Raw genomic sequence first — 144,179 nt, 5'->3', positions numbered from 1 at the left:
TGAGAGCATGTGAAAGGGCATGTAGCAGCTCCTGTAACAGTAATCTGGGATATTGGAACATTTCTTGATTGTGAAGTGGGTGAAGAAGCTTAAAAGAAAATACACTGAGAAGAGAGACTTGAAATGGCCTGGGACCTAAAGATCTCAGCTGACAACAGATGGCATGAGAGAGACTGAAAGTTACCAACGGAAAAATGAGGAGGAAGTGTTTTCATAACAATATTTAATTAAATGTTCAAATAGAATCCAGTAAGCTCTCAGAGTCACTATCATGGTTTCTCTTGCATTTCTACAATCTATTAAGTAAATTTTTGAATACCAGCACTTCAAAAACTAGTATCCAGCTAGTAAAGAGAGCCTCAGAATCCTTTCTTTTCTGGTCCCATTTAACTCCTTAAAAGAGAAAAAAATCCCTTAACCTCTAAAATCTACAACAATGAAACATCAGTCATAAATGTAATGCAAAAAATAAAGTAATTTTGGAGTGAATCCTAAGGCAGGTTAGTGTGACCTTGATTTTGGACAAAATCCATACAGCAAGGAGCACAGGATCCAAGCTGTATGATCTTCATGGACCACACTGGGATGAAGACCAGATAATCCTCTAGATGAGCAGTAATTACAGCCACACAGAACTCAAGGTGTTTCATACGTCCAAAATCAGAGAGATCCTACACATATTTACCATGTTCCTTTCCTATAATAAAATAATTGAATGGGAAGAAGGCACAAAGCCCTCTCCATTTGAAACAGTGAATCTATGGTGGAGACAACCAGTGGACGGACTCAAAGAGAAAAAAGGAATAGGAATGTAGGAATGTAGAAGGCAGAACAACCTATAACCAGAGGATAAGACCTGGAAGGAGGAATCTAGTATTCATGTTGACTTTAATGACAGAAAGAAAAGGCACTCCTGGATTCCCAGAAGAGTGGGACAATGATAATTGCACAATGTGTATATTTAAAAGGATGTTGTGAAATCCAAGGCAAAGATCAAAGAGGTTGTTTAATAAATCAAAATTGGACTGTTCCATACAGCTGCACAATAGCAAATATAAAACTTCTAAATATAAGCAAGAAAAATTAACAACTCAATAATATTAATGACCTGGTAACCTTAAAAATTAAGACTTGAAGCTAAATAAAACATGATATAAAAATCCTGCATGAATTTACTAAAGGTAAATCATGCCAGATCCCTTCTTCAATAAGATAACCAATTTTTAAGACTGAAAAGATATGGCCAAAGTTGTCTTCAACAAATTTTTCCTGTGTTCACCCTATGAGAAATCATCAGTTAAAATAAAGACTGGGACTACAAGAATTGAAGGCAGGTAAAACCTGACTGAAAATAAAATAGTGAGTTGTTCTGAAAAGAACAGTTGTCATTGTAGTGGAGTTTCTCAAAAAAAAGTCACCATTGATGACCACAATATGATGACATTTTCTAGCAGTAGAACAATTTTAAAAATTACATAGTTGGATGACTGTAAACTTGCATGGGAAGAAATTATGTACTAGGAAACGAATAGAATTTATGTAGGAAAAGGTGCAAAGACCCACAGTCAGGGCATAACAAGTATTTCTGCCATAACCTGGGAGCTCGTTGGTAGGGAAATGCTAATACGATAGGAAAAGAACATGGGAGTCTTGAGCCCTTGGCTAGTTTTAGACACAATTTGCCTACTGCTGCAATGCCTTCATGGAAAGCACAAATATGATCCTAGGTTATATCTGATAGAGTCAGCATTCCTGTGGGAATATGGAAAATTACTGCTATATTACTAGGTGTCACTGAGAACTTCTCTAGGTGGACATCTTTCTTTCCAAAAAATGTGAACTCAAACTGGAAGGATGCTGAGATGATTTGGAGGCTAGAGAAACAAGTACTACAGCAAACACTATAAGGACTTGGCCTGCTTATCTTAGCAAAATGAAAGTGAGGGGTGAAAAAGATGAGTCTCTACATTAGAAGGATAAACACCAGACAAAAGAATAATTCATGTGGACAAAATGCAACAAGTACACTGGAATAAATGGATAAATGTGGTTATGAACACATTTAATTAGGAAATTAGGACAGGTTTTTGTCTATGGAGGAGACAGTTAAATTCAGAATACAAAATATATCCTTCAAGTCAAATTCTGGTTAAAGACATGAGGGTACAGTGACTTGTCTTTGGATTGCTGCAGCCTACTTCATGTAAATTGGGGAACTTACTGCACCCATATTATCTAAGGATCACTATGTCCACAAATAGGAACTTTATCTCCACAGACAAATGATTAAGTCCTTAACATATAAAAAGGAAGTATTTACATTAGAAAGAGAATAAGACTTACACAAATGGGGTATCAGGAAATTCATGTTTTAAAAATTCTGACACTTCAGACTCCTCTAATTCTTAGACTCAGTTAGAACTCACTGCCAAGTGCTCTGCTTTCTTAGTATTTCCTCCTAAAAAATACTATTGTGCCATGTCAGGAAAATTTCTTGCAAACTTTGTGGGATTAAGATTCAATTCCTATTCAATTAACAGAGCACTTTGTGAATCTGCCACCCAAAAAAATACTTTTAGCATCCTTTGGGTATTAACCAAACCATTTTTTTTGAAGTGTAATGGATAAAGTGTCTGTGGCATACTTCAAAAACCATTGTGTTCACGTCCTGCTGGGGTTGTGTTTTCATTTAAAATTCTTTATTTATTTCCTTCTCTGACTGTCACAGAGTTGTCAACATATCCCCTTAATTATTTATTAAACATTTTTAGCTTTCCTCTGTTTTTATCTTTGTTTTTTTAATCAAACCAAACAAATTGTGTCAACACAAGAAAAAAAATATTAAACATGAGAACAGATGAAAATATTCTCTCAGTGATTGGATGCCTGTATATTGAACACAGAACACAGTAGTTCCGCTGCACTGATTAATATGACACACACTAAAACAAACACAGGGCAAATAAACACACAAAAACAGGGCAAATAAAGTGAGAGAGAAAAATATGCAAAGTGAAGAAGAGAGAAAAAGAATACAGAAAAGAAATATATGGATTTAACTCCAGCTGTTTGTCTAAGACTCCAGCTACAGAATCCATTTAACAGATTCAGGGGGACTAAGGTTCCTTAGCAAGTGCTTTTCATTCAGTGTTCTTTTTCACATCTCACGATCACCAAAAATCTAGTAAACTGCCTGCTCTACACTGTATAGAGACACCGTTTATTAAGGTCAACGAAGTGTCTTAGAATCACACTGATATCAGACCTGAACTTTGGAAGACACAACTTGAACAAAAACCTATCTGATATTTCTTCCCCTACACCTTTAATAGCAGTCAGTTGGTTCAACTTCTATTTCTTAAGGCCCCTGAAGTGGCCAAGGCATTAAAAGGTTATTTCTGTTAAAATTGAATGAGATATATACAATGGTCAAAGAATGCTCCTTTTATCTCCTATGTTGCTCATTTTTATTCTAAGTGAGCAAAGTGCTTCCTCCCAATTCTTCTTACATTTTATAACTTTATGTGTGTCTCTGTCCACTGGTGCATGTGCACACGTGTGTATAAATAATCCGTATATATATATAATTTTATAATACATAACATACTTTCTATGTAAGTGCATTTTTATAATTTTATGATACTTGTCTGTGTGAACTTTGGTGTGTCAGTGGAAACTAACACTGCGTGGTTGGTAGTCTGTATAAATAGTACCATTTTCAGGAAGAAGGGGATTTGGGTATTTCCGTGACATAAATATTTTGGGACTTCATTCTGATGTGATATATCTAAACATATTCCCTTTAAAAACATGCTAGACTTCTTGGCAGCTCAAGATAGGTGGAATCCAGGCCTCAGTTACTAACAGATATATTTGGAGGTGTATATGTACATGTGAGGCAGCCAGTCTTTTCTGAACCTTTCTCTTCAATTTTTAGCTTGAAACTTTCTCCACATGGTATGAAGCTTAAACTGATATCAGGACACTAATCTGGCCTTTATCTGACGTGCATTGAATACTGCATATTAACTAAAATTCTAAGTCCAGAACCATAAATAATGGAACAAGACCACAATGGCATTGCATTTGTGATAGAAAGTAGACATTGTCTGGCCTGGTTTATTACAAATATGATACCACTACAGCTTTAGAAGCCAAATAGTGTCAGGGTAGGGGTAAGAAGGTGGTTCTCAATTTTAAGAGCATCCCCATTTTCTGAAATTACTATAGAGGTAGGAATCTCCCTAAGGCTTACTTAATCTTGGTAGAAATAACAATTTCCATCTTTCTTTTCTCAGAGTCTAAGAGGAAATACCTTCATTCAACCAGTTTTCTGTGCTTGGTGCAATAATGGCATTGATTTTGCATGCTGGTTTTGCTGTGGTGGAGTTAGTTTTCTTCACAGTAGCTCTCATGGAGCTGCATTTCAGATTTGTGCTGGAAACAGGGCTTCTATTGCAGAGATACTTCAGTTATTGCTGAGCAGTGCACAGACCCCTCCTTCCTTCTCTTCCCCCAAATTTATATACGCTAAGAATGACACCATACGGTCTGGGATGTCCACTGGGTCATTGGGGTCAGTTGTCCTGTTGTGTGTCCTCCCAACTCCTTGTGCACCCAAGCCCACTCAAAGGTGGGGCGGAGTGATGAGCAGAAAAGGCCTTGACACTGTATAAGTGCTGCTCAGTAACAGCAAAAACATCTCTGTATTATCAACACTCTTCCTACCTCAAATCCAAAATGGAACTTCACACCAGCTACTGTGGAGAAAAATAACTCTACCCCAGTCCAAACCAGCACATTCAGCTACTTTCCTTTCCTAGTATCAATATCCTAGATATTTCAGTGTCATTTGCTAAACTTGAAAACTGTATTTCATCTGTCCTAGAGCAAAGAATTTTCTGCAACATTTGCACACATATGATGTACACAGTTCTCAAAGCATTCTCATAATTTGAAAGCAAATCTTCATGGGTTTTATAACCAGACATCATCTGCAAAAATCTTTTTAATTTGTTGCATGCATCATATAACTTACAGAACACAACAGAATACGGAAGAGTAGCAAAGATTTTCCCTCTTTAATGAAAAAGATTCTGAAATCTAATTATCTTTTATTTGCCCTAATGAGGGGTTAATATACAACAATTTAATCTGGTTCTTAAAAGGGGCACTGAATCCTTTTCCTTCAAAGGTTAAGAAAAAAATCCCATCCAACCCTATTTTTTTAGTGCCCAGCAGCAATGCTAAAAAGCATTCCTTCAAATTCCTACAAAGCACAATTACAATTGTATTTATGAGTTGTCCATCTCTTGCCAAAATAGAACAAATCTGACCTGATTTATGTGTCTAATTAGAGTAGTAAGAGGTTTGGGGTTTTTTTCAGCTTACAAGCCAAGGGCTCTGGCAAGAACCTTTGTGTCACAATTCATCAAATAAATTGAGCAGTAATTTGTGCCATTCACAGGTACCTTCCAAACTTCTGTAATGAAGGTTCTTCACCTTCCTTAATTGTTACAACTCTGTTGTAAATTCTGGTTTTGCTTATCAAAATGTCTTTGAGGAGGACTGGGAGGTACAATGGCTAATTCTAGTTGGCAGGTTGACTCTTTGTATTAGCACCCACTCAACATTGGCATTTTCACCAGTATCACTCTTCCTTAATTTAATCTAAACATTTTTCTTTTTAAAAAATGCCAGACTGGCAAAACGAGATTCACAAATTCTATGCCTATTTGCAAAGTAATGCCAGATTTTTGGAATCCATGAGGACCTCCACAAATGCGATGAAGACTTCACAAAGTTTGTGTTTTGTAGTTGCAAAGAGACTGAATTAAAGGCCTTCAGGGAGGGAGGAGTGGAGTTAGAAAATAAAAGTTGAAAGCTACTGCCAAACTGAACTCTCTGAATTAGGCATGGTTTCAGGCCAAATCCTCAAACAATCTTATTTGAGGATAAGAGAGAGCTTAGCTGCTTTAGATTGACTCTGCTCCAATCCAATCAATCCTAAGGTCAAGTAGACCGGATGAAGAAGTCTTGCAGGAACTTGCTCCATTCCGCACAGTTCGTGGTATCTCCATGGTCTGCTGCCTTTAGGATGGTTGCTCACTGGACCAATTTCTGCATTTAATAGGCTGCATACCAGCTCCTGTGGCTTACCAGAAAAGCACACATGTTCCTTAAAAACATTATTTTTTTGTGCAGATTGTCCCAAGGAAGCTGTTTCATATAAATTCTTTTTACATTCAAAGAGATTATAAATCCCCAAATTCTCAGCTTCGCCCAAACTTCCCCTATAATACTATGTCAGTATGAAAGCTTAAAGCACAATAAATGCTAGTTTATGAAGATAAAGTTCACACAATTAATTACAAACTTTTAAACTAGATTGCAAATAGTAATTACACTTAATAATGCACACCTAAATTTTAATAGCAAAATGTTTTCTTCTTAGGTGTTCAGAAAATAACAGTCACCCAAAAACTCTTGTTGGGGAAGCTAAGGGTGCAGAATTCATTAAATTACTCCATCTGCTGGCTGATTTCCTCCAATCCTGGATGATTTCTCTTAGCTGTGTATTCTTGTCCCTTTTTAATGCAAATGAAACATTCAAAGCTTGATCAGTGTCCTTTCAAAGCAAATGAAATATTCAGGGTTGCCTTTGATATTCAAAGCACTTCCTGGAATCATGACTCCCTCTTTTCTCTCTCCATTTCCAGTTTAAGAAGACCTTTATATTGCAATTTTAACATATTCTTTCTTCTACAGAAAGCGCAAGACAAATGTTTTAACACTTTAGTGACTTTACTAGCCTTTCTATGTTGCACATCATAAAAAGTATAAATTATTCAACAATTTGACTAATCTTATGATTTTTAGTGTGCTTCTGTTGTTCCATGGAACATTCATGACATGTTAGAAGTACAGATGTCCTACTCTGTAACAGAGTACTCAGAAGTTATGCCTGTTTCCTATCCTTCCTACCTTGTAACCTTCCTACTGAATAGTCTTCCCTGGACCCTAAACTGAACTATTCATAGCAATACTACTTCTTCATAAGTCAGTGTGCTCCTGTATCTTGTATTCAGTCATGCTCATCCAGTATTCATTCAGGGCAGCCCCATGCACTCCATTTTCAGAACTTGTCCAGCGGTATTAATTTTCTCTGTTTTCGTTTCTTGCCTCTTGAACCGCAAGTTCTTCTACTCAGAGTTTGGATTAAAATGCAGGAGATGCCAGGCTTTTCTTCAAATTGATGTTCATTATTTTCTTATCTGTAGCACAGCTGCACGGGATGTGCCTCTTAGTTAATAAGGTGGAAAATGGCTGGGAGTTTTAACTTTCAAGGCCTTTTAAAGTCCAAATCAACCAATTATGAAATACCAAGTAATATGTTTTTACTTATAATCCAATAACTATCTATTCATGACCTGCAGTGCAGGTTTTTTGAACCCATACCAGAACACTCAGATTTGTGAAGAAGAAGGAGAAGAGGAGCTAATCCACACCCAAAACCCTCCTTATTGTCACACATATATATAATTATATCCCAGAAACCTAAATTCTCTAAACCCAGGGTTCCAACACAGGTACACAATTTTCTGTACAGACTCTTCTCCATCATGCTTTCCATATCCTTTTCTGAATATCACCACTGCCACCCATCTGCAAACACATTGTGATTTTTTTTTTTTGCACTGGGCGCATGCATTATAGAACATCAATATGTCTGTATTTAAACTGATTGCAACTCCGGTTTATTCACGGTCTTGAGCTAGTGCATGAGTAAATAAAAGTGTATCTCTAAAGTACCAATTGTGAAAACTGGAAAGTATAATTTTCTATATTAAATTATCACAATCTACATATATCCTAATTTATGTGAAGGTTTTGAGGGAGATGTAGCTCTAAGATCAAGGCTTTTGTGGTCCCAAATATGCTTCCCTGGAATTTCAATTCTTGCAGGTCAGGGAATATTCTGAAATAGCAAAATGCAATGAGCAAAAATATTTGCAGTCTCGAATCAGGATTGGGCAAAGTAACAACCAGAATTGCCATTACAGCAGTTCAAATTGATCAAGGCAACAACTGCTAAGTGCATACACATAAGCAAGCTGCTGGAAGTTATCTGCTTCACTAATAAAATAACAGCACATTAAATTAAATGAACTTGGGCTTGAAACTGTCTGAGTGAATGCCTAGGTTTCTTTGACATTAAATGAATTACACAAACTACTTTAGTGTTTACCCATAATAACCCCCAGACTTACCAGCCACCAACCATGGAATGAGATATCCTGTCTTGCTTGGTCTCGGTTCAGCTAAGCCAGGGATCAGGCCTCTCCTGATCTTCCTGTGCTGCTTCTCCATGCAAGTGTTGAAAATGTTCCCCTTACAGGCTGTGCTACCCATGCCTGTACTAGACATGGCCCTAGATAAGGGTCACCACATTTTTCTGTGGGTTTCATCAGAGGGCCCACGTTCAAAAGACCACAAAGACAAATGATTCAGCACACAGATAAGGGCTTCACAAATATTTTTATCAGTTTACGTCCTGACAAGGTTGAGACCAACACTCAGAAATGGAAGACTGGGTCAATGTTTCTCTACAAAGAGACTTGTGTAACCCAAGCTGTCAATTGCATTACCTCAGGGAGGAAAGAAATGCAGAGTACAAATAAGAAACTGAGTCACTATCCCTGCCTACCAACCCCTCCAGAGCAAATTAAAGCTGCCCTCCCATTTTGGAAGCCACAGAGAACAGTGAGACAGAAACATATATATTGCCTTGAAATGAATCCCCTTAGCACACAGTTGGAGCAGCACAACATAATGTAATTGATGTCTGTTACCACAAACTTGAGTTAGCACAGCTCAAGGACTCAAGTAGATAAAAGTTCCAGACAGGAACTTTTGGGCAAAAAAAGCAGTTTTATTCAGATAAAGCCACTCCTACATTTTTGTGCACCAAAGAAGGAATGGAAGAAACTCATTGTTGGAAAAGAAATATGGGGAAATGAAAGTAAAAGACACAAGGCAGATGCAATGATGGCATTTACATAAGAACTTGGTACATTGACTTCCATATCTCAACAAGGATAGCACCTATTCAATGGTGGTATTTCTTTTATTTACGATAATAAGACTATTACACTTCAGGCACATAACAACTTGCTGAATTCTGACTGTACGACTCAACATTCTGTGTAGTTCACCAAGCCAAATTGTGCAGAAATAATCTGTCTGTAAGAAAAGAATCTACCAGACTAAAGAGAACATATCAAGTCCACATGACAATACCTTTAGCATCTCTTTGCAACTCCTCTTATGGGACGTAGTGCATGAAATGACATTTAAAACAGGTTTAGATACAAAAAGTATGTTAAATATAAAAATAATACCATGTGAATTCTTTGACGAAATCCGTATTATAATAATATCTAACAAAAAGTCCTTGACAGACTAGTTAAAGGAGAAGATACTGAACTGAATTGAACTGAAAGGTCTTTCCAGTGTTTTTATTTTCATTTTGTGTCAGGAAATTTGCATAATTAATTAAAAGCACCATCAATGAGACAAATTAAAATAATGCCTCTTTTTTTTTGCCAAGGAGATGAGTGTTTTCTCAGTTAAGTTTAGGTGGAACAAAAAGCTTTCTTTAATACATATGCTTGCCATGCTTGGGAAATGTAAAGAGCACATCATCTAAATGCTTCATACTTGCATGTGCACAGATATGCCTGTATTTATGTAGTACTCAAGTTTTTTATCCATACATAACTATCTCTGACTCAAACCAACCAATGCTTTGACTGAAAGGATGCATTTCAACCTTTTCACGTCATCATTATATTTTCTTTTCTTGGAAGATCAAGTAGATTACATGTGAGTGAGACATTTTCTATTCTGGAAAGGTCAGTATCTCTGACATTGTGAGGGGATCATTTTATGGGTATTGGACACTGATACATCTGTCCATCTCCAGTCCATCTGTCCATGACTACAGGCAAGGATTCAAGCAGTTCAGCCTAAATATAAGTCTCAATGTATCAGTGTGAACTCACCATCTAACGTAGTCAAGCCAAGACAGATTAAGTAATAATAGTAATTGAAAGGAAAATCATTGAAGGTCTTCAGACAGAACATAGGAAGATTGACTAAGGAACTTACAAACCTAATACTTAGCCCAGTTTCACACCTTGACCTGACATGAAGCAGAGGCATCTCACATACACCTAGAAGCAAAGCAAAAGGTGAAAAGGAGAATCAGCATCAGCTAGAAGTGGTGTGAAAGAATGTAAGCTCAGGTTGTTCTAGTTTATACAAAGTGGAGTAGCCCAGTTGGCAGCTCTTTGTCTGAGCTTGCTTGCCTGCTTTGGCAGCATAAGAATAAAGAGGGGGAAAACACCATGGCCTCAGGATGTCATAAAGGGTTCTCTTTGTACCAATTGCATTTACTCTCCTGGCAAAAAATGCACTTGTACTTCACGAGGAAAAAATACTTCCACAGTTAAATAACATGTGAGTGCGTCAAATAAGATTCCCCAAGCATCACTGTTCAGTTGTCCTGTGTATACTTCTGGTGTCATTTATGCATACTCTGTGGTCTCCAAACACTGTCTTATCACCAGCACAACAATCACGCCAACTCCAAAATAATGTAACTAAACTTCTGAAAGTGAATTACCATGTTCTGCAAAAAGCTCATCTTCAGGTACCGAGGTGCATTGCAGAAATAAAAGCTCCTCAGATCTGCTGCATGATAAAGCAATACAGTTCTAGTATAGTTTTCCAATTTCCTTTTAGGTAGAACCATTAAGTTACACCTTTCCCTAGTGCAGTCCTTTAATTTAAAATTGATTTTCTCATCAAAAAAACGTGGCCTAATTGCATAAGGGGCTCCATAGCTCAATGAACAATTAGTAGTATTCAGCGTGTTTCAGTCTCAAAGCAGCAGATGTCAACAGCCTTGCAGATTTCAGATACACAAATCAATGACAACATCTGAAAACTAGAAAGAGCTTGGTTTATGTTAATCCAACAACTAACAACAGCTTAGTATATATTTTGAGCAAAATGCATTGGAAAAGAACACATCACTTCCCACTTAGAAGCTGTATGTTCTTTTCATTCTGGTCTTTATGTCCCAAGGTGTAAGAAGCAAAATGTTTTCAATAGGAAGAAAGGTGAAGCCTGCTTTAGGCTCTCAGTGGAAGTCATATACCAAGGGTATAAGAAGGAACATGAGAAATTGGACAAAAGGGCTTAGTAATTGTTTAAACCAGAATTAAATTTTTTCTTTAAAAAAAATTAGATGCTCCTGTTGGCAAGGAGGGATCCAGCTAAGATAAGCTCTGCAAAAAAAGTACCTTGCTATCATTAAATATTCATAATTGATAGCTCTAAATTGTTGTTTCTTGATCCCTACGATGTGCTGCTTTCCTGGTTACAACATTACTGGCTGCTAATTTTATTTTTGTCCTGTGATAATGTATAAAAGTTGCTGTGAAACTAATGCGACCATACTGTGAGTTTAATGTGCACCTCTTGCTGTTATTAGATGGGGCTGCAGGGCAGGCCTGCTTGAGTTTGCTGCATGGGAATTCCATTATGTAACAAACACAGCTAAAGCCGATAACAGCTTTAGATAAATATCTAATTGAAGATATTTTTCTGTCTGCAGGGGAAAGTAAAAAGCATTCACTACATACCTTGAGAGGGAAATAAACAGCATGAACTAAGGAGGATAACCTGAAAGGAGATGTGTTTTGTACACAACAGGACAAGCTAAGTCATCAGTTCTTTGTATAACAAAAGTTGTAGACAAAGATTATAATACTACAATGATAATAACAGGAGTCACTATTCAAAGATTTATCCAAAGCAAACATTACCCAGAGATTCTCTATGCCCCACTTTGAAGCTTTAACAGACACTGATAAGGGTTGCCACTCCCCTGACTGGGCTCCAGCTATTTCATAAAAGCTACATTTACTTTGCAAATCCCCTGTCCTTTCAAGTTCCCAATCCTAGGCACAATTTACAGCATAGTCAAGCTCCTTGTCAGGGCTAGATCCAGGCATGCATCTAGTCAACCCTCAGCACTGCAGCTTTCACAGAGGGAAATCCAGGCACAATGGCCAAATGGATGTTATCATCCATGCTGATGCATAACAGCAGCCAGTGCTGATTCATGGCATTACTGATGCTGATATTGTGTATGTGGAAGTAGGGAAAATTTGTCCTCAGCAAAACTTTTATGTAGTGTATCTGAAACAGTATCCAAACTCTAAGTATAAAGTGCAGTAGAACTGCAATGCTAATGGGACCTTCTATATACCATAACATGTAGGACTTAAAGAACCGTGCTTTAGATTTATAATTTTCCCTTTTGGACCTAAAAAGGGGTGTACCTAATGAGTGAGGTTAAGGACAATACATAGTTGAGTACATACTTCCCAAAGAAATTCACTAAAATTCAAGTACCACTGTCTTTTTGACATTTCAGCTTATATATATAAATTGTATTTGAAGCAACTCTAAAAATATCACAGATTTCTTTCCTTTTCTGAAACTGCCAACATGAATTTTCCTGGCTTTTTTCTCTACAAGAAAGTCCTTCCCTCTCCATTCAAATATGAAAAATGTATCTGTTTTCATCCACATAAATCTCTTTCCAAATGACTGGAAATTTTTATCCACCATATAAGAGATGAATTTCAAATCACCAGTGACCTCATCCAAAAGCTTTAAATTTTGGAATTACTTCAAGTTTATATGGAATAGTAGCAATGCAACCAAATACTTCTTTATCTTTGTTTAACTGAAGGACTGTTTTAATATCACTGACAAAAATCCCCAGAAACTACACACACTATTTTTTGGCAGCTGGGAAATGTTGCAGTGGGGAGGGAAAGAAGGTGGTTCTTTGTTGTTTACAAATAATTATTTTTCTTTTATAATTATAAAGGAAAAGAAATACTGTTTATCACCTGCAGTCTGTCTTCCAGAAGGCAGCAGGTTTCTGCACCACTAATTGCAACACACGAGAGGGATGATGTTTTAAGTATATACTTCTTAAACTCAGGTCAAATTTCAGAATATGACATTTTGTATCTCATCCAAAGCACAGCATTTTGTCTTTCTTTTTTTGTATTTCCCAACACAGAGCTCTATTTTCCAATGTTTAGCAAAGCCTTCTATATATGCTTTAAGTAGATTGCATTTTCAGAAGGAGGCAAAGGAGTCAAAAGCCAAAGTAGGTCCCACCTGTCTTGATCAGGTGCTATGGGAAGATTATACCCCATCAGCAAGCAAACAGAAAGGGACTTGCCCTCCCCTAGGTACGAATTCCATTTGCTGCAAGGGTGCTGTCAGGAACATGGGGGCATTTCCTTAATTCCATGAAGGAATCTGAGCTCATTTCAACACTGATTTTCCTCCAGATGGGGAGAACCAACCTCTTTGTCACTTTCCAGCCTCAGTTAGACATGCACACAGCACATCCTTCCTCCATCTTAAGAGCTCTATACATGCAGCAGTGATAACAGTAGTACAGAGGAGAGAGTGAAATTAATGCCATTGAGGGGGGCATAGATTTCCTTAGAGCCAAATCTGACAAGAGAACCCTGCTATTACAGAAGACTCACAATAAAAGTCCCATCTCAGGGAGCCAAATCAACAGTGCTGCAATTTTTTCTGTGCCACACAATACAGAGGGAGCACCACGTTGATACACACAGAGCTAATGGAAGAGGCTACAGCCATCTCAGATGTAAGTCCACATTCAGGCATTTCCAGCACCCATTCCAGAGGGGAAGCAGCTCTATTGACTACAAAACAGCTGTGAGTTTCTCAGTAGCCACCCCAATACTCCCAGGTAGCTACATAAGACTTTTATATGACACCTTTACTCTGATTGATTAACACACACGCACACAAAGAAAAAAAGGGAAAAAAAAAAAAAGGAGCTATAAGTATATAGCTCAAAAGGTGCCTCACAGCAGGAACTTAAAAAAAACAGCAATTTCCATGTGTTGATCTCTGCAAGTATTTAACTATATGTTTATGATGTCTCTATGTCCTTGATTTTATTTCGTCTGTTCAGGGTTCATCAACAGTTTGCAAAGAATTTAATTAGGACAAGTTAAATAAGTATTTGCAATTGCCATCAAAACTGCACAAACATTCCAAACTGAGCTAATCTACGAAATCTACAGCTGTGAGTCCTTGGAAGAACAAGGAACCCAAACGACACAAGCTCTGTGGCATCTTCATTTAATAAATTCAGAAAATTTATTATTCAGAAATATATGTGATTCAAGTAAATACATTTAATGTATCTCATGTCAGTGGTTTCCCCTGGTTGTCTTGAACTGTATTGAGAAGAAAAACAATTCTTAAATACATATACTGAAAGCTGGGAAGGCAGGAAAAGCATCTTCCAATTCCTGGTGTGAAAATAAAGGATTGCTCTCAGTAAAGTAAGGATTGATTTTCCCATCCTCAATGTCAAGCTAATTTGTTTCTAATTTTAATGGGATTAACCTACACAAATTATCCATTGGCTTTTTAAGAATACAGCATCTTAAAACACTGCAGCATTTGTAGGTTTTACTTCCAGCTTATTTCAGACTTAAAAAATAGTAGGACCTGATGAACATCATGTGATGCCAAGTAAATCTGGGCTGCATGGCATGAAAATTCCCTTGCAAAGAAATTTATCACACAGTGATGCAGCTTCCCAGAGGACAGGCTGTCAGGTTTTTAAGCTGGCTGGATCACACATTCAGTAGGATACTGGCTAACAGCGTTGTTTCACCTCTTTTCACAAGGAGAACCACTTGCAGCTCTGTAAAAAAAGGGTGCTCACAATGCATTCTAATTTCCAACCAAATAAAAATCAGGCTATATCTTGAATATTTGTTTTTTAACTCACATTTCCCACTATTTTATTTGCTTACTTATGCTGAAGACATCATAATTTGTTTAAAACTATTTTTTTTTCCAAAGACAAGTTTTTGATGTCTTATAAATCAAGTGATCCATGGATTAAAAATTGTGAAAAGCAGCCATATAAATAAATGAAGCTGTCTTTCATTATATACATTGCCCCTACTTTCCATAATACACTTGACTAATGTTCAGGAGAAAATGCATTGAAAAATACTCAGAGCTAACAAAAGACATTTACAGTAATTCGACCTTGCCAGTGGGCTAAATTGGCAGAAACAAAATCTGAGTGTTTCCTCAATGACTTTAATATATGTGTGTGTGTTCTTCAAATTTTATGTTTCTGTGCAAGTGAGGAACAATTTAAGAATATAAAAGGAAACTAAGCCCTAGGGTAATACTACTTGAGGAAGAAGTTATCCATTTAATTATGATTTTCTATAGAGCACAACTAGATTATTTAGCTACAGTCATAACTAATAAGTATAATGAAGAAAATAATTTTTTAAGACAAAATCAGTTTCTGGAGCAAAAGAGTGAGTGCAATGTCATATGTGTTACTTAACTGGCTAAACATTCGGCAGGCACAGCAGAGGAAAGGCCATAGATGATGTGCCCCAAAGACACTGGTGAACCAAGCACCCTTAGGGCCTGCAGCCAGCAGCACAGCATGCAGAGATTTACCATGGGCCAAAGAGGTCAAGTGTTGGCTCCTCCTTTGCTCTCAAACAGAGCCAGAATCAGAGGAGCAAAAGAAAGGCAGTTTAGCCATGTAGATTATGCACTGGGAATGATGGATGGGCAGTGCCTTGGGTGTTTCCGTTTCAATCCTAGCCATTCGAGCCCTCTGTCATCTATTCTCTGAGCATTAGACAACGCCAAGGCAAAGCCATTCTTTTCCTGTCTTGCACACAGTCCACACAAGTCAATAGCAGACTTTTATCAAGCAGTAAGTTACTTCAATAAGTCAAACTTCTTTTGGAGTTTCAGGGTGCATTAACATGCAGCCTAACTGGAAACTTTTTTAACAATAATATTCTTAAAGCTTAGGCGAGTTAGATTTTTCCTTTAAACTGTTTTCTATTCAAATGTAGGATTGTGTCTTTTGCGTGTCTTCACTGCCACCTTGTGGTCAAACTTTTTTCTTATTGCTTTTCTTTTTTAAATTATATTTATATTTTTACTTTTTAAAAGCAATACACAAATAGCAACATAACAAATAAACCCTCGAAACAAAAAAAAGGTATATCCAGTATATCCAAAAGTATATCCAGATCAGAATGTGAAAGACTATACAAATACAACTTTTCAATACCAACATTTTCAAAGTCTAAACCAAGAAAAAAGAAAGAAAAAAGAAGAAAACAACATAAAGAACAAAAAAAAGGTCAGACAAGAAAAAAACCCAGATTTATTTTATTCTGAAGTCAGTTAGAGAAAGATTCATTGCTGTTGATTCACAGCTCTCCCGAGGTACTCTGATTGAACACAAATTTATAAAGTGTCTCTGGATATGCTGACTTAAGGGCTAGTATCTACTTGTTTTCTCTCCATAGATCAATAGCTCCCACTATATACTTGTTTTCTTCTGATATTTTGCTACTCTTCCATCATTATTAGAATTCACATTTGTTAATGTACAGCAGAATCCTATTTCACAATGAAGACTGCTTGGCATCATAGAAAGGCATACATAACATTTAATAAATTATTATTACAAATATATTAATGTAAATTTTAAACAGCAAAAGCACTTAAAATGCAACTGGAGAAGACTTTACTGTATAAAGACACATAGTAAAGATTTTATTCATGACCAAAGTATTTAACATTCCAAAGAAAATGCACAATATTATTATATTTGTTGATTCCTCAAGTAATCTGTAATGGCCTTCAGCATTGTGGAGCCTCAAAAATCATGGAACTGGCAGTCACCTCTCTCCACTTACTTCCTGTAGTCTCAGCAGAGCAACGCAAGAAAAGGCCAAGAGGATGAATGGCTATCACCATCCACCCTATTATTTTCATGCAGTGAATGGTTCTTACAACACCAGCTCTGACTGGTAATACTTAAAATAATTTTAAGGCTGTTCTATCACGTGCGGCATAGTGGCAGAGCATCAGACATTCCTAATCCCTAACAGCCTTTTCTCACAGACATCACCCAAGACATCCACTATTCCCAGGAGACAGAACCCAAAATCCGCTTCCAAGTGAAACTATTTTACATTCTAATAAATCATAAAAAATAGTTCATGCAAGAGAGATGAACATTATTTTAACTTGCACCTCCACAAAAGAGAGTCAAGTATCTATCATATGCTGAGACCAACTGGCTTTAGGACCTAGAGTTCACCTGCTTATTTTTTAAGGGCGTAACTCTTCCTTCATTAGCCAAACATGACATGTTCAGGAAGCAGCATAGCTACTGTCTGGCTGCCACAAAGGGCATGAATTAATTGAAATCAGTAAGAACCCAGAACATGCTGAGCATGGATACACCTTCTCTATTCAACTGGGTAAGAATAATGAACATGTGGGAGAGAAGTGTGTAAACCTGCAGGAAGAGAATATATAAGTAACAGAAGCATTTGTACTTTGGTGCTACAGACTAAGTGAAGTCTCAGTCTTACAATTTAGCACATCCCAAGACTGCAAGTATGGCAATTCCCACTTTCCTTCTCTGCTGTAGTACTTGCCCTTAGTGACCTCAAAATATTTTCATAGATATCAGAATGAACATCCTTATGTTAAAGAGGGGAAACAGAGACACAAAGAAGTGATCTTTTCCAAAGACATTCAATAAGCTGTCAAAAGTGGCCAGGAATGAACCCATCAGAGTCCTACTCCAGGACGCTTTCCTCCAGTCTGCCTTGCATCTCCCACCAACTGCATGAGCGGCCCTCTAAAAATGCTCCCTCAGGACACTACCCACAGGCAGCCATCTGGCTCAGGAGACAGACATTTGGCTGAGAAAACAGATACTCCGAAGTAGCTAGGAAGCATTGTTGTGTTGGAGTTTATACTTCTGTACATCTCGCCCAGATAAAATATGAGCATCATGGAAGATATCATTCTGGATTCTCCCTCCAGCATTAATTATCTCTTTTATGCTCTGGGATTTGTCAAAAGTTTGATGAGCAGCATATGCTGGCTCACATGCTGGCTCACATGCTGGCACCTTCCTTTTCAGCACCCTTGATGACTTGGTGAACTTCTGTTCATAGTGGATTTATGAAGTAAACACCTATTGTAGAAACAATCAATGAATGCACAGTAAGTTTAGGCCTCCTTTATGAAGTATTTAATTACAGATATTTCATTGCCTAATTCTTTCTTACTTCAGGAAGGCTGTTTCATGTCATCCTGTTAGTTTAGGAAATAGATGTTTTCACTGCATTTTTATTCTTGTTGGACATGACTTAACCCATTTCAGTAATTAAAACAGATTTACTTCTGCTATAAAAACCATAATTGATACAAGATTTTAATCCCCATTTGTTGCTGGGAGTGGTAGTTGTATTCATGCTCAGACTTCACACCTTGTTACAATTTGACAGCAGCTTAACAAGTTATCGAACACCAACTGAGTTATGGTAACTTTGTATGTTCCTGTTCTTAGGGCACAGCAACGCGAGATATTGCAACAAAACATAAACTAGAAAATACCCAGGGAGCCAAAAGAATACCCAGCCCTGTATCTCAGGTGCCTCTGTTGAGTGTCAGCAAGGCACTGTGCATGTTCACCATGGAATCACAGCTACTTTCTAGTGTTCAGCTTCAGAGGAAAGCAAGCATTGAGTCTGACACTGACCTGCATTTTGGAGCTTCTGGTGTAACAACTTCTTACAAAGGACCAGATACAAAGTCTGTTGAAGTCAGTAGCAAAATATCTGCCCTTGTCCTCAACGACCTTTCGGTCAGGCTTTCACCCCTACAAAACTATGTACTAGTTTAAATCACTAGCGGAAAGGTTGGCTGCTGCATGCTGGAAGTTCTTAGGGCGGTATTAGGGTATGAGCATGTTCTGGCATTGTAGCTAATTTAGTAATAGTAGTACTGGGGGTGAACAAAAAAGGACTTTTCAGAGAACCCAAACAAGATATGACCCAACACTGAGTATTTGTTTATTTCTCCTCACCCAGAGATTTTCTTTATCGTATTAGAGGACTTAATGCAATTTTTCCTCAAAATAAATTCACCCACATCCAAGTTTCCCGTTTCTCCCAGATAAAACATTTGAATTAGGACAATGGAAATTACTTCTTCAGTTCATTTTTGGTCTTAAACAATAATGAGAAAAAACAAACAAACAAACCAACTAAAACAAACAAAAAACCCCACACTGATATCGAAGTTTTACTCATCAGGCCACAGAACATGGCCAAGAATGGAGGGGGATGAGTAGAAGCTGTTTTCCAGAAATAGAGTAATGTCTTACATTTTCCAAAGTATGCTGTTCTGAAGAGGGAATGTTGTCACAGAGAAACAGCTGGCCACGTGTAAAAGTCAACAGCTGGAATGAGAAGAGAGTGTACAGGAAGCTGTTGTTTCTTCCCTTGAGTCAAAATATAACTTTATGTGTTTCAGAGAGATAGCTAGATGAATTTATGAATGAAAGTAGAGGTGGTCAGCATGGCAGTAAAGGGAGAAGCTATTTAATGAGAGAGTTTTGTCATTTCCCATGCCCTCAAAACTCAAAAGCCTTTCTAGCAGCAAAAGGGCTTGCTAGCATATGGATGAACTTTGCTCCTGTGTATTACCCTATAAAGTGCTGCTATTCAAGGGTAAAAGTAAAACTAAGAGTATTTTTATACAATATTTAAAGGACCACAACATCTTTCAGTATGGAATATTCCATATCTAACACATGAATTAAATTGTCCCATAATTTACTGAGGAATTTCCACAGAGGACATTCTATAAGGTTAAGCCCTGTTTTTTTGTGATGCTAAAGAAGGAACAATTCCACCAACAATAACACAACACTCGCGTCAAGCAGATGTGATGCTGAATCAACTCCACAACAGTAGAATTAGGCATCACAACCAATCATTTTCATTTTCAAATTATTTTCAAATTTAATTTTAAATACAAGCCAACTTCTTTCTCTGTTTCAATGCAGTTCCATTCATTCCAACCCACATGCACTACTCTATGCCAAACAGCTTCAGTGTTTCATTTAGTACTTCCGACTCTACAATATAACTACATTTTAGATCAGAAAGAAAATCTTATATGGGAAAAGAGTATTTCTTTTTCTCTTACATAATTTCTAGCCCTTTTCTTGATTACAATTGTTTGTATATACATCTAGCACTGACACAGTATTTAACTCATTTATGAAAATTCTTGCAACATCTGAATGTTCTGTGTGAACTTGCATTTGAAATTCATGTATTACCAAAAGAACTTATTTCATCACCATTTTACTTTGCTCTACTGATCTGTTAAATGTGTTACACCTCTCTTCCTTCCCAAAGCATTATAAAAAAATCTGACCTGTCATTTTTTCTAGGGTTATAAATAACTATGCATGCTTTACACAAACTAACAGTGCAAAAAAAAAAAAAAATACTAAGACAGAATTTGGTTTTTTTCCTCAGCACCAAAGCAGTAATAATAGGGCAGAACTCAGTATGAATTGAACCAAAATTGGAAAAAAATCTATGATTTATTTTTATAAATTTACCAGCACCATTATTGAAATGTAATAAATTATTTCAACTATTTTTGTATCAGTGGCTTTTACATAAATAGAAACACATTATTTGAGTTACATTTAAACCAGATAATCAGGATAAGTAATAAAAATCAGGATTTTCAATTTCTGTCAACATAATACAGCACTTGTTAGCCCAAAATTAAGTAACACTCTAGGCTATAAAACACAAAGGATACTAAATACATCTATTCAGATTACTTTATTTTAACTTTCCCCTCTACGTTGTGTTTTGGGACTGTATATTAGGATGATTTTTGTTTTGCTGAAAGCTCTAAATTTACAAGTGGCAGTTGATAGAATTGGGAACTATTTAGTCATGAGTCAGTCAAAAGGAGTATCTTCTTACAGACAAAGATAAAAGGTTTATAGTTTACCACACCAGTTTATTAAAGAACATTCATTAAATACCACTACAGCAGTCATTAGGCAAGTTCCTCAAAGACACTAAGGCATCCTTAAGCATATCAGCCTACTTCAGATTCTTAGGCTTGCAAAGCACCTCAACACCTAAAAGTCAGATAGATGCCTTGCAGAATTCACAAAGCTCCAGACAGTTGTTTTAGGCAATAAGAAAAAAGTGCCTGTAATCATAGGGGATCTCTTAAGTGAGAGTAAAGGATAAATAGCAACACTCGACACCTTGTAGATCACCTGAATATTTAGGAGCATAGTTCCTGTCTTTGAAGTCTCTATTTTTTCATGAACTGTTGACTAAGTAAGACAGGACAATGTTATCAGCTGACATAGATTAGGAAGGGAAAAAAAAATCATGTTGTAGACTATACCAGATCTATACTGACAATCAAGGAACTACAATAATAAATCATTTTAAGAAAACCTTGTTTCCTTAGCTTTGCTGCTCTTTATGAATGCTCACACTGGGTTTCTCTACACTGTTTCATCTTCTAATATTGTTTTTGAAACTAGATAGTAGACAAGATACATGCAATTTTTCTACTAAGTAATTTAAAGACCTTCTGGTTTGACTCTCATCTCTTTGTGAAGCAATTGCCAAGATTAAATTTGTCAGCCTGCAACGATTAAATCCATGCCAGTGTCTGTCTTTGCTTTCACTACATTCTCCTTGCCTCCATTTTCATTAAGATCTCAAGAAGAATTGGAAGAGATGGAATTTTCAGGGGACCCTTAATGGTCCTAAGTCACTTTAGGTCAACAACTCTACTAAAACAAGTGTGCCAGAGTAAGTAGTGAAATAGCAGAAAAGCAGACTTCTACTCTAGACTTCAAGTAAGGGCAACAACCAAACAAAAAAATTACCTGAAAGGAGATTTCTGACTACACTTCCTCTGATATGGATTTAAAGTTCTCATCAAGCTCTTGTGTCATCACTCAACCTCTCTATTCAAGTCAGTGCACTCTCAAGTCCAGTTCCTGAAACTATCCATAGTCATTAAGGTGGAGTTTGACCTCAGTCTTTTCACAATCAATGCAATCTCAACCACAGCTCATCAGGAGTATTTCTTTTAGGTTTAAATGGAATTTCCTGTATTTCAATTTGTACCCATTGCCTCTTGTTCGGTCATCGAGAAATGTCTGTCTCTTCTTTACTCCCTGGTATTTACACATAGATAAAATATCCCCATGCCTTCACTCCTCCAAGCTATGCAGCCCATCTTTGCTTACGTCAGATGCTCCAATCCTTTCATTGTCTTTGCCAGCCCTCGCTGGACTCATTCAAGTGTGGAGAGTCCAGAACCGTACACAGCATTCCAGATGTGGGCTGACAGATGAGGAGAAGGATAACTTCCTCCCTCAACCCACTGGCAATTCTCTGCTTGCTGCTGCCTAGGAGGTTGATGGCCTTCTTTGTTCCAAGGGTGCTCATGTCCATTTGCTGTCTCCCCAGGACCTCCAAGGCCTTTTCTCCCAAGTTCTTTCCAGCTGGTCAGCCACCAGTCTGTTCTGGTGTATGGGTTTATTTCTTCCCAGGTGTGGGACTTAGCTGAACTTCACACTGGCCCGTTTCTACAGCAACTCTGAATGATAGTACAACCATCTGGTACATGTACCACTCCACCCAGTTTTTGTGTCTCCTGCAAAGCTCATTTCTGACGGGCTGGCTGTTAGATGGAAGCTTACAGTTTTTCTCTGGAACCTGCAGCATGCTTGAGCTTGCTGTTCTTGCTCTGCTTGAGTTCCCTGTCTGTTCCAGCCCTGCCTCATTTCCTGCTCCAGTTATTTTTTGAGTCCCTGCTCTGCTTCTAGAGTAGACCAGTGCCCCAGGCAGTGGGAATAAGTCCAAATATCTCATTTTAGATATAATCTCTTGCATTATTTCTGACAATTAACTTCAGCTATCTAGTGTTGTTTGTAGTGTGAAGTTAGTCACATAGAATAGTGCTTCTGGATGGCAGGAACATTTTAATTTTGTCCATGGATAGTATTCTCAAACAGTAGAATCTTAAACCAGAATTCCAGTATTAAGTTTTGAACAAACAGTCTTTTCCTTTGTAAATAAGAAAACTGTTCAGATTTTAAAATACCATTGCTCTAAGAACTTACAATTGATATAGAATATCAATATTAGCACTTAAATTGTTGAAAATTAATTCTAAATCTAGCAAAATATCCAATTTAACAAGTTCTAATTAGCACAATTATTTCCATATTGAAGACATATGTATAACTGTGTTGCCAATCTTTGCGTGTGAGCAACAATTCCCTTACCAGTCAACCATAATAAATGTATTAATGCAGTAGTTCCACATAAAAAGTATTTTCCCAAAATTGGATGCAGACAACTTTGCTTTATTTAAATTAATTATGGTATTACTTGATTAAAGTATTTAAGTAATTTCAAATGCATCAGCAGGTTCTGATCCACAATTGTTTAGATCATATCAAATTTCTAACAACTGTCTGACAAACTTAGGGTCTTTTTAAGTACATCAGTATCCTTAACATAGTGTTTTAAGAATTTCTCCCACCTGCTCAACTCACAAAGACATCCTAGAAACCAAGAAATTACTTATAAATTCTGACAAAGCCAATTCCTTGTCTTCTTTCAAATCCCTCTTTAAAATTGGGAAGCTGTTGCTATTACAATGGCATCCAGCAGTTGAGACTGCTATCATCAAACTGGACAGTTATCACCACAGCCTGGCATCCAAACCATCACCCTCTCATTACATTCCTAAAACCATGTTCAGTTCAGCTTCCTCCCCATGTGCTTGCATCACCTCTCTCCCACTGTTTTGAATGTGAAACCTACATCATGGCCTGCAGAGAAGGTGTCAGTGCCCATGGTTTGTGTTTGCACTGCATCTAACATCAGGGACTGTGGTTTGTAGGCACTAAGGGGGTAGGAAAAAAAACTGTAGGTTTTTGTAGCAGGCATAGTGCCAAAAAATTCCATAGAAGCTGTAAGGATTTTAAAACATGGTATTGGAACAAGATTTTCTGATAAATTTCTGAGGTAGAAGACCTAGGAAAGAACATGGTTGTGGGAGAGATGCTACGACATTTTGACAATTCTGTGTCACCACATGCCTTTGTAACTCCTCATGGGAAGTATAATGACATTAGAATGCCATTCCTAAACCACTGTGCTGTTTTGACTGGGGTAGAGCTCATTTTCTTCACAATGGCTGGCATGGAGCTGTGTTTTAGATTTGCACTGCAATCAATGTTGATAATAGAAAGATGTTTTTGTTATTGCTGAGTGGGGCTTGCACAGAGACAAGGCTTTTTCTGCTCTTCACACCACCCCATCTGTGAATGGTCTGAGGATGCACAGGAAGTTAGGAGGGGACACAGCCGGGACAGCTGAGCCCAACTGACCCAAGCAATATCCCAGACCCTACAGCATCATGCTCAGCATATAAAGCTGGGAAAAAAAAAGGAAGAGGGAATGTTTGGGGCAATGGCGTTTGTCACCCAAATCACCAAGTCATGCTCATTTGATGGAGTTCTACTTTCCTGGAGATGGCTGAGCACCTGCCTGCCCACGGGAAGTGGCTTTGCTTTGCTTGTGACATAGCTTTTTTCTTACTTATTAAAATGTTATCTCAGCCCATGAGTTTTCTTACATTTATCTTCCCAATTCACTTCCCCATTCCTTTGAGGAGGGAGTGAGGGAACTGCTGCCTGGAGCTTGATTGCTGGCTGGCGTTAAACAACAACAATCATCCAACAAAATCCATCAAAGATCCATAGCTATGAGCACTAAGCCACACTTTTTCACAAGATATGTTCCAAAGCAATTTAATTTCAAAAGATTCTTGTAGAAATACTGTAAAACATTATTTTTTTATTAATTAGAGGTAATGAATACCTATATATACCACAGCAGAAAATGTACCACTGCTGTTTGCTATTACATAATCAGATTTAGGTTTCCTGTAAAAAACCCTGCATGACCAATATTCTATCTTTGTTCAGTAAGCCTTTCCCTGTGAGTCTATTTCTACCCTTTTATTCTTTACATTTTACAGCCTTGAAGTGCTTCAGGGTTGTTGTGGCTTTGTTGTTGTTGTTAATTTGTATATAAACTACTATTATTTTTATTATCATTATTATAAGTATTTTAAGGCAGCTAGCTCTATACTCCAGTGACATGTGTGTGGCAAAATCCTGAAATCAACAAAACACCACAGAGAAGTACCACAGCTGCCTCAAGGCATAACAGTACAATTTTCAATGTTATGTAAGCAAAAATGACAAACACACTGGGAAGGGCAAGCATTACATTAAGAGTATGTGATTGTACCCAAAGAATATCGCTATGTCTGATTCAATCAAATTTTTTCTTAAATATAAAACAAATTCTGTGTCACTTCCAAGAAACAACATGCATTATCAGAGAGGAATGCTGTGAAAGGTGTTAGTTCAACAAATTAAGAATGGAAGTGCTTTCTGTATTTGTCTATAAATTATATACTTGAAATCCAGAATGCAATTTTTTACAGGAAATGGGAAAATAAAATACTGCTATTCTCCTCTGAGTTGTTTTTCAACTCATTTCATTGAACTTTAACTGTGGCAGTCATGTGGTCTTTACTTGTACTTTCAACAATGTCTAAAAGTATCACTGTTAAAAAAATTATTTGAGTGTCATGTGGCTTTGTTGAGTTCTCATAATTCAAGAGAAGTAGTACATAATTTTCTTACGCATATTGGATGAGATTGAACAGCCCTCTCAAACAATCTTGAGCCTCTCTGTTTTTTCACTGTAGTTATTTTCCTCAGCTTCCCGTTACTTGGCACCGATGACTTAAATCCTCCAGAGGAATTCAACTGTTTCAAGTAGCTTGAGTGCCACTTCTTTGAATCAGAATTTGTGTGATAAATCCAGGCCAAGTAAGAAATTTGTTTGACTTTAACAATGTTCCTCACTAAGAACAGCTGGTCCTGTACTACATACTCATTCAGCAGGGAATAGAGCAGTTGTCTGCTTATCTGATCTCCTTCTGACATATTGCCTTGGATAAAGGAGCTTATTAAATGACAGTAAACCAAATATGTTGTCTGATGTCTCTGTTCTCAAATGGCCTTAGTCCACAAGGGACAAGCCTTCTCTACCAGCTGCATCTGCAACTCCTACTCACAACATGAACACAGGACACTTGTCACTTCCATTCCCAACTCCTATTTAGGAGTCAACACTGCAGTTTCTTAAGCTGTAATTTTTAAAATCAGGTTAGGTTTGATAGCACTTCAAAAGGAATTTTCAAATTCTTTCATAATTTCCCAAATTCGTACATGATTCTTTGTAGCACCTACATTTTTAAGTTCCTTTCCGCAGACTGCTGAGTTTGGGGATTCTGAGCAAGAGTCTTCTTGGTGTCATCTCACATATTTTCATGGGCAAAAACATTAATGCAGTAAAACTTGGTGTTTGTTGTCCCACTCAAAGGAAGACCCCTGTCAATACCAGAACAAGTCCTAAGCTGCATTAGGAAAAGCACTGCCAGCTGGTCAAGGCAGGTCCTTCTTCCCCTTCCCTCAGCCCCTCTGAGACTCAACTGCATTGCTGTGTCCAGTTCTGGACTCCTCAGCACAAGAAAGACACAGATGTACTGAAATTGCTTCTGTGCAGGTCATCATGAAGAGGATTAAAGGACTGAAGCATTTCTCCTACAATGAGAGGCTGAGAGAGCTGGAACTATTCAGCCTGGAGATCAGGAGGCTCATGGAAGCTCTTAATATTACATATGAATACCTGAGGGAAAAAGACAGTAAAGAATATGGAGCCACACCCTTCTCAGTGGAGTTCAAAGGAAAGACAAGAAGCAATGGACACAATGAGGATTTTCACTATCTTCTCAGCAAATAATTTTTCCCTAGTACCCAATGCCAACCTTCAAACTGCCAGTTGTGATCCCTGACTGTTTTTACACTCCCTAGCACTACCAACAAGAGTTGGGCTTCCTCACCTTCATACCTTCCCTTCAAGTATGGAGGGTTGCTACTATGTCATCCCTTAGTCTGCTCTTCACCAGACTAAACAAGCCCAGTTCCCCCACATCTCTCCCCAGGGAGCATGAGCAGTGAGCCCTTCACCACCTTGGTAAGCCTCTAGTGAACCCTTCAAGTGCCATCCTGGAAACTCAGTCACCTTTCAAGCATTTCAACCCAGCCGAACCAAGCCCATTTGCACTTGGTTAAATTACAGGGAATGGTTTCCACCCTTCCACACCACTTCCCCCTCTGTAGCATCATTTCTGAGTCACACAAGGGCATGCTGTAGTCATCTTGCTGACACTAATGGTTACACTTAGCTTACTCAACAAGTTCAGAGCAAGACTGTTAGCATGATTATATGTAGGTCTGTGTGTTACTGGAACACTGCACCACTTTTCCAGCCATTTGGCAAGTTTTTCTCAGAACTCCTAGTCTAAAGAACAGTTGCAGAAGCAGACAAATTGTCCTGACCACAGACTTCTCCATGTAAAAACTCTGATGAAACTGTTATCAAGATAAAAGAACTCTCTGGAAACCTTGTCAATGATGCAATATATTTTTCCTCCAGAAAATGTAATCAAGCATTCCCTCATGTTCTTTGTCAACATCACACACAGACTTTGATCAGAATATAGAGGGAATAAAACAGATGGGTTAAGACAGTGTCACTAGAGTATTTTTGTTCTCTGGAAAAAACCCTGACACACTTCAGCAACCACAAAAGTATTATTCTTCCTCCCCGAACTCCTACAAGAGTTAAAGCATACTGACACTCTTCTAAACCTCTGGAACTAGCCAAACCTGCACAACTTTACATTCTTATCAGTTACATCATGCCCATTCTGCATGTGCCAAGAGAAATTCTCTCATTTTCCTGTGGCGTTTCCTACCTTCAGCCTCAGACTTCTTGCAAAGCACATCTCATAAATACCAGTTCAAAGCTGTGAGTATGCAGTGGTGTCATCTGGGTGTAATGGTCTGCAGGACTGCCATGCAGTTTGCTTTCCAGTAACCATTCTAATACAAGTGGTACTCTGAGTGACATGGAAGTCATGCCTTAGGGTAGCTATGAAAGGAAAGATTTCACTAGCATTTGAATCTATGTCCACTTTGTCAGCACCCACATAAAACGAGCTTTCCATTTTTATTCACAGACAGGCACCTAATACTACTCAGGATGCACACTAGAGAGCGGATTGCTTGTCCAGGGATACCTAGAAGCATCTGTGCATAACAGCTCACCAGGTACTTATTTAATAGCCAGGTTCACACTTTGGCTGGCTTTTCATCTCATCTTCTGAGAATGCGTATGCAGGAGCTTGTTTGTTTTATGAAAAGGCTAAGGATACCTTAAGGATATTCTATCCTTAAGATAGTATATTCTATTCTTAGCATACCCAGATGCTGCAATCTCTCAGCATCTTGAGCTATCTTTTTAAAATGTAGTTCTCATAACACGAGCTTACACCAGGGCTTCTGAGCGCTTTGCCATGGATTTCACTAGGAACAAGGTTTTAGCCCTTTGGACTGCAAAATCTCCTCAGCCGGGGTGTAGGAACCGCCCGGCACACCTTGCCGCAGGCAGCCTCCTCCCCTGCGCTCCCACCGCCAGGCGTCACCCTGCTGATGGGAACAGGGGGAGAATCCCAAACCGACCGTGCAAAAAAAAACGAGTAGGGAAGGAAATCAAACGGCACTTGCACAAAGTGAGAGCATACCCCAAGTTAGCATCCCTTGCAAAAAAAAGTAACTAATGGAAAACACGAGGGAAATACCCTTTATGCAAAGCACAGAAAAACATGCTAATGAAGATAACTAAAAAAAAATTTTAAGTTAAGGTTTTAACACAGAAGATACAATTATTTTGTCTTCTATTCCTTCTAAGGCAACCTCCTCTTTTCTTTCAGCTGCAGTCTATGTCCATTTAACATCTACTGAAAAGGAGAAAAAAAACCTGCTCCCTTCCCAAGACACAAAGACATGGAACTTGGCATCATTTCTTTGAAGACATCCTCAGGAGGATATAATGTGCTCTGTATGAAAACATTCCTGAGACGAACTGGCCATGTGTTCTTGAACGTCAGTAAGCCACTAGATGTCAAAATATCCACTAAAACAGAGATTTCACAAGATAATGATAGTTCACATTACTGTGTGACTAAAATTTCAGGAGACAGCTGCCTTCTCAAAATCGCCAGCACAGGTTTAAAAAAAAAAAAAAAAAAAAAAAAAAAAAAACAAAACCGTACAGAATCATGGTATTTTAGGAAAAAACAAAAGTAAGTGAGGACTGCTCATATGAGAAGCAGGGATTAATAGAGCATTTTTTCAGGCTAGGGGAGGAACGGGCAGGGAAGAGAGAACGGACTGAAGGGAGAGGACAAGGGTTCCCGGGATCCGAAGGGCCGCGGGCCAGTGGCGGGCCAGGAGCAGCCCCGGAGTGTCCCGTGACCCCACAGCGCACCCCGTCACAAGCGGCGGGGCTGCGGGCAGAAGTCCGGCTGGCGGAGGCGAGGGGGGCTGGGGAGGAAGCGCACCTCGGCGCCTCCTCCTCCTCCTCCTCCTCCTCTCTGCGGCCGGGCAGGGAGGGAGCAGGTGAATGCGCCCTTTGTCCGGCCAAGGGCCCAGAAGACCCACGGCCGGGCGCTCTTTGGGCCCGTCGGTGTCGGAGGGGAGCCCTCGAGGCCGCGCCGTCCCGCCGCCCTCCGCTGCTCGGGACGGGGCACAGCACTGCGGCTCACACCCACCGGGCGGAGGGGAGCGGGATGGGCGCAGAAGGCGGGGCCGGGAGGGGAGGTGGAGGCTGCGGCCGGTCCCCCCTTCCCCCCGCCACCTCTCATCTCCTCAGAGGCCGGCAAGCGCTCCGCTGCTGTCCCGAGGCCGCCTTCCCCTTCGAGCCTTGCCGCCGGGCGCTGCCCCCGCGGAGGGAGCCGGGCCGCGGCCGCCGCTGCCGCCGCCCCCTGGGGCGGGAAGGAGAAGCCGGGCTGCCGGGCCGAGGTGAGTGAGCCCGGGGGCGGACAGGGGCCGGCCGTGCCCGGAGCCGCCGGGGAGGTGTCCGCGTGTGCCCGCGCGGCCGGGCTGCGGCGGTTCCGACTCGGGCCCCGCCCGCCACGCGGCCGGGCCGGGCCGGGCCGGGCCGGGAGCCCCCGGCGGGCTCGGGCGCCCTGAGGGGGAGTGCCCCGCGCTCGTTCTGGCTGAGAAGGAGCGCTGAGCGACGCTCTCCGGCTCCCACTCTCCGGGCTTTCATTCGGTTTTCCACCGAGCTCAGCAGAATTTTTGAAGAGCAGGGAAAGTTACGAAGTCGTGTGCCGAGTGTTTACAGCGTCCTGCACGATGCAGCGGGCGCTTGGAAAGCGAGACACTTAATGCCCAGCACTTTCATGCTGTCATTTTCCGATAGTGCCGAGAGAGAGAGGTGCAGGCACTATCCCGTGCCTCTTCTATCACCTCCTCCTTATTGTCACAGCCTGTTTATTTTACCCATTTTTCTTTTCCTTTTTCGTGGAGCCAGCCCTGAAACCCGTTACTCAGGAAAACCTCTCAATGACTTGGGATGATGTTTTCCCGCGGTGAACATGTCTGCACGTGTGTGGATCCCTGATGGTTCAGTTTTACAATGAGCGTGCATTCTCGGTACAGAATTCGGTACTGTAGTCACAGCGCTGGAAACTTGGCTTTCTGCAGCGGGACGCCCTCCACCCTCGTTGACAGCTGCCTCCCAGAGCAGAAGGGGTGTGCACTGAGGATGGACATTAATGTAACTGTTTTCTTTCATAACAGTTGTGAGTTAGATGACTAACTCTGTCTCTTGCAAGAGTCCTAATTTTTCTTCAGATGTATTCCAAAAAGACAGTCTAAATTACTTCTTCCTGGCAATTTATAAGGCACTGAGTAGTGAATTGTAAGTGCTCTTTTTTTAGGGTTTTCAAAAGCTATTACTGTGCTTTGTTAGGGGGAAATAATTTCGTATTAATAGGTATCAGAAGCCAAGTGGAATACAATGCTATGACACCTTAGTTTCCTTGCATGCAGTCGCATGGCTGAAACGCATAGTTCTATGGAAGAACACCTGCATTCATTCGCACACACTTTCTTTCTTTCTTTCTGTCTTGTTTTCTGCTGCATAAACCTTTAGCTTTGTATTTAACATTGTATTAAACATTGTATCCCAAAACAACCAATAAATCAGCTCTTAGGATCAGCAGCTGGCATTCTAGTTCATGGGTTGCTTTTTTCATATCATGATATCATTTATTACAGCCTCATCAATATAAACCTTTAACTAGAAACTAATACTGGACACTTTGTTTCTAAATTTTCTGAATGAAGAGTGATAGCAGCATGACGACTGGGTGAGTCAGGATTTTCCATACAGAGCTTCCCAATCTAAATTATGCTTTTGGGCCTCTAAGAAAGTGTGGTAGCCAGAAGGTTGGCCTCAATAACAGTGAATGTCCTTCATATTACAAGTTCCTTAAAAATAGATGTGGAGTGCATTGTATTTGTTACTGGTTTTTTTCCAGGTAAGTTCCCCATACTAAGTTCTATCTGTAAACTATTCTTTGAATTGTAACAGCTAGAGATTATGTATAGTGAAACATGTAGAAGTAGAAATTCTAAAATCTGAGGTTTATGAAGATATGTGATACCCCAAAACTTTTGCTAAAATCACTGGGACTAGCCCTAAGAATAGGGGGAAAAAACAGAAATGTGCCCTCATCAGGCCATGCTTTCTTGTGTGCAGGATATACAAAGGATAACCTTTTCCTACACCATTAGCTGGTGTAGGAATGGGTTAACAGCCTGACCTTCAGACAGAACTCTTGTTGGCCCTACTCTGCAACACTTGTCTGAAAGGTTATGCTCAAAGGGAGAGCTCACTGCCAGGAGGGAAAAATCCAAAGAGAAATACTAAGTAAAAGAACACTTCAAAAAAAACCAAAAACGTCAGCTTAGGTGCCTGGTGGCTTGGCAGAGAGCAAACCCTCATAGAAGACAGTAAAAGACTGTAAGACTCATCCACTGAAGGAACCAGACACAGTAAATGAAGGAAAATTGTCAGTCTGATTTCTCTATATAATTTCCCAAAAGGTTTATGGATATAAAAGAATCAGTAGATAGAAAAAGAGTTTAATATCTAGTAATTCAGTAGGAAACTACATGGAAGAGCCACCTAGTAAATTTTCATAAAGGCTGCCACAGAAGGTCACCCTGTGGTATGGCACTCTGAACTTCCAGTAGTGTGGTGCCAGTGCCTCTCCAGTAGTGTGCAACAGTGTGACATATACCTGGGAAGTCCCTGTAGCAAGGTCCTTGCAGTCTCTGTAGTTATTTTACACTCTTCAAAATACTGTCTTTCCTGATACCCCAGGATTTTCCGAAACATCTCTTGCAGTTTATCAATTCTCTCGCTTTTTTTTTTTCTGGCATCTGATTTTTTTGTAGTCCCTAATAGCTTAGAACCATTTCTGCTGGTACTTGTGGTGATGAGTACTGCCAAAATACCTTGGAACAGCATGAGTAAAGCCCCAGTTTCTTGACAATCTTGAAGGGAAAATATACCTCTAAAGCCCCAGAGTGACGGTCAGGTAGACCAATCCTAAACCCTAAAATACATTAGTAACAACACACAGGCTTCTTGCATCAGCAAGTCTCATGAATTTAATAAAATCCATCTTTGTAACATTTAACATTATTTCTGTAAGCTGTTTCAAACTAATTTGTTGTCATTTAAAAACTTTCCTCTTGAATTAATGCATTTATTCCACTAGGGACAGGGATATTAGACTTAAATATTTGTCATCAGTGATTTTGTTCCACTGATTTATGCTCTCTCTTATTCTCTGCTTTACCCAGAAAATAAGCTGAGCTTTTCCATTCCTAGAGGACAGACTTCCCCTAGTTGACTGTACCTTCTCCAGCAAATGTATGGTGGACAAGGAAGGAAACAATTCAAGGGAAAATAGGCCTCAAAGTCCCAGTATGGCATTTCAAAACCTGTTTTACATCTTGTGTTTGTTTTGCAGGGAGTTTCCACAATGGAGAAGAGGGAAGGTGGCAATCATGCCATTGATCAGAATGCAGGTCAGAACATCGTACTGAGAAGAGACACAGGAAACCTTAACTACTTGGTAATGTTTCTGTAAAAAAGCAGCTCATAGGTCACATAGAATATTGCAATCTTTGATTCAGTGTTGTTCAGAGACAGTGTTACCATCACACTGGCATATCATGAATATTTCTGAAGTGTTGTCACAATATTGACATGAAGAGATTGAAGAGATAAAAAGATAAAGAAAATCTCATTCAATTTAATCACAGTCCATGATAAAAAATACACAAAGTTTGGAGCAGCTAAAAACTACATGAGGATAGCTGCTAATTTTATCTTACCAGATGAGCAAAACTCCATTGAAATAATTTGGGATTTTACACAGGAATATAAAATTTATCTTTGGAGGAATCTTCATGATAGCACACTGCGCTCAGGAAGTTTTCCACATAACATAAAAAAAGGTCCAAAAAAAAAATGTCCTTTAATCCTTCCTTGTGCATATTATTTGGGCTACATCATTAAGTCTATAGCTGAAATTTGACATTTGAAATGTATAACTTATATAATAAGCTGAAATGATGCTTCACATAATGTAATCCTTCCTTGCTTGCAGTGAAGTTATCTTCCTGGAATTAAAATCTATTTTAAAATCACTGCAGATAATGAAGAATGGGAAATCTATGCTACAAGTGCCTTGCTCAAATGCTGACTATGCTGTTTGAAATGTTACGTTTCCAGGGTACCTTGTCTTTAATAGGGCATATGTTTTGTATATGGTTTCACCGCAGTACATGTAAAAGTTATGATGGCAAATACTGCCGTTACTGAAGTTTTTAATCTTGTCTTGAACTCACTCTGTATTTCCTTTCTGTCTCTTCCAGAATGTGGATATGCAGGTTGCCAACCCATCAGAAGCAGCTTCACTTTTTGATTTACATCAAGCACACCATTTTGGTGAGTTTGAACACTCTTCAGAACAGCACTGCAAGCAGGATCTGTTCCCTGAGTGGCACTTGCCAATGAAGATAGCATCTGTGATCTCACTGTTAGCATTTATTTACACTTCTATGAGAGATGTCATATATCCTTTTATAACCAGAAAGGAAAATGTTTTCTATAAAATTCCAATCCTTGTCATAAACAAAGTTTTACCAGTGACTTCAATTACCCTTTTAGCGCTAGTGTATTTACCAGGAATATTAGCTGCTGGTTTCCAGCTCTACTTTGGCACCAAGTATAAAAGGTTTCCCCAGTGGCTGGATAGATGGATGTTATCAAGGAAACAATTTGGACTTCTCAGTTTCTTCTTCGCTACATTGCACGCCTGCTATAGCCTGTGCTATCCAATGAGAAGATCATACAGATACAAGCTGCTGAACTGGGCGTTCCAGCAGGTATGATGGGCACAAAACACCAACCCTTCTGTATTCAGAAAATCTTGTTTTGGTCATTCAAGCAAATCTGGATGGGGGAAAGCCATTTTCATTGCCTTTGTTTGATTTTGAAGTAGATTCCCAGAGAGCACTCTTAAGAGATGAAGCAGGACCTAGTTGCCAAAGCATGTAATAGTCAAGAGTCATCACAGTACCAGTGTGTAGTAAATAAGTTATTTTCTTCATTTGGGATTTTTTCTCTCTGTAAAATGCACAAAATCGTATCTCACATGAACATTTAAGTCTTTGTCACACTATTAGTTTAGTTTAGATTAATCTTCTCTGGACTAGTGAAATCTATCAACAAAAACGAGTACTGAACACAACATTTTTAGACATCTTTGCGAAGTGAGTCAGCTAGCAGCAAAGGAAGGCTGAGCTAAATCACAGTAATCTGTATTTGCACAAACTAAATTTGTGAATACTGGTGGCTCATAATTGGATTGATACCCGCTACTGTGTTTAAAGATAGAATTTCAATGATTGTTTCTGACTCATGGGCAATAGCTGACTTGCAAAGCTCTCCAACGTCCTCTGTGACTAGAGAATTCCTAATGCTCACCTATCACCTTGAGTACTCTAAGTACTGCAGTATTAGGAATATTCCAGTATAAGGCATAGACTGCAAATGTATGTTTTTATTGCCCCCAAAGTCTAATCTAGAGTTCTGTTAAAAGCACAATATGATGATGTCTGTAGATTCTTAAGATTTCTGTAAACAGTCAAACCACGTGTTGACAACTCTGAAATCAGCCTTACTGGTAATCTGACTTCATTGGATTACTAGAAATTTCCTTGAGATTCCAATCTTCAAGATGCAGAAATGATCATATTTGGGGCATATCATGCCATGGTGATCACGAGCAGGATCAAAGTGCTGTTGCAAGTAGTTGTAAACAGGAGAAGCTTTGACATCAGTTTATTGATATCACAAATGTACCAAGTCATGTTTTTTAAAAAAAACAGAGTGAAACAACTACCCTGGCAGGATACTTTTATTAAGAGGGCCTGCTGAATTACTTCCCTGAAGTAGCGCTGTTGATATATTTCCTGTTGTTATAATCTCCCTGATATGGTATTTAGCCATAGGTGGATTTTTTTTTTATTGTCAAAACCAAGATTTATTCTTGCTGTGAAGGCAGCCTCAGAATTAGGCTCTCCTGGGCCAAGACACTGAAGTGTAAATTCTTCTCTCTAAAAGCTCTGCAGATACTAGTAAAGACTTTGTCATGAAAGTAAATAGCAGTTACAGTCAAAGTCATTCAAATAAACCAAAATACGGTATTTCTTTGCTTATTTCATTAATATTATAGTGAAAATAGTGAATTTGTATTTCACACAAACAGCCAAGTGTGCCGGTCTGTAATTTTTAATGTGGTGTTCTTTTGGCAGGTCAAACAAAAAAAAGAAAATGCCTGGATTGAACATGATGTTTGGAGAATGGAGATTTATGTGTCTCTAGGAATTCTGGGACTTGCTTTGCTGGCCCTGTTGGCAATAACATCAATTCCATCTGTCAGTCACTCTTTGACTTGGAGAGAGTTCCACTACATTCAGGTGTGCATGAATGTCATTACTGCACGTCATCAGTCCCATTTGTAGAACTGTGTGTTATCAGCTAAGACCATTAGGAGTTAGAAATATTAAACACAGAGGAGTTAGTGAAACCAATCTAAAAGTTTATTCCGTATTCTTTGTTAATTGGTTTGCGAGAAACGTTCTTTTTATTTACTCTTTTGTCAGGAGAACAGGCTGTTGCATTCAGTGTATAAAGTGGGAAGAAAAGACAACCCCATACTACTTTTTTTTCTCCTCCTGCCTTTGTGACCAGCAGCAGTTGTCCCTTCAAGACCTCCTCTTAGCTCTGGTGCTGAAGACATTTCAGTAATCTTCTAGGCATCTTATCTTTCCTAAATGCCCCGTGTCCTGCTGAATTGGGAGTAGGTGGCATTGAACCAGTCAATGCTGTTCCCAAAAGACACAGTGTATTCTGAAAGAGACATCTTAGAACAGATGCATATCAAATCCAGCCAGTCTCAAGTTTACTACAGCTGTGCTTCTTTCCTTCACCCAAGCATTTGGTTTGCTCTCAATTCTCTTACATCATATGCAATAATAATCAGGGGTGGTTCTGCTGACATCAGTATGGTGAGACTAGACTTAAGCAAGTGTTGGATCAGGCCCTCAAACAGCAAAACCTGAAAATTCAATAACCTACTAAGTACATGGCACTTCAAATTTTGATTTGTATTTTAAAAGCAGATCTGAAGTATATAATCACCAGTTAGTGATTTGATACTCTGCACGTTCTATGAAGTCTATCGTTTGTAAGATAAGTTTTCAGGTGTACAGAGAATATGGACAAGTCAGGAGGGAGTCTCCAAATGCATGCCTGCTTTCAGTATTGAAAGACTATGGTGAAGAAACCCAGAAGAGTAATACTTCTGTGTTGGACTTAGTTTATAAAAAAAAAACCTTATTACTCAAAAATCGGGTTCTGTATATTCAGCAGTTGGAAAGGCAGTGTTCGACTTCACTGATGAGTATGAGATTGTTAAGTGACAAGAAACTCAAAATTACGAGTAAATTTTCTTTACTCCTGAATTTTGTAAAAAAGCTAAGCCAAGTTTATCACTGTAAGTGAAATGAAAATCGAGTTTCCTGTAGTTGTACAGTGCTTTTGCCATAGCACTAGACTTACTAGAGTTTGGGATTTTAATTTAGCTTAGAATTTTTCTTTGCAAGTAATCAGTTAATCCCTTAAAATATCTGCTGCTGAACTCAAAATAATTTGTCACAGAACTAAAATAATTTAGTATACAGATGGCATCTGTAAATTGAGATATTCAGGATTGAGCACGTTTCAGGAATAACCTGTAATTTCTTCTGTATTTCAGCTAAGTATAGCAATACTTGAAAAATGTTCCTCATCCATTTTCTTTTACAGTGGCATAAAGGGGTACAGTTGGAGTCTTGACTTACAGTTCTTACATTTCAGTTTAAAGCCAGCGGTCTCTTTTCTTTGACTTGAGCAAGGCCTGTCCAGATTTCCATATTTGCTTAACAGAGTACTTTTTTTGCCAAGCTGGGAAAAATAAATAGCTTACTATTTTCTTTCTCTTTTCAGAGCAAGATGGGATATTTAGCCCTGCTGCTATGCACTGTTCATGCACTGGTGTTTGCTTGGAATAAGTGGGTTGATGCTAAACAATTCATCTGGTATACGCCACCTTCATTTATGGTTGCGGTTTTTCTTCCTATTGTGGTTCTGCTTTGTAAATGCTTACTGCTCCTCCCATGTTTTAGGAAGAGGATAAGAAAGATCAGAAGTGGTTGGGAAGCTAACACAGAAGCCAATCAAACCAGCATAACTTCCAGACTGTAGATCAAATATGGACATTTCCTGTCTACGCATGTAAATATGCTCAAGGCCATGAAATTTTCACTCATGAGCTCTGTTTTCACATTTGCTATAGATGTTTATTTTTCACTTTTCTTTTTGACTTCAGGAGTATGAGATATTTGATGCAATTTTGTAGTTTTCGAAGACAGAAACAAAAACATTTATTTTACACTTTAGTCTATTCAGTGTTTCGGTATTTGATGATTTCTTTCTTCTGACTAACTGCTTTTAAAATCCAAGTGTTTCATTGTCTCAATCCCAATTCTTTTGTAGGCAAAAGCAATCATAAATCATTTCTCCAGATGACCACAGAAAATAAAAAAATGATTACACCACAGAGCTCAAGAATGCTTTCTGCTTTGCATAGCCATGTGTGTACCTTCATTAAATCTCAGAATTATAATAGGACAAAAACTAGAGTATTTATCATCCTGTTCCCTCTGAGCACCTGCAGCCTATGTTTCACTCCGCAGAATAGGGACCTTGGCATATGAGCCCGACAGAAACTGTATTCCCGCCAGGTCTTGAATGTACACAACTGGGCAAGCAGAATTACAGGGATCTTTACAAGGTAAATATTTCCCAAGGCTTGGGCACAGTCTAAAAAAAGAGTTCTTAGACTCAGATCTCTATCTTATCCAGGACTAGGTGTGTCTCTGTTTGTTGGAATGACAAAACATTTCCCATTTTTTATTCCACAAACACCTTCTTTTGTTTCTGATGCTGGAAATTTTCCATGCTTTTGACCTAAGCCTGCAGCCCTTGACATGTGCTAAACTTTATTTGCCCAAATTATTCCAGTGGGATAACTCCATCAGGTAAATGTGTTTTATTGTTTACTCTAGAGCCAGCACAATTGTGTGACTGGAAGAAAAACAATAAAAATAGACATTTGAATCTTGCCACCAATTTGGTGAAATGCTCATGTAAAATGGTTTCCAAATGCATTTGCTTTTACAGAAATTTTCATTATAACTTTAATAAGATCATTAAATCCTACTTTCCTTATGTTGCATAGGTCTGGCTGGATGTTTTAAATGAGTAATTCATTTGTTAGTATCTGTTTTGAAATATGTTATTTGGTAGTTAATATTTTCACCCCACATCAGGAACATCTCTGCCAGTCTGCCTGCAGGAGTTGACTAGGACATGGACTGTTGATGCCACCTATTGCTGGAATCATCTGAATGAGAATTGTAATTGGTAATGGCTCTGGTATTACAACAAACAGGAAAACAACATAGGCCTAAAAAAAATATGTAATACATGGTGCTAATGAATCTGTTGTCCCTTTCTGGAGTTTTACACTGCGCATAAATAACAGACAAAGTAAATAGCTACAGGGATATTACATTTTATATTTTCCTGGTTGTTACTGTTAAACTATTGCAACTTAAAAGTTGGCCTCTTTATTTGCCCATAATGTAGCACTGTGAACGTAACTGGGAGCATGGTGGCCTGTATAATATAGATTGAAATCTGTACCATTATGTTTCAAACCAGTAATGCATGGCAGAGGCCAAAACCCTACAATACAGAAGCTGGACAGCAATGTTAGTCTAAGCACTTTCTAACAGAGCAGGAAAAGTATGGCTCTCAATGCATTTGCATTTACATTTCTATGAATGAAATAAATCTTTTGTAAGTCATAAGCTCTATGCACTTATTACAGAAGATAGTGCAAGATAGCATAACTTTATTCATTTCTACCTGTTAATATGGGTTGAATTCCTAACATAAATTACAGGGGCAAACCAATTCCAAGATCATCACATACTATCCAAACTGACCTTTTATGCTCATCATTCAGCTGGGGACATTAAGCACACTTCAGACTTTTCTCTCTGACATTGCCCAGAGGCAAATCCAGAAGTGTCTTCTACAGATGAAATTTGCATACAGTCTACAAAAGCTATTCCAAAAATCACACATAACATCCAAACATTCAAGCACATTTTTCCTCACTGATTGTTTCAAGTACGAGCCAGGTTTTCTGTCACATCTAGCCATTTTTCTGGAAGCTACCATTGAATGCTTATAGCCAGAATTTGAGACTTCATATTGACTCTCTTCCCTGCTTTTAAGTCTTTAGTAAACTACATCTTAGTAACTCACTTCCCAGTCTGTAGGCTGCCCAGGGAAATAGTTGACTCACTGCCCCTGGAGGTATTTAAAAGACATGTAGATGTCTTTCATGCTTAGGGACATGATTTAGTGGTAGGCTTGGCAGTGTTAGATTTATGGTTGGACTCAATGTAAATGATTCTATGCACTATAAGGCATTCAGATACAACAGTGACAGAGGAGGGTCATGCAAGGTCTGTATGGGGCTAAGAAGAAAATGCCATTGACAGTATTTAATTTCTCCCTTTGTAGCAGATCTGATTTAGTTCAACACTAATGAAACTAAGTTCATATGTACCTTTTAATTTATGTTTATGTACCTATTTCAAAATTCAGTGTATTAATAGGCCTATATATATTATTATAATACATTAATTGAATGTGTGTGCACATTTTAGGCACTTACTCGTATAACACTAATTAGTTTTATAAAACTGTTCATCATTAAATGCTTCAATGTATGCTGTGTCTGTCATTGTGTCATATACATCCAGGATAAAACAGTAAAAAGGCACAATAGACTCTAGAAGAGCTGCTGATAGGAGCAGTCAAGAGGAACCATTCTCTCCATGCTGGTGAAGAGCCTGGAGCCTCCAAAGGAAAGAAAGCAAAGATGTGAATGCAAAATTACACTTTCATAGTGTAATGAAGTTACATTTTTCCTGACAAAACCTTTAACTGACTGCCTGTATATTCTAGCATTTAGAGGAGGTTTGTGAGAAGGAAGAGAAGGCTTTGGAGGGAGACCCAAAATCTCTGGAAATACTGATAAAGACCAAGAAAAGTTCAAGAATAGCAAGGGCATTGAGGAGAGGCATGTATAGGCATACTTTTGGGTAAGAATCCATCATTCTAGTAGCAGTGGCTTTAAAATGCCTCTACAAGGCCTGCAAAGTACATTTTTCTGTTGTTATATGTCTCCAATGTATTTGAGAGACACAGAATTGAAACTCTGAAGATACAAGTTGTTAAAGGGGCCTGAGGAGTTTTATGCCAAATTCATTTGGAGAGGTCATATCCAGAATACTCTTCCCAAAAAGTCATAGCAACAATCATTGCTCAGGAAGCTAGAGCCAGGGCTGTGTTGGCTATTGTGCAATGCAAATTCCTGTTGAGAGCACCATTTACTGTAAGCAGTCCCTCCCTTTGGCCACTCTTCTCTGTTCTCTGAGTTCTGCAAGTCTTTAAAGATGTGAACTTCATCAGAGTAGGGTGTTGGATCCAGTTGAAAGGTGATGGAGAGAGAAAAATGATTCAGCCAGATCCATTCATGGGTCTGATTAACCTGACAGCCATGCACAGATGTCAGTAGGAAGGACGGGAATAGGAATGGTATAAACAGGCAGCTTAGCTTATCTTAAACCAGCCCTAAATGCAAAGTTCCAAGTGCTCCTAAAAGTTAAAACTTAGATTATTTCATCCTATTTCAGTAGCAAGATTATTCCTTTGCTTCATTTGTCATATTCTTAGTTTTCCATGAATCAGCAGGCAAAAATGTGTTCTAGAAACTGTCATCAAAACCCGTATAAAACTGACTGGCCTCTACGTGACTGTGGGCTCTGTGGTTTCATTTGTAGAGATGATGATCTCACATCTCCTCTTTCCATAGTTTCTAGTACTGTCCCTTGACAACACAAAATGGTTTGTGTTGTCAAAAAAAACATTTTTGAAATTCAAACTAATTTCTTTTAAACTGATTCTCTTTAAGTGGCATGAAAGGAATAAAAACAAAATGACCAATTTTTGAAAACACACTGAATCTACCCCAGAAGAATGTAATCTGCTGTAGTTGCTGTAAGCGTCTGGCAATGGCTGATCATTGCCACTGTTTTTTTCAGTGGTGCCAGGATTTCTTGATCCCATGAGCCTATTCTGTTGCTGATGGCAAAATTACTTTTCTTATTCTTTTATTAAAACAAGTCTCATTGAATTCAGTTGCATCAGGGTTCAATTTTTGTATTATTTTTTAAACTTTTCTGTAGATTGAGTTTAATATTTGAATGGGTGTAGTGAGGCTAATTTATTAAGTAGCCCTAATAATTTTTCAGAGATTTTCAACTGAAAATACATAAAACCAATCCATGAACCAAACTCTATAAACATAAAAAAGACTACAGCTACTTTCAATAACGATGATACAACAGAAGATAGAGTTGTTTTGTATTTTGGGGGGTTTTTAAATGTGTATTTAATCTTCATAGCATGAAAGTATATTGCTGAGATAAACATGCTATGTCTTTGACTTGGTTAAAGATGCGTAGTCTCTGTGGGACCTGTAGAATACTACCACTGCTACTGATAGAAGTATTTAGTCCTTAAATTTCATCTTTTAGGGCTAACTATTAAAAAAGAAGCAAGGCAGAGGTAGGGCGTTTTGAACTGAATGGTCAAATTTGTAGTTTTCAGTCATGTGCAGTCTTTATATACATGCTTACACTTCATTGTTGAATGTACTCTACTGAAAAAGAATTTTCCATATGAATATCTCCATTACTTGGAATGCTGAGAAGTATCTTATTGCTGGACTTAAATTAATGGCCATATAACCCACCTCTAATTATTTCTCTGCTTTATTTTTTCAGTCCTGTGACTCATATATAACTGAATGGCTCTTCTCTCTTGCATGTACCTGTGCATGTACCAGAATAACTTCTGAACAGTGCATCTCATTCATTGAAAAATATTCTAAGTATCTAACAGGAAATCCTTAAAAAGAAAACAAACAAGAAGCTGGAACTGGAAAAAAACAAGCCACTTTCAGAGTTCCTCAAGTATCTCTGCAACTTTAGTTTAGAAATCTAACAATGGGTAGATGTCGCCCGTAATTAAAATAACGATGGCTTTCCCCCTTCTAATTTGCAATAGATTTTGTACATTCACAAGGATATGAACATCTTTAATTATTTATTCCCTGATAATTAATGATGGACCAAAGGGTATTCTGGGGCTATGAAGCTATGCAGAGAGGCATCAACATGGAATCAGAAGGAACAGGACAAATGGAGATCTGTGAAAAAAAGGGAAGGAGACACTGCAAGCACTTAGATTTTCTTAAGAGAGGAAGGAGTATAGGAGTTCAATGGATGTTAAAGGGTAAAAATAAGTAGGTGGAGGATGCTGAATGAGATGAATGAACATCATCAAGTTAGTAGGGAACAGAAATCCATAGTAAGGGAGATGGGAAAAATGGAGGACAACCGAATGACTGGTGGGAGAGTCTGAAAACACTGAAGTGAATCCTTGAAACAGAGGGGATGGGAGGGTTGGTTATCCACATGGAGCTGGGGAATGGAAAGAATAAATACAAAGAGCCCAGGTATACACAGAGTTTGACCTGCAGAACCTATTAAGTTGCAAACATTTTTCCAACCCTGAAATACTGTTTGAGGCATTTCTGGGGAAATCCGTTCAAAATCCAGTGATATAGAAGAGCACCAGCAAGGTTGTAAGTGGTTCAGTGACACACTGTTTCTGAAGTTTGGGGAATGAGTCATAGATATTGTTCCACTTTTCATAACAATCTATATATAAAGTGAATTATTTTCAAATAGCAGACGTTGCTGTTTTATTTCCTGGTAAAGTGTACATCACGTGCTGAACGAAGGAAAACTTCTATGTAAGACACAATGAAACTAAACCACTCTTAAATGTTACGCAAAATAAGGAACCAACTGAAACCAGCTTTAGATGATACATTACACTATATTCAGAAAATCCCTAAGAACTTTGGTTTAATTCTTGTACTGATACCACTATTCTACTTCAAGTATTAAATCATACCATTTAGTTCTTGTGGAGACAGAATTCCCAGTGAAACCAATGGGACTTCTACTTAGCTATTTAGAGCAACGTTTATCACTGTCTTCACTGTCTTTAATGCAATTACCAATAACTTGTTCACCTCCTCCAGTGTTTGGATGGACTATTGTGCCATGTACCTTCCATCAAGGCAGCCTTATCAAGAGAACAGCAATTAAATGCATTACCATTCTTTATTATCAGCCTGGCCTGAAGCACTCCATCTGGGGGTTTTGTTCCTGGTGTTGAATACCCTTTTGTGGGTAAAACATCTTCTCTTTTGCATACTTTTGCTATTAATAACAACTGCCATTGTTATTGTGCGTTTCTTATTCCACTCTTATTTCATTCTCTTTTAGTAAATTGCTATTTCAATCCATAGTCTATACTTTATTGTCCCTCCCTTACCAGAAGGAGCAGGGGAAACAGGGGTGGTGTATTTGGAATGCAGTTCCCTACTGGTGTCAAAACCAGCACAACCTCCCTGGAAACTCTTCCACGTAATTGAGTTCTTACATCTTTCTGACACCAAAGTGCTAAAAAAATAAGGGAAAATTGGTGGTGGGGAATGCCAATGGTGAGGAAGAGAAAATGAAGTACATAGGGTAAGTAGGAATGAGATACACTTAGCTATTAGAATGAGGTGAGGGTGAGTGAATGAAGCAGGGGGAAACTGTGAGCCTACAGAAAGTTTGGGAGATGGAAGGGGGGGTATTATTTAATCATAATTTAATGCCCCCTTCCCTCTGTTTTCACATTCTATTCCAGCCTTAGCCTCCTTTAGGCCTCCCTTTCCCCACCTTTGATCCCTTCCTAAACATCCCACAGTAAGCCTTGCACATTCTTACAAACCCCCTAAAATATCCAGCAGCAATTTTCAGACGATTCTTTTTCCCTTGCATACCATACCAAGTCCCACATCTCTTTAGAAAAACACCTCTTCGATTCACATTACATTCAGGGGAAACAGTCTTTTTCCTTGATGACCCTGGTGGGTTTCACCCCAGTGACAATGATCTGGTCATTCCCCTTCCATGGTCTTGGCAGTAGGCAATTTGGCTTCATTTTCATTCATCAGCTTGCTGGGGCTCCTTCGCCTGTTACTGCTCCTCTGACCCCCGCTGGGTCTTTGGTTTTGCCACAATTAGCCTTTGATAATTTAACCCAGCAATACAGAGAAGCACTTCTCACATGAGCAGAGTGTGGAGCAGCTGCATTACAGGAAGAGACTAAAAAGGTGGGAGCTCTTCAAATGAGAGGGGAGAAGGTGGAACGGGATTCAATCAAGATTTACAAAATATTGAAGACAGTGACCAAGATAAGCACAGAACTATTTTTCACCAAATTTACCTTACCAGGAATAGAGAGGATTCAATAGAAATAGTTAGGAGATCAGCTTGCAACTGATTAAGAACATGCATCTTTCTGCAGTGAACGAATTCTGGACCTTGCTGCCACAGAGGGCTGTGGACACAAACAGAATCAGCAGGTTCAAAAGGAGGTTAGACAAATCCAGAAACAACAGTCCCTAAAGCAACACCAAAAGGGCTTTGTAGGTATGTACCCTATGACATCACTAGGGTAAATACGGATTTGGGAGGAGAGTACAAAATACAGTGGCCAAGATTGCACACTCCTTAAACAGCATTTTGTTTTGCTGCTCTTGAACATGTTTTAGTGGTTTAGACAGGCTATTGGTCTGACCAAGTATGGTTTCTTATGTTCCCTTACATCAAGGGTAAATCACTCAGACTAATACATTCCTCTAAGTTTCATGGCTGGAAAACAAGTATGTTAGGAATGACAAATTCTTAAAGAAAAAGCTATTGCCTTGATAGTGAAAAATTGCTTAACTCTTAGGATCTGTAGCAACTCTTTGGTCTCAGTTCATATCTGTAGAATTAACTACATAATTCTTTACAGGACTGGGAACTCAATTAATATTCCACTGCTCTATAAACATACAGATTTTCCTTTTACAGTGCTAAGTTGATATTGAATTATGGTTTCATTTTTGTTTGTCAGGGAATATTTTACACAGCCAGCATGATCCCATTCAGTGAAACAAAATGTTCAGAATCAATTAACTGAAGACCTAATCTATGACAAGGTACATGTAATAATGAGATTACAAATATTTTACATGTTAAATATTTTTGCATTTTCACCACCATGATGATACACACTACACGGTGTAGTACCTGCACCAGTACAGGCTGGGAGCTGACTTGTTGGAAAGCATCTCTGAGGAGAAGGACCTGAGAGTCCTGCTGGACAACAAGCTGTCCATGAGCCAGCAGTGCCCTTGTGGCCTTGCAGGCCAGGGGTATCCTGGGGTGCATTAGGAAGAGCATCACCAGCAGATTGAGGGAGGTGATCCTGCCCCTCTAGTCAGCCCTGGTGAGGCCACATCTGGAGTGCTGTGTCCAGTTCTGGGCTCATAAGTACAACAGAAGAGTGGAGCTCCTGGGGTGAGTCCAGCAGAGGGCTAGGAAGATGACTGGGGGACAGGAGCATCTTTCTTACAAGGAAAGGCTGAGGGAGCTGAGCCTGTTCAGCCTTGAAAAGAGACAGCTGAGAGGGGACCTCATCCATGTCTGTCAGTATCTGAAGGGAGGGTGCCCAGAGGATGGACCAGGCTCTTCTCAGTGGTTCCAAGCAATAGGACAAGAAGCAATGGTCAGAAACTGATGCACAGGAAATTGCACCTAAATATGAGGAAGAACTTCTTTACTGTACAGGTGACCGTGCACTGGAACAGATTGTCCACAGAGGGTGTGGAGTGTCTCTCACTGGAGATACTCAAGAACCATCTGGACAATCCTGTGCCATGTGCTCTAGGATAAACCTGCATGAGTAGGGAGGTTGGACCAGATGCCCCACTGTGATCCCTTCCAACCTGAAACATCCATGATCTTGATTTTCACTTCTCCTGCTCTAAAGAAAAGCCTGTGATCTGCAACTTTGTGAAAGAAATTTGAAATCAAGGAGCTAAAAAAGTAAAACACAGTAGTCTTAGACTGTCAAATGGTGGCCAAGCCACAATCCAGCCTACACTTCCCTCAGCTACTTTAGTATTCAGGCAAGTATTTTTGTCTTTTGAATAAGCTTTTCAGTTTTGCAATATCTATACTTCACTAGGAAGGAGGTATGTTTGTTCTTGGTTAAGAAGTCAACTGATTGAAAACTTTGGTCTGGATGCAATTGTTTGCATTATAAACATAATCTGGTTTTCCCCTGACTTTGGGTCCAACAATTATTGCAGGGATAAGATCACACTTTTAGAACCTACTGCCTCACTTTGTAGATACCTTTTAAGATGAGCAGCCACAAATCAAGAAAAAAAATTCTGACCTTCTGTCACTTACACCACAAAGAAAATGTTGTTTCAAGAAGTGGAAAGGCCACACATGACTTTGTTCTCCACATGAAACCAAGAACAAAGGTCCTGAAACCCCTCAAATGGTCATCACAACAGCTATGGAAAATCACAGTCAGAAAAATCTAGGAAAGGTTTCCTTCCTTCCACTTCTCTCTGGTGAATAAAATTAATCTGATAGATCATAAAATCAGAAACAATCCTCACTGTTTTTCTACTTGGATTGCCTTAGAAATAGAAGTGCAAGCCTGGAATTTTTTTTTTTTTTTTTTGGCGGAGGGAGAAGAGGGGTAGAATAATCCTCTACTTTGGGTGAATCACCCTTAATTTGTAATTTCTCTTGGGAAGAAAGAGATACCTTGTCTTGTTTCACATGACTTGCCAGTATTTCTCAACTATACCTTATTAAACATGCTCTATAAAGGCATTTCTTCTCTTTCCTTCATTCTTTCTCTTTTTTCCTTTCCTTTACTACTTTTTTCTTTTCTCTCCACTCTTTTCCTCTCTTTCTCAAATGAATAGCTAAATGGTTTTCATTTTTTCAGTTTGTGCTTCTATCCTTGCTTTTGACTACTGAAATTCAGACCCTACAAGGTCTGAGAGAAGTAGTGATACCTGAACAGTTAGTGAAAAGGGGACATCACAAATTGATGAAATCCAATTAGTGAAGGAAGAGAAGAGACTTTAGCTGAGGTGTTTACCATTCATTTCTGTACTTTGTTTAATTAGTTCTAAGGTGGTGGTATTTTTAATAGTATATTTATTTCAACAAATAAAACCACCTTTTTTCAAGTAAACAATGACATATCTCTCAGATCCATTTCATCCTTACAAAGAACGAGTAAGAGGTATAAGTTTTATTTTTAGAGTCATTGCAGGCTGCCATAAGAAAAAATTAGTTGGTCTAAATGTTCCTGGCTGGGAAACATTGTATTTTTCTGCTAGGTTATAAAATTAGCTGTGTTGAGCATAGTATGCTTATTATTGTATTTGGGTTTGTTGCCCTGATAGGAAGCAAAATTTTATGTGTTTGTTTTCACTCTCTTGCCACAAGGAAATCCCCAGGGCTTTGCTTTCCCATTGCCAAGAGGAAGAACCAGAATATCTGTTCCATTTGCCATTTGGAAAATCCTTTGTTATGTTATATCCCTTAAAGGAAGGAATAATAATGCTGCCCTGGACTTTGCTAAAAAAGAAAAACACCTGCAAAGAGAAAATAATCTGCTATTTTAACAGATTGTTTAAGGTAGTCATTTAACAGGGTATCTGACAACTATGCTGACCATAGATCTTTGTAAATAATTTGAGAAAACTGTAACTATCCAATTTCATCCTCTCACTAAAGAGACATGGTCCAATTTTGCTGAGAGCTTAAATATATAAAAGGTATTTATATACCCTTGCTCTCATGCTAATCTCCATGCAAAACAGGGCCCGCTATGCTTTTCCGGTTTGAACACATCAGTTACACAGCAATGGAAGGGAGGCTGTGGTTGTTTTAGTCCCAATTTCAAACAAGAATTTTCAAACTACAAAACCTCAAAAATGTAGAAGGAAATAATGAGAACAAGTTAAATCCATCAAACTGCCTCGATTTTAATTTTTAAATGTACTAGATACCAAGTTAGTGTATCTGTTCAACAGCCTGGTAAATGACCATGTCTCAAAAGTTCCCTCCTTTACCCCTGTGCCAAAGGCTAAAGTCAGGTAGGTTTGCACATAGCAAGAGGAGAAACAACTGGAGAAGAAATGAACAATGTAGGTGAGAAATTACACTGAATGATACCCAGGGGGTTGTGGATTAGGAATGAAGGACCAGGGTCAGAGCTGGCACACCCGACATAGTGCAGGCTGGAGGACAGAACCTGTGACACTTTCCCATGAAAACGCAGCTAGACAGCACTCACAGGCCAAACAGCTGCTCAAGAAACGGGTAACAAATCATAGATCGTTAATCATGTACCTGTGTAAGAACAAAGCTCCCTCCTAAAAAAATCAACACAGATAAAACACATCATGTCCTAAAGGTCGGAGTCTTCTGTTCAAGACTTTATGCTGCAATAATAATGTAAAAAAATTCCCGCAGGAAAGTAATGACAAACCTTCCAATTTATAGCCTTCTTATTAAGGCTTTAATTCAAATAAATTAAGAATTATAAGACTGTGACTGCTCGGATTTTGTGTGATACATTATCATTTTGAGGCACATGACTCAAATGCCCATTTTCATGTAAATACTTTTCTGGTAACAGGAGTCACATAAAGTAGCACATAAAGAGAATCAGCCAAAAATAAAGCAGGAAAGCCATTCTGCTTTTTTCTTTTGACACATTAGTTAGTTGGACTAAAATTTTTGAGTTCATACAATTGTAGCTGGACTGGCTACCAAAAAACAAGCCTGGGCTAATGACTTTTGAATCAATAGCAAAGGAGAATATTAGAACAAGAAAATGAAGAGCTGAAATGCTAGTTCTCATCATGGAAAGCACCAAATCAGTTCTGAGTAGTCTGTCAATGGATTCACCATTTTGTTTTATTCTGTGGAGTATCAACTCAGTCCTCAGTGTCTGAGAGCAAAAAATGCAGTTTGGAAAATCAAGCAATACAATTTCCATGCACCTGTTTACCACATTAAAAAAACAGTTTAAAAACACATGTTTCCAACATCAAGAATATTACTTATTTAATAATCAGGGAGGGGAATGAATGGCTTCTGAACTACAACAGAAAAGTGTCCCAGTCATATTTTCAAATTCTACAGCATAGTTACCATGATTATATATGGAAATAAATGTTTGAATTAATTGCATGGTTCATTTTGCTGAAGTCCTCGGTTAATGCACTATAGAAACAAGTCAGCATGCACAGACAAAGGATGAAAACTTACCTTCAGTATTTCAGTGTCATTATATGGCTTCTTTTCAACTACCTGTACATTCATCAGTTTTTGCTGCAACACGAGAGACACATTTTCATGTGGGTTGGTCAGTTTGAAATGCATTAAAAACAAAGGATTGAGGGTTATACCTTGTAATAGATATAGCATAGCTTATTGAAAGGTAGAATTTATTAGGAAAGTCAGAAGATATTAAAATCAGAAACTACGCTTTTTCAGGGAAAAGCTCCATTTATCTTCAGCTAGAAATTTCCATATCAAACAACATGAAATTCAAATCTTGGGGCTCAGCTTTGCTTTTATGTGGCTGAACCATGTGTTTCTCATTTCATCTAACACTGAAATTAGAGCACAACTTCCATCTGTGCAGAGTATACTGGGAACACAGCAAACATGGGGAGTGACCTCCCCACTACCCACACCTGGGAAGCTGTTCTGGGCTGCAGGGACACCCAACACTCCCTCAGAATTAATCTTTCATGAGAAGAGTGGTGAAATGCAGGAATAGGTTGCCCAGAGAGGTGGTGGATGCCTCATCATTGAAAACATTCAGTCAGGCTGGACAGAGCTCTGAACAACCAGATCTAGTGGAAGATGCTCATGCTCATTGCAACAAATCATGTTGGACTCTGTGACCTTTAAGGGTCCCTTCCAACCCTGCCATTCTGTGACATACAATGGTACAATTCCTCACTCACAGCCCTACAGCTGGCACTGTTTGCAGCAGCACCCTTCTGCCAGGAGAGGATAAGGAAAGGCGGCTGGTGGCAGGTTCCTGCTGAAGAGTGGCCTGGGCCAGGGCAGCTGAGGCAGGGCAGGGCCTGGGAGGTGTATTTTGCCCTCCAGGCCATGAGCTCCTCTGGGGACCAGCCAGCTGCTCACAGCTGCTCCTGTGTCAGCAGCACCCCAGATCCAGCTCTGCCTGTGCTGGGAATGTTGTGAAGACCACCGTGGCCAAGGCTGAGGGCACTGCAGGGCCATCCACACCCCTCTCTTTCCCCACACTAACCCCCCGTGCTGTCACAGAAAACACAGAATTGTTAAGGTTAGAAGGGATCTCTGGAAATTATCTAACCAACCCCTGCCCAGGCCGGGTAACCTGGAGCAGGTTACACAGGAAAGCATCCAGGTGGGTTTTGTATGTCTCCAGAGGGAGACTCCACAACCTCCCTGGGTGGCCAGTTCCAGCACTCTGCCACCCTCAATGTAAAGTAGTTTTCCCTCATGTTGAGGTGGAACTTCTTGTGTTTTGGTTTAAGCCAATTGCTCCTTGTCCTATTGCTGGGCACCACTGAAAAGAGCCTGGCACCACCCTCTTGACATCCACCTTTGATATATTTATATGCATTGATGAGATCCCTCTCAGTCTTGTCTTCTTCAGACTAAACGGGCCTAGCTCCACAGTCTCTCCTCATAAGAGAGATGCTCCAGATCCCTCATCATCTTTGTTGCCTCCCCGGACCCTCTCCAGTAGTTCTTCTTACACTGATGAGCCCAGAACAGACTCAGCAATCTAGATGTGGCCTCACCAGGGCCGAACAGAGGAGGAAGATCACCTACTGGCCACACTCTTCCCAACGCACCCCAAGATACCACTGGCCTTCCTGACCGCAAGGACACACTGGCTCATGGTCAACTCGTCACCCACCAAGGCTCCCACGGCCTCCGGCCGCGGTGGCGGCGGCGGCGGAGCGGCCGCAGGGGGCGGGTCGCAGCGGCGGGAGAGGCGCCGCCTCCCGCCCGCCCGGCACTGCGGGGCCCGAGTGCGAGGAGGAGCAGCGGCGGCGCGGTGCTCCTGGCGGGCGGCCGGAGGTGAGCGGGGCCGAGGCGGGACGGGCCTCATCCCCGCCGGGCGCTCCTTGGCGCGGCCGCCGCTGCCCGCGGGGCTCTCCCTGCTGCCCATCGCGGTGGCGGCGGCTCCTCCGCGGCTGCCCCCGTCTCCGGGCAGGCTCTGGCGGTGCCGGCGCCCCGCTGAGCGGCGCGGCCCGGCCTCGGGCAGCCGCCGGGGCGCTCCGGTACCTGGCGGGGCCGACGAGCCCCGCCCCGCGGCGGGCGGGCCTGGCAGCGCTGCCCCGGCTCTGCCCGGCGGGCGGTGGGGCCGCGGCTGCTGTCACGGGCGGTGTTGTCGTTGCAGCTGGAGATGCCGGCCCGGACTAGGGCCCCGCCGAGCTGCTCCGGGCTGGATCTCCGCACCGCGCTGCTGCCCGCCAGCCCGCCCAGGGGGCACCGGCCCGCGCCCGGCCTCCCGCCAGCCCCGCGCCTCAGCCCGCGCCCCGTAAGTGCCCGCCCGAGCGGGGGGTCATAAATCCAGTGGCCCGGCTTGCGTTGGTTCGGTTTTCTCCTCCAGTAGGTTTTTTCCAGGAGCAGTTTTTCACGTGTGTCACCATCTGGTTGACATAGCTCTGTGATGTTCTCTTAGGTAATTTAAGAGCATATGTCAAATCTGTGTCACTTTTGTTACTTTGTAACTCTGAAATCAGGTAGTTTGTAAAAGAAGGTTGGTTTTGTTGAAATCTGTTCCTGAACAACCCACCTCAGCTGCTTCTTATCTTCCCATTTATTTACTGATTGATTGCACAATAACTTGATGAAAAATCTGTCCAGGGGCTGAAGTTAAGCTAACAAGTCTTTGTTTTCCTTAGTCGTCCTCCTCCCTTCTTTTAGCCATATGTGCTAGTCTGCCTGTGTTGTCATCTCCGTGGTTCTGAAAATGTCATTTTTTTCAGCATTTTAAGCATCGAGGGCTGATTTGATAAGTGGCTGCTGACTTGAAAATCTTTATCTTATCTTTATCCTTTACTCTTAACGTACCTTTTTCCACTTTGACCTCGCTGTCTGTCTCCCCGTAAAAGGAATTCTTTGAATACCTATTCACAGTTAATTTTTCTGCTGAGGGCTGAAATAAAGAAGACATTTAACAATTTGTCCTACTTTGTATGACTTATAACTTGTTCCTTTTCCTCTGAAGTTATAAACCTTGCCTTCTGTCTTCTGTCTTTTTCTTGTATTTATGGAACTTTTACTTGTTGCCATTTATCTTCTTCACTAGTTACAAACTCACTTCTTAGTATCCTTGTTCTGATCTTATCCATGCATGATAGCACTGTATCTTTTTATACTGCTCCTTAGCCATGCACACAAACTTTTTTTTTTTAAATTCTTGTGTGATTTTTCAGGTCAGGAAAGCTCTCTGTTGCAAGTTACAAACAGTCTTACACGCTCTGCCTCTGAATTGTTATTGTACATTTAATGTAGTCCCTTTCAGTAACTGCTAGCTCTCTGCTCTTGTACATCTCTTAGATTACTTGTCTAAAAGTCATGTCAGCCTATTCCCTCAGGGTTTTTTATGAAGTCTGTCAGTTTGATTCTGTTACTCACACTGTATTTTCCTTAGAACAGGCAGTGAGAAACTTTGGCCAGCAGGCCAAATTCAGCTCACCAGAGCAACTCATCATGTTACAAGTCCTGTGTGCCCACTCTCCCAAGGATCCTTTGGACTAAAACTGAAAGTGGGCTGCAGCATGGTTAAATGGTACTGGAAGCCCATTTCCTTATGGTGGTTCCCTTTCAATCTCAAAGTTTTGCAGCACCTTCTGGTTACATGGCATGAACTGAAATGGGCCCCTGTAATCACATGGTGAAAGCCTACGTGTTCTGTCATATCCAGATATATCTCTTATCTGATGAAAATACAGCTATTCTCATTATGTTCCTGGGTGTGAACCCCTCCTGATACAGGAAATACTGGTAGTTTGGTCATGTTTTAAATATGTTCCAGGTCACATAGTAAGGAAAAAGTCAATGCTTTTTTCAGTGTATGCATAAAAATCTTCGTGCTCTGCTTCTGCCAGAAGGATTCACTGTTTGAATCTTTTCTTCGAGTACTGACTTTGTGGTTGCTTTCACATACTGCTTTCTGTCTTTAACTTCTGAGTCCAGTTTCAGTGAGTTCGTAACTTCTAGTCAAAGCTGAAATGAAAAGTGCCCATTCTTCTAGTAGCTTCCTCTAATTTCTGTAACACAAAGCTACTTTTATTTGTGGGGGGGTTTTCACCACACATGCTGTATTTATAGCCAGTGGGTGGGTAATGTCCCCCACTGGTGATTATTTACCATCATATCAGCTCTTGGATGGTGGCTCAGGAAAAGGTTCTGTGTGGTCTGTTGTTGACTGCTCCCAAGACAGCAACCTTGTGGTTTCTTTTTGCTCCTTCTTAGCCTGCCTTTCCTCATTGCTTTCTTAATTTTCAGAATTTATTCCTGTTCTACAATTTTATGGGGTTTGCCTGGCAAGACTTTGGTAGCAGGATGGGGAGGGGTGCTGTAGGGGTGGTTTCTGTGAGAAGCTGCAAGACCCTGTGTCTAGTGAGGCCAGTGCCAGCTGGGTCTGGGGTGGACCCATGGCTGGCCAGGGCCAACCCCATCAGCAATGGTGGTAGCACCTCTTGGGTAACATAGGTAAGAAGGAATAAAAAAGTAATTGCAGCTGCAGAAGAGAGGACGAGAATATGTGAGAGAAATAACTTGTGTAGACACCAAGGCCAGTGAAGAAGAAGGAGGAGGAAGTACCCAAAGCACTGGGTTAGACATTCCCCTGCGGCCTTTGGTGTGGGCCATGGTGAGGCAGCTGTTGCCCTGCAGCCCATGAGGTTCATGGTAGAGCAGAGATCCACCTGCAGTCTATGGCGGATCCCCACACTAGTGTAGGTGGATGGGAAGCCCACACTGGAGCAGGCTCCTGGCATGGACCTGTGGAAAGAGGAGTCCACACTGGAGCAGGTTTCCTGGTAGGACTTGTGACCCCATGGGGACCCACACTGCAGCAGCCTATCCTGAAGGGGTGCACTCTGTGGAAGGGACCCACACTGGAGCAGTTTGTGAAGAACTGTAGCCTGTGGGAAGGACTCACACTGGAGAAGTGTGTATAGGACTCTCCTGTGGGAGGAGCCTCATGCTGGAGCAGGGGAAAGGCTTCTCTCCCTGAGGAGAAAGCAGCAGCAGAAACAGCATGTGATGAACTGACCATAACCTCCACTGCTTGTCTCCCTGCACTGCAGAGGTGGAGGAGGTAGAGAATCGGGAATAAAGTTAAGGGGGTGAAGGGAAAGTTGTTTTTAGGATTTTACTCCTCATTATCCTCCTCTGATTTTGATGGTAATAAAGTCAGTTAATTTCCCCAAGTAGAGTCTGGTTTGCCTGTGGTGGTAACTGGTGAGTGATCTCTCCCTGTCCTTATCTCATCTCATGAGCCTTTAGTGGTATTTTCTCTCCTCAGCCCATGAGGAGGGGAGTGATAGAGCAGCACCTTTTTGGACACCTGGCCTCCAGCCAGGGTCAACCCCCCACAACAGTGCAGATCTAATTATGTCATAACTGTGGTTTCATGTGAAGACTTGCCTCCTGAGGGTTGTTCTGTTGTTTTTTAATGTCTTTGTTACAGCTTTATTGCAGTTCTGTGACCAAGGATATAGCAGTATTTCTTTTATTTTTCTGCGAGCCTTAGCTTCTGCTCTTCTTCAAAACATCCCTTACTACACTCAATTTGAGCCCTAAAACTATCTTTCCTTTTATTATTGCATGAAATCTGTCACTTCCTGCCATTAGCTTTTTATGGAAGGCTGTCCCATGCATTTGTCTCCAGGATTTATCTTACTTCCCTGGATAGAAAATTCTGTTAAGCATATTTGTGACTCATGGTCTTGAATCCTTTACCCTTGCATCCACAGTTAATCCTTATACATCCATGGCCAGGCCTACAAGTCTGACCTAGAAATGTCATTAGTGATCTCATGACAAGGTCTTGTAATTTCCCTTGTTGTTTTTGCCATTGGAGCCACATGGGCAGCCCGTTTTCCAGGCTGGCAGGTGAGGATGTTTGTCATGGTGGTAGCCATGACGATTTGTAGCTTTGAGACTTTTGCATCTCTTCCTTCATGGCCAGGAGAGGATATCACAATAATAACCTGCATAAACTTTTAATGGAATTCAGCTTCCATGTACTCACTGTCCTCATGTTGATCACAGGCCAGTGCTCTCTACATTCTATTATTTTCCAATTTTCTTAACATATTTCTTCTCATTATTCTATTGACCATAGGTTTCAGGAGTACAAAGTTATCTTGTGGTCCAGTATTCCAGGGCAGTGGAAGGTAGGAAATAGGAGAAGATGAAAAAACTGTTATTTAATTAAGTAACTGTATAATTGAGGTACTTGAAGTATTTTATGTTTCTTGTTTCTCCTTCTGTTAGTGACACATTGCAAGACAAAGTTGATTAGCACATACTTGTTTAAGGAGAAAATATAATATGAAACTTAGAACCAAAGATTTTGCTTTCAGAGATGTTAATGGATTTTGAGGTCTCATAAAATTGTATGATGCTGATTTTTCCTTCTGTTGTTTTCTCTTTTTTCTTTTCTTCTCTTCTCTTTCCTCTCTTTTTTTTTTTCCCCAAAGAAATCTTTGTAGGTTTGGTGTCTTGGAAGTATGGAATCAATCTCTATGGTGGGGACTCCCAAGAACCTCAATGAAACTTTTCTACCAAATGTTGCCAATGGCATCAAGGATGCCAATAAGGTCACAATAGGCATCATTGGAAGTGGAGACTTTGCTAAGTCATTGACAATTAGACTTATCCGATGTGGGTACCACGTGGTCATAGGAAGTAGAAATCCTAAACATGCTGCTGACTTCTTTCCCCATGTGGTTGATGTCACTCACCATGAAGATGCAGTAGCTAAAACAAACATCATTTTTGTAGCCATACACAGAGAACATTACACCTCTTTGTGGGACCTCAAACATTTACTTGCTGGTAAAATTCTGATTGATGTCAGCAATAATACAAGAGTAGACCAATATCCAGACTCCAATGCAGAGTATTTGGCATCACTTTTTCCCGATTCCCTAATTGTCAAAGGATTCAACGTCATTTCAGCATGGTCACTGCAGTTAGGACCAAAGGATGCCAGCAGACAGGTAAATGTTTTTGTTTGTATTTAACTTATTTGTAAGATGAAAATGACAGGAACTGAATGTAACAGCCCGAATTCATGAGATTTACCCTGCCTGACTTAACATGTCCAAAATATTGGGCCTTTAGCTTATGTTATAGTAGCCAATAAAACCTTCAGAGTTTAGTTCATCCTACTGTAAGACAAATAAAATAAGTGGTCCAGTTTCTTCCCTGTGTTGCCTGTTTGTCTTTAAAGATTGCAGAGGAAATGTGGATTCTAGCTTAGAGTAGACAATTGACCTTTTGATGACTACAGACAGAGGAGAAGAGTTGGGTCTTAATGTTTTCCGTCGGAAATATGTTCACGTGTATCCTTATGATTAATACAAGGATAGAGACAGTCTTTTCCAGTGTATTTTAGTTACGGCATTGGGGTGAGCTACTGAAAGATGCACAGAAACCAGAGGTCCTGATCCCAGAGCTCAGGAATCAGCTGTTGTAAAAATGCTTGCACTCAATGTAGCAGCAAAGTGATTGAAAGAACTTACCTAGCTTTTAGAGTGCCCCAAAACCATGAATATGAGGGAACAGAAGGAGGCTCATATGTTTCTAAGTGATCATTCATTTGATCCAGGGCTGCTTGGGAACATCATGCTCAAATTCCTTCACAGTATGTTCTGCAAATCCATCCTGCATATAGAAAAGGCGCCTTTATGTGTTTCATGTTTTGCTGAAGTGATATAAAGGATTTAAGCCTGTGCAAGCATCCAGTCCTTCACAGCTTTATGAAATCTGAGAAATACATAACTGATATAGCATGACTGCTGGAGACTAAATTGAGTTTTCTGGCACTTCAGGTAGATTTAAATGGAATGAAATTAATATGGAATTAGCATAATTTAAAAAATAACCTCACCATACTTCTTTTATCCCTTTTCAGAATAGCACAACACTATAAATAATTCACTTCAGTCAAAACAGATCATATTGCTTCAATGCAGATGATCAGCAAACAGTGCTGAGCAAACTATAGCCCACTGTAAATTTTAAAGGAACCTTGAAGTACTTTGTAGCAGTACACTTCTTTCACTGTGTGTGAATAATAAACTGGCCTTTAGAACAAGTTCTTATCCAGCTGCTAGTTTTTGTCTTTTCTATTAAATACTCAAATCTGAACTCTGTGGAAATCTGGGTTGTGAAATTAAGCTAAAATTGTTACCCATGGAGAGATTACACAGTTTGCTGCTTCTCATTCTGTGTATGCTATAGTTGTTTAAGGGTCATCGTTCAAGATTCGTGTATTTTTGAGAGATTTGGAATTTTCTGAAATGCTTTTAGCTGTTGCTTCAAGGTAGTCCAGTCCTGTAGACATTTCAGTATGACAGGTTTCAGTGTACAGATTACCAAGACATCCCCCATTATTAAATCCAAGAAAAAGCCAATTTTATTTTGTTTACTCTGTTGCTAAATCAGTGTGCATATTTGCACTTTGGCTAGATTTTTATGTGATTTTATTGTCATCTGGGTGATATAAGCTGGGATAAAGTGTACTGTTTTAGCAGTTGTGTTTTGATTTGGAGGCCCTTAAGGTTTTTGGTGGGTTTTGTTGGGTTTTTTTTACCTTTGAGTCTCCTTCTCTGACTACAGACAATTCCCTTGACTTTCCCAACAGGTCTATATATGCAGTAACAATGTTCAGGCTCGCCATCAAGTTATTGAGCTTGCCCGTCAGCTCAGTTTCATTCCTATTGATTTGGGGGCATTGTCATCTTCAAGGGAGATTGAAAACCTGCCTCTGCGACTGTTCACCCTGTGGAAGGGGCCTGTAGTGATTGCCATTAGCCTGGCAACATTTTTCTTCATCTATTCCTTTGTCAGAGATGTCATCCATCCATACATGAGAAATCAGCAGAGTGACTTTTACAAGATTCCCATTGAGATTGTGAACAAGACTCTTCCAATTGTTGCTATCACTTTGCTTTCTCTAGTGTATTTATCAGGACTTATTGCAGCTGCTTATCAGCTTTACTATGGGACTAAGTATCGGCGATTTCCTCCTTGGCTGGACAATTGGCTCCAGTGTCGAAAGCAGCTTGGACTGCTCAGTTTTTTCTTTGCAGCTGTGCATGTGGTGTACAGCCTCTGCTTGCCCATGAGGAGATCAGAGCGCTACTTGTTCCTCAACATGGCATATCAACAGGTGAGACAATCTTTAGTTCAATAAACCAGAAATGCCTTGGCTGTGTGCTTATGGCTCCTGAATACAACAGATGGGTTTTCTTAATCTGTTCTACTGCTTTTGGCACAGAATGTTATGGGTTATCTTATGCATAGGTGGTGTCAAATAAGGAGACTAAAAGTCTGTGCATTTTGCTCACCTTGTGTGTCAATCTGAAGTCAACTTGGTGTGGTAGGGGGCATCAAGGACATGTCCTACTTATAGGAAATTCCTTATACCAATATACATTAGGAGAATGTAGGATAGACAGGATAAGAGCAACAGCAGGAAAATTCTGAGGTATGTTCCTTTCCATATATACTTAACGCTAGGGGGAAGTATGTATATTGTAAGTACATTTACAAATATGAAAAGTATAAGGGTAGATACTGTAATCATGCTTACAGATACTTCTATCTTAAAAAAAGAAAAGAAAATGCTGATACTTTGTAACATTTTGGACCCATGCTAAAAATACTTTATTCTTTTAAAATTCTGTGAACATCATCTATTGCAGGCAATATAAATTGACTCATAGTTCCTGGGAACAATTGATCTTGCATAACCCTGAAACATTCTCCCACAAATCTGTCATCTTCTAGAAGAGGGTCTGATGCTTCTGACTGTCAGTGAGACAGCTTATTGTAACCTTTAAAGTGGCAGAAAAGCAGCATTGCCAGAAAAACATCACTGCGATTCAGCACATAAAATCTGTGGAAAAGAGAGATGTGATAGAACAAAAGAAGAAACAAATAAGGAAATAAAATCAAATGGAACAAATTAGGGAGTGTCACAAACTCTGAAAGAGCTAGCATGAAAAACTGAACTTAAGAGAAAGACAGGAAGGGCAAAACTATAATAGGCACAAGAAACTAATTCACACTTAAGTTAGTAACACTAAAGGATTCACTGGTAATTTTACTAAGAAATTATCTTGGTTTTAATGATACTGTAAAACTATCACTTGCTAATATTTCTAGTGAACCTTTCTCAAGACATGTCATATTGCAATAGTTAACCTCGAAGTGGAAAAAAGAATTGAATATCTAAGCTTCTTAGTTGTCAAGGTCCTGAATTGTTTCATTTTTCTGGTAAAGCTCCCCAGCAAGAACCATCTTGGAAAAATCTGATGTCAATAGTGAAAGAGAGAAACAAGCTTGGAGTCAGCACAGAGAGCTGGAGGAAAGTCAGAAAATGATGCTGAACTATTTCTAAATGTAACAAACTAAAAAGAAATTGCAGGTTCATCCAATTTATGTTACAGAATTTAAGTTCGCAGAGTCTGAAGAACACAGCTCCTTTTCTACAGTGTGTAAGAATGTGCAGAATTATCTGATTTTATAACAGTATTGTTGTTAATGGTATATAATGTTACATTTTCTTTTAGCATCTCATCTAAATTTCCATGTTTAACATATTTTTAATCTAGCAAGAGCCAGTACCAGCAGTAAGGAAGTAGTTGTTTTTCTCCAAGACATGAGGAAACCTCTGAAATATTTGACCCCATTTTATAGTTGTCCTCTGAGAGTGAACTTTAAGTGAGAAAAAAACCTGTTGGTGTTTCTAATATTCTTTAGAATAAAGTTCTTCCTTTCTGTTCTTTCATCAGGTTCATGCAAATGTTGAAAATTCTTGGAATGAGGAAGAAGTGTGGCGAATTGAAATGTATATCTCCTTTGGAATAATGAGTCTTGGATTGCTTTCTTTGCTGGCAGTAACTTCCATCCCTTCAGTAAACAGTGCCTTAAACTGGAGGGAGTTCAGTTTTATTCAGGTATGTTACTTTTTTAATAAGGGGGTTTTGGTGTTAACAAGAATTTCTTAATCATGATCACGATCACAAACAAAAGCTCATTGCAATGTGACAAGAACCCTTTTTTTTCTCTATCTCTGGTGATTTAATAAAAACAACAATTACTTAGCAAATAAACTACCATGAAGGCACATTAAGCATTTCATGAGTGTTAGAACAGGACTTTTTACACTTCTTGATCTTAAATAACCAGCATAACTAAGACCAAATGATCATTAATCTATTCCTTTTCTGTTTTTAGAATTTCTTGCTAATGTCAAATTAGGTAAATTTGGACAAACTTGCTAAATGCAATGATACTGTTGAGATACTTGTAGGTAGATGCACATAACGAGTAAAATTGAAGACCTCATTTGCTCTGCAGGATTTTCATTCCACAACCCTCTGACAGCCATGATGCCATTGATTTTTACTTCCCCTCCATTGTGTGGGACTTAACACAGCTCTCAACTGCATTATTTCCATTAGCTGAAAATACCCACTAGTAAAAGATGAAGCTTTGCTTATTAAAATCAGAGGCTTTTCAAGGCCGTGGCACACCATCTGCTGCCTTCCTTCCTCAAATAAATATCTACAACAGGCAAATCTAACCAGCATAAAATACTGAGAAATATGGGCTTTAATAAACATCTCAGTGCTGGCTCCTACACATAATTGCCAGTAGTTTTAGGTAGCAGTCAGGTATAAGAAATTTTACTAGGATTCAGTCTGGTGAAAATTCCTAAGTGTGCGCAGTTTTGGGTTTTGTCATGTTTTGTTTTCTGACTGTGGCCTTAGTACTGTATTCTTAGCTCAGTCTTTTCTGATTAACATTTTTTTTCAGCTTACATATTGTAATAATATTGCCTAATCCTGAGTCCTGTTCACTTCAGAACGTGGACACTGACTTTGAAGTTCAGGGCTTGGGTTGCACTTCATGATTTACGAACATTTTAAAGAAGAGTGGTGGGGAACACTTCAATGGCTGTAGTTGTCTGAGGTCTGTCTGTAATGTCTTCCCTTCCCTTATGATTTCCGTTACTGGAAAACTGCAGGTAGACCTACAAAAAGTTTGCTGAAAGGTTTTTCAAAGTGCAGTTACCCTGACAGAACTGTTTATTCACAGTCACGGCTTTGAGCCTTCAGAGGGACTAAATACTCAAGTGTATTGTTACAACATCTCTGCCATCTGGAATTCTCAGTGTGCTGACAATAGTACTGCTGTTGGGTGATATAAACCATTAGTGCAAAAGGGAAAAATATGTATTCACTTGGGAGTGACATGGTGCCTTTATCCAGTAATAACTTCCAGCCACAAACATGGCATTTGTGTCTTATTTTTCCTTACTCATGTTTTCAAATTTCAGGCTTGTGTGACTGAGTCAAAACCCATACAATAATTGCAGTGATAATGCCAATACAACTGCATATTTACTGCAGTTATTTCCACCGTAAATTAAGTCAAAATAGTTCCAAATTTAAATAATTATGAATTTTAATGACCCATGTGTCAGTATTTTGAGGAATTTGGGAATAAGTTTTTTGCTCTGGATGCATGTTACAGTTCATACTGCATTATGTGCAGAAGATAACTGGTATTGGTAATGAACTATGGTCATTTGCAATTCTTAATCATGAAAGTATTGAACTACTAAAAATTTCTTAATGAATAGTTACTTTGTCATTAACTCTCAGGATGTAAGTTATTCTTCATTTAGTTACTTGTCAAAAAAAGTCTTCCTGTTTTCCTCAGTCAGAAAACAGACTTCCAGTGATTGCTTACTAAAGTAAAAGGAGTCTGTATTTCTGCATGTTTCACTGTACCCAGTATACAAGTAGAGCAGAAAAAACATTGTAATACTTACTCTCTTTTATATTTTTCTTCTTCTGAAGTGTAGTGCAATGAAGGAAAATTGAACTTAAATTTCTCAATCTTCTCTAAGTCAGGGGAACAAACAATAGAACTACTAATCCATCATCCTATTGCTGCTTTTGTTTTCATCTGGGAAAAGCAGTATGTCTCTACTTTAGTCCTGAATCTCAGATGATTTGCCGTACCAGTTGCTGAAATTGTTTCACATTTGACAGATGAAGAATCAGTCAGTCAGCACACTCAGACAGTTTCCCAGCTCAGCACTTCCTGCTGAGAGCAACACACTATTGCTTGCTCATCTTAGTAAATGCAGTTTCATCAAAATAAGGGTCTGACCTCTCCTAAAGAGTTTTACCACTAGAACATACTAAGAAAATCTGAGTTTATTAACAATTGCAGTATAGACTAGCCTTGTTTCGGTAGTACAAGCCCTAAGCGGCATCTCCCCAACCTTCAGCAGTTCAAACAGACTTCCAACACGGTCTTCCTAATACTCTAAAGAAACACAGTTCTCAGTATTTTTGCACAGAAATCATTGCTGTCTTTGATATCCCAAATTATTTTGGAGATGCCTCCATCTTACCTAGCCTGGTTTCAAATGCAGGTGTCAGCAGCCCCAAAAATTCCAGCCTGCTTCATCAAGGGAAAAGGACTTTGAGAGGACAGGCAGTGCAGGCACCACTCCTTCGCTCATAGTATGAATGAGCAAAGTGAGATATGAGAAGGTTTAATAGTGCAGAAGGAAATTACTGTGTCAGTCCTAGAAGGAGCTAAAAGACCAGCAGAAAACAGGAATTGCTACAGTACAGAGCTGACAACTGTACAAAATAAAGGTCTGATTACTTCATCATGATTTATGATTTGGAGAGAAACACTCATAATATCCAGATAGAGGAACCACAGAATGAGACAGTGATTAAGAGTTTTCTCAGTAGGAGATCCTAGATGATGGAAACTTAGTGTGAAACTTTGCAGGCACCTTAACGTGACCCAGAGTTGAAGTTTACTGAGAAAAGCAGCAGGGGAGAAAGCTGGGGCTGATAAACTAATGCATCAGTTTTCTTAAATGCCACTTCAGTACTCTTCTTTTTCTCATCTAAATATATTTGGATAAGGAGCAAAGGAAGACGTGGGCAAGAAATACAAAAGAACGCGTATTTTGTCAGAGCAGGCAGAATAAACAGCCTAAACCAACACACTGCAAACAGAAAAAAAGTCATTTATTGAAACCAGTCCTTGAGTGGTCACATAAAATACAAGGAAATAAAATACAAGCTATGCTGCACTGGGTCCTTCAGTCTTGTGAGGAAAGTTAAACTGTAAATATATAATGTAAACATGATGGCTGCTTTTGTTTTCCAGTCTAAGACTTCAAGTCCAAAACCCATCATTTAAAGTGGCAATGGACAGAGCAGACTGGTTTTGAAAGCTGAGCTTCATGGTTTTTAGCAAAAAACAACACAAATCTGCCATTTGAATAGTAGGAAGCTGACATTTTTGTAGATACTCCTTTTCTCTCCTAGCACAATCCTAAAGTTTTTTGGAGGCAGTGTTACTAAAATATTTCTCGTGCATACACTTTGAGAAAGGCTGCCCTGCCTTGGTTCTCCCACAAAAATAGGACACTTTCTCCCCAGAGTAAAGAAGACTGAGGCCTGAGTATTTAGCAAGTTTATAGGTAAGATTCCAGTCAGAAGTTACTACAGACAGTTTATAAGTTTAGCAATATCCTGTTACTGGGAGAATCTGAAGTATATCTTGCATAAACATAGAATTTTGAAAATATCTTTTGTATTTATAAATTGCTTGAAACAACTCGACCATTGTGAATGTAGAAATTCCTGAAGCAGATTGCCCCACAGCACATTTTTGTCTCTAAATACATATATCTTGCTGGGAACATTTTAGGGGTTTTTATCTTTCTTCTTTCCTGCACCTCTAACTTTTGTTGGTTCCTTTCCCAAACAATGCCAGTTTGTCCAGTTTATCAGTAGCCTTGGCTGGGAATCTCCCATATTGGCTAAAAGCTGACTTTGATCAGGAAGGAAAAGAAACAGAACAGGGAGGACTTAGAGAAAAGCTAAAAGATTGGGAGTCCATAGGAAATGTGCTAATCTATTACTCAGCTTTCAGGAAACACAGTATTATGGAAGATAAGGAAGCAAAGCAACTGAAGATATTCTTCCACTTTTCCCAGCAGCCATTCTAAAGCCCAGGCAGAGGGTTCCCAAGAATTACAACTGATATTGCTGCTCACTGCAGTGTTCAATGTGAATTTAGCAGTGAAGAAATAGTATTGCTTCTTGCTCCTTTCAGATGTCCTCTGCTCTTAAAGGAATTATCATCTGGTGCCTGGTAATGGTAATTAAGGGCCCAGTTGAAGCAGATAGCATTAGTAGCTGACAGAAGCTCCTGTGGGAATGTCTTTGTTAGTTTTTTAGATGTGTGGTTGAAATTGTCCAGTACACACTAGCACATGCCCTACCAACAATGGCAACTCTTCACAGGGCGAAAAAAAAGAACTTAATAAAAGCACATCATATGTTTTTCTTGTCCTTGTGTTGTTAGTTTAAAAGGTACTGATGTACTTCTTAGTTTCCATTTTGACCATTAGCTACAAAGATATATATATAGATGTCTCAAAACTATAGATTGCAAATTGAATTAAAATAAGCACTAAAATAATTTGGAAATGACTGTATAATATTGCACTTCTGTTTCTTTTTTCAAGAATTGTTACATTTCCCATCAGTAATCCTGATGAGGAAATAAGGGATATGATTCACTTGTGCCCTTCTCCCTGCTGGCAGTGATATAACAATGAATTCAGGACAGTCATACCAACAAAAATATGCAATAACATATTAAAACATTAGGTTTGATAGTATTGTTTGCTGTCCAAATTTCTTACCAGAAGTTCTGTTCAGATACCACATATGCCATTTTCATATCCTCAAGTGTTTGTCTAAGTGTTCTGTTTACTGTGGGATATTTTGGGAGCAAATTGGTTTTTTAAGGAGAAGTATGCAACATATCTAAAGCTTAACAAAATGCCCCTGAAAACATTGGCAAAAAAAGATACATAAATATTGGCAAGTCAAAAAACAGAGTACCAATCCCAAGAAATTACCACACGTATTTTCCTTTTATACCTTTATACCTGTGAATCTTTGCAAGTAGTATTAGCTCAGACATTCTTTTTCCCCTAGAAACTACTTAATCTTGAAGTAGAAGGAATTAATTCTTTCACTACCTACTATAGACCCTTAGGCTGCATTTTTCTTTGCTTGTCTGTCTACTGGAATTAAACCATACCTTGGTAGCCAGATACCTTTCTTAATGCTCATTCTCTGTTTCAGTGATTTTCTACAAATGTTTCCCAGCCAAGGTAGTCATTACATCAGTTTTGGCCAGAGTTTTTCTTCATTTGATCACCACCAGAAGTCAAAGCATAGTAGACTTCTTTTCTTTTGCGAAAATTAAGGTTGATACATTGTCAAGTCTGCAAAGCATTACAATTACAGGGTCCTTAAAAAGACAGATTCACAGAACTGGTGAATGACCCCTATTATCACCACCTTCTGTGGCAAGCTCTAAGTTCATGTGCTGCAAGGTCTGTCATCTGCAGGCTGCTGTGGGAACCTTCTCTTTCACCTCTTATCCAGCAGTGCCTGTTTATGGTAAACTGCACCACTGCTTTGTGCTATTATGCCCAAGCCCTGCAGTTCAGATATTCCCATTAACCAATCAGCAACAACTGATGGAGAAGGTAGGGGATGATTTATGCTAACATCAGACAAGTGGATGTAGGCCTTTGTGAGGAAGAAGTAAGCTGCGCATCTCAGAGTGTTAAAAATATGCAAGTTGAGGCCCAAATCTCTTACAACGGAATTGCATTGTTCCATAATAAGGAATCTTGGAAGTGATCTATCCTCATAGTTAAGAATTAGGAAGCTTAATTTCCAATCATAATGGATGTTGTTCCAGTAACTACATGGGAATTGTTCCTTCTTAGTATACATATCGTGAGGTTGGCTTCTCTTACTTAGAATTTGGGCGGACATCATTGCAGCTTTGACTAAGGCCTGTAGATGTTAGCAGAGATACTCTGTAAATCAGTGCTTAGTTCAGTCTGTAAATTTCAGAATGTGAACTTAAAACCATGTATTACTGTCTCTGTCCAGCTCTGTGGGGTCACATGCATGCACGCACACACAAACGCACGGCTAGCTTCAGTATAAAGTCGGTCGCAAAGAGATGGGAAGGGCCTTTGCATGATCCAGCAGGAGCATTTACTGCTTATACACTGCCGAAGATTCAGGGGCAAAGACAAGAACAAGTCCCAGCTCAGGGGTTTTATCTGGGGGTGGGGAAAAGGCGGGACTAGGGAATGGGGACCAATGGGGAGCTCTGGGGGAGTGACGAGGGATAGAGGCTGACAGCCAACCGGGGAAGCCAAACTGGAGTAGATTACCATAACAGAAGAATGCATCCTGGGAGAAGCCTTTCTGGTCACCCTAACCTAATGAAGTCCCTGTGGTACTAGAGACTTGTTTTACTGAGAACTCTCTGTCCCTTGTAACGTAGGTTCATTGGCCACCACAACCATATCTTTCTAATTTATTGTAGTGAATAGCTAAGAGATTTTAACTTGATGTCTAGTAGAAATGGTAAAATAATGCATTATTAGAGTTGTCAGGTGAAGGACCAAGTGCTGTTATATCTCTTTTTTTTCCTGTTTTCTCTTTCTTCAAAGTCTACACTTGGATACATTGCTCTGCTTATAAGTACTTTCCATGTCCTGATTTACGGATGGAAGAGAGCTTTTGAAGAAGAGTATTACAGATTTTATACACCACCAAATTTTGTTCTTGCCCTTGTTCTGCCTTCCATTGTAATTCTAGGTAAGATCATATTACTTTTGCCATGTGTAAGTAGGAAACTGAGGAGAATTCGAAGAGGATGGGAGAAAAGCCATGTTATAGAAGAAGTAAGTGGGTCTGTTCCACACCTCTCCCCAGAAAGGATAACTGTAATGTGATGATATTTGTTAACACTGTTGTACATGTTGGGCTTGGGTTTTTTTGTCATAAACTTGCATTTTTAGAAGTTTAGTTAAGTAGGAATCTTTGTAAAGTCTCTTGCTTTGCATATAGTACAAGCTCTTAACCAAACTATGAGAAGTTTATAACTAGAAGACTGCTACTTCTGCTAACTACAAAAATATTTTTGTTTTGGATTACAGAGGGCAGTTGATTATGAAATAAAATTTTAATGTTCCTTTGCACAGTTATATCACAATACTATTTATTAGAACCAGGCTTTTCAGATATTTTTTTGACTTAGAGCATATGTGTCAGAGTGCTGTTTATTAATACCACATTTTCTGGGCAGTATTTCTTCTATTACAACCATATTCCTGGGTTAATGAGTTCAGAATATTAAGTAAATTATTTCGGAAATCACCAGGGTTTGAAACAAATTAATTTGTAATGCTCACAGAATCACAGAACAGTTTGAGTTGGAAGTGACTTTAAAGATTAGTAAGTTCCAACCCCCCTGTCATGGGCCTTGACAACTTTCACTAGACCAAGTTGCTCAAAGCCCCATCCAACCTGCCCTTGAACACTTCCAGGGATGTGGCATCCACAACTTCTCTGGGCGACCTGTTCCAGGGCCTCAGCACCCTCACAGTAAAGAATTTCCTCCTAATGCCCAATCTAAACCTACTCTCATTCAGTTTATAGCCATTCCCCCTTGTCCTGTCACTGCATGCCATTACCTTCTCCAGCTCTCTTGTAGGCTTCCTTCAGGTACTGGAGAGCTGCAATTAGGTCACCCCTAAGCCATCTCTTCCAGGCTGCACAAACCCAATTCTCCGCCTTTCCTCACAGGAGAGGTTCTCCAGCCCTCTGATCATCTTGGTGGCCCTGCTCTGGACTCATTCCAGCAGGTCCATGTCCTTCCTGTGCTGGAACCCCAGAGCTGGATGCAATGCTCCAGGTGGGGTCTCTCTCACCAGAACAGAGCAGAGGGGCAGAATCCCCTCCCCTTCCCTGCTGCCCACACTGCTTTTGGTGCAGCCCAGGACACGTTTGGGTCTCTGGGCTGTGAGTACACGTGGCTGGGTCATGTCCAGCCTCATCCACCAGCAACCCCAGGTCCTTCCGGGCAGGGCTGCTCCACATCCCTTCATCCCCCAGTCTATGTTGATACTGGGAGTTGCCCTGACCCAGATGCAGCACCTTGCACTTGGTCAAGTGTATTGCACATGTACAGTACATTTATCTGTGTGTGGTTTTACACCATTCCATGATTTGAATATGCAAACCCCGTTTCACTTATGGTGTGATTGTACATCTTGTAAGCAAAGAGTATTGTACTAATACCACCTTTTTTTTTTTTTCCGAAGTATTATGTAGGATTTTAGACCTTTGGCGTCTCTTTATTTCCATAAATCATATGATGAAGATTCAAAACAGTGCTATACATTTATAAAAAGATATGTGTGCACACTAGTTTTTGATTTTTTTTAATGCTTTTGAAATATGAGGAAACATTTTAAAACAAAAAGCTGAGAATTCAGCAACAATAAAAATCCATTTTCACTGTGAAACTTCCAATATGTTGGAAGCATCACAATACTCATGTTCCGTATGTGTCTACACTGGAGTTTCAGTTGTTATATATGAATTTCCCAGAATGTGTCTTAAATTCTTAGTATCTTTTTGTGCAGATCCAATCTTCTATTTTTATATAAAGGTCTAACTTTTACAAGTGTCTCTGGGCTATGCCTGAAGTTTTGAGAAACCAAATTATTATTCTTATACTTAAAAAACTCTAAACCTTGACATTTGCATTTCCTGTTTGATTCTAAATAATGTTCCAACTATTTATTACTACTGCTCTTCCAGTAGTAATTACTCTTCTCTATCAAAATAGCCAAACTCAACTCATACCTTCAGGCTACTACTGCTTAATTAGCAAAACTTTTATTTCAGTGAGTCAGAGGGTGTATTTGGTCCTAATTTTCTTTGCTTGTATGAAAGTATTTTTTTCTTATCTATATTTGCACTGTTTAAAATCTCTGATTTTCTTAGCTGAACCTTCTCTTATTATTTATTACTTTGGAAGAATTTGTGGTAATATCATACATCAGAAATACACAGAATTAAGTTTGAATTTATCCTTAAACATCACTGGTCATGTAAATCTCATTATCTCTGGTTGTAATAAGACCAACAGCTTCACAGAAAAACAAGATTCTAGAATCAAACTCTGCCCCCAGTTATACCAACCTAAGCCTAAAGAATTCATGTTAGTTATTCTTAATATAATTTCAAATTCAAAATATTTACAACCATTTTATTTTTATTCTAGTATTCAAATTCCCTAAACTTACACATCAAGCCTGTGTATATTCTGGGTTTGTTACAAATTGAGACACAGCTGAACTTTCTTTCATTTTAAGCATGTTCAAATGTAGAGATGAAAAATTAAATACTTGCATGATGGTTTTTCAGAATTTAAGCATTTTTATATGTCTCTAGACATGTTTTGTTTTGAATGAGATGTCAATGGATTCTTTTTGAAAATGGAGGTTTGTGAAAACATTTTTTGAAAAAAACAGCTATGTTATGCCCGTCAACAGATATTTGATACTTATTTTTTAGTTCACAAATTTTCAATTTCACATAGTTGGAAAGCTCAGATTTATCCTCCTTTTTAAGCTTTGGGGATGGAATCAATTGGAAGGAAAAGAATTCATTTTATTTCACCATTTTTGGAAAAGTAAATGATAATAACAGCTATAATTGGTAGCTGACAAGTGACAGATGCTTCCAAAAAGAAAGCAGGTGTCCAGTGATTTTTCCTAACATAACTTCTCAGCCTCTTGGAAATCAGTAATTTTGGAGTTATCTGAGACAGGTGCTGCCTGTGGACTACTGCATTTAACAGCTACTTTCTCCAAAAATTTATCAAAAATTTTAGAAATTTGAAACTTTCCCATTTTTTACAGAAAAAAAAAAAAAGTTCAATAAATCTATCAAATAAATAAAAAATGTTTGCATTCTTTCTTATTTCCAAAGCCAAATAAGTTTGTTTCAAGGTTCTTACTTAATTGTTCCTCCTCCAATATGCAGCTATTTCAGTGATACTTGTGGTCATACACAAGTACAATACTGTTTTATCAAACTTTCTAGACATTTAAATGAAAATCCTGTCATTGCTGGAGACAGACAGGAGCCTAAACTAATACAAATGAGATTTTCACATAAAAATGAAGAACAAGTAACAATTACAACTTCTAACTTAACTTTGTAATTCCATTCCAGTACCAAAAGGTGTATATTTCTTAAGAGGCTTGCAGAATTTAATGTCCTGGACTGTTTCTTATTTCATTATTGCAGAGTGAAACCACACAAGGTTGAAGCATTGTGCTTCATTCCTTTAAATAAAATTAATTCAAAAAATCTTAGAACATACAAAGCCTTGGAGAATTTTAATGGTATAAATATCACGCTATGTTCTACCCCAGTCCTGTGCATGAAACCTAATTAAAAAATCACTAGAATGGGCTGGTATAACTGAGAGCAGAATTTCATACCTCTGAACAGATATAGGTAGAAAGTATTACCGTTGACAATCTGACTACATTTCAAAATTAAATATTCTGCTATTATTTTACAGTAATTTTACACTTCTGTAGAATATGTAATTAACATTCATGTTCCCTACAGTTATTTGTTTTTATGCAATAGGGATAATGTTGCAGAACTATGATACTGTACTAATTGAAAATTACTGTCAAAGTCCATAGATACTGTACTGTAATGCATCCACTGACAGTATATACAGAAATGTATTGGCCCTCGTTCCTATGCAAAAAGTTACTTCATCATTAAATTTCTTCAAGAATGATTAAACTGCTAAATTTTAAACTGCCAAAGGTGTCTGGAGAGAATAATGATGAGTCATTCCTTTTTTCAAACTGTGTGTAGAAAATTAAAAATGTGTTTTAATTTTATACGTTACTTGAAAGGTTTAAATATTGAAGTATTAATAAATAGATAATATTTTTAGATCAAGTATATGAAGGTATTTTGTGAAATATTCATGCTACAAAAATGACATATGGTTTCCTGTTAGGCCATGTATTTACTTCTAACTGGAATAGCATGTTGACTTGTGATTTAATATTTTGTAGTGTTCTTTAAGGACCAATTCACTCTAACAAGACACTATTAAGCCTGAAGGTAAAACAGCAGTCATGCATTTAGCAAGCTTCATATCCAGCACATATTTAGTCCCACAAGGGATCTTTATTCATGTGACCAAACACATTGACTTCTATAGAACTCACCATAGGACTTCTTGTTGGAAAAATACCTGAGGCTAATTGTTTAGTTTTGATTGCCTGAATATAAACAACTAAATTAATTTAGACATCTTAGTTGCTTAGGAGAATAAATACATATTTTGAGGAATAGCCTGCTATAAAAATATTTTTGTGTAGCTTTATATAAATTGCCTAACTTCCTAATGAAAATAAGTAATGAAATAAGCTTAACTTATCTTAATTACTGTACAGTTTTAAAAAAAGTGCTTAATATGTGATACAGAATTGTACACATACTATGAAATGGAGACCTCTATGTATTTAGCAACAGGTTATTTGTTTTCTATGGATAGTAAGGTATTCTTTCTTAACATTGTCTAAAATAGAGTTCTATTACAGGTTCTGTGTGTCTTTAATTTTATCTTACAATTCTATTAACTGTGGAAACTATGTACAAGTTAATTAAGTGCACATGTTCTTGAATTATTTAGATTTTTTGAGTTATTCAGAGATTAATTATTTTGTAATTGTTTTGCAAGGTCTTTAGCTTGTGGTAATGGTTACTGTGAATTGGTGCCATATTTAATTTTTTGTTCCAACATTGTGAATTATATGATGTGCCAACATGAGAAAGTACATTCATATTTTTATTTGGCATTAATTGCCCATAAAATAGTGTGTCTCTGTGTTTGTGTCTGTATGTTATTAGCTGCCCAACTAGCATTAAAGGAAATCATTCATTAATATAAAGCAATGAGTTCTCAAGCAGCTATAAATTTCACAGGTATGAATATAGCTAGGAAACAGCTTTCCTCTAAAAGTTAGATATATCAGGTGCATACAATTAGATAGATTGAGTTTTTCAGTATAATATTTTCATATATGCAGTGGTAATGGATGCATATGCATAGATCCTTGCAGACAGTGCATCTCCTAATACACAAGGTTTTGATTTCTTGGCTATTCATCCTGTAGTATTTTCTGTCAATATAATGAGTAATGTTGCAGTACTGATATTGTATCACTGTATGATACTGCTTGAATTAATTAGATTACAGCCTTTAAAATAAGTGACACATTTAACTGACTTGAACAATGATCTCTGTCATTATTTATTGTTTCTCATGCCTTGTTGGCAGTGTCTTACAGTGAGCATAATATGTCTCCCATGTGTAATATTCTCTTTGTAGTTGTGTTTGTCAGACTGTTCGTGCTGTCTCTCTGAACAGGGCTATTATAAATTATTAGTAATGCTCTTTATCTATTTTTCCATAGACTGTGTTTTACACAAAAATCAATAAAAATCAATGTAAGGTATTTTGCTTTTTCTTCTGTGCTTATGCCGAATAAATTTTAGCTTGTGTTTCTTTACAATATGTGGGTGCTTTGATCAGCATTTTCTGTGAGAGATAAAACTTGAATGTGAGTTCATAAAAACATTCTAAGGGGAATTTATTTCTCTTTCAATGTCTGGATAACAGATTTTTCACACAGATACACTGGATAGCTATATCCCTTATCCTGCTCTAAGATATTCTCCATGCTTTCAGAACACAAGAGTGAACAAACACTACAGTACTATCAGCATATATTCAGCCCACCTTTCATTCAACAAAAAGTTTGGCCAGGCACCAGTAAGTTTGCCAAGTGTCTGGTTGTGTGTATGAAAAAGCATTACTCTTTAAATGAAACAAAAAGGTGAAGCACTTTGCAGTCCTTCATTTGGAAATACGTAACTTTTTTCCTAGGAGGCTTACACCAGCATGAAAGGAAAGAGGAAAACAATACATGAGAGGTATAATCCTGCTTAACTGTTGATTGGCAGCATAAACTGTGCTGAGTGCAGAGAAGTAAAGATGCATGGGTCAGTGGAGCTGGCAGCATCTGCATTGCTTTCACATTAGGTTACATGGCCTTCCCAGACTCCCAAATTGAATATAGGTATTTTTAGAATTCAGAACATTTAATATCTGTTTGTGCCATGCCTAACCTAACAGTAACATTTTGGACCTCAAAGTCTGTCTTTTCATGGCTTTTATTTTTTTTCATCTCCCCATGTATCTATATCTCAGTGCTTGTTCTACTGAATGTTGATATTATGCCGGCAGCTGGGGCCCCAAACTTACACCTTTGTCCAGCCTTACCTTGTACTGTACAAGAGTGTTACTGTACAAGTGTGTCCTGTGATTTGCCGTGTTTTCTTACAATAATAAAGATCAGTGTGAAAGTTCCCATCAATTCCTTACCACCCCATGACCTCAACACTGTATTTTAATAGTACAGGCAGGTAAATCCAGATGTTGGAAGCTCTGTTGACTTTACGGGATTACGGTTGAGTCTACCGCCAGCCACTTCACAGGTCTTTTCCTTTTTTTCTGTGAATATCAAACACAGAAGGTCTGTCAGAACAGAAAAAAAAAAAAAAGAGAAAAGGAAGTCAAGGAGTCAACAGACTGATTCTTAAGAAGACTCTGATTTCTGTACTTTAAAGACCTACAGATTCAATACAGCCAAGGAAAGGACATCACTTGACTAGACCTGAAGACCCCCATTGCAGCATATGAAAGGTATATACTGAATAATAGTCCTTTAAAAGCTTGCAACCTAATTTGTAAAACAGTAAATACCAAGTGGTAGAGGAAATAATTCAGTCAGCAAAGTCAACAGGAGATTACTAGCAGACCTCGATATGTAATCTTGATTTTCTAACACACAGCTGTGTCCTACACACAGAATCCTGCGGTTTTATAAAAATATAAGTTTTACCTCAAGAATAGAGTTTGCTGAACTATCTTCACACCAAAATAATTTGTCGTCTTTCAAAACAGAAATCTTCTTTACATCAAGTCTACTTTTTTAACATCTTTCTTAGCATTTGTAAGACTTAAAAATCAATACTCTCATAAGTAAGGCCTTGGTGTCTTGAATATTTTCATTACCAACAGAAGAGGTAGATGTGATTAAAATACAATATAAGCCTGTTTGAGCTTTATTAACTTTTGAGTAAATATTTTCACAGTTGATGCATGCTTTTGAGGATGGGCATTTGCCACTTCCCAAGGGCAGCAGAATCCTTGTAGTCAAACTTGCATAACGTAGGTTTCATCCCAAATTTCAAAAGCTTCATTTTGAAGAAGGTGCACAGTGAGCAAATGGACTTTTGTGATATGATCTTTGGAACAGTGAGCCAATAAATGGCATGTGACCTAAGCTTATAATTTACAGAGTAAGTTGCCCAGTTTAGGTATATTCTCTATACATTTGTTATTCGAATACAGAGCAACAAAACTTAGAACCAGTTAAGCTACAATGAAAATAAGTGTTAGCAGGTTTTTTTTATATAAGCTTTAAAACTGAATACGTACAACTTCAGTTCCTAGCTGGGCACCAAGGCAAAAAAAATATTCAGCTTGTTCAGCTAACTGCCTGCAGACATACAAGCATTGTCAGCACAATTAATCTCAGTTGCTTAATAGAAAATCTTGTTCCATCCAGTGTAAGCCCAGATACAAAACAGAATGTTCACAGAAACAAATATTTAAGTAGAACATGGAAGGGCCAGTAAAGTGGTTAGAGTAATGGAGAGGTGTGTGTACATGGACAGATGAAGTGTCGAACACCAGCTCCAACTGCATTGTCACATGGTGTGAGGGAACTACGTAATGTGCTACAGGTCCTGCCTTTGTATGACCTGGGTTCTATGATTGCAACTCAGGATGTCGTGGATGTCAAAGGAGTCATTGCATTTCCTAAATTCAGAGTCCCGTACTATGCTTGGCTATATTTTTCCCATCATTTTTGAGTTGCATACAGGATGAATTTCTACTAAATGCAGAGTGTGCATGGATATTTGTGAGTATACACAATATTGTGTATTTACCCTTTGATGGAAAGAGAACTCTATAGCATATGTGAGTTCTAAACGTGAGATGCACCTTATTTCTGCAGAAGGCAGGTATGAAATGGGAGGGGTGTAGCATACAAGCTGGAAAAAATGAAAATAAGAACTGTGTTGGTTATAGTTGGAGCCAGAAAGGTGTCTTTCTTTATTGTTATGAATCACTTCACATAAAAGCTGTCTGGAGATTTAAACAGCTATATTAGCATTTAATAAATTTATTCACATATTCAAATATTTGTTTGGAATCACTGTAGTTAATTATTCGTTAATGAAAACTGAGGTTGGCAGAAACAGGGCCTGCACTCAAAGATTTGGGATATGTGCGTATCCAACGTGACGTGTGTGCAACTTGCCCAAAGTTTATTGATGCCTGAAAGATAGGCTGGAAATAAATCCCCACAGACCAGTGTCTGTAGAGCAGGTACTTGTTTATTGCAGCGCTGGTGGTGAGGGGGATTTTTCCTCTTAACTCAGCCGCCTTTGTCAAGTGCTGTAGTATATTTATACAGTAAATTTTGCTTAATGTTGCTGTGTTATTACAGCATCATCACATACGTGCTGGAACTAATTTACATAGCATGATCTCATGGTTATTAGATAATTCTTTGCACTGCTCATGCACTTCCCCAATTTGGGGGTCTTCAGGGGTCTTTGATGAAGGCTTCTAAAGTCTTCTTCGCACTTGAACTTTTCAACTTTGTCTTCGGGGCATGCGCAGTTACAATGGTATAACTTTGGTCCATCTGGGCTTAACCGGCCTAAATTCTTCGTATTGTGGCTAATTGGCTTTGGCTTGCCAATTTCTCATTAGTACTACGCTTACCTATCTCTAAAACTATACACCCGGTAAGTTTTGTTTTGTTTTGGTTTTCTTTCTCTTTTTCTCTATTCTGCATATAAGCAACTAGTTAACTATATACTAGCCATTACATTGTATAAAAAGTTATTAATATTAGATTATATGGGTATCAAAAGTTATGATTCAGATTATATAAGCATCAGGTTACAGGTATAGAAGTTATGATTCAGGCTACATAAGTAAAAGCTATGATTCAGGCTATATAAGTATAGAAGGCTATCCTTCAGGTTATATTGATATTCTTCGAGTTATATTGATAAAAAGTCATGATTTAGGTTATATTGATATTAAGGTTACATAGATATCTGATAACCCAAGCTATATAAGCACTTTGTTACTTTGACCTAAGTTATATAGACATCAGTATCCAAATCCTAGGAAGGGCAGCTAAAGTGAGCAGTCCAGAAGAGTACCTGCAAGCCCACCAAGCGCTGTGTTGTCCTTGAATCTCAGCTGTCAACTAAGCCTCAAACAGCTGCTCGCTGTTTGCAAGTAGAACATATCTACATCCCCTTACCCTTCTGTCCCTGCCTTTATTACTTTTTTGTATTGGTCTATGCAGAGAAAAGGTTCCTCTCGCCCCCTGCCCCGCTGCCATGCTACTCAAGGGAGTGCTTTCCTGTCTGGGGCTTGTCATGGTGATCTTTCTTGGAGGGTTTTTTCATGATTATTTCTTAGGGATTGACCAGCCTCTTCCCTTCCAGCTCCACAGCATGTGGGAGCCGCCGACCCTCTCCACCGCACGGGGTGGGGAAATGCTTTTTCTCGCCGAGGTCGCGTTCACAGATAACAGCCCACGAAGTGACTTTGTGGCAGGGTGGAGGAGGGTGTCAGCCGCGGGGGTCGTGGCAGAGCCCTAGCAGCGGAACGAGGCAGGAGGGGCCGGGCGGGCTCTGCGGGCTGCGGCGGTGCGGGCGGGCCGGGCCCCGGCGCCGGGAGGAGGCGCCGCGCCGCTCCCATGGCAACGGCGGGGCCGCCATGGCCTCGCTGGCCGCGGCCGAGCCCCTCGCCTCACGAGCGGCCTCCCGCTCCCCGGCTCTCGGCCCCTCTCGCTCCCCGGCTCTCGGCCCCTCTCGCAGCGGCGGCGAGTGGCGCAGGAACACCACGGACGCCGCTCAGGTGAGCTCTCCCGCGGGCAGGGGCACCGCCAGCCCTGCTGCTGGCCCGGAAGCCCTGCCCTGCCCTGCCCTGCCCTGCCCTGCCCTGCCCTGCCCTGCCCTGCCCTGCCCTGCCCTGCCCTGCCCTGCCGGCTTCCTCGGACTGAGAACAAGCCCCGCTTTGTACTCCGCACACAGCCTGGATTTACCTGTCCCCGGGTAAATTCACATTGGTTTAACGCGGCTATTTCACATTTTAAAAACCTTAAAAGCAAAATCTCGAGATTTAAAAAAAAAAAAAAAAAAAAGTTAAAAGCGTTGCTTTTTCAGGATACCCAGTTGAGATCGGTGGATCTGGATCACGTCATCAAACTACTCAAAAGTTCGGACTCAGTAAGTAACCCTGATAACTCAGTAAGTAACCCTGGTACCTCGCTATCTCAGTTACACAGGCAGTAATGGGGCTTAGACAAATATTATGTACAGTTACTTTAGTGCACCCACCCTGAATAAACTCCAGCACAGGTGACTGGAGCTACAGAGCACAAAGCTGAGTATTTCTTCTGGTATTTGAATGCTTCTGGAGATGATAATTGTTATAAAAAAATTGTGCCAATTCTGGGTTTATGTTAAAAATACGCAGAGAAAGAGATCACACAGGCACTTAAAAAAGACAAAAGCATGTGCATTCAACAACTAGACGTGAAGAATTCTAGCCTGTTTGCTAATTTTAGAGTACTGAAACCTACAGTGGGAAACAGATATACATACAACCTTATTGAAAGTATGTCATGAATTCATGTAATTGTCCAAGTTAATTGCTAACAGTTCTCCAGGGAGGTGATTCTAAATGAAGGAGAAATGCACAAAGATCAATGTTGAAGAATAAATACAACTACCTAGGCACACAGGAGAAGCAGCATCTCATGGGCTTTTTCCAGATGATTTTTAGTTTCCACAAGATGATTTGGCAGATTAAATTCACTAAGCTATCAAATAATTTTGATCCAAAATATGGATAATTTATACTCTTAAACAAGAACTTGATTAAACTTAGCACATTTTAAATTAATTCTCCACAGAGAAGTATTTATATCTTTCCCCTCTCCCCCTTTTTTAATACAGAACTGATAGAATAAACTTGCTGTCTGAAGAAAAAAGTGCCAGATGATATTGTTTACTGCTTCTGTATAGAGCGTAAGATATATGATAAAATGCCCATAGGATTCTGGGCTTGTAGATTCCTGAAACGGCTTCCTGGCCTGCCTCAAGTTGCAGGTGCTCGGGAGAGCTGAGATGAATGCTGTACATTGCTGACACACCCTGACATATCCTCACTTCAGTTGTTTTCAGCTTTGAAGGCTGTTTCCTAGTGGTGCAGAGCACTCTAAGCCACTTAGATCTACATGCTTACACATTTATGTTGTGGGTGACATAGGTTTGACTTTCTTAGTTGCATTGCAAAGAATCCCAAAGAATTTAAGAGGACTCCACACGTTTGAACAGGAGTTTTTAAAAGCCTCTTCAGTTACAAGAGAACAGACATCATACCTAGAAATGAGGCTTCATTGTGGAGTTAATCCTGCTGCAAAGCACTTTCAGAATTTCATTGTGTCTTGTAAACTTTTTAATCTGGTTTGCACTTTCATTTAAACTTAAAAGGGGATAAACATAATCATTTAATGTTCTAGGGCAAACTGCAATTAAAACCTGCTTTTCATTCTTTTACTTAAGAAAGATTTGGAAAAAGAGCAGCTGAAAACTCTCAAGAAGGTAGTCAAGCATTTTGAAAATGGACTTGTATCCTTTTTGCCGCTGTAGAATTCTGAAGTCATGGTGTTTTATGTATGGTAATACTCTGACTTTTCAGCCAAGTATTTGATGCTGTATTATGCTTCCACGTGGAGAATAGGGATGATCCACATACATCCTCACCACTAGCCTTCTTGTCTGCACACAGCCAAGGCTGCTAGGTTGGCAAGATTCTTGGATATTATATTCATTTGTCACAAAATTCAAAAGAGGGTTCTCACCTGTACAGCGGCCGAAATGTAACTGGTGTACTTTCAATTCAGAATAGAAAAGCATTATAATTGCCACTACCTAAGAAACAGCAGATAAAAAAGCAATGACTTCCAGTAAGGAGACATTTTAAGGAAAAATGAAGTCAGACTAACTTTTTTTCATGTTTACATTACAAAGTGAAAGGTTCCAATAATGAGACGTACTAGGAAGGGTGTCAGCATACAGAAAAATGTGATTAATTTCATACAGTTCAGATAACTGCACAGTGATTTAAGGCATCACACTACAGCTGAGTTGTGTACTTAAAGGCAGTTTCTATGAGTCAGTGGAATGGTAGTAACTTCTCAGTCTCAGTTATTTGTTCAGTTTTGATTTTGTGCCTCAATCTCAATATGTATTTGGGTCCAGATTTTCAAACTTCAGTTAGTCACTTGGGAATAGAGTAGAAAACAATTTAAATATCACAAGGCTGTCTCAGAATTTAGATAGGTAAATCTGACACTGTGATGTAAAACTTTTCATCCTTCATTTTTAGAAATTTAGTGCTGAACTTCCAGTGAGTTTAGCTAAGAAGACAGCTAAGTCAGATTTGCAAAAGTTGTACTTATGTAAAAGTAAGGCTGCTTCAAAAAGCCTAAGTTTTGACTCACATACTTCTTTTAAACACCTAACTTTGGAAGCATTGGTCTTATTTTTTCTTGATTGTGTCTTTGAGGTGTGATGAGCACAGTTTTCAGCTTTTTCTTCTGATTCATAGTGGTACAACTATATTATTTCCTTAATTTTACATGAAAAGCCCCTTAAGAATGTAGCACAAATTACCAAAATTCTTAACCTGTGTGCAGAAAAAATGAATGAACAAGAAGCTTTCACTGAGCCTTTATGTGAACTTATTCAATTATTTGGGTAAGTACCTCAGCCCCTCTTTTAGGGACTTAAACACTGCTTATTAACATGTTTATACCTTTTCTAAGGCAACTGACATATCCATACAGTATCTATCTACAAAGCACCTGTATCTGCAAGGTATCCATTATATCATCCTTCCTTTTCATCAACTGTCTTTTACTTGTGTCCAATTTCTGTTGACTTGAAGGAGGGGCCCATTTTAATAGTTCAGGATCTATGCAGTTAGATGCTACATAATTCAAAACTGTGTTATACTTGGCCCCAGCTTGCTTGGAAGCAAGGTTCCCCAAGGTGTCTTATTGCCTAAGTCATTCTGGGACTGCTGGCCTCAAAAGATTCAGCAGCTAAGTAGTACTGAGGTGTGTTTTGCTGTTTCAGACAAGCTCTTAAGTGAGTTTAAAAACTTAGGGAGAATAAGGAAGGAAAAAAAAACAAACTGCCAGATAGAAAATTAGTGGCATAGTAAAACAGTTATTCAAATACAGTTTTACATAGCTTCCTCTCAGCTGTTAGGCTTAATAAACAGAGAACTTCTCAGCTGAATCTTTTAGTTCCCTCATCACCCTCAGTTGTACTGCTTGTCTTTGCTGCCACGCAGTGGGGAATGAGGAGGTACATCACGGAGTTTAATTTTCTTTGGTGTTTGGTAGAAGCGTGACAAAACTGAGAATGAGTGTATAAAGTCGATAAAATGCAGCTGTGAGGCTTTTCATCTGTTAGAGCAGTTCAGCATTAATTGTGGTTTCTGCAATGAATATATTTTGGAAAATTGCACCCTTGGGTTTTGCTTTAATTTCTGTACTATGGAAATTACACCACAATTCACTACTACTTCATATGACAGAGACTCCTTTAACCAGAGGTAGGGACTGGTTTGGTTTTTTTAGATTCATTTTCAGATACATTAATTTCTCCAGTAAAATATTCCACTGTTTCATAACTGCTTCTATTTACTTGTCTTCTTCCCACTTATTTTTTTTTTAATGTCTTGTTTCTCCCTCCCCTGCTTCCCCCAACATTTCTTCCATTATTTTCTCTCTTCTTTTTTTTTTTCTCTGGCAGTGTTTACAGAGGTAAACCTACCGGAAAGCTGCTTCTACAGTATGTGCTGCAGAGACCTTAGCATAATACTGTAATGTTTACTGTCAGACAGTTTTTAGCACTTACATGTTTATGTCATATCTGAATATTTTGAATATGTTATTGAGGATTTATTAATATTCGGTTCTTAAAAATAAATTTGTTGTTGGGCTACTTGGAGTCAGTTTATTTGCTTTACTTTTATCCATTTCAAGAGGTCTTGCCCAGAGATATGATCCCTTTTTTTCCACCTCTGCACATGTCTGTACATAGCCTAGCTCTGCAGTAGCCTGGCAGTGTCTAGGTTGTAGTTAGTCTTACACATTTAAATTACATTTGTTTGTTCAGCACATCTTGTTGCATCATATTTGAATTATGAAGGTATTATTTATGAATATGTACCACTAATTGCCAACATGTAATTGCAGATTGTGAAGCTCTCAGTGTAGAATCAGCATTGCAAAGAATGCGTTCATCCTGGAAAAAGTGTCCTTATCTGCAAAAACTATCAAGGAAGAAGAGAAGAGCTGCTGAACTTTTCTGGTGCCTTGATTAAAGCATAGCTGTAATATTTTAAAAATTCATTTTTCAGGTTACCATTTCAAAAAAAGAAATCATCTGATGAAATAAACTATTCCGTTGAAGTTTCACAATCCATTGCACACCTGGGTGAGTGTAACCTGATATGCCACAATAAAATTGTTATTATGCTACAATAAAATCAACTGTATTATTAGCAGGATTTTAATTTATTGTTACTCCTTAGTAAATGTAAGTAATTTCTTTAAATTATTCATTCAATCCTCTGTGCTTTATAGTATTAGAAACAATTTTTACTTTGCTCTACAGCTAACCTGTAGATTGGCTAGCAGAATTATCTATTTGCCAGTGTCAAAAGCTACATGAAAATACTTTATCAGTACAGATGAAGAATTAAACCTGTATATAGCCTGTTTCATTTCATTTTGATCTGAGGAATGGGGGTATTACTGTAAACACTGAAACCTGGGATGTGAGGAACACATATCCTTCCTGCTGCTTTGAAACCAAATGGAAGACACAAGTGAGAAACAGTAACTCCTGACTTCCAGCTCAAACCTTCAAAACCCAAAAGCCTGAGAATTATCACCTACAAAGGCAATGTACAAGACAGTTTAATGCCATGCCTTACTAAGAGCAATAGTTTCTGGCTTCAGCTTCCTGTTGCATCTGAGCCATGAGCTTCTGTCTTTCAGAAATCTCTTTTAGGAGTGCTGTGGAGGAAAAGGTGTCAAAGTCATGTCTTAATGTCACTGGACCTCTAAATGCCAAAATATCTTTTTGTGATCCTTTTACATCTTCTTTCATGTCACGTTTGTGATTTTCAAAGAAAATCCTGTAAGCACTGTAGGTTAAAAGGATTCAGAATAGAGCAAGAGTGATAATATGGCTCAGTTAATAGTAAGACATAAATGGTAGAAAGGTAGCCCAATCAGCCTGTCACACATGAAAGAAATATCCTTGAAATGGGTAAAAAAAGACTCTTAGAAGTCTTTATTTTCACAAATCCAAGTCTAAAAAAGACTTTTAGAAGTCTTTATTTTCACAAATTCCAAGCAGAATGACCGCCTAGTTGCTGACAGTTCTCTTTAGAGTTACATGTCAAAAAGACACTAAAATGTGAAAGATTGTGTATGTTATTCATATTACACACTGGTAGCTCTAGATGAAATTCTCATGTGAGAAAGATCTCTTTCTATGCTCCCTTTATTTCATATCATATCTGCTTAGAAGAAGAGTTTTTGATGACGTGGTAATGATTGACAACAGCTTGGTGTAGTAGCTTTCCTCAGAATTCCACAACGTCTGGAATAAAATCCAGCGTCTTATAAGTCTCTGTAGCCATGAAACAGAAGGTAACTTTTTGATTAAACTTACACTACTCCTCTAATACCCCTTTGTCTTCTCTGGTGTGGGAGTCTCTGTCTCTTGAATATTTTATGAACTTTGCATTAGATTACAGATTTGTAGGGGATATGACCACAGGTAATACTAGGTGCTGTAAAAAGAAGATACTGTGTTAAGAATACTTTCTAAAAAAATTGAAAAGTCTGTAAATTACATTTATTTCTCTTTCTGACAGGTTACTTGATGAGAGTGTCAAGCTCTCAAGTTAAAATACAAATCTGTAAGTGTATTGTTAGCTTTTATAATATGGAGCTACCACGAAAACTACTTTCAGGTAAAGCACAGTATTTTTACTTTTTAGTGATCCCAGCTACTTTGAAGTGCCTCTTTTAATTAGCTATCAACGAATTTTTCTTTTTAACTATGGTTGCTATATCTCATATATTAAATATATAGCATATATATAATTGGCAAATGTGCAATTAACATGTTTTTATAGAGGTGCATACTCTAAATCTGAAAGAAGTTCATTATTGTACAAGGAATTAATTTTTACACTTAACAGAATTAGCATTAAATAGCATCCAGAAACTGTGAACTGATATGAGATCTCTGAAATGTGGGTAGCGGAGGGGGAAAAAAAGTAGTTAGGATCAGAATTATAAGAAGAGAAATGTAGTTTTCTGCTTGCTTATATGTAGCCTGGAGAGAAGCGGCTCTGGTTTCACTTGTGTTGTGAGGGATAGATCTGAGCCTCTCTAAATTTGATTGAGTTTGTATTGTATGGACACATTTGAGCATAGGTTTGAATAAATCATGTGACTTGTCTCTACAGAAAGAGGCTATGCATGAACTCAGGCATGGTCAGAATCCACTGTTACATAATTCCTTTGACTCTTAGATGGTGCCAGAGACTGTTGTCAGGTGAAGTCAGTCACAGATCCCCTCCCTCAGGGGCACAGCATCACTGTGCTCTGAGACAGCACTGGATGGATAGGCAGCCAAACGTCAGGTGAACACTGCCACAGTCTGGCTTACAAGTGCAGGTCAAGGAGCATGCTTGATGTCAATGTGCTCCCCTGCTGCGTTCACGCAGTGTGATACTAGTCCTGTGCCCTCTTACAAGTTTTCATTTATTTTAGGAGGCCTAAAGAAGCTGCAGCTACTACAGCCCTTTCAAAATTCTAGAATTATGAAAGCATCCAAATCTGTTTTTACCTTATGAACAAGACTCAAATCCTGCAAGTAGCTCTGTGTACATTTAGTTCTGTATCTGTAAATAATTCCATCAGGATAAGTGAATGTAATTGAGCAATGTTATTCTTCTTCTGATTTGGAAAATAAGATATGTTATCTTAAAATGAAGAATGTGTTTCAGTGTGATTTTTTTAAAGTCAAATATTTCATCTCTAAGAATATATGTAAATCTTGCCAAAGTTCGACCCTGCAGAGTTCTCTTATCTATAAAGTAGTATCAACTTGGAGCCTATCAGAGTTTATGCTTAGTTAAATCTCATTTCACCATGTGCATTATCTGTATTTATCAAGCTTGTACTTCATGACATTAGACATACATATATTTATATATATACACACACATATATATTTAAGCTGCTTAAGATAAAATTTAATTTCATGAGTTATCATCTATAAATATAAATTTATTTTCTCAATGTTTCACCTTCCCCATAATTCAGTAATAAAATACAGATTTGCATATGCATGGACAAAAGTAAAAACAGACACATTAAAAAGTCAACCTTGTAAATCAAAGTTTGGATTCACCTATTTTAAGTAATATGATGATAGAATGCAATAATTCTCTAGTGAACAGGCTACCAAAGAGAACTAGGTTGTGCACCAACAACTTCCTGCATGACTGAAGAAAGTTTTTCACCTCTATAACCCTGCTTTTGCTTTCATTGTCTAAATCCTAAGAAACATTTAATTTATGTAGCATTTAAGTCTGCTTGAGAGTGAGTCTGTTGGATATGTTTTAGGCACTATTCAGATACAAGAAAAGCAGGTCTTGTGTATTGGATTTTTTTTCTTGACTGCTTGAAATATGGTACTTGATTCTCAATTCTTTCCTGAGAAAGGATGAACATTTTATGAAATAACCAAAATTCTGAGTATTTATTGCATTATAACTAAAGCTATTTTATATGCAGGTTACCAGCCAACAAGTGCAAGCTATAAAATCCAGATGGCTGAAGTAGGAGGATTAGCAGAAACTCTTGTTTTGTCACTAGCATTAGTTGAAAATCAACTTATTGAGAAATTGTGGGTACTCAAAGCTCTCCAGCATCTTTCCATCTCTGGTTAGTACAAACTGTTCTTTCAATAATCTCATTACCACTGATCCTAGATCATTTGTTCTGTGAACATGCCTGAAACAATTACTGGCCTACAGAGAATTAATTACTCATATTTTCATAATTTCAGGAAGAAATTGTGGACTAATGGTGAAGGCCCAAGCAGCCAGCAGGCTCTGTTTGTATCTAAATGGTGCTGATCCCTCAGGACAGCTGGTGTTCCGTTCCTCAGATATCCTATGGAACCTGCTAGAAAACACCTCAAAAGAAGAAGTTGTTAATCAGCTCAGTACCTTGGAATGTGTACAGTAAGTCCATAGAGTATTTTATGAATTAATGTTGTAATTTTGGAGACATCTAAAGTATTCTGTGGTGTACCATTTTGTTTGAAATTGACTGAGAGAAATGCAAATGGATCTCTTATTATGTCCTCATTAAGTTTTCAGTATTAACACAGTTGTTGCTGTTATAGGACAAGAACAAGGTGTTCTGCTGCACAGTGCAGGAGAAATAACCCTGTCTGTTGCTTTATACCATAAAAAAGTTAATTGCAGCATTTTCAAGCTCCCACGTTAGGCTCAACAGGCTAGTATTCCTTCAATGTTGAAATGCTTATGTTATAAAATTAGAAGGAATTTCTATGCCATGATATACAAGGTTTATTTCTAGATCCTCTGCTGGAGTAAATAACAGGTTCTTCCTGTTAGACTGTTTTAAGTATTTAAGATTAGGTATTTCTTCTCAATCATCATTCAGCAATGTCCAGTTCCACGGTTGAGTAAATACTGTGTCTTTGCAATAATTAATTACAAAACAAACAGTGGAAGGTGCAATTTTTAATACATGCATCTTGCATATATGAATAAATTGGATGTCAAGTGGTACCCAAAAGAGTCCATTTCATAATAAAGTTTTAAGTAATTTCACTTGCAGTTAAACCCTAAGGCTTTGAAAAGTATGATTCTGAATAAGGATTCATATACATGGAGCTGTCTAACATTAGAATATCAAAGGAAAGGTAAAATGCATTTCATTTTCTTTTAAGTGCTTTGAAAGAAGTATTTGTAGACCTTCTCATGCATGGCTTCCGGCGCTGCGATTATCAGCTACGGAATGACCTCTTGGTGATTGCCACATTAGTAGCTGAAAACCCTGCAGTGCCCATGGTTGTAAGTATTTAGAGTTGTATTCCAGAGACTAATCACTTCTCCTATGCTGTCGTAGGCTCAGTATTCTTCCCCATTAGGGTTCTAATATTTTTTCCTACTGTGTTTCCAGAGCTTTTTTCTTTCTTGGGTTTGCTGAGCAAGAAAACATTTTTTCTTTCTGCAATTGTCTTTACCTCAAAGAGAATTAAAATCTGTAGGTCATTAGCCCAGACTACTAGTGTCAACCTTATTTAATACTTAGAAAATCGCATTAACGTTATTTATGTACAAAAGTTAATGTTAACTCTTGAATTCTTGTACGGAGTCTTGAACGTGCCATTCTCCTATAATGAGTTTCGCACTAAATCTCATTTGTTGTTTGAAGATGTAGACTATATTCATATGACCCAAATTCAATGTGTGCCTCATAACTGGGAACAAGAAGGGTTGTCCAAAAATCATCTCAGGAGCTCTGAGTAAGATTCTGAGAAAATAATTACTTAGATCCAGTTAATAAGAGGCACATAAATTCTTCTAAAGACTACATCACATAATGCACTACCATGACTTGCCTGAAATGTGGATGACTCATTCTTTTGTAATATCTCAGAATTTTTATGAGAAACCTGCAGAGAGATTAACTTTTTATAGATGTTAATATTCCTTTAGTCTCTTGTTTTACAGTTAAGATTTAGAACTTCAAATGAAGTTGTGACAAACATATTGAATAATTAAGCAGTCAAATCCCTGTGGATCTATTGGCTGTTCAGGAATATATTACTTTCTTCTTGAATAGAAGTTTTCCAGTTGGCTGTATTACTAAACAGATGTTGTAGTCTGTAATGAATCTTACAGACTTTTCATTCAAGCTTTTCATTTAACTAGTATGAAATGTCTGTTGTACTAGAGCAGCAACATATTTGATGTCTAGAACATTCAAATTGTTTATCTGGCTGTAGAAACAGGGCATTTTTTTCCTACAAGATAAGTAAACAGGATATGTATTTTTAATTCCTTATACTAAAAGGAAGAAAAATTGTTTCTATGCAAAGAAAATATTAAAACAATTTAGGTTCTTTACTCTCAGCCTGCCTCGAGATTTTACAAGGTATAAATATCCGGTAGGAAAAACGTTAATATTACCATTTAATCCTGCCTTATAGATCATACTAGAGAAATTTGCTTCAGAATGTTCCTTTTTTCTTAATATACTATCCAAGCAACTTCAGAAAAGTCAGTCTTGTATTTTACATAGTTCAAAAATCAGCATAAGAATCTGAGCCTTTGAAAAGAAAACAGTTTTCTCATCACAACCAAACTAAAATATATGTAAAATTCATAATGATAATTATTCCTCTGTGTTAGAATAAAACTGTGTGTTTGTTAATTGCTTCAGAAACAAAACTCTCTTGCCTCTAATGTCCTGCATAGACGCTTCCTGGCTTTGGTCTTATCCGTAGTTATATTAGACATTACTGTCCTTCTCCTAGCTCTCTAGGAGCTATGATTTACAAGCTTTTATTTTCTGAGCTTTTCATGTGTGATATTGGCAAGTTCTTCTTGTCCATACATGCAGTTTTTATATGTTTACTTGTAAATGCATTAAACTTGAAGTGTATTGGTCTGCATAACTGAAGCCACAAAATTGTATGTACTGATGACCCTGATGTAAAACATGAACAAATGCATTTTTAAAAACACAGCTCTAAGAGCACTGAGAATATGGGTTTCTTGTGTTAGATTATAGTAGTGAATGCATTTCCCCACAGAAGTTCCGACTTGTACTGAATGACACATGGGTTTTATTGTACCCTTAGGACTGCAGTTAGTTATTGTTGTATAATGTCCAAATGGTTGACCTCTTCTTTGATAAAATTCTGTTTATCCTGCCATAGGATACATTAAATTCCGTGTTCTGAAGAAGAATGCCAAACCAAAATTAAATCATAAGTCCTAATGTCACTGCAATTTAATGTAATTAATGTATGTTTTTTGAATGCCTGTTAGGAAAGTGGATTTGCAGAGCTGTTAATAGTACTTGCAACATTTACTGAAGGTAAGAGATTCCATACTGCATAATTACACAATTTTTGCCTTTAATTATGATTTTTTTGTAACTTATCTACAATTTCCTTCATAGTTAGACTTCCCAATCCCTTGGTAAAAGGTTTTAAACTTACCTACTCTTATGAGGACTTTGAGATGAAGAAGTTACTATTTAATGTAATAGCAATCTTATCTAAAGACCCATCTGCTGCACAGGTAAGTTGTAATAGAACAGAAATAATAAGTAAAAAAAAAACCAAACAAAAAAAGACAAAGACAAAGGAATCACAAAAATATTACTTATCTGTCCATCTGGCATAGCCCAGTACAGTGAAGTTATCTGTTCTCCAAATCAGGAATTCATACATAGCTTCAGACCAAGTCCTGCTGTTGGAAAGCAGCATACAATTTCTGTTTTAGAAAGTTACAAACTTGGACCGTGCTAGGAAAATTGCTGACAAGTGACTGCAGAGCATTATTGAAATATACCAGAAGAACATAATAAAATTTAACAAACCACAGTCTGTGGGAAATCTACAGAATATAAAGAGAATTTGCCTGTACTTGCAGTGTTCATGACATAGTTTCTCAATAAAAAAAAAATGTTGTTAGTGTAGGACAGATAAAGTTGACTCATGCTTTAGATTTTTCTTATTTGTATGTGAAACCTGTAAACTCTCTCTCTTTTTCTTTTTCTGGACTCTGCAGCTCCTCAGTGAAAATCATGTGATGCCAGCTTTACTTTATTATGTAAAACCAAATCAAAGGCCTGGATTTCATGAGTGGTCTGCTGCTCAATATGAAGAATTACAGCTTCATGCAATTGCTGTTTTAGCTTCGGTGGCTCCTGTGTTAGTAGATAAATATTTGTCCTGCCAAGCGAATACTCTTCTCCTTGTGTTCCTAGAATGGTGTATAGGCCAAGGTCAGTGGGTGCTCATGGCTTTCACACACACGTAACCTCAAAACAGTTCAGCTGAACTTACTTTCTTTGGCAGGAAAGGAAAATGTAAAACTCATGATGTCAGAATGATTGTTTTTCGATAAGTCACTTAGGAATGAAATGTTTCCAAAAAAACAAACAGCCATCCTTTTTTTTTCTGCTGATGGATAAGCTGGTGCCCCTTTCCCTGTGTACCACTATACTGATATTCCTCCATCTGTGTGGGCAGCCAAACACCTCTATTGTCTGTGTTTTATATGAGCCAGGAACTTCCCTTGTGGCCAAGTGAGACCAGTAATTCCTGCCATGAGACAGGACACGTTAACTCAGAGAGACAGGGTGCGGACTAAAGCTGGCTTCTGAGCATCAGATCAGAGTGTGGGCTAAGCAAAAAGATAACTAAGGGCACTCAGTTTTGTTGACAAGATTTCTAAGGATAGATATTTTTCATAATAAAATTGGTATGTCTTCCTGGGAAGAAATTTTTATTTGGGTTGAATGGAGATCAAAATGTTGCTATTAAATGTCATGCTAAAGAACATATTTTGAGTTTTGAAAACTGCTCATGAACCTAGTAAGGTTAAAAAATGTATAATAATTTCAAATGTTGACCAAAATCTTACCTTTCTTATGCATGTAAAAAGTATAGTCATACACGGAAAGGCATATTACTAGATGGTTTTAAACAAGAGTAATTTCTAACTTCAAGGGGATTTGGGGGTTTTTGTTGTTGTTGTGTTTTGGGGTGTTTTTTGGTTTTATTTTTGCTGAGCACATTATCATTCTGAACATATACTGTCTGCAAAAACTACTATTCATTGATGTTGCTCCACAGATCCTTTCTTTGGTCAAGGTAACAGTTTCCATGGAACAGGTGGTTGTGGCAACAAACTTGCACAAATGCGCTATGGCCTCCGAGTGCTGAGATTTGTTGTGTCCCTTTATGATGATGCTGTGAACATTAATTTGTGTGACCAGGGAGCAATTAGCCAGCTACTGGGTAAAGCACAATTTGTATTGCTGTTGTTTAATTAGTACATTTCTGTTGACACTAAGAATGTTCATGTATTTTTGTGTGCTGTGTTTTTAGTGTGTTATTCCTTTGACTGCTGAAAAACTAAAAAACCTCTACCAGTTAATCCAAAATGTAACTGATTTTATTTTAAATTTTTTTACGTTTCAACACCCATTGAATGAATTAAGCAAAACAGACAGTTCTAAAAGTCTAGGTGTTTAATTTCAGAGCAAAAGCTGCTCCTTCTCGCTTTATGTTGCTGCATTTGGTACATCTTGTTTTCATAGTGGTAGCCCCCAGAAACTCCAGCCCACGAGTATTTTTCCACCTAAATCTATTACAGTGTTGCTTTCCACAACTCCTCTTTAGTGCAGAATAAAATTAATAACAAGGTGCCTTTGTATGAAAAACATGAAGAAAAAAAGCAGAACAAAACTGCTTAACCACTGCTCCTGCAATTTTAGAGCATTCATTTCCTGTTCAGTAACACATACCTACTGTAAAATTTTGGTTTAAGTTCCAAAACAAGCTGGTTTAAGTTCTTTTCTTACAGTAACAGAAAGTTTTCAGTACTCTGAAGGAAACAAAACAGGAAAGATCCTTTGGAATTCAAAGAGTATGTTCTAATAAAAAGCCTAGAAATGAAGTATTTTATAGCCTCAGTTGAACTCCAGTGAAAACTCAGTGGAAACCTACAGCTTTTAGTGAAAGCAAAATTAACACTATACCTTACATATCAGAATCAAGTAACTTTTCTTACTCTAGGGGAGCTTTGTGTATGAATGCCCTCTTTCACATAGTGGCTCCAAGGCAGATTTTCTCAGCAATGGTGGTATTTCATGTCTTTCCCACATTTCCACTGTCAGTACAAACGTTTGTGAAGCTGCACAATAGAGTGAACCAGTAAGTTTGTTGTCTTTTTCTAAGAGTTCCTTAATTCACATCAGGTCCCTGAATTCCTTGCACTGGCACAATACAAGGGGCAGCACAGAGTCTGAACAAGGGAGAAATCAGTGCAAACTGCTGTCCTTAACTCTGTCACCAAGAGTAAAGGCCATGAAACTGCAGCATCAAAGTGCTGCACTTCTGTAAGCTGTTATAAAAACACAGGAGATAAAACTGAACTTACTTTAAAAATCCTTTCATGTAAATTTGAGTTTTTTTAAAAAGCAACAGCTGTAATAGAATTTTGAATTGTGTATAGGGGCATTCATATATATAAAATATATCCATTTACAGACATCTTAAAGTATGCAGCAAACAAATCTGAAGAGAAGGAAAGTACTCTTCTACTGGAAATCCAAGCTGATACCTTATTTATTTTGTCTGTTCTCTGTGATAATGATCTCCACAGAAAGGTATGTATCTTTCTACCTTATACTGTGCAGACATTGCCAAAACACGTTATATTTTCATTTAAGGGACACTTTTTTTCTGTTTTAATTTAAAAGCAGGTGTCAACTGTTGTTAACAAGTCATGTTTCTTGACACAGCTAAAATGCAAAAACACTCAGAAATCCACTAGCAAGTGTTGAAGATACTTGATTGTTAATTTACATTATTTTGAAACTGATATATGGAAGTGTGTTAAGAAATGAATTAGCACTTTGGAAAAACTGAAAATCTCTTTTTCTTGTGTATAAGGAGTATGTCCTGCTTTTGTGGACCAAATTTATTACAATATAAATACTTACATTTCTCAGTTTCCATTGTATTTTCTTACATGTTTACATTTAGTAAATATTGCTTAAGAAAGATTGCTTTAATTAACATTTCAACAGGAACTCTTCAGCTGTGAAGGAATTGCTATACTTATCCCATTCTTTAAGATGGATCCAAAGAAGTTATATAGTGGATTAGGCCACAATTGTCTCCTCCTCAGTGCACTCGACTGCTTGTGGTTAGTGAAGTATTTTTGCATCAGTAACTCGGAAAAACTCTTGTATTTTTTAGGTCTGCAGTGCTATGATCTTTCTCTGCACATATAGGCCTTTCTTCTATTTACAATGTACAAAAATTCTTAATAAAATTTGACTAATTAAAAATTATGCAAATGAAATAGAAAATCTTACATGCAGTATGTTCCAAATATAGATTCAGTATGACAGCCTCACTCCCTGCACTGAGTGACCTCCTGACATGCAGAGCTACTCAAGACTTTCTAAGAGATGCATATGGCTAGAATCTGTAAATAACTTTAGAGAAGTAAACAGTACTCAAGAACAGACTAATATTAACAAAAAACTGTGTAAGCATAAGAATTGTTTGTAAACTGGCTATATTGGGCCAGAAAGATTGCCAATACATAGGAGGAAAATAAAAAGTTAATTTGTTCTAAGGCAGAGGTTGGTAAATACTTGAAAACCGAATATGTTTGCTGGGAGAAAATACTGATGCAGGAGATCTCTTTAGTTTCTCTGTTAATGATCATAGCTGAGGAAATAAGGAAGCAAAACCAGCATGAATGCTGGCTATATGATTATTTTAATCTGGGAGAAGCAAACCATTGCCAAAAAAAAGTCTTGCTTGACTCACCCCCTTGATTTTGCTGGCAGAAATATTCACACAGCCCTGCAATAAACCAGATTAGGGACATGATCTGGTTAAATTTTAAGCTCGTTTACTGAGTTCGTTTCAGTTTAAATACATACTCCAATTCATTGTGAACCTGCCAAATTTCTTAGGCTGCTTCAAGGAAGATGTGCCATCTGCAGGAGAAGAAAGAGCAGTCAAGCAGGGTATATTTAGTTATAGGTGTAAATGAAAAGGCACGTGAAACATGATTTTTCTACTCCCTGAAGGTATGAAGCACATTGCATACCAAATGGTATGCAATTCAGCAAAATAAATGAGATGGTTGTAGAATGTTCTGAAGCATAGAAGTGTTTCTACATAAGTGAAATTATTTCTGTTTAAGGTCCTGTGTCATTGGATGTTACACTGGAGAGGACTATTTTATTGAAAAACAGGGCATTTTTCTCCTTCTGGATTTGTTGGCAGTAGGTATTTTTATTATTGGTTTTGTAGAATGAAAGAGTAGGAAAACAACATGGAAAATTGCATTATTTTTGCTGCAGTATCGCCTAAGACTGTTATACTACAAAAAAAACAAAAACAAAAACAAAAAATCAGTGCATTTAATTCTCTGAGACAGACCCAGACATCTGCTCAGAATTTATTGTATAGATTTTCCCTGTATCTTTTTTCTTTTTTTTTTTTTTGTTAATACATATTTGACAGAGGGAGTTTTTAATTTAACAGAACTATACTATTTTTGAAAAGAAAACTCAAACTATGCTCGTAGTTTGGAAGACACCTCTCTTTAGAAAAGCACTTCAGTGCTTCATATTGAAGTTAGTAAGAACACTTGATGGCTTTAACAGTTTTTATGTTTGAAGTTACTTTGTACATGTATCTTGTGTGTATGGCTACTTCTGGGGATCTTGGACACAGAGCTGGCACAGACATTTCACCTCTTAAAAATAAAAACACACCTTCCTTCATTCATTCACTCCTCATTCTTACTGGCTGTGCTGCCAACCCCTGATGTTCTTGCAGTCCAAAGCTGCAGACCCTCAGAATAACAGAATCATAGAATGGCCTGGGTTGGAACGGACCTCAAAGATCATCCAGTTCAGCTCCCCTGCCATGGGCAGGGACACCTTCCAGTAGACCAGGTTGCTCAAAGCCCCATCCAGCCTGTCCCATCCAGCCTTTGGGGCTGGGACATCCACAGCTTCTCTGGGCAAGCTGTTCTAGTCCCTCACCATCCTCAAAGTAAGGAATTTTTTCCCAGTACCTAATCAAAACCTACCCTCTTTCAGTTTGAAGCCCTTGCCTCCTCTCAGCTGCTGCCAAAAGATCTGGCCACAAAACACAAGATGTGCTGTACTGCTCAGCCTCTGCCTTCAGAGTCTGTTTCTTACAGCAGTAAACTTTGGTAGCAGTGTATTCTCCAGCACACGATCCTGGAGGCATGTACACAAAACCTACTGAGTAATTCTACACACAGGAATGTGCATCTTGTATGATCCTACACTCATACCCCTCATGTTTCTTGATTTATGGAACTTTGCATAGCAGGATTCCAGAAACTTTAAGGATTTACATGTTTATACGTGAGTTTTGTGCAAAACTAGTGATGAAAAGCTTGCAGTTACTTGATTACATATTACACAATTTCTCAGAAGGTAGACATCCCTGTGTTTTGAACAGTTTAAAGCTTTCTTTACTTTTTCCTTGACCAAGTTAAAGGAAAAGAACCTGTGCAATATAATTCTTGGAATCCTGGTTGAATTTTGTGACAACCCTAAAACCACTTTGCATATGAGTATCTGGCGAGGGAAGAGAGATCAAACAGCTGCTAACCTTCTAATACAGTTATGGAGACAGGAGGAGTTGGATTTGGGAGTCAAACGTGATCGATATGGGATGATTGTTGGTAAGTTTGATGATACGTGTGAAACTGTGACCAGTCCAGTAAAATAATGACATTATTTTCTTTTGTAGTCTGAATCCTGGTGACAGTAAATATCAGCATTTATAACTTTACACTGTAATCCTTACCAAACCTAAACTATCTTCTGTTTCATTTGTTTTCTATTTCGTTTTATTTATTCGTTTATTTTCTTTTCATTCTGGCCACTATATAGCATTTTCTACATCAACTGGGAATTAACCAAGTATTGAACAGAACCATGACCAGCTTTTCCAATTCTGGACAGTTAAACTACTCAATTTCTTCCACAATAGGTATTGTGTTTTGTTGTATGGTGTAAAAAGAAGTGAGTGGTATTCTCACAAATTTTTGGTCATGCTAATTAAAATTTCCTGACCAAATATTACGTTCAAATTCTTGGCCAAACAATCAAAATTATTTACATGGTGTCTACAGAATAAGATGGATTTCCTCTAAGTTTGGGAACCTACTACCTCTTCATTTTTCTACTCTGGTTTTGTGTTTTTATATTATTAGACATTAAGAAACCTATTGCTACCAGCTTCCAGAGACAGCAAAAGGTCATTCCTGTGCCTGCCAACTGTCCCACCTTTGCCATCATGGACATTTCAGAGAGCATACGGGCAAAAATTTATTCATTATTTTGCAAGCTAGGTAAGACAAATTAATTGCCTTGTCAGTGTCATATTTGTCATTAAACTTCTTCACCGGTGATCGATAAAGTCACTAGAAAAAAAAACAAGGTCAAAGGAAACATTGAGATGCATCATCAATACTCTCTAATTAATAGATGCTTGCTCATTATGTTTTTATAAGTCCTTGTTTGAGATTTCAAGACTTCCCCACTACTTTGCTGCCCGTACCACTAGGAAGAGTTTTCTTAGGACTAAACCTAAAGTTTGTTTGAAATTCTCTGCAATTTATTTTCCCACACACGATATCTCTTTCACATATTTTAGCACTTCTACATTTATTTCTTTAGATTTAAAAAGGTATTACTCATTGATTGCATTTTCTAACATAATCTCTAATTGTTCTTTTTTTTTTCTGGAGTCTTTCCAATTTATTCAAATTCTTCCCAAAACTGAACACAGTACTCCAACAGAAGCCTCAGAGCCAAATAGAGTTACGTTATTCTACACATCTTGTAAATAACCATTCAGACATTAATGTAACAATAGCTGTATTCTTAGGGGCATGATATTGTTTGCTCATTCAACTTAGAATGTTGTACAGTCATCTACCATCCTGGGTTAGTACAGATGGCTATTCCTACAATTAGAATTTTTTATTTGTCCTTACTGAATTAAATTCTGTGGTTTTAGATAATTTTTCAGAGTGGCAAGATTAATTTGCATTTTAATCTTTTATTTCAAAGTGTGGCAGTTCCTCCTAATTTTTTGGTTTTTTACACACTGAATATGAATACTCATTATACCCTTGTCTTAAAACCTAGACTGAAGTCAAGATAAGTGATAAATTCTTGCACATCCATGAGATTTTTTTTCTGTCTGTAGACAAAAGCTGGGTCTTAGTTTTCAGTAATTCATGTTGGATATTAATTTTTTTTGCTGTTAACATTTAGTTGCATAAACATTATTTGTCTAATTACTGGTTTCAGGGATTTTCTTGTAGGCTTACTTTTGTTTTCATGTCCATCCTCTGCAGGTTCAAAGATAATCAGTAATTGTTCTGAGATTGCTTCAGCCAGTTCTCTGCTTTACCTAGAGAATGAACTGGTTCGAAAACACCCTTAGTTTCTCTAATAATTTATAGCTATTTGCTCCTCTGTTGTAACCCAGGTTCTTAATAATTTTAGTAGTGTTAATTATATTAAATGTTGGATCACAGCTGGATTCTTTACTAAAATAAAAAGGCATAAGACTTTCTTCCAGCTTTCTCCTATATTCACAGATATCTTCCACGTTAGTTATATACATTGTCCTGTGAAGTACTAAGATGATATGAAAGATAATAACATATGGAAATATTTTATAGTCTTCTCTGCAACTTCCTCTTACTATTAAGCTCAATAACAGCCTGTAACACAATGATCTAGAAAAGCAGTGGTGGTAAATGGTCTTTATTTACAGTATTTCTTAGCTTCAAAACATGATGTAATTATACTCTAGACAGATGCTACTTTCCCAGTTACCACACAGATGATATGATGAAGTCTTGAAAGAGATTTGATAGACTGTGCTTAGATTTTTTTAAAATTAAGTACCATTATCATTCAGTGTGAAAAAAAAAGTAACATAGTCTCAGCAACCATACTTCCTTGTCTTATTCTTTTACACATACTAGAAACATTTTTAAAAGATGGAGTCATGATGCTCAAGGCATTATGCTGAAGACAAAATCTACAAGGTGGAGGACAACCTCATTACACAGCTTTGGAACAAAGCACCAGTATAATTTTCCTGTTGGCTACTTCACAGTTAAAGCAAACTCTTTATGTGCTGAACTGCTGCCCTAGAACCGGTGATCTGTAGAGTCAACTGTTTTAACAGAAATCAAACCCTTACCACGGAAGTGTAGCAACCTGGCCTGCCAAGTGATTGGAAGGCTGATGAAGCCATTCATAAGTAAAAATTTTACTATAGAGAGAAAGTATTGTGGAGAAACGGAGTTTTTACCGGCAAAAAGCCTGCTCAGGAGCAAGAGTGACTGACTGGTGTATGTGTGATGAAGATTTTCATGTGTTTATATAACCAGATGTCTTCTTTTAGAATATTATATTTTAAGATAAATTCATCATACTGATGTGATTAATATTCTTTTAGGTTTTGAAAATTTACCTGGCTTATCTACTAAGGATTTTGTTACACTTGCTATAATACAACGTTATATTGACTTTAAAGTGAGTATAGTTCAAGCAAATATTACTACTGTACCTGCATTCCCAAAAATAGCAAGTATATCTCAGAACACAACAAACAAATAATCCTTCAAAATCTGTCCCCTCTGTCACAAGTCACCTATAATTTCACATAGTGAAAGCCAGTATTCACCAGCAAAAGAAACAATCCCACCTCCAACATTGCCTCAATCCCCAGGTTCTTGCTTCATACTGCTACAAATGCTTGTGACCATGCAGAAAATAAGACTAGAAACTAATGCTAGATAAAAATAACGCAGGAAAAAATAGTTCTAACTGTTTGCCAGATCAAGACAGGAATGTGCCAGGAGTAAGAAATTGGGGAAGGACTGGAGAGTAGGACTGTGTCCTTGCCCAGTAAGGTCAGTTTAGGGGGACACTATTAAAAAGGACATGAAAAACACATTCTTATTAAGGTTCTTCTGTGCTTTCCTATCTTTATCCCCACATGCAGTATCCAACCATCCATCCATCCGTCCGTTTGTTCATTCTGTGTAAAGTTAAAAATGGTGTGCCTATAGGAAACTAGAGCAGGGTAACAAGCTTTGTGAGAGCTGTCCTGCTCAAAAGATGCCTTAGTTTATGATAATTTTATCCTTAGGAACAAACTCAGAGAGAGCTTGCAGTGTTCAGGAAATCGCAAGACTCAGTGTTTGGTTTATAATTCCAGCTTCTGTTGATGGCTCATGTTGCAGTTTGCTCTAATAATGTCTGCAATTTGAGATTTTAAGTAGTAGGCAGTAGGACTCAACACTTTGCTTTTGTAATTTGGTATCTTGGAGCTATCTCTATTTCTTCTGACTTGCTGTAGTTATCAGCATTCTTGTTACTCTTTGGAATCAAGTTTGGGCTCGAGAAGGCTTAGGGAGGCTTATCAAGAATGAATTTGGCACAGTATTAGTGCAGTCTAACCTTGCATAAAAATTCTGGGAATTCAAACAGTAAAGAGAGAGATGGTTTATATTATTTTGGATAATTGGAACTGAAAAATGAGATAAATATCAAGTACTGTGGTGTATGTTTCACACACAGGTTGGAGAGGTTTGGAGTGAAATATGTGCAGAAATAAAAGAAGAATTCAGGCCTGTTACGTCAGATGAGAGAACCTTGAAAGCTATTTCAAAGGTGTCAGAAGGTATTGGAAGAACAGTTGTTGCTCTGCAGATTGAAGTGCTTAAGATTCAACAGGAACAGAAAATCCAAGAGGAGGAAAAAACATATAAAGAAGTAAGACAAGGAGTATTTAAATAAGGAGAGCCCACCTAAGCTTTTTTGTCCATTTATGTGCAGATTTTCTTATTATATAATGTTGAGAATCCTGTGTGTGTACACCGCTTGAAAATGTTTTAATCTGTCTCAGCAGCAAAATTTTAACTTTAAATTAAATTAGAATAACCTCAGTCCTCCCAGCTTGTATAATTTCCACAGTATTTAGAGAGCAACATGAAAAAATGAAGCAGTGTCATTGGCGATGAGTCAGCAATGGGCTAACAAGAAATGATCATTATGTTACTAGAGTTGCACCTGTGTTCGTCTGTAGCAGATAACAGTACAAAGTACCTATTACAAGTACACCCGCTTCTTAAATGAAATATAAGTCTCTATTATAAGCTCCCTTGCTGAATATTCACAAAGCTTTATTACTTCAGAAAGTAGGGCTTTGCACTTCCCAGCATGCTGAGAATGGGAAGGTATAGACATTTTCCAGCTTTGGTTATAAGGCAAACATTTGGTGGTTTTGCTCATCTGTTGTCTCACCCTCTCCTGCTTTCTGAAAAATAAGATCAATTGGTCCAGTTGTCTGAAATCTCATGCTAGTGTTTTGGGGATTGTCCTGCATTATGATGACTGCACTTTTGTCACCTGAACTGATTCTATCTCTTTTATTCAACATTTGAGAGTAAAAATATACAGAAAGTATTCCTGAAAGAGCTGGGCCTTGTCCAACATATGTTTTGGAAGAGAGGGAAATTAGTTTGCACAAAGTAACCTCTCTTTGTTTTTTAAGGGCAGTGCATAAGTGAATGTTTTAAAGGGCAAGTACTTTATTAGAACATTATTATCCAGTCTCAGGTGAGAGGGATGAGCTAAGGTAGTCAAAGAGGTGTGTGTAGGTGAACATTCTTTTCAAACAGCACAAGCAATGAAATCAGAAGAGATCAGGAGAACAGGATTTTGTTGCATCCTGTAAGTCTCATTTACGTTACAGATCCAAGCTACCCATCCACAGAGAGAATTGATAAATAAATCTTGGGAAAATGTCATGACTCAGACATCAAACTATGAGGCATTGAAGGTAAGAAACCTGATGGAGCAAAAAATTTACATTCATGATGTATTTATAATAATTTTGAAGTTCCAAACACATTTCTTAATGAATTATGTGGATATTCAAGTAGAAGTGATCATAAATTTTTTATTCACACAGACATAGAAGAAGTAACCATAAGATGTATTGGAAAAGTTATACAATCTTTGATTCTTCTGACTACAATCACAAATTGGATATCAACATTGTCACTTGCAGTTGAGGGGTGGATTTATATATACGTATTTCTTATGAAACTGTTGAAACTACAAGTCTCTTCATTTTTACTTTTATTTTTTCTAATTCTTCACTCTCTTTTTTTAGTACAGCAAAATCTTTCAAGATGGGAAATATTTTAGGATGAAAGCAGTTTCTTCTAGCAATATTTGCGCTTTCCCAGAAGAACATAAGAATATTAGAGTCCTGGTTTGGCAACCAGATTAAGTTGGAAAATGAATGAAATCAGACTTAGAAAAACTTTGGTAGCTAAATTTAATTTTTCTTCATTTCCCAAAGGAGTTGCAAAGGAGAACAATTTTCTTTCTATGCAAGCACCTCCCTGGCCTATGGAAAGATGTATGCTAGAATTAGAAATGAAAAAGGGCCAGAAAAAAGATCTGAAGAACTAGAGACTCACTAGTTTTAACTGAGTCCCTGGAAAGCAGTTTTAGGCACATGAAGGAGAAGGAGATTGGTATAGACTATCATGGATTTACCAATGACAAATCACACCTTGCCAACATAGTTGCCTTCTGTGATAAAATTATTTGTCCTGGAGAAAAAGGAAGGTGGATGCCTATTGCCTTGGCTTTGGCAAGGTTTTCAGCACCGTCCTGTGTAGCATTCTTGTAGTTAAAATGGGGATAGATTACATACAGGTGGACTACAAGCTGTGGGAAAAACTGGCTGGACTAATGGGCTCTAAAGGACAGTGGTCAGTGACTAAAATCTAACTAGTGGTCAGTTTTGAATGATATTCCTCAGAGTTAGTTACAGGGTTGATAATATAGTGTTGATTTAACATTTTCATTCGTGATTTGGATATTGAATCAGTATCCATCCTCATCAGGTTCAAGGTGTGAATGCCCCATCCCTGGAAGTGTTAAAGGCCAGGCTGGATGGGGCTCTGAGCAACCTGTTCTGGTGTCCCTGCCTATGGCATGGGAGTTGCAACTAGATAAACTTTAAGGTCCCTTCCAACCCAAACCATTCCGTGATTCTGTAATTCTATGACGCTGAGCTGGAGGAAGCAATCCACATGCTGGGATGTAGGGTTCCTGTTCAGAAACTGGACAGATGGGCTGACCAAAAGCTCATAAAGCTCAGGGAAAAAAACGGTGAAGTCATTCATCCGGGTTGTATTGAGATTGAGTTGTGATGCCGCCGTACAGCTGGGGCTGCCTGGAGAGGTGGCTGTGTGCTCTGCGTGGGGTGAAAGCAGATCGTGAGGCAGCACTGTGCTCTTGTGGCCATGGAGGCTCACAGCACCCAGGGCTGCATTGCACAGAGTACAGCCTGCAGGTCACAGCCAGCAGGGATTCCCTTCCCGCTCTTGCAATGCCATGTCCGTTTATTCTGTTTTAGGGTTATCAGTACAAGAAAGAGTCAAAAACCAGGGGAAGGGTACTTACAATTAAAGGCAAATAGAATTATAACCTCATTTATTTTGTCATTTTGTTTGTATGTTTTCAAACTAGTGCAAATGACACAATTAATGCACATTAAAACAATCTTGCCTTTTTTCTTACTGTCTTTAGAAAGCAAAAAGGCTTCAGAAAATATCAATAGAGGCTTCCGGATCTAAAGCAAATGTTCAAAATGGACCAGTCCATTCTACTGATATTAAAAAACTCCGTACAACAGTAAGTAATCCTTAATGACACTGTTTTATTTTCATTAATAGGTAAGCAGTATGGGGTTTATTCTGGCTCTATACGTGCTGCTGCTTATGCTTTCTTTAATGTTATATTGACAAGTCCAAGTACATAAGAAAGAATCTGTATCTTCTGCAAATCGCCACTTCCCATTCTGACATATCCTTAGACAAGCAGTTGGCCAGAATGAGATTCAGATCTGCAAATTACTCTGAAAAAGTGTGGGCAAGATGATTCCTATGCTATGTGACATGTAGCTCTTGTGAGAGAGCTGTTCATGAAACCTTGCTGAGGTCAAGACCTCCTCCTTTCATTGTCGGGTACATCTGTGCAATCTTTGATACATCTGTAGAGGTGTCCTTTATCAGTAACATGTCCCTGACTGTCTGCAGATAAGCCACTTGTTGTATCTGTAGAAAACATTTTTTCTCATTTCTATCAGTTAATTGACGTGTGAGAAAATAAAAAGCCTTTGTTAAGATCTAATTCACACCTAACAGCATATTTAGATGTTGAGTTATGACAAGACACGGGGGAATCCTCAGTCTAGCCAATAACTGGTTTTGTGCTACCTAGGTTATTTCTGTGTAAGTGTCACAGCTGAGGAGGATTTTAGGGGGATAGTTTCTTGTTGCTTGTTGTAAGTTACTCCTACATGTGAGGAAAAACGAAAAAGGATGAACATGAGGTGCTGTTTTCAAACTTGTATGAGGGCAAGAGATTCTATTATCATGGGCTCCCTGGCATGAATGAATAATGATAACTAAGGTGGCTGTAACTTGAAAAAGAGAAGATGAAGTTCATGTTTGATGTGATGGAGAAGCAAGGAGCTTAATATGAAGCAAGGGGATTGTCTCAGAGTGCTGGACTAAAATTTTTCTCTCATTTTCTTAAACTTCAGAAAGATATGGAGGAAAACATCTGTGAATGCAAGATGAAGTGGGTTGGAAAAATTATTTAGGTACTTGCATAAACAACAGTGAGACTGTTAAACAGCAATATTTTGCAGAAAGTATCTGAAAAATTTTGATATAAACATGAGTAATCTGGAAATTGTTAGTGAAGAGAAACATACTGTTAGATTTTATTTTAAAGGCTTGAATCTCAAGCCAAGAATGTTCATATCTTGGAGGGAGAGGATTTAACAAGAAAGTAGCTTCTTGGTTCTATAATCAATATTTCAATAACTGTAGATAAAAACAAGGAAAAGGTTAGTCCATTTTGCAGAAAAGGTGTATTGAGAAAACAAGTGTTTTAGCAACATCATATAAAATTCCTTGGGTACACTGCTTAGGAGTATTACAAATGACAGATACGGCTGGAAATTTTTTTAATGCAACCATCTTCCTCCTCTCTGCCAAACACCCTGTACTAGTTTGAAAACAAACCAGTGGGAGGCACCAAGTGAGAATAACAATTTAATAGGGAAATTAAAGAAAAGGAAAAAATAAAACACTGGTTCAAACTGACAGAGTCAAGATACAACCTGACACCCTGTTAGTCGGGGTGGTGGTAGCAGTCAGGTAGAATGGTGGCTGCAGTCCTCCTGAAGAGGTGATCCTGTAGTAAAAGGGTCTGCTCTTCCTCAGGTCCAGTGGTGGCTGTGTAGCTCCTGTACTCTGGAAATCCAGTGGAAAGGGTTGTCTCTGGTGTTCAGAGTCCCAGATTGTATCCACTATGGGATGCTTGGTTCCTCCCTCTGGGTGGAGCCTCTCACAATGGGGTAATGAGTCATGAGGCCAAGTGTTGATGAGGCTCATTAACAGAAGATAGTCCGGAGGGAGTTATCTCTGAGTCACGCGGCAGGACAATGATGGGCAATTAACAGAAAGATAGTCTGGGGGGAGGAGGCAAGGAAACACTGCCCCACCTGATTGCAACAGCTCATGAGGATGGTAATAGAATACACTGCAACCCAGGACACACCCTTAGCAGGAAGAGATGAAAATTAAGCTAAAATTGTTGTTGCTTAGTCAAGGTCAAGTAGTCAAACATGTGAACCACATGCACTCAAGGAGTTGCATTTTTTTTCAGTAGGTCATGATTAGAAGACAGAGCTGTCACTCAGGGATATTTATGCCAAGACTCCAACCTATTCAGTATAAAGAGTAGTAATGAATCTGGAAAGGGTATGTGTCTTTCAGTCTTGGAGATTTTTTGGAGCAGTAGTTCTATGCAATTGCATTCTGAGAGAAAGAAGGCCTGTTCCTTTTTTTTATTTGAAGTAGTAAGTAATAATGTATAGGGAGGTTGCAAACTGTGGCTGATATTCTATTCAAATCCAAATAACATTGTACAGCAAACTTCTATTGGAATAAAGGCTTGATTTTCTTTTTTTCCATTCATAAGATCAGACATGAAGGCAGAAAAGCAGAGCACATAAAAGTACCAGCTGAAAAAACACTCTCTCCTTTCTTTTATATTGATGGGAACAAATTGTGAATTTAGTATAAGAGATAGTTTTAGTAACCCTCAGAAACCTCAGCAGATGTCTCCACCAACTGAATAATATTTTCAAAAGGCAGTTCATTATTCACATCTCATCTCATTTGCAAGACTAGCATGAAAGTCAAGCAATGTATTTATTTTGTATTTCAGGTCGGACCTGGTCGCTTAGTAACTGTGGAAAGTACACCTCGTCAGTACAGTGGAGGGCCACTGGCTGTTGCAGACCATGCTCCTAGAAAGGCTGCTGTTTCTAAAGGAGCCTTAAAAAAGATCAAAAGAGATAAAACATTGGACTCAGTCAAGAAAAAATCAGTACCTGTAGAATAAATGCTGTTCCAAAGAGTGCTGTATTAATATGTAGTTACCTATATGTAGATACAAGATAAATGTTTTTAATGAGTTGATAAATTGCTTAGAATATCATAAGAGTAAAATTATATTTTTCCTTAATTAATATAATGTGGGGATGTTTTATTAATAAAGTCCCCTGTAGAGTATGGTACAAAGATATGTTAGTCTAGTAACTTTGTGTGCTAATATCCACTGTCAGCAGTCCACTATTTGCATTTCCATCTCTTGCTGACGCATTCCATACATTGCAGTTTAAGCATCTCATTGAGCAGGGTGATAAATTTTCACATAAACACTTTCAATTCTTCGTTTTCCTGGATACCATACCCACATGGTTTTTGTCCAAATCCATTTTGTTTCTTGAATTGCCACTTTTAGCATCAGGACTTCTGACATCTCAGTTTTCATCTAAACACTCACTAAGAAGCTTGTTTGTGCCAACAGTTTCTCCCTGCCTGTTGGAGAGACATGCTGGAATGTCCTGCTCCATTTGGGTTGCTCACAGCTCTTTAACTGATCTTACTAATCTAATTAATGGTTGGGCTTTTATTCCTATTGTCTCCAAAAAGAATTCATCTTCTTCCACCCTGGCACCTCTAGAATACCTATACAAACTGGTGAGCAGCAGACCTTTTTGCAGATGACTCCATTTCTGAGCAGTTTTCTTTTTTAATTTGGGCCATGCCAGAAATTGCTGTTACAATAGAGCAAGATTCCCTGAGGATCTTCATTTTAAAACCAGTTGCTATCCAGTGTTATGGCATAAATTTCTGTGACATCACAAGCTTTTATGCTGTGACATACAAACTGGCACTTAGTCTGTCATTTTGGCCTGTAAGCAACATCTTCAGAGGAGCACAAACTTTTGCTATTTTAACTGCCAGCTGGAAAAAAAGAAAATAAATTTAAGCTAGCATATTCCAACTCCTTTTTTTTGCTTCATGGAAGAGGTAATAGGTGTGTGTATAAGCATGTCATAAAAATTTGTTTGTCTCTATAACAAGATATAGCAGTGGTGGCACTAAAAATAAAGGCAAATGGCTTTGTTTAAAAATTGACTACTTAAATTCTATAAAAAGAAAAACTCTAAGAAAATAATGAAATAAATAAAACATGTATGCAAAATGGTATTTGAAGTTTAGAAAAATCTCAGCATGTGTTTTCCAAAGATCAGAAGGATTTTCTTACGGGCAGGTCTGTTAAACCCTTGTTGAGTAAGAAAGTTGTCTAGTACTTAAAGCTAAAAAATTAAATTGAGCTATGCTAATTTAATTTTTTATGCTGACCATTTGCTGACTGATAATTTTTAACTATAATCTAGTTTCATTATACATTTTCCCAAAATTATCTGTATAAAGTTTGTTCTATTAAACTAGCCTGTATGTATTTCTTGCCTGCCTGCAAGAAAGGTTAGCTAAGGTATATAAAGATTCTCTAACTGAACTCCTCTGTGTCAAGTAAAGTCTTGCTCAGTTTTTTGTGGTTATATTTTTCTGACAGCTCTGCAGCAGACTTGCTGCTTTATTGCTGGTTTAGAGAATGTATGGTGTGTTGTCTTTTCACAATTAAAACCAAACAAAACAAATTTTACTAGGAGGCCAAAGCCTGTGACATTTTGAGGGTTTTTTACATGCTTGCACTTACGTGAATGTGTGGGTGACTCATTACTACTGGCAGCAAGGCAAAGACCCATTAAAAAAAAATGTAGAGGATTATATGTCCTTCCAATTTCTGAGCAAAGGTTACAGCAATACACTGTAGCCAAGGTATGGATAAAGAACTTCTAACTGGAAATCAGTTTTGCTTATGCAAAAACTTTAAATCAGGCACAAAGTGAGCCCCATGGCATTTCTTCCCAAATTGTATTGCGTCTGCTACAGACACCGTGACTGCAAATGAGCAGCTGCAAATGCAAATGCTCTTGTTAATTGAGTATTAATATTAATTAATAATGACTGGAGAATGAAGGAGACAGAATTTTCCCAAATACATACATTTATTCTTCATAAATCAGCACTAACACAAGGCTCACAGCAGCACAAACAACATTTGATTTTGCCAGACAGCCACGGAACATAGTTTGGCTGTTGCAGGGGGGAACATACAACACCCAAGAAACTGGGCTTGATGTCCCTGCTGTAAGCCAAGGATGGAAACAGAGGGAGTGCTGGTGGAAGAAAGGATCATCCCATTCACTGTTAATCCCTGCTGTTGACATCCCAGGAGTAGTCAGCTGTGCCTTTCCACAGCTTTCATAGATGTACACTAGAGTGTGTCTGCCTGGAATTAGTTTTGCTGCTGCTGTGTTCATTGGGTTCACAATTAGCTGCCCCTTTGCCAGACACCGCAGGGTGACTGTAGCAATTGATTGTTCAAACATTCTGCAGCCAATTATGGTAATGCTAGGCACTTTTGTGTCTTACAGAAAACTAATTAAAACAAAGGCTTACTGCCTGAAGAAGGATGAAGCTTTTAAAACTGCATAGGATACGTTGCTCTGGCATTCAATTAAAAGCTCACTAATAGCAGAAACAATCCCTTTAAAATGTTATTATACTTTGACACTTCTGTAGGTAATCAGTGTAGGTGAACAAGGGGCATTTGTTTATGTGATTTATGCCAGTTACATTTGTTACAAATGCAATCCAGTACACAGCTTTATAAACTGGATATTGCTGGGGCAGGTTAGGTGATGGCTCTCAAACTGCTGCTCATCATAATGTATCAATTCCTGAAGTTGTTGTGCTTGGGTGTGTAATAACTCCATTTGCTCAAAAATACTATTTCTATCAGGAACTTAAAGTGATGTTCATGAGTCAGAAAAACCTGTCACTACTTCTGTACCCTCTCCAGAATACTGTAGGAGACATATAGGAGATGCAGTTGAATATTGTGTTTACCTAAATGAACGTTTATAAATTTGTGAGACTTGTTGGATATTTTACAAACGATATATGAGCTAGGCATTATGTGGGATGGAGTTCTTGTTACTTATGAAGGTTTCTATGCTGTTACAGCATAAGTACTATTTCCTAAAATAATTAAAACCACCTGGAATCTCATAAAAGGCTAAAACACAACAGGGACTGAACAAGCTGCATTGCCCAAGGAGTAAAGCAGAGAATAGTCAGTATTTCTCAGGCTTTTTATACTCAGAAGAATTGCTTTAAGTAGGCAGTTAATCTCCCTGAATTATTTTATCCATTCTCAATGGTTTATACTGAGAGCAGTAGCCGAGTCAGTCTGTCCCTCTTTTGAACCACTTGGTGCCTGGGTCCCATCTCAGCTGCGATGCTGCCTGCAATGACAGGGATGGACTGCATCTCCTTATCTGGAGTCTTGATTAAAGCGCTGTTCTTAATGTCACATAACATGTCAAATAACATGTTAATGGACAAGAAAACTACTGCTATTCAGACCTTGCTGCTTAGAAAAATACTTTAATTAATCCATAGACTAAGCAATGATAAAATACAAAGTTTAGACTGCACAGGACATTACAATGAGCATAATCCTTCCCTTTAGCTTAATGCCCCACCTCTTTTTTTTTTTTGCAATTCTTAAAATAAAGAGCATGTGCAAGACAATGTATAAAATGCATTTGTTTACATTTTCTCTGTTACATAATGTATAAAAATATATTGGGGTTTCCATCAAAATTAACTTTCAAAAAGAGAATTATTGGAAAAAACAAGATTCTACAAAAATATGACACATCCAGACTTTAAAGTTTATATGGGAGAACAAAGGTGTCAACTCAAAATACAAAAGCATTCACACGTGCAGTGAGGAAAAGGCAAGCTTGGTAGACTGCAAGACAGGAAAGCAAAAGTGGTAGTGTGGGGATTTGTATACTTATCAGTTTAGGAGTGATTAATTACTTTATACAAAAAGAAGATAAAAAAAAGATTGAACCATGCCACAGGATTTGTCCAAGCATCTACAATATATGTTGTGATTTTGTGCTCCTTCATTTTGATGTTGCCTTAAGTATCTTCATTTCCTCCCCTTTTGGCCTAAAATGGATTGGTGAAAGCAGACCCTGCAAGATTATGAAAGACAGGTAGTTATTGTTCAAGCAATATGTTAGAAATGCTATGATTAAATAATCTTCATTTTCAATTCTGAAAACCTGAGTCATCTGACAGGGTACATCAGAAAAAAGTCTGCTGCTGAGGAGGAAGGGGGACAACAGATCTAGGACTGATTAGTAAGATGTAAAGTAACCTACATGATCTCAGTTCATACTCACCCCAATCATGATGACCAGAATCTGTCACTGTTTAGTGATTCACAGTGACCATGACATCACATTATATGTCAGTAGTTTTAGTAGGAAGAATAGGGCTCAAACTGTCAGGGATTTGAGCTTCCCTTCTACAGAGCAATGACTACCCAAAGCTGAGGCTGAACTCCTAATGCCAGGAAACTTTTTAGTATTGTAATTACTTTATTAATGTACTGTCATTTATACGCACACAGCAATAAACAGAGAATGCAGCATCCATTTCCACACACTCCCACATGCATACCCAGCCTTTTTTACACTTCATTAAATATTGAAATGTAGTACCCTAACAATTTGTGACTCGTGTATTGTGAAAGTAGCTACCATTGAAAGATGCAAATGGGTTTGACAAGTAGAGACAGAAAATTGTAAATTAGTATATTGAGTTGTCTAAGCAATCAAGGATGAGGATGGAGCATTGGTTCAGTTTAATGTTAGTACCATATCATGTAGTTACCTTCTGAAGTTCTGTGTGAGTATGTGGAAGAGTATTTGGGAGATGTTAATTGTCTTCTGCCCATTCCATGGGATCTTGAGAGCACACAGTCTACATACATATCCCAGAAGTTCTGGGCTAAGTCATTGAAGAGTTCATTGTGCTTGGGCTTAGGGGATTCCTTTAGGAACATCATGAAGTCCCAGAGAGCAATGACTGTATCTGCTACCTTGAGTTTCTTCATTTCCACCAGCCCTTGGGACGATACCTGCCAGCACTGATGGTCAATCTCACGCAGGCTTGGAGGAGTTTCTTGTTGATACTCTAGATTGGCATAAACCAAATTCACTATCAATATACAGCCCAGCTGAAGAGACCACCATCGTTTCCATACAAATTCCATCCTTCAAGAAGATACCTGAAAAGAAGTGTATAAAATCCCAGTGATTCTGATGTTATGTAGTTCATTGCCACATAACTCTTGTGGGTACCCCAAGAGATGATTTATACAGGTATTCAGAAAAATAAATGCAATAAATACCAGTGAACCCTAATGCTGGAAGTTAGGTTTGCACCTAGAAATTGTTAATGACATTTAGAACATGAAAACCTGAAGCAAAAGGTTTGAAGTGACCATAGCCTATGTTAGAACTGCTCCTTTAGACCAAGACTTCTTCCCTTAAACTCCTGTGCTTGGATTGTCAGCAAAATCAGGTTAATAGCAGATGCTTAAAGAGTCCTAGTCGAATGCTATTTTAAATTACTGCAAACAAGTAACAGTTATAAACAGGCAGTCTTTCATGGAAAGTCCAACTCAGAAAGATGGTAATGAAGGAATGGTAAACCAGACCATAAACTGTATTAGGTGAGTGTAGGCATGTTACGAACTCATTCAGTAGCTGTTGCAAGACTGGAAGAGGGCAAATTCTTTTCTGGCTTATATTAGAAAATTAGGTAAGATTTTGGCATTATTATATCTAGTATGTATGCAAAACACACAAACTATCTGGAGAATTAGAGATGCAAAGAGCAATAACACAGGAGGCATAAGGAGAACTTCAAATGCTACAGAATATGTATTCTTTACTACACACAGATTCCCCCTGGGAAAAATGCAGTCTCCTTATCATGTGTATTCCATATCCTTGAATCAAGTTTAGACAGAACAGCACTAAAACACCTGATAATTTTTTTTATCAGTCCTTCCTATCAAGATAAAGTGCAGTGGAACAGGAGAATAAACATAAAGAGGAAACCAATCAAACAAAAAAGACAAACATAGGAAGAAGTCTGAAGAAGACAGTCAAAACTCTCAGACAGTGCCCCTTATTTTGGTATCCTAAATCAATTCCATTTTAAATAGTTGGTGCCATGCTTATTCCCTCCAATTTCCAATTCAGAGTGTAAAATACAATTGCAAAAATTATGTGAGGTTTTGTACAGAAAAAAAGGCAACATTTTGGGCAGCTGTGCAAATTTTACTGGAAATTTGGCCAGAATTGCAAGTGTGCTCTTCAACTGAAAATATCTCTGGGCACTGTCGATATGAAAAGTTAGTCTGTGATGTCTTCAGAGTGCCAACACACTGATGTTCTTTCTGCAACTCCTAGGATGCAATTAAAGAGAGAATAACCCATAGACGATAATAACATTTATGTGGAATGTCTGTAAGAATACAGAATTGGGGTGACACCATGGAGTTCACAGTGACACCAAATTGGGTCAGGAAGCAAGACAGCTTGAAATAGGCCTTCTTGCTGCAGCCTCAGGGTTCTGGGATGATTTTTAGTTTGAGTGTGTAATCACACTGCTGCAGCCACCTGAGGTCCTTAGTCATGTATTCCTTTACTTCAGCTTCAGAACCCAAGGAACTGAGCCAGACAGATACCCTCCAACCTAGCTCCTTCCTAAAACCTGGGCCAGGTAGATTTCAGCAGGCAGCAGAATTACCTGCCTCAGCACCCTGAGAGCTGATCAACATACATTAGTTCCTCTTCTTTGTGTTCTTAGAAAACTGGTTCCAGCAAACAAGTAGGGATGGAAATGCTTCTCTTCTCACTTCTACTTCACTATGCACCAGCATTCAGAGGAAGGACACACTGGCAATTTACTACAAAGTAGGAAAACAGCAGCCAGGAAACCACCAACATTTTGAGTTGTTTTGGTTTCATGTTTTAATCCAGCTAAAAACTGAAATGCTAAAGGTCCATTTGAACACCACAAACAGGAGCAGAGACCACAACAAACCTCAGAGACTTTGAGCAAGTAACTCTCACTATTCAGTACAAGAGAGGTGAATTTCACAAAGGCAGTAACTAAAGAGCCACAGCAGAAGCTGTACTTACAGTATTTAAGCGAGGAGATGGAAAACAGTAGCCTTGAAAAACAGAAGTCAGCCACTTGGGGAAAAAGAAAGACATTCATGAGAGGGCTGCAAGTGCCTGGAAACTGCTGGGTGCTCCGAGGATGCTGAGGTTACAGTGCACAGGGACAACTCTGCCACTGGCAAAGAAGAAGCAGCAGCAGCAGCAGCAGCAGCTGAACTCAGGTGGGTGGAAGGGTGAAGGGAGCTGTGGCTGTGGTAGCCCCACCTCTTTCTGCAGCAGCACCCAGTGTCAGCCCAGGCTGGGCTGGGGCCTCACCTGGAGACTGCCTTCCGGGCATGGGAGGTGTCTCGGCTCGGGGGGCAGAGGGCTGTCAGAAAGAGGAAAACACAATGGATAGCAAATCATTCTCCTAATCAGGAACATGAACACTCCCATTTCATAAACTCCCATTTCATAAACCTAGGGTTCCATTCATGTTCCTGTTTGCCTACCAGAACACACAGGGACAATGTTCAAAGTAATGAAAAAGAACAAATATGTGGTAAAATTGGGTCTGTTAGGGTTTCACAACATGCATTGGTGGAGTGCAACATGACAGCAACAGTCAGTTCTTTCAAGTAGAAATATAGTCATTTCTGTCTAAAAACCAATATATACAGTACTTAAGCACAAATACAAATCTGCTCTGAAATGACAGTGTTCACAATAATTAGGTATCTTCTGGAAGCCTTTCCAGCTAAGCTATGTCAACACTGTTTCAAAATCTTGCTTCAGAAAATGTCTGGAAGACTGGAATATAGTTATCTTATCTCTGAACTCACTGTATCATTGAAAGGAGCTAAAGCTCTATTAGTTGTAATTATTCTTTGACATTCTAAAGCAGTGTTCATAACAAAGAGATTAAAGCATTAGGAAGACTTCACAAAGAACTACCTTTAAGTGAGTTCCTTTGTATCACTAATAAAAAATAAAGCATTCAGTAAGTTTTCAAGCTAAGAAAATTTTCCCTTTTTGCTTGCTTTATGCACTAACAAATTTATTAGTGAAACTGCCAAAATTTCAAAGGCATTTAAAGGCATGTAAAGAGGTGGGTAGTTCCACAGCTTCTTGGCTGTGGCATCAATCCTTTCTCATTTCATTCCCACTTGAAACATCTAGGTGTAGTAGCACAGGATACTGGTGCAAACAGTGATTTCCTTCTACTCCAAAAGCCACTGAAGGCAGCCTTTGAACATATTTCTTCATCCTACAGATTTATTTTTATCACTCACCTCTTGCTTTTCCTTTTTCTAGCTACATCCACCATTTTTAGTCTTAAAGTATTTGCAGAACACAACTATAGAAATCAAAATGCTAAGATAGAGATTTTTGTTGGTAAAATCCTTTCAAATAAAAATACCTTTTTTTAAAATGCCACCTCATCAACAATGTTCTCTTAGGAATATACATGAGAATTCATTGATAATACCTAAAAAATCACCTCTCCAAGTGAAAAAGGTTCTGAAGGCTGACTTCCATATTTTATTTTCCTTTCTGATGTTAAGCACTTTGTCAGTCATGCACTGAGGGATCATCACCTCTGGGAGAATGCCACCTGGAACAAGGATGGACCCATGAATTCAAGTTGGTAGATACCAAAATTATTGGCAACTAATTATCCTGTGGAATATTACATGTGGTCCCTGTGATCTGAAAGCACAACATGAGGTTTGTAGGATGGAAGCATCATGAAGAGAGTCACTGATCATGTTTATTAAGTTAGTTATTAAAATTTCTATTTCAGAACAAGAAAGGTCAAGGAAAGTCAAGAAAAATCAATCTGTGACCTCCTTTGTAAAATCTAACATACCTGAAAGCTACATAAGGCTTGGGTTGAAGGGGAAAATTCTTAAAGTAGAGAACCTGTCCGTGTACTTTGGAAAGATTTCTTTTGAGCTAGTGGCTAAATATAAATGGGATTTAGAGAAAAATTTTGTTGTTCTCTTAATTCTGCAGGGCTTCTGAAAGAATTCCAAAGGTGCAGCTTATGTTACACATAAACCCAAAGATTCCAGCACAGCTGCTTGACACTTGAGTTTTATGAGATGGCTCATATGGCTCATAGTAAAAGTGGCTATTTCTGTGATTTTTAATTTTTTAGTTGATAGCCAAATCTGGGCAAAATAAAATGTTTCCCTCAAAATTCTTTCAACATTGCTACCTTTCTATAGCATGTGTTTTAAACTGTTGTACTTCCACTTATTCCTTCTATTATTGCAGCTGAGGTGCCTTCATCTAGTGGGACTTTGTCGTACTGAAGAGTGTATCCTTGATATTGGTTAAATCTCTTTATCTTTTTCCATAAAACTGTAAAATTAATACATCAATATTTTACAATATTTGGACCTTGGGTATGTTTTTGTAGTTATTTCTTTCAATTAGAAAGACCATTATGCCAACTTACCAGCTGTGTGCATGTTCAGAAAGGCAAGGAAAGGAAAATTGAGTTTTGTTTTTTAATTATTTCAACTCTAAATAAAGATTTGTTGCTAAAATATTTCTGCTTATTTTCTGCATATTGCCATCGACATTAGTTCTTCTCTAGACTGAGAAAAACAGCATATATAGCACAAATTTCAAAAAACCTCTGGCGGAAGTTTTAAAATTGTTGAGGAAGAGATTTTATGGCTTCCTGCTAGAGTTGATGACAGTACACCACTTAGTAATTTATGTCATGAGAGAAAAGAAACAGAGAGGTAAAACTGTGATTTGAGGTATCTGTACCCTTGTGATTTTCAAGCAATCATATACAAATATGTGAAGTACACAATAAGAATGAAAGAGCAGGTACTGAAGCATTATTTATCATGAAATTCAGAATATGCATTGACTATGTATAAATCAGTTTGGGAGCCTTTAAAATGCTACCAGCCTTTTGTGACTGAATTATAGATATCTCTGTGACATAGGGACACTTGTACCTAAACAGGATTGATTCACTGAGGATAAAGAATTGAGTCACCCTCTTCATCACAGATTAGCAGCTTCTGAAGTAAAGAAATGACAGAGTGATGTTCTGCCATCAGCCTTGACAGTGAAGTGCTCACAGCCCTGTTACAGAAGATCAAGTATCACAAACTCGATGCTAACAGGAGAGAAAGGTGATAGAATCAGCCCTGACCTGGAAAACAGAGTCTCTTCAGGGGACCAGATACATTTTTGAAGTAAAGTATTTGGACAATGAAACATCTAAATATCCTCAAACTTCGGAGTGTTAATGATTCTGTTTCAGTAATTCTTAGCCTCATGTATGTGTGATGAGCCACTCAATGTTATAAAAGGTTCCAGAAAATGCACAATGCCACATTTCAAATGAAATGTTACTTAATTCCCTGCTGGCCTGAGCTTGTTGGCATAAGCTCGCTCTCTGTAGAAACAAATCTAGTGTTATGTCAATAAATTTAACACCTTCAACTCGTAGCATATAGGAGACCAGCTTTTCTTTATTTCTGTTTTTCGAGGTAAAGCTGTGGATTGATTACATGAATTAACACTGGTTAGTAGCTCTGCTGGCAGCTCTGGGCCAGTCTACACATTCACCTGTTAACCTCCTGCTGCATGTTAAGGAAGTGCAGCACACGGAATTTAGGGCTCTGCTAAGTGGACCAGCTTCAGACCAGGCTGCTCTTAACAGTTGTAAGGATTAAATTCATAAGGACTGAATTCAAACACTATGTACTACATAAGCAGAACACAGCACAAAACCAGGGTGTAAGTTGATAAATAGTTGTATTGGTATCCAAGGAGAGCTCTGGGCCAATGTCTTGGGGTAACTTTGTGATGTGTATCCCCTATCGCTACCCCATGCCCAGAAATTAATTAAGGAATTTATATAAAGGACTATATAAAGGAAATTAATAAAGGACTACACCCGACGGTCTGATGAATCCATAGTAAGTTGGATGGTCCGTATTTGGGATGCTGCAGGTGATGATGTGATGTTGGACAGTGCTGACGTGAGGCATTTGGGATCCCTGTCATGTGATCCAGCTATCGACCAAGCGATGATAAGGAGGGCTGAGTCTGATAGTCTCTCTCAGAGAGCCTTCTCTCAGAGGATATATTTCTAAATTTGGCCAAACAGGAACAGTCTGTGACTTGATCCTTGAAGAACTATCTGCAACTTACCTGTGCTTTTTTCATCTCACTTAAAAGTTCTTTTGTTTATTTCCTTCTTTCTATTCTTTACCATAGAATGCTGACATCACATGCTTTATTGAAGTCACAGAAACACAATCTGACTTCTGCATTTGTAAGGACTTCTGAACCTTGCCTCCTATTCAGAGAAAACTGACAGGTTCTTCCCATATTATTAATCATAAATCTGGACAAAATGTTCTGCTGTTTGTTCTATGAATTGGCATGGTAACACAGAACATTCCTCCTGAATGACAGGGCCTAGTTCCCTGCCGCTACAAAAAAGCTCTGTTGTACAATCACCTCATACATTTATCAAGTGCCATATTAAAAACAGAAATATTTTTGTTCCCACTAATTCCATGGAAAGCAGTTTCATTATTCAATTGCAGTAGTGACTAGAAACTATTATTCTGATTTCCTGATATGTTTATTACTGAATAGTACATATCTGTTTGTTCTTGTGTCTTTCCCCTTCAATTAGATGGTTTTCATCCTTCATGTTTAGTTTCCTGATATATTTATAGACAGCACCTGTGTCTCCTCTCCGGTTTTGTTTTGTTGCAGTAAACAAGCTGAACCATCCTAATATCTGTTCTTATGAAAGACTCTCGAGGTCTCTGGTGATGGACCTAGCTTCCCTCTAGCCCTCTTTTAGTTCAGACTTAGCTCAGCTATAGAACAATTGATTAGAGTTTTCACAGTACCCCATATGAGATTTTACCAGGGCCTTACACAATGACATTAATACCTCCTTACTTTAAATGAAATCCATCTCCTTGGATTAAACCACTTCCTTGTGGTGGTTTAATCCCAGCCAGCAACTAAGCACCATGCAGCTGCTCCCTCACTCCTGCACGAGTGAAGGTGCAGCATGAAGGAAAGAACTGGAAGCGTAAAAATGAGAAAACTTGTGGGTTGAAATAAAGACAGTTTAATAGGGAAAGCAAAAGCCATGCAGCAAACAAAGCAAAACAAGGAATTCATTCACAACTTACCATGGGCAGGCAGGTGTTCAGCCATCTCCAGAGAAGCAGGGTCCCATCGCACATTAACAGTGACTTGGGAAGACAAACACCATGACTTTGGACTGTCCTCCCTTCCTTCTTCTTTCCCTGGCCTTTATTACTGATCATGATGCCACATAGTATGGGATATCCTTTGGTCACTTGGGGCCAGCTGTCTTGGCTGTGTCCCCTCCCAGTTTCCATGAACTCACAGCCCACTCACTGATGGAGTAGAATGAGGAGCAGAAAAGGTCTTGGCTCCATGCAAGCCTCGCTCAGCAATAACTAAAAAATTCCTGCATTATCAACACTCTTCTCAGCACAAATCCAAACCACAGCCCCATTCTAGTCACTGAGAAAAAAATTAACTCTATCCCAGCCAAAAGCAGCACATTTCTCTACTTATGGTGATTCCTAAGTATATCTCATTTCCAAATTTCATGAGCATGCTCTTACTGATTTTATCAGAACTTCTACAAAAAATATCAAATAAGACCATCCTAAAACAAACCCTTTAAGCCTGACATCTTTCTTTTTAACTTTATTTGTGGCTATCTCACTTTTCAATTTCTCTCCTAACCCACATATGCTCATTCCTTCCCAGGTGATACCATATCAAATGTTGTTGGGAATTAATATAGCAAATCTGAGTTTTTCCAAAGCTTTGCAGCTAGACCAGGTTTCAGGGTCTGTGGTTGGCCAGGTCACTTTTCTTCTTTTCAAAGATACACAATTACAGTCTAAATTCAGCTCACCTAAAAGACTTAACAGAGAGAGATGGGGATTGCACAATCATGACATGGTTTGATCTCTGGAGACATCTGTCACCACTGAGTAGAGAAGAGGAGTCTCAGCCTACAAGCCCTCAGTCAAATGCCTCAAGGACAAGGCCAGACCCACATTTGCTATTTTCCAGTCATAACATTCTTAACTGATCAATTCAAAACACTTTGCACTAGGTTTTACATATTACCAGTTTCAGGACTGCAGATGGGGTCCCCGTGATCTGAAAGCACAACATGGGAGTTCTGAATATTTTGCGGTGGTGATAATTTCTGTACTGCAATTCACATGAACTTAAATGTCCCGCTGGGCCATTTAGAATGTATAAGGCATACCACTGTTTTCTAATTTTTTTTTAATTATTTTATTATGTAACAGATAAAATGCATTGTTGAAGTTACTTCTTGTATTAAATTACTGTAAATGGTAATGATTCTCCTCAGGCAGCTAACAGGTGCAATCGAGAATGTAACACCTTGTGGAAAAGCTGTGGGAAGGAACAGAGAAATACTTACTTTTTGATGAGGAGTAGTGCTTAAAAAAACCACAAAAACCTAAAACTGTGTTCATATTATCTAAGAAATATTTATCTACAAAATAGAGGCTTGTGAAAGAACTTGGGGGTGATTTTTCTTCTCTGCTCTCATGAGACCCCACCTGGAACACTGTGTGGAGTTCTGGTGCCCCCAACACAAGAAGGACACTGAAGTGTTGAAGCAAGCCCAGAGGAGGCCATGAAGGGGACTGGAGCACCTCGCCTCTGAAGACAGGCCAAAATTTGGGCTGTTTGGCCTGGAGAAGACTGTGTGGAGCCTTCATAGCAACCTTCCAGTATGGGGAGTGGCCGTACAGGAAAGCTGGAGAGGAACTTACCAGGAGCTGTAGTGATAGTTTGAGGGGCAATAGGTTCAAACCAAGAGAGGAAATATTTAGGTTAGACACACAGAAAATGTCCTTTACTGTGAGGGTGCTGAGGCACTGGCACAGGTTGCCCAGAGCAGCTGTGGATGCCCCATCCACAGAAGTGTTCAAGGCCAGGTTGGCCAGGGCTTTGGAGCAACATGGTCTAGTGGAAGGTGTCCTGTCCATGACAGGGGGATTGGACCTGGATAATCTTTAAAGTCCCTTCCAATCCAAACCATTCTATGACTCTATGTAATTTTTTCACCAATTTTACTCTTCAAACCTTACTGATGTCACAATTTACAAAATAATTTCTTATTCATGACCATTTAAAAAATGCAAAGCACTTTAAGCCTTATTAAAGTCATGTATTTTTAACTGTCATACTTATCCTGAAAACCAGCATCATTTAAAGGCCAGGTCTCAATTTCTTGAGGGAGAGCGCACCAGCAATATGACCAACAGGTTTTAAACGGTCCAGCTGCATGGGGACAGCCAACAGTAGATGCTGTCTCAAACCAGCACACAGCTTCCAAGGAGAACACGCTGCTGGAGATCGCTGATGTTAACCAAAACCTGGCCACTCCTGCAGCTGGGGTTGTGCTCTCCCCTCAAGCACTCCTGTTGCTGCCAATTTAGGGACTCTCTAAACACAGGCAGAGCCAGGTTTAGAAAGGAGACACAGTTTATTCTGTGCAGGGCACAAGGTGGAAGTTTTCCACGAATCAAGCACACCGATTCTCAAAATTTTACACTATATATACATTTTAGCAAACAAAGATATCACAGTTCATTGGCTACAAGTTATCTAATTATTAATTACTATCCTCTCTTCTGTTGCTTAAAGTATTCTTTCCTTTGCCACTCTAATTAGTCCACACGCTCAGTCTTTTCTTCTGAGCTGGTGGTCCATGGGTACGATTCCAAAGGCCGTACAGACCAATCCTTGCACTACAAAGGGTACGGGGATCCGTGGCGCCAGCCAAGGGACAAGAGGCACAGCAGGTGACAAGAGATATCCAGTAACATAGCAGGAGCAGACAACTCAACAGGAATGTGCGATAAAAGCCCAGGTGGTCCTTTGCCCAGGGTCCCTCCCATCTGAGGTTATGAGACCTGCTTTACTAGTAAGGCAGTGTCCTCTCCTGTTTCACAGCCCCCTTCTCAACCTCTGCAGCTCCCTGGGCGATTTGTTAACTCTTTCTGACTGGAGACGCCAGCATCACTGCCGCGCTCCGGCCGGAGGCGCGGGGCCGGCTGTGGCAGGCAGCGGGCCCGTCCCGCCGCGCCGGGGCTCGGGGCAGCCGCCGGCCGCACCCGGCAGCAGCAGCGGCGGCGGGCGGGCCGGGCCGGGCCGCGCCTGCGCACCGGAGCGGGGCTGTTCTCCGCTCCCGCCGTGCAGCACCCGGAGCCCGCCCGCCTGCCTGCCCCGTGCCTTCCACACAGCCACCGGGGCCTGGGCCCGGGCCCGGGCGGCGGCTGCTGCTCTCGCCATGGTGCGATGCGGCGCGGCGGTGCTGCGGAAGGTCAGTGCGGCCGGCCCGCGGAGCGGTGGGGACGGTGCTGCAGGCGGCGCTCGGGAGGCGGGGAGGGCTGGCGGGGAGCGGCGGTCCCGCTCCCGGGGCCTCTCCGGGAGTTCCCGTGTGCCGGGAGTTCCCGTGTGCCGGGCGGCACGGGCCCGTCCCGTCCCGTCCCGTCCCGCCCCGCCCGCAGTGCCCGGCGCCCGGCAGGGGCCGGCGGCCATGCCCCGCGGTGGCGGCACTCGCGGGTCTCCGGCGCAGGGGTTCGCCCGGCCCGGCCCGGCCCGCTGCCCTGCGCACCGTGAGGTGCCGCTGCCGAGGAAGTCATGCCAAACGTTGATTAAAAACTATATTGGAGGCTTGCGCTCTGCTTTCTGAAGTTTCATCTATTGCCATCAAAGATCTATCTAAGCGGTTTTACACACGTTTCTATGAAGCGAAATATGAACAACATAATTAACTGATGTTGAAACTGTTGTTTTATTAGTACAGCAACTTCATAGACGATTTGCGGGTCTATGTGAGAGGAGGAACTGGTGGAATGGGTTATCCTAACCTTGGAGGGGAAGGAGGAAGAGGTGGTGATGTCTGGTTCGTCGCCCGAGAAAGGACTACCTTAAAGAGCATTAGGGAGAAATATCCCCAGAAGCGATTTGTAGCTGGAACAGGAGCCAACAGCAGGTAAGAGTCTGTTTAATGCAAGTTGCTATTTACAACTTTTCCAGAAAGAAAAATGTCAGCTTAAGTTACTAAGACAGGTTTAATTTCTCCCAGTGTTAAAGCTCTAAAAGGTGAAAAAGGAAAAGATTGTGAAGTTCATGTGCCTTTGGGAATTTCAGTTCTTGATGATGATGGCAAGCAGCTTGGTAAGAACGTTCGCTTTGTTTTAAGGTATCTAATGTTTGTCACATTTATTGACAACATCTAGTGGATTTTTAATACCAGGATGTTTTAAGGCTGCACGTTTTCTAAAATATGTGTCTGTTTTTCTTTGTTTAGGCAAAGAGTTGACAAATACACTGTAAAAATTGTTGGAAAAGCAGGGACCCCTTCCAGAAATTATCAGTAGTTGGCTTATATCACTACATACAAGTCCTTTGCCATTGGAAACAAGTGTTAAAAGGATGGAAACCATACTGATCCTCCAAAGAATCATTCATGACCTCACATAAATTACATCTTCATAAACCCCACTGTCCCTATATCTTTACTGAATTATGAAAATGCTTAGAAGACAAAGATCCTTGCTGAATGTCAACATTTTAGGTTACTTAAAATGCATATCTGTTTTTTACTCACTAGGAAGATCTCTTTCAATACAGCGCTCTTGGAATAGCTCTCAACAGTTCCTTTGCAGTTTCTCAAGAATTTTTCTTTTCAGATTGTTCAGAATTAAAACTAAATTCACAAACTAGTTATTAAAACTAAATTCAGCCCTAGTTTGGATGTTCAACTAAATTGGATGTATTGCAAGATTTGTTTATGATGTAGGCGTAGCAGTGGGTAACGACACCCAAATGTTGTGCTTTTTTTGTTGTTTTATTTATTCTGACCCTAAGGGAGATATCACAGCCTGCATCTTATGGAAAAATATGGAACATCTGAAGAGAGCCACATCTCTATCAATGCATATTTTTCCTTGCATTCTTGAATTCAAATATTGGAGGCTTCAGAAGCTCCATCTGGGCCATACTTTGCCTGCCTTGCACTTTTCATGAGGTGACTGTATGACAGAGAACAATACTGGGGTGTGATGGCTTTCATTTGTTTCCAAAACAAGGAAAACCACCATGACCTTGAGGGCACAGTTCTTGCAAGGAAGCCCACAGAAAATTGTCTCATAACTGGAGACATTTAAATGGAAAATCACAACGGAACTACTGCGGGGGATTGTGTTTGTTCACTAATGAATTCATTTTCAGGAGAGCTTAATGCAGCAGGAGAAAGATTCTTAGCAGCTCGTGGAGGACTTGGAGGCTCTTTGGCTACAAACTTTCTGCCTTGCAAAGGTCAGAGGCGAACTGTTCATCTTGATTTGAAACTTATAGCAGATGTTGGCTTAGTTGGGTAAGTACTGTTAAGTTTGAAAACTGATATTGGAACACAAAGTAGTACATTTCAAATTCAATTTCAAAGAAATTTGAGAGTCTGGATCACATAAGTTATTTGCAGTTTTAGAAAATCAGATTGAGTATAAAGCTAGTAAATTAATTTTAACATTTTTAAAGTACTCGTTATGTTTTGGTGAGTGAAGGGCTTCATGAATCAGGACAATATATAATTAGTAATATGACTGTATTTAGCAGTTGCAGTGATTGCTACAATATCATTAGCACAATATTTGTGAAATAAATAGGAGGTGCAAAACAGAGCCAGGAACACTGCATATTGTATGTTTAACTTCATGGCACTGGCACAAGTGGATCCTTTCAGTAGCAATTCCAAAGAGAATTCCAGAGGCTGTGTTTCCTACTTTCCCAAAAATCCGACTTGGAACATTGGAAGGAAGTAATTACAAACTAGAACAGTTGGACTTGCATATCAGTGTTGCTGCTTTGTAACAATGCAGATAAATATATGTTTATTTGGAGAAAGCTTTCAAGAAGCTACAGTTCTAGTGTAGTACAATTATTGTTCTATTCAGCATCTGCTAACATAAATCAGGCCTGTGGTCCTTATTAATAAAAAACATAGGAAACATGAAATGATGATGAGTTTGAGGTGGAAATAGTCTAGTTGGTATATACCAGTAAAGAATGGAAACTTGAAGACAGCATGGTTTTCTAGCTATATTTTTATTTTTGTTACTAGAAATAATTTTGTTAATATAAAATTTCTCTAAAGTTACATAATTTTCAATTGCTCTTCAGTAATTACATGACAGAATTTTCTTCTTGTTTTTGTCAGTGTGAAAATACAGGAGTTTTATGATGCTGATGCTTCTTTAATCTTGTATGTTAGCTGAGAGTTTGCCTTCAAAATGGATACAAAAATCATTATCAGTCAATTAGAGAAGCATATATTTTCTTATTGAGAGTATGAATCAGCCTCTGATATTTTGTGGTTGTACTTTGATCTCTTTGTGTTTGCTATTTTTATCATTTTTGTGAGTGGTTTGGTATTAGATCAGGTAAAAAAAAAAACATGTAGACTTGAGAAAGGCTCATCAGATTTGGGTACAGGTTGTGATGTGTTAGTCTAGGTTGCAATTTAAACTTCAAAGAACATATTGTACCTCAGTGGAAACAAAGAGCTCACTTGAGGATATGACCAGAGTAACCTTCTGGAATGTCTTTAAGGCATCTTTCAACATCAGAGTGTATTAAAACTACAATCAATAGTTTCCCTATTATAACAAGAGTCATTAGGTTGCTTTTTGTTTTTTAAGAAAGATTTGTGTACAGCCCCTTCATAAAGGCCCGTAATGCAGTACTAGCCTTGTTAACAGGCCATGGTTCTGGCTGTATTCAAGTGGAGAGTATTTGGTTTTCTGTGGGACACCTCCTTTGTGTTTTGTGGCTGTGTTGAGTTGCCTGTAGACAGTTTTCTTTGATCATGCTGTGATGAATATTTGTGACTTTGACAGGAACACAAATCTTGTGTGGACTTTCTGGATGGAGTATGTGCCAAGAGTAAGGACAGTAGTCTATCCTTGGATGTCAGGATTGACTTCAGGTTTTACATGGATCAAGGCTATTGTGACTTTTACAGCTCAGGTTAATCTTTAAAACAAGTGTGTGTTACAGTTTCAGTCTTAACTTAGGTTTCCATTTCAGTGGGTAGATGTATTCTGTGAAGAAGCTTTTGTAAAAGCTGGTGTATCCCTTAAGGAACACTTTTGTAGTATGCAGGTATAGCTATCCCTTGTAAAGGGAAAATGTTGTAACAGTCAGTTGTGCACAGACGAACTCCTAGGGCTTCCTTGGTGTTCTCTTAGGTCTACTTGGTAACAAAACAGGTTAGTAATAATTTCAGGATCCCTCATACAACTTTGCTGCCCTAAAACCACCTATAAACTGTGCATGTGTATGTCTCACAGTCTCACTCTCTCTGAGTTTACATTTGCTCTGCTGTGTTAGTTAAACTCTAGCTTAGGTACCACTGGTACTTGAATTGTAGACTTTCATAAACCGTGATGTGTATGCTAAGAGACTGTAAATCCAACTGGTAAGATATATTAGCATGACAGCTTTTTAAAATGCATGCATAATTTCCAAAATTAGCTATAGCACATGAAGACTGAATTCAAGTATACCTGGATGGTAATGCTGTGTTTCTGTCTGCATGACTTTGAAAGATTTCTCTTAAATCTATTACACATGTATTTACATAACTCTCCTGCCTGCATCCTTAGGAAGTATTGTTGGATTTAGAAAAATTACTCAGATTTGATGTCAAAAAATAAATCATAATGATCTGGGGTTTGTTCATTTTGTAAAAAAAAAATCGTCTGAGTAGATGAGTACAAGAATGAGTTGATAGCATTGAGTTTGAAGAATATGTTTGGAAATAAATATACAGGAATCAGATATGTCAGTGTATAAATCCTGACTTTCCTTCTAGGTTTCCAAATGCGGGAAAGTCATCCTTGTTAAGCAAGATTTCTCATGCCAAACCCGAGATTGCAAATTATGCTTGTAAGTTTATACTCTTATTTTTAGAGCAGTAATATTTCCTGAGAGCAAGAAGGCGTTTCACTGACTTTCTTATAATAAAGGTTTATAATAAAGAATAGGGTATAGGAATGTTGCCTGATTTTTTAATTATAAGAAATACTTCAAGGAGATACTTGCTGCTTCAGTATCCAGTTCCTTTACCCACCTCAGTTTTTCATGTGTACACCCCCATAGTGCTTCAACCTGTTAATGCAGGGTCTATTTAACATTTATTTTCATCTCAGCCCATTTTATTGCAACTGAGAGTCTCTGAGGTGTGTAATATCCTTGGTCTACTGAATATGTACTGTCAAGTTCCTTTGCATAAACATCTTGTATGCTTTGGAATTTGCTACCACTTGTAACAGAGAAGATTTGGGGTTTTTAATCTATCCACTGAAAAGTGGACAGAAATTTTTTGTTATTTTTTTATCAGTAAGTTAGGATTAGTCATCTAATCTTCTTTAATTAAAGAGTGCAAGTACTGATAATTCCTACTGACCTTTTTGCACCATTCCCAATTCTCTACAGCCTTTTCTCAGATTGAAGAGTCCTATCCCACTTTACCTTTCATTATTTTTCCCTGTTGGGAAGCTAATCCATAGTCTAAGTAATAATTTTTGTGTCTGGGACTTCTCTACCTTCACTGTTCCCTTTTTGGGAGGACTGGAGCAGAACTGCAGAAAGAGAGAAGATGTGGTGAAGCACTGGATTTTTTTTCATCTATCTTACTTTGCTTTCTCTTTGTTCCTTTTCCTTATTTTATCTTTTTGCTACTGCACATTTGTTTAATTTAAATACACTAAGAAAGTCCTACAATATTTAAATGTTTTATAACATTAACATTTTTTTAAATGTTAAAACTAGTTTTGTTTTCTTCCTGTCCCCTTGCCACAGTCACAACAATACAGCCTGAACTAGGAAAGATCATGTATGCGGATTATAAGCAGGTTGGTATGAAAGTTCACTCTGGTTTTTTGTTAAAGGTATGTAGAGTGACTATTTATGTTGCTTAACAGAATTTCAGAAAGAGAAAGAAAACTTGTAGGTATTTTCATATGTGTGTCTATAATGTGCACATGTCAAATGCAATTGCATGGACTTAACAGGAGTTCTGGGAAAAGTACTATTTTATGAAATAATAATAAGAGAGTTTCATAGCCAAGTACAGTAATAAGATGTAGAGCTTATTTCAAGTCACTTTATTAAATGGCTTCTCATTTTCTCTTACCTCCTTTCTGTGGTTCTAATCCTGCCTTATAATCTTAGAGGTATGAAATTGTTTATGGAATTGAGATTGCTGTGTCCTAGTATACTCTTAAAAGTTTAGGACTTGGAAAAAAATCACTGTTTCAGAGACCCGCCTGTTTATTTAGAAGAAGCAAATGTTCTGCAAGTTGCCCATACAGAGAGCTCTGGACCGAGTGAATAATTTTCAGAAAGGATTGCAAATAATAGCAGATTTGTCCAATAGCTGAAGATCTACATTAGTGAACAGCAGGGAATTTTCTGATTATAACCCTGTTACCATAACTTCTTTCAGGGTTGGCTGCTCTTTCTTTTGTTTTTTTTATGTTTGTGGGTTTGGTTTTTGGGGTCTAGGGTTTTTTTTGTTTGGTGGGTTGGGTTTTTTAATTAAAAAGTAAAATAGTATGATGTGATAGTGATGACCTGAACACCCAGGATAGTGCACTACCTGAGAGGTAAGGCACGTGGGTCCAGTTCCTTCTGTGGTAGGCTGTAGTTCTGGAAGACTGGTGGAGCTATGGCCCTACCACTTTAATTTTTGTGAACTCTGTTCCACCCAGCTTCTTCAGATAAAAGTTGGCAGATAATTGTGTGGTGCCTGGAATCTGTTCTACAGTATCCACTGAGGGGGAAACCAGTGCTAAATGAGACACGTACTAATAGGTTTTGGACCCCAACTTCACTTAAAGTTGCAGCAAACATTTTCATTCCTCAAGCTTGAATCTTCTTTGATGTGCTTTTACTTTGTTTTTGAAGTGTATGATATATGCAGCACTGGACTCATCACTTTCAAGATAAAAGGCGAGTGCATAAAAGAGTTTCAGATGAGTTAACCAGAAAAACATAACCCTCAGATATGAAAAGACAAAAACCTACTGGTTTTGCTTTCAGAAGCAATAATGCTAGGGAAATTCAGTAGCTGATGCTTGAAATCTTCATTTAACAAACTTCAACAAAACTGTGTATTAAGGGAAGTAAGTCTAGTTTGTCTGGTTCCCTGTAGAAATGCAATATGTCTAAGGGAAAATTTTTTTTGTATTCATTTTATCTGCTAGTTTAGGGTAGCTTATCCTAGAAAGCTATGCTGCAAGTAAACAGGATTTTTCATAGCCCTTTCAAAAAACTGTCTTCCATGAATGAGGATCTCTTGCTCTTACTGATGTATCTTTCTCCAGCAAGAGATCTCCTTGCACTCCTGGCTTTCTTTTCTGAAATCTTTTTCTTGGCATAGCCAGTGATCCTTATCATTGGCCATTTCTACAGTTCATGGTTTTTATACCACAGTGTTGGGTATATATGTGGACAAAATACTCTTTTCTAAAGTCAAGGGGACTAGTGATTGTGATCACAGGGAACTTCTGAGAGTAAGAGGAAGTACTCTCTGTATTGCAACTGCTGAAACCGAAACAACATCAGCAATGTAGTTAATAGCAATTACTGAGGTGTCTTTCCTGTATCACTCAAGAGACAAGGATTCAGTTTTTCCTACGGAACATTGATATTTTTAAAGAGATATGTAGCATATATATGCTTATTTTATCTTAGTACATTATGAAAAAGAAAATACATGCAAGTTACCTGGTACTGTCTGTCATTACTAATTGGAAAAGACACAAAGGTAGAGGATCTGTGTATGAGTTGTATCAGTACCAGTTCATGAAAAGTAGCAGAAGCACTTAGATTTTCTACCAGAGTATCTGAGCCCCTTCTGCAATAGGTAGCACACTGGCAATTTTATGGTATGCTGGCTTCAGGCGGCGTCCAGTTTAATCCAGTTGCTGTCTAAATGGGCATTAGAGAGATTTGAAGACCCTACCTTTGCTCTTTTTACTTCACTCTCTGTCTTAGCTTTCTGTGAGTTACTGAGTAGCTATTTTGGGGGTTTTATTATTATTCTGCTTGTCGTCGGTCTGCCTGAGCTGTCCAACAGCCCTCTCAATCAGCAGAGAAAATGACAAGGTCCCTGTCCGTTTTGGCAGTCTTTGCTGGGCTCTGGCTGGAAGCTGATTGACTAATCAAAGTCTCATTTGAGCTGAAGAGCAGAAGTCAAATTCTTGTATCTTCTCACACTCAGGGGAGCAATGTTAAGAGGGTTTGTATTTGGAGTAATGATACTCCATAGCCACAAGGAACAGCCTTTATTTTCTTTTCTAGTGACAGTTTGAGTTCTGTACAGATGTGGTAGCCTAAGCTACTTGCTTTTCAGAGTCTGTTTTATTCTCAGGTAATAGCTAAATTTTGTAGGATCTCTGCAGAGGTATTATGAGCCTCTATTTTGTACTTTGCAGACAGCAATAAAAAATAGACAGGGAGAACATGAGGAGCACCAGGTTTGTATAATAGCAGCATTTTGTTTAATCTGCTTCTAATGATAGATTGTATATATATTGAAACAGCCAATGCATATTATTTTGTCTGGGTTCTTTTGTTTATGTAAAATGATAGTCCCTGTTGATAGTTTAAAGTACTTGGGTTTGCTTACTGGAAGTATTTTGTTTGAAACTTTTGTTTTCCTAGATTTCAGTAGCTGATCTCCCAGGACTGATTGAAGGTGCACATGCAAACAAAGGGATGGGCCACAAATTTCTCAAACATGTAGAAAGAACCAAACAGCTTCTCTTAGTTGTAAGTTAAATAAAATTTACAGCTTATTGAAATGAAAGGCAGTGAAATAAAGAAAATGCATTTTAATTGCATTGTAGTGGGAATTTAGAAAATCATTTGTAATTTGCATGATTTATGATAAATACAGCTGTAATTCTGTTTACGGAATGGAACACTCAAATGACTAATGATAAATTAAATTCTTAAATAGAATTTATCATGGAAAGTTTCCAATTAATTTAAAACAGTGAAGTGTTTCAAGCATAACAAAAGCGTGAAGTAATTTTTTTTTTCTGTAAGATCCCCATAAGAAGTTTAAAAACCAGACCTTTGAGAAACACTGTATCAGAACTAACCAGTTTGGGCCTCCAGCATCTGATGTTTCTTGGGTGTATAGTTTGCCCTCTGTTATTTGCCCAGGAGTGAACACATGGCTATGGACATTCCAGGGCAAAATAATTGATGGAGAGTACCTTGATACTGTAACATAATTTTACACCACAAAGCTTGTTTTTGTGGACCTTTTCAGGTTGATATTTCTGGGTTTCAGCTGTCTATCAAGACTCAGTTCAGAACAGCCTTTGAAACGATACTGCTTCTAACAAAGGTAAGTTCTCATCTTCCTATTTGACAGTTGTAGTTATGTGTTGAGTCAAGAAAATGGCTCAGTTTTGATCAAGAAGCATTCCAATGTTAGTGTGTCTTCCAAATTTATAAGATAAGGCCAGTTAACAAAGAGGTTCTCCAAAATGATGATGTCTTTATTTTTACCTGCCCAAGTTAATAACCATCCTAGTTTATGTTGGGTAATAATCATAATTAGTTTATAATTGATTCATAATTGATTAATCTATGCAGCATGTGGGATATTTCTTAAAGTCAAGTAAAGGTAAAAAGATACATCATTTTCAGTTCCCCAACCCAGTAGCATTTTAAGAAGTAGAAGTACATGGTTACAGTTAAATCCCTGCCTTGATGCCCTTATTGCATATCCTAACAGAGGAAAGACATTGGGCCCCAGCTTTGCAGATATTCACTGTTTCCATCTCTTAACTATGCTTCTGATTAAAATAATACATAAAAATAATGTCATTTCAAATTTAGCTCTTAACTGTATGATTTAAGTTGATGAATCTTCTAAATTTCAGGTATTGGTGTTTATTTTAGTTTATTCATGGTTGTGATTTTCTGTTACTAAAATGTTAAAGAATTTTAACACTCTCTGAATGATTTTCTTACATGTTGCATAGGTCTGAAGTGTTTCTGAAATTGATTTTGCGCTCATGGATATCAGAATAAACAAAAACCAAAACTGTCATTCTTTTTGTAAGAGGCATTTCAGAATGAGCTAGCCTGTTTACCTGAAATCTGTCTGAGCAAAAAATGACTGAATCACTGAACATTATTTTCTTCTGTCAGACTGCTTTAATATATCAGCCTTGAGCACCTGAGTCAAACTCACAGCTGCTTAGGCAAAAAAGGCTATTTAGGCAATTAAACAAATGAGAGAGGAGATACAAAATTGAAGTAGCACTTGTTAAACTACAAATACTTACTAAGGGAAATTTACTTTTCTTTTAAGGAACTGGAGCTGTACAAAGAGGAACTTGTAACAAAGCCTGCACTTCTTGCCATTAATAAAATGGATTTGCCTTGTGCAAAGGACAACTTGGATGAACTTATGACACAACTAGAGAATCCTCAGGGTAAATGAAATTACAACAATAACTTTTGTCAGAAGTAGTAGTAAGATTTCATCAGGATAACTGCATCGGCAGGGAGTTGTTTGAAACTGAAGTCAGCTATTAAATTTATTATTTGAACATATGTTTAAAATCACTTCCTGCATTTAGAGCTCTGTTTATATGCATTTGGAATGGCTTCACTGTTGGGAAAGGATTGTAATAAAATGGAGATATCCCAGATGATCTTTCTCAACTATGCTATGGGAGAGTCAGTTTCCAGTCTAGGTGTCTGGAATAAGAGTTACCTGCATAGAAGGTCCCCTTACAGGCACTGACATATATAGTATTTGTCATGTGACTCTGGCCTGAGCACATGAAAATTCTGGACAGGTCTATGTAGGTTTACTTCAATTTTGCAGTTACATTGGGGTGAGTTGCTTTCTCTTTCCTGGAGTGTGTAGAAACCAGAAAAGCTTAAGACCATATTCTCCCATAATCTGCAATTTGGGATTTCTTTGTACTCTTTGGAAGTGTATAGAATCTTCTCATGGCAGCACTAAGAGTGGTATAACTGCTGTGTTAGTGCTTGTCTTCTGAGATTTAGGTATATTTTAAAAGATTAATGTAGCAGATAATGTGCATATTAATCGCAGTTATTTTTATAACTGTAATTTATTAAAGTTAATTTTTACATTTAATGGGATTTTATGGGCTTTGTAGTGATACAGTATTTGGGGATTGTACTAACTCTTTCAATGCAATTTTTCAGACTTCTTACACTTAGTAGAGGAAGAAATGATTCCGGCAAATACTCTTGAATTCAGAGAGGTAATTCCTATATCTACATATACTGGAGAAGGAATTGAGGAACTCAAAACATGTATAAGAAAATCCATAGATGAGCAAGCAGAGCGGGTGAATGAAGAATATCGGAAAAAGAAACTCCTACTTTTACAAACTTCCAAAGAAGAACAAATGAATAGAAGCTAGCACTCCTGGATGCATCCAACACATTTTAGTATTTTTACTATGCACATGAAGCCTTTGTTGTGCAGACCTTCCATTTAATTGTTCCCTCTTCCATCATTGCCTGCTTCCCTCCATTTGTTAAGTTACTTGGGTAGGGCACAGTGAGGAAAGGGCAAGTTTTTTTATTTATGTTGGCTGAAGCTTAACAGAGTAAAGACCAAAGTGTGAGCAACTCAAAGCACTGCTTAACAACTGATGGTCCCTGGAGTATTTTTTGCCAAGTGAGAGGAATGGAGGGAATATAACTTGCACAAAGGAGCAAGTTCAAGGACTCTACATCTGCCATGGGTATCAGAAGAACCAAGGGGCCTTTCTGATGGAAGAATTTTCCAGGGTCTGGGGCTTCTAAGGTGAACCAGTTCCGCTATTGTGAAGGCATTGGATTGTAGGGTTTTTGTTAGTTTTAAGGATATAAAGGAAAACGCATATAAATGGCTGCAAGGGAGTGATTTGTAGGAGCACAAAAAGCAAGACTGATTTGTAATGTTCGAGGGTTTTTTGACACCTGCTGGTGCCTACTGTAGTCATCTTAGTTGTATAAATCCTGATTCCAAATTCTCATGTTTAATTTGTGATTCCCTCCTTTTATGGAGTTGTTGAGTTTGTGTTACATTTTGGTGAAGAAAATGACTGCTTCTCAACAGAGCTACACATCTCTGGGAATATTTAGTGTTCTAGATTTTGTATTAAAAGAAGGCACACTTACATTTTACTTCAAAAAAAAATTAGAAGTCCTTTATTACCAGGTATTTTTCTACTTTAAAGCTATTAAATTGATTGTAAAGCAAAACAAGACTGAATACATCAAAGGCTTATAGTTTGGTTTAGTTTTGTTCTGTAATACGTGTATCATACCTTGCTGCTTTAAATTTTGTTAAAAGTAGTCACTGGGAAGAAAGGTATGGTTTCTTATAATGCATTTCTTATATCATTGGTATTGGTTCTTACTGTGACATTTCTCTAATTTTACTGTGTTTGGAGCTAACATGTTTTTACTAAAGCTAAGAATAGGCTGTCAGTTTTTGATACTCCATTTTACAGAAGTGCAGAATGAATTAGGTTGGGAAAGACCTGTGAGATTGAGCCCAACCAATGATTGAACACCACATTGTGAACTAGAACATGGCATTCAGTGCCCTGTCCACTCTTTCCTTAAACACCTCTACCCTCCACCTCCCTGAGCAGCCCATTACCCTTTCTGTGAAGAAATTCCTCGTGTTGTCCAATCTGAATCTGCCCTGGCACAGACTTGGGCCATGTCCTCTCATCCTGTCGCTGGTTGGCGCGGAGAGAAGAGACCCACGCCCACCTGCCTACAACCTCCGCAGGGAGTTGTAGAGTGACATCATCACCCCTGAGCCTCCTTTCTGCAGGCTATTTCATAGAAGAAAACAACATGTTGCATTTTCCAGACTTAGTGAACGCCGTTCTTAACCTTGCACATAAAGAGGGGCATGGGGGTGCGTTTGGAATAAGCCAGCATGGCTTGACTGAAGCTGTCCGCCGTGGGCCGTAGCTGCATGCCGTAGTCAGATTCCGCTGGCCTGCAGCAAGCTGGCTTGTCAGAGGGATGTGTTTTAGAGCATCGGTGTTTCCGGCCAGGGCTGGGGGAGCTCTCCGCGCTCCTGCTTTAAACCGGAGAGCGCCGAGCCGGCGGGCGCGGAGGGGCTGCCGGGACTTGTGGTGCGCGGGCCGGGCCCGCGCTGCGCCGGCGCTGCCGCCCCGCCCCACAAGGCCCCGCGCGGCCGCGGCCTCCCCTCAGCGCGGCGGCAGCGGCGGCCCCGCGGCCGGGAGCGGCGGCCATGGCGTCTTCTCTGCGCGGCAGTAAGGTGAGCGGCACGGCGGGGTGGGCACGGCCCCGGCACCGGGATGGCGATCCCGGTCCCTGCGGCACTTCCCGGTTCCCCCCGCTCCCTCGCGAGTCCGGGATCGCAGTGCGGCAGGCTCCGAGCGCTGTCGCAGGCGGGGGTCGGCAGTGCTCCCCGGGGAGACCTGCGTGTTCTCTCCGTGCGTCAGCTGCTCTTTCCAGTTCAGTCGGTAAAATAATTACCGTGCTCCAAGTTTTTCTTTAATGTCCTAAACTGTTAGCTAGGATCGTTAATTCTAAGCCGGTACACCTAGACTTAATTTTTAGAAGAGTTTTGTAGAGTGTAGAACTGCATGATTGATTCCCAGAATTAAAAAAAAGAGTGGTGGCACTGGTTCTGAACCAGTCCCTTGAAACTGGAGAGCTTTAGGCCTCCAGTTTCTCGTGGCCAGTTACCCAAAACTCATAATAAATTTTAAACTGCTAATACTGTTGTGGATAGTTAGATAATCCGTTTATTTATAAATTGTGTTGATAAATTGTACTGTGGTCTCTCTCCTAGAGGGCTTTCCAAAACAGTGATGGTTCCCAGACTGTGGTCTTCCCAAGGCCATGCAAGGGAACAGAGCTGGTTTTACTCATTTCTGAATTATGTCTGTAGTAGATGTGCTTTTTGTCTTTGTTTCATTTTTTTATCTCGTGGAACATTAATGATTTACCAATTTTTAACCAGCTTCAGCCAACATCTCTTGTTACAGCATCATGGGTCTTTAGAATAGGAGGTAAAATCCGTCCCTGAAGTGCTGTTAGGACTGGTAACTTCTGTGGATCAGATACAAGAGCCTTGCACAGTACAGCTGTAAAATTCTTGGAATGGAAAAAGGTGAAGCCGAGAATCTAAGGCAAGGCAGGGTTTTATCTAGCCAAAGTATGCTTTCTTCCCTTGGACAACTAGTTCAGAAGTGGTTGAGGTCTCTAGTTGTTCAACACCACCAGGGACAGACAGTAAAATCATATGGACTAAAGCGAGGAAGAGAAAATCAAAAGAAACTCCATGTCTGCAGAAATGAGTTGGATATTGTGGAATATTCCATAGCTGCTCAGTATCTTTTATTACAACACAGGTTTCATCATTTAATGGGAGGGACTCTTGGGCTGGGCACAGCTCCCTTTGACAGCTTTGCTTGCTTGTACTAATTTTCTACTTAGTTATGCTGTTGTGGTTGTTCATGGGCGTGAACCTGCAGAGGGAGGTCTGTGTGTTTATTTTGGCTTCAGCTGCAAAGTGCACAGAAAGCTTGAAAATTAGTCAGTAATGTTAGTGAACAAAAGCTGCTTGTCCTAGCTGTGCATCTGCATTTCTGTGTCTTATATGCAATAGCATTCATATTAATGAGTTTCCAAATCTGATGCCCTCTTTCTCACTTAAGTGAAAAAATTTGGGTTCATGACTGTGTTGTAAAGTCTCTTTCTTGCCTAGATAGTTTGATAGAAGAATTTCTTTGATATTATTGGAGGTGATGGAGCCTATTCATACATGAATTTTATAATATGTCAGGGTTTGATATGGGTAGTTTAGAATAAACTGTACATGTTACCCCAACAAACTCGCCTTTAGGTTGTAGCTTTTAACAGTCGCATACTGACATAGTCGGAGGTCTGATGCTGTCCAGTAGTAAAGTGATTTACCTATTATGTATGATCTTAAGAGTTGATCTTGGGACTTAAATGTGGGTGTAGGAAATCCACAAGAGGATTTCTCTTCCTCTGGAAAAGCTGGACAGCCATTGAAAAGGCATTATTTCCTGTCTTTCTCCCATTTCTTTGAAACCTTAGTGTAGAAGGCAGGAAGGAATAGAGAACCACAAGGATATAAACAATTGAGAGCCTGCGCTTTGTTTTCTGACATTAAATAATCATTGCACCCTTTCCTCACTGCTGTTTAAGTGCACCCTTGAACCTAACATCTGAAGTAATCATTCTGTATGACTTCTTACGGATTTTTTGCTAAAAACTTAAAATTCAAAATGCAAACTCTGTGTCTTGGAACACCCATAAGAAAAGCAGTTTTTTGAACCCTTCTTATCTGTTGAGATGAATAGATAGATAATAAGCTATGGAGAAAAAAACTGAGGAAAGAAAAAAAAAGAGTAGTTTGAGTTTTGTTTTTTAAAAAAATTGTAGAAGATGATGGAGTTGGACTAATGCAAACATATCTGATATTCCTAATTCCTGAATTGCAATGTAAGTGCTGTTGCTGAAATTGCATGAAACAAATGTGATGTTGACTCTTTCTTTGTTCTGTTTCTTAGATCCAGTAACACCTTTTTTCCTACTTAGAGAAGTTGCTAAGGTCTCTCTTGATTTGAGGACACTGCTGGTAAGTATGCTGGAGCCATCTTAATTAAGACAATACCTGTTTTGTTACTGTCTTCATCAGGGATCTGAAGCTATAATAACAGTCATAAAGCCAGAAGTAAGATGGGATAGGTCTCCTCTGATAGAAGGGATTGTGAATAACTTGCCTATTTTCAGTAATCTACTACTGCAAATGAATTTTCACAAACAGCAGGTTTCTGAAAATGATCAGTCATTTGTTTATTCCAGCTGGTTCTCCTATAGCTCTGTATTGGAGTATGCACTGTCTGCATGGAAGTTTTATCCAGGTAAAGGCAAGCTCTTGGTGGAAGATCAAAAGCATCAAGCTTGAGGAGAACAAAATTTTATCCTGTATTCGATTTACCCCTCAAGTTCATTTGTTATAGTTCCATTTGCTTGCAAGTTGATTTTGTTGACCTCACCGAAGCTAGGGTTAAGCATCATATTAAAATAATCATGATGGAAATACTTCTCTGGTCCCCCTACTCACGGGGTATCCTGTTAATGACCCACCATCTGAAAAGTTTACTGCCATGAGAAGAGTAGCTTGCCCACGCTCAGCTATCCTTAGCAACAATATAATGCCATCTTTTTACTAATAAGGTAGTTTCTGGCATAAATGTGGTTGTCATTATTTCTTTCCAGAGTGCTTCTTTCGAAAACTGTGATCAGCACTTAATGGTGCCCACATTCCACTGCAATTCTTCAGGGTTAGATGGCATAAAATAATTGCCTAATGGTTTCTTAGGAAACAAATTGGGCTTCATTTATTTCTCTATAAATCAATAGAATGCTGGCTAGCTGTATGGCTTGGTAATGCTTTTACTGTGTTTCCAGTGTACAAGGGAATTCCTTATCTGAAAACTGGAGCTCCCTGGTCCCTGGATGTTTGCAGATATAAAAGGAGAGTGAGGGATCAGATCCAGTTGCCTTTTTGTTTGCAACCATGTCTGTAACCATACAGATACTTGTTACTTGTATATGCATTAAGTAGAACTTTTAGTACTTAAGGAATTGGTTTATGACTTTAGACAAATATGCACATTGCAGTATAATGATTTGAAAGAAATTTCAGGAGGAGTTTATAACTGAATGGCACTCAGTGAGAATTTGCAAAGTATCTGTTCATTTTTAGTACTATAATTCTTAGTGTCCAGCTTCAAGTACACTCTGGGGTGAATGCTCAGTGCCTGTTATGTATTAGGCATCTTCAGAATATCTTGAGCATGCAGAGAAGGGATAACTTGAGTTGAGTCTTTTATTTTTAGTTGTTTGTTTCTTAAAGACCTGTCATTGAGACTGTTTCTCAGCATCTCTGCAGGCAAGAGGCTATAGTAGGTATGTAGACAGTAGTTATATTGAAAAGGAAGCTTCAACAAGCGAGCAAGGTTTAACACTTGCTCTGAAGTAGAAAATGTGAAAGCTGAAAAGTCATCTACTTTCTGTAATTGTTTGTGTGCTTGGACAGTTGATTCTGAAAGGCAGGAGTAGTCTGGAAGAATTGTTAGTTGCTGTTGAAAAATTCATAGTAAATTACTCCACAGAGCCTCCACCACTATCTCGCAGCTCTCATCAACAGTTTGGCCTATATAAAATGTATATAACTGCCTACATACGCATTCCTTGCCAGTCTAATGATGTAGAATTTAAGCCTCTCCCTTTTACTCACGCAGCAGCACGGTAGGAGTGAGCATGCACTCTGATACTGTATCTGGGCTAAAGACAGGGAGCTGCCAGTTCAGGACAGGGGAACTTAAATCGTGCTCAGTCAGCGATTCACCTTCTTCACCTGGACTTTGTAACAACATCCATGCAGTGACACAGGGAGAGAGGCTGCGTAGACTCACACTTTCTTTTTCATCTTGAACACAGTGACTTTAGCAGTCTGTCAGTTAAGAAGTCATAACAGTCTGTAAATAATCTGATGTTTCATTAAAGCATGAATGTGGTAGTGTTACCACTGTCTTAAGCGTGTCAGACAAAGAAGGTGCCAGAGAGTTAGTGCCTGCCAGCTGTCATCTTAAGTTTATGAACCTGGCACAAATCAACTGTAGTTAGTCCTGTGTCCATGATTTTCTTTTATATTTTTCTTTTTAATTGCAGGAAACAACTTCTGTGGGCAAATATGGGCTGCCGGGATGTTCATGCAGCGACTGTACTGGCCTTTCTCAGTGGAACAGCCTCAGTAGCTGGACTCCTTGCAGCAGTTCTGCTTCCAAACTGGAGGCAAATGAGACTGTACACATACAACAAGAATGAGAGGAATGTGACCGTTTACACCGGACTCTGGATTAAGTGCGCGCGCTTTGATGGGAGCAGAGACTGTGTGATCTATGACCCACAGTGGTACACAGCTGTCGATCAGCTGGATTTGCGTGTTCTTCAGTTTGCCCTTCCTCTGAGTATGTTTACTGCTGTCTCAGCTCTGTTCCTCTGCATGATTGGGATGTGTAACACAGCCTTTGTATCGAGTGTGCCAAATGTCAAACTGGCCAAGTGCCTGGTAAACAGTGCGGGCTGCCATCTCGTGGCCGGCCTCTTGTTCCTGCTTGCCTGTGCCATTTGTCTCACTCCGTCCATCTGGGTCATTTTTTATAACAATTATCTGAACAGAAAATATGAGCCTGTCTTTAGCTTTGACATCTCTGTATTTATTGCCATTGCCAGTGCCGGCGGTCTGTTTTTCACTTCCATCCTGCTGTTCCTGTGGTACTGTGCATGCAAAAGCCTCCCTTCTCCTTTCTGGCAGCCCCTGTATTCCCACGCCCCCAGCATGCACAGCTATGCCTCTCAGCCATACTCCGCACGTTCTCGCCTCTCTGCCGTAGAAATTGACATTCCTGTTGTGACACATTCATCTTAAGGAGACAAAGCCTTGGAAGCCAAGTTCTTGTGCTCATTCAAGCCATGAAAACTGCAGGCTTGATTCTCTGTGCTGCCCTGCACTGAGTATAATACTTTGTAGGGTCAAGTTTCCCAAGGCTCAAAGCCATGGAGGCCCAAGTTCAGCAAGTCTGTTGCTGTTCTGGTCTCTGTTACTTCCTGATGACCCTTCCTTTTTTTTTTTCTTTTTCTTTTTTTTTTTTTAACACTGAGCTCACTACCGTCAAAGTTGCTGCTAATGCTGGAACAGAACACTAACAATAGTATGTATCCATCCTTTTGCTTACTGATATCAAAGCAGGTTTGAACCTCTTTGAAATTTGATAAGCTATTCCTAGATTCTGATCCCATTGTAGAACCCTTGCACCCATGTATTGTCCAGAAGCAGGCAATGGAACTGGGTATAGGGGATTCACCGAGTTTCTTGTTCATCCAGACACACATGTTGTAATATGTGATGTCTGAAAAGGGTGTTTGGCAGACTACTTCAGTTCTGTGCACTGGTCTTTGTTTTTCACTGTACACACAGATACCTGCTTAGGAACTTCTGTAACAGAATTAGTGCCAAATTACCCTTTATTTTCAAAGTAGTTATCAGAAGGAATAAAACTGATTTAACTAAGAATGTTGTTCTGTGCTGTAATAGCATTTTGTGAGTTACTGGAGGCTAGAAAGTTTTTGTGAATTTTATTTCTAGTCTGTTTTTTACTAAGTTATCAAATTCACTAGATCTATTTTGTGATTAAAACAAAAAACACTAGTATTTAAAAATTCTGGTTAGAACCTTGAATGTTTTATTTGAAGGCCTTCTTCAAAATGGATTTTCAAGTAGGATATAAAGTATTCAGTTCTAGAGAGAAATGTCACACTGCAAAAAGGATTAGGAAAATCATAAAGAATCCTAAAGACAATGAAAGATTCTTTTGAAACACTGTATACAAGCTATAACAACATCTCTCTGAAAGGGAATTATAACCCTGGGGAGAGATTTTTTAATCTAGATTTTTTTTTAAAGTGTATATACAAGAAACAATGAGCTTGTGTGTTTTTCGGAGTTGGTCTTTATGGTTGATGGACTTTTCATGCTGTAGCTTATTTCATTACTGATGAAGATGTAACCTTTTCAGCCTTGTTCTTCAACACCTTTCAAATTCAGCTGTTTTAAAATCCAGTATTTCCTCTGCTGCCACCTCATAAATGCAGAAAGTTTCCTATTCCTGTTTTCCATAAGATGAGATTTTGAGTTACTTGTGAGCTTCAACTTGTAGCTTTACAAGGATGAGGAGGGATTGTAAATTCCCGACCTGGGATGTCTTTGAATTACTTTTTTCCTTCTAAAATGCAGAGCAGCAGGTGAGCCCTAAGGATCAAACCTCTTCAATATGGGCTTTGACATTACTTGAAAATTTGATGACAGTGAGTTGAAGAGTGCTATAATTAAGGCAAGCATTTGATTCTCTCAGGTTTTGGTAAATTGAGATGTTATGTTTAAGATGTCATCCCAGTAAGGAAAGTTGTTTCAATTGGTGGCATTCTGGAGCTTAGTGGATATTTGCATTTCATTAATCCCAGAATAAATTAGTTTTTCTAAAAAATCAAATCAAGTTCTTTAATTCCAGTTCCAAAAATTCATCCAAGGTCCTGAAAACCATTTAGTTTCCTCCTTTGGGTGTTAGAAACAAATACTGTGCTGGGCAAATCTTGTTCTGTTAAAATCAGTGAAAAAACAGTATGTAAAGAAGGGTTGTGTTTTAGCTGGTAGATCACAGGCTTCAGTGGACTGAGGGAGGAAGATGATCTCCATCATAATTCCCAGAATAGTCAGTAAAGTGACAGGCCTTTAAGACAGAGCACTTGATTAAACAGCGGTCTTAAGGAATTCACGCTGTACACAATAAAGAATATGTAAGAAGATATGCCTCTAAAGGCCTAAACAAGAGAGTTTCATACTCTCTTAGGTTTACAAAGTATGAGAGTATGAAGTATCTTTTTTAATCAGATCATGACTTGCATGGGATTAGAACATGTGTAATGACATGCAAGCCAGTTTTTTGTTTCTTCAAAACTGATTTTTGCTTTACTGTTACTCTGATTGTCCAACACCGTTGCTGGTTTAGCTGCCCTTATCCTTGTTAAGGTCAAAGCAAAGGGGCCACTGGTTTGTGATTTAATGTCATCTTGCTTCCGCATCACTTCAGTGTCTTTTCTTCTTTGTGCCTTGCTTCAGTTATGAGTTGGCCAGTAAATGTTACAGTCAGTGTCTGATATGCTCTTTGAGCCTGAATTCGCAAAGCATTTTGATCATTTTTGAGAGATGATGAATATGTCTCTTGGTGACTTAAAAAGGAGCTGAATTTTCAGCATCTCCAGAACAAGAATGACAGCCTGGCAAACTGTTGCTTTCTACAAGAATATAAGTTTAGCCAGTGTTGTTTTCTGTGCACTTTAATAGCAGATGCCTCTGACAGCTCTTTTGTATTCTGACTTTGACTTTTATGCACAGAAGTTTTCATTAGTATTTGCTGCTGCTTAAGCTGATAACTTGTTGCTTTGAAAACTGTCTTTTCAAAAGCCAGAGATGAATGAGTTACAAAAAAGTGGGGCTCCAGAAGATAATGGATTCCAGCATAGATTTTAGTTAGCAAAAAGACTGTTGTATCATGTTCTATCACCGAAGCACGGCTGGTTTTCTTTTATCAGTGCTGTTAATGTGTTTCTGCTGGATCCTAAGTGAAATTACCTGGAAGTGCTGTGCTGTATTTCCTTTGTTACAGAAAGAGGTGGCCAACCTGTGCCACTCCAACTTTTTTTTTTTTCTAAGGTTGCCATCATGCCCAGCGCCAGGGCTGGGGAGTGGCAGGCCTCCCTGGATTTGGAGAGAACACATGTATCCTGCAGGTGTGTCCGCCAGGGAAGAGCCTCTGGGGAGCAGTTAGCACCCCTGCCTCTGACCAGCTGCACCTTCCTGGGCACTGCTGTATGCAGCACAAACACTTGGGGTCATGAACAGAAAGATTTAAATTGGTAGCTTGTGCAGTCAAAGGTTGGGTGCTCTGGGTTTACAGGAACCTGTATTTTTTCTAGTAGTTCCTGTCCAACTTCTTTAAATTGTGTTTACTTAAGTGTTGGTTCTTTTTATGTGAAACAGAAGATATGTATTTTTAATAAAAGAATCTCATTCAGATGCAGTTTATTTTGATTGATTTTGTGGAAAACAGTAGCTACTAGAATATGGAAGACTTAACCTTTCAGTGTTGATCATCAGACCAGTTCAGATGCGTTAACAGGTTTAAAATGTGTATACTGCATTTTAGCTGCCTAATTTTATAGGACTCCTGCTTTGAGCAAAACTAAATAATTTTTAAAAGCATCACAAAACCCTAAACCAACCCATCTGAAAAGGGGGGATAAGCCATCCTCCTGCCTTCCCCTCTGCTGTGCAGGATGTGCTGTCAGCTGGAGAATGTGCTGCCTGCTGACCTGTGAAAGTCATTTGGGCATCCCAGGGACTTGTGGCAGTCTGGAAGGATGGTCGAGGTTCTTGATGCTTCACTTCTGTTGTGTGCTGCTCCTGGCTACTACAGCTTAGCGTTATGGTAACTCAGGACTGAGTCTTTCCCCATTGTTAAAGGGTGAAGTACAAAAACCCTTTGAGTGTTAAAAATGTTGATATCATAGTTCAAGTTCACAAAACCTGAATTATTTTGCAGAACAGAGTGAGACTTGCTGGTAATTCCTCGGGATTTCTAGTCTTTTCAACCAGCATTCTAGGAGATTGGGTTTTTATCTGTTTTGGGAAATAGTTTGTATGAGAACTGTTCTTGTGGAGTAGGCACAGTAAAAAGCAGTTGCCAGTACCACAACTCATTTGAGGGGGTGGAAAAATGATTTTATAATCTCTGCTTCAGTGAGTTCACTTCCTCCTTTGCTGTCACTTTCAGACAGGCCTCCTGCCTCTATGAGTTGGTATAAACCTAGGGGCTGGTTGGATGTTGACATAAGTACTGGGATGCAGAAAACTCCATTTCTCCCAAAATGTGGGAGTGGCTCATTTTTTTCATATCAAAATTCCTAAAAAACTACCCCACCTATTTGTGCTCATTGGAAACTAATATCTCAGCAGGTTTTTGCCTTGTTTTATTTCACAGGACTTGAGTTCACATGTGTGGTTCATCAGGTGTGTAATCTTATCCCTTCATGTATCTACTCAGCAGTGGTGCACCTCAGAAGCACCATAAGCTTTCCTGTAAGTTTTTTGTTCCCCTGCTGCATCAGTATTCATCAAGAAGGACATACAGAGGCCTCATCGGAGGATAAGAAGTATTTACAGCTTTCAAAACTGCTTCTTGTCTATGTTCCAAAGAGTCAATTTGGTTACTCAGGTATCAGACTGCCCGGTATGGGGGCCTTGTCTTCTGGGTGTGGCAGCTGCAAGGAGAGGTAAAGGCTGAGAACAGGGCAGTAGAAATTATGGTGAGCTGTATAGGGTACAAGTGATTAACTGTTTTGAGGAGAGAGACCAGACAGCTGGACTTCCA

General features: G+C 38.8%; 4 protein-coding genes across 26 annotated transcripts; 3 read left to right on the top strand and 1 right to left on the bottom strand.

The window, feature by feature from the left end:
- Nucleotides 1-29,574: 29,574 nt before the first annotated feature.
- On the top strand, nucleotides 29,575-44,231 carry STEAP1 (STEAP family member 1). Of its 4 annotated transcripts, none has more exons than XM_048306244.1 (6): nucleotides 30,010-30,097; nucleotides 30,612-30,857; nucleotides 33,127-33,231; nucleotides 34,037-34,549; nucleotides 35,981-36,145; nucleotides 37,716-44,231. In XM_048306244.1, exons 2-6 carry the CDS (start codon nucleotides 30,717-30,719, stop codon nucleotides 37,971-37,973), a joined length of 1,182 nt encoding a protein of 393 aa, XP_048162201.1. In that variant the 5' UTR covers nucleotides 30,010-30,097; nucleotides 30,612-30,716; the 3' UTR covers nucleotides 37,974-44,231. The 4 variants fall into 4 exon arrangements, with proteins under 4 accessions (XP_048162212.1, XP_048162201.1, XP_048162221.1 ...); XM_048306264.1 differs by lacking the exon at nucleotides 30,010-30,097 and having other exon boundaries at nucleotides 30,296-30,857; nucleotides 34,037-34,109; nucleotides 34,332-34,549; XM_048306255.1 differs by lacking the exon at nucleotides 30,612-30,857 and having other exon boundaries at nucleotides 29,575-30,097.
- A 7,727-nt stretch (nucleotides 44,232-51,958) lies between these two features.
- Nucleotides 51,959-133,362, top strand: LOC125327083 (metalloreductase STEAP2). Of its 20 annotated transcripts, XM_048306027.1 has the most exons (36): nucleotides 51,959-52,000; nucleotides 52,323-52,463; nucleotides 56,644-57,165; nucleotides 58,815-59,342; nucleotides 60,970-61,134; nucleotides 67,782-67,929; nucleotides 78,553-78,615; nucleotides 79,961-80,022; nucleotides 81,044-81,153; nucleotides 82,829-82,905; nucleotides 84,359-84,457; nucleotides 86,295-86,444; nucleotides 86,569-86,746; nucleotides 87,484-87,607; nucleotides 89,594-89,642; nucleotides 89,727-89,848; nucleotides 90,341-90,557; nucleotides 91,411-91,575; nucleotides 92,830-92,948; nucleotides 93,372-93,490; nucleotides 94,508-94,589; nucleotides 95,839-96,031; nucleotides 96,566-96,703; nucleotides 98,836-98,912; nucleotides 99,963-100,157; nucleotides 101,140-101,226; nucleotides 102,996-103,100; nucleotides 121,839-122,032; nucleotides 122,126-122,217; nucleotides 123,274-123,418; nucleotides 125,915-125,988; nucleotides 126,904-126,956; nucleotides 129,772-129,879; nucleotides 130,388-130,465; nucleotides 131,441-131,564; nucleotides 132,313-133,362. In XM_048306027.1, the coding sequence occupies exons 3-36, from the start codon at nucleotides 56,674-56,676 to the stop codon at nucleotides 132,531-132,533; spliced, it is 4,953 nt and encodes a 1,650-aa protein (XP_048161984.1). In that variant the 5' UTR covers nucleotides 51,959-52,000; nucleotides 52,323-52,463; nucleotides 56,644-56,673; the 3' UTR covers nucleotides 132,534-133,362. The 20 variants fall into 20 exon arrangements, with proteins under 20 accessions (XP_048161984.1, XP_048162003.1, XP_048162043.1 ...); XM_048306046.1 differs by lacking the exon at nucleotides 52,323-52,463 and having other exon boundaries at nucleotides 51,970-52,000; XM_048306035.1 differs by lacking the exons at nucleotides 51,959-52,000; nucleotides 52,323-52,463 and adding an exon at nucleotides 52,504-52,607.
- Nucleotides 109,336-113,320, bottom strand: FAM237B (family with sequence similarity 237 member B). Its single transcript, XM_048306223.1, has 3 exons — nucleotides 112,981-113,320; nucleotides 110,657-111,053; nucleotides 109,336-109,953 (listed from the first exon to the last, which is right to left on the bottom strand). The coding sequence occupies exons 2-3, from the start codon at nucleotides 111,036-111,038 to the stop codon at nucleotides 109,928-109,930; spliced, it is 408 nt and encodes a 135-aa protein (XP_048162180.1). The 5' UTR covers nucleotides 111,039-111,053; nucleotides 112,981-113,320; the 3' UTR covers nucleotides 109,336-109,927.
- A 960-nt stretch (nucleotides 133,363-134,322) lies between the features above and the next one.
- Nucleotides 134,323-142,823, top strand: CLDN12 (claudin 12). The gene is made up of 3 exons (XM_048306013.1): nucleotides 134,323-134,401; nucleotides 136,692-136,759; nucleotides 138,862-142,823. The coding sequence occupies exon 3, from the start codon at nucleotides 138,884-138,886 to the stop codon at nucleotides 139,619-139,621; it is 738 nt and encodes a 245-aa protein (XP_048161970.1). The 5' UTR covers nucleotides 134,323-134,401; nucleotides 136,692-136,759; nucleotides 138,862-138,883; the 3' UTR covers nucleotides 139,622-142,823.
- The last annotated feature ends 1,356 nt before the right edge of the window (nucleotides 142,824-144,179 follow it).

The sequence above is a fragment of the Corvus hawaiiensis genome, chromosome 1 (genome assembly GCF_020740725.1).
Source record: "Corvus hawaiiensis isolate bCorHaw1 chromosome 1, bCorHaw1.pri.cur, whole genome shotgun sequence".
NCBI lineage: Eukaryota > Metazoa > Chordata > Aves > Passeriformes > Corvidae > Corvus > Corvus hawaiiensis.
The sequence above is the reverse complement of the archived record's forward strand: the minus strand, read 5'-3'. Positions and strand labels throughout refer to the sequence as shown.

Excerpts from the sequence above, each read along its gene's own strand:
- STEAP1 (XM_048306244.1), top strand. The coding sequence starts at position 30,717 with ATGAGCGTGCATTCTCGGTACAGAATTCGGTACTGTAGTCACAGCGCT. Across the intron at positions 33,232-34,036 it reads CAGGAAACCTTAACTACTTG|AATGTGGATATGCAGGTTGC; the intron begins GTAATGTTTCTG and ends TGTCTCTTCCAG. Across the intron at positions 36,146-37,715 it reads GAGAGTTCCACTACATTCAG|AGCAAGATGGGATATTTAGC; the intron begins GTGTGCATGAAT and ends TTCTCTTTTCAG.
- LOC125327083 (XM_048306027.1), top strand. The coding sequence starts at position 56,674 with ATGGAATCAATCTCTATGGTGGGGACTCCCAAGAACCTCAATGAAACT. Across the intron at positions 92,949-93,371 it reads ATAATGATCTCCACAGAAAG|GAACTCTTCAGCTGTGAAGG; the intron begins GTATGTATCTTT and ends ACATTTCAACAG. Across the intron at positions 122,218-123,273 it reads TGATGATGGCAAGCAGCTTG|GAGAGCTTAATGCAGCAGGA; the intron begins GTAAGAACGTTC and ends ATTCATTTTCAG.
- FAM237B (XM_048306223.1), bottom strand. The coding sequence starts at position 111,038 with ATGGAATTTGTATGGAAACGATGGTGGTCTCTTCAGCTGGGCTGTATA. Across the intron at positions 109,954-110,656 it reads CTCACACAGAACTTCAGAAG|GGTCTGCTTTCACCAATCCA; the intron begins GTAACTACATGA and ends ATAATCTTGCAG.
- CLDN12 (XM_048306013.1), top strand. The coding sequence starts at position 138,884 with ATGGGCTGCCGGGATGTTCATGCAGCGACTGTACTGGCCTTTCTCAGT.